The sequence below is a fragment of the Hevea brasiliensis genome, chromosome 3, assembly GCF_030052815.1.
Source record: "Hevea brasiliensis isolate MT/VB/25A 57/8 chromosome 3, ASM3005281v1, whole genome shotgun sequence".
NCBI classification, from domain to species: Eukaryota; Viridiplantae; Streptophyta; class Magnoliopsida; order Malpighiales; family Euphorbiaceae; genus Hevea; species Hevea brasiliensis.
In genome coordinates, this window is record NC_079495.1 from 653,219 (window position 1) to 759,117 (window position 105,899).

General features: G+C 34.9%; 12 protein-coding genes and 1 long non-coding RNA gene across 27 annotated transcripts in view; 8 read left to right on the forward strand and 5 right to left on the reverse strand.

Moving 5' to 3' along the window:
• Positions 1-3,154, forward strand: part of LOC110655023 (probable LRR receptor-like serine/threonine-protein kinase At1g67720) — an 8,180-nt gene extending 5,026 nt beyond the window's left edge. For both annotated transcript variants that reach the window (XM_021811186.2, XM_058143551.1), the window contains 6 exons: positions 51-292; positions 1,171-1,297; positions 1,367-1,435; positions 1,583-1,769; positions 2,255-2,390; positions 2,551-3,154. In XM_021811186.2, coding sequence (XP_021666878.2) covers positions 51-292; positions 1,171-1,297; positions 1,367-1,435; positions 1,583-1,769; positions 2,255-2,390; positions 2,551-2,883 — 1,094 coding nt within the window. In that variant the 3' untranslated portion in view covers positions 2,884-3,154. The remainder of the gene's footprint in view (positions 1-50; positions 293-1,170; positions 1,298-1,366; positions 1,436-1,582; positions 1,770-2,254; positions 2,391-2,550) is intronic.
• Positions 3,155-13,858: 10,704 nt separating this feature from the next.
• LOC110655024 (nuclear transcription factor Y subunit B-10) lies at positions 13,859-17,690 on the forward strand. Of its 6 annotated transcripts, XM_021811188.2 has the most exons (7): positions 13,915-14,046; positions 14,165-14,406; positions 14,489-14,618; positions 14,887-14,892; positions 14,998-15,072; positions 15,191-15,241; positions 17,327-17,690. In XM_021811188.2, exons 2-7 carry the CDS (start codon positions 14,174-14,176, stop codon positions 17,366-17,368), a joined length of 537 nt encoding a protein of 178 aa, XP_021666880.2. In that variant the 5' UTR covers positions 13,915-14,046; positions 14,165-14,173; the 3' UTR covers positions 17,369-17,690. The 6 variants fall into 6 exon arrangements, 1 of the variants encoding a protein (XP_021666880.2); XR_009147484.1 differs by having other exon boundaries at positions 13,866-14,046; positions 14,161-14,406; positions 14,489-14,892; positions 17,324-17,690; XR_009147485.1 differs by having other exon boundaries at positions 13,866-14,046; positions 14,161-14,406; positions 14,489-14,892.
• Positions 17,691-20,228: 2,538 nt separating this feature from the next.
• Positions 20,229-28,690, forward strand: LOC110655025 (E3 ubiquitin-protein ligase UPL4). The gene is made up of 18 exons (XM_021811191.2): positions 20,229-20,433; positions 21,091-21,800; positions 21,930-22,040; positions 22,182-22,298; positions 22,394-22,552; positions 22,649-22,810; positions 23,275-23,430; positions 23,516-23,637; positions 23,722-24,868; positions 24,971-25,069; positions 25,240-26,481; positions 26,592-26,816; positions 26,913-27,017; positions 27,507-27,587; positions 27,693-27,761; positions 27,879-28,007; positions 28,114-28,197; positions 28,297-28,690. The coding sequence occupies exons 2-18, from the start codon at positions 21,150-21,152 to the stop codon at positions 28,360-28,362; spliced, it is 4,725 nt and encodes a 1,574-aa protein (XP_021666883.2). The 5' UTR covers positions 20,229-20,433; positions 21,091-21,149; the 3' UTR covers positions 28,363-28,690.
• Positions 28,691-29,315: 625 nt separating this feature from the next.
• Positions 29,316-34,762, forward strand: LOC110655027 (uncharacterized). 3 transcript variants are annotated; one of them, XM_021811195.2, is made up of 9 exons: positions 29,316-29,769; positions 30,445-30,627; positions 30,726-30,953; positions 31,645-31,679; positions 31,769-31,837; positions 32,184-32,367; positions 32,444-33,108; positions 33,349-34,215; positions 34,379-34,762. In XM_021811195.2, exons 1-8 carry the CDS (start codon positions 29,646-29,648, stop codon positions 34,177-34,179), a joined length of 2,319 nt encoding a protein of 772 aa, XP_021666887.2. In that variant the 5' UTR covers positions 29,316-29,645; the 3' UTR covers positions 34,180-34,215; positions 34,379-34,762. The 3 variants fall into 3 exon arrangements, with proteins under 3 accessions (XP_021666887.2, XP_021666885.2, XP_021666888.2); XM_021811193.2 differs by having other exon boundaries at positions 29,321-29,769; positions 32,438-33,108; XM_021811196.2 differs by lacking the exon at positions 29,316-29,769 and having other exon boundaries at positions 30,493-30,627; positions 30,705-30,953; positions 32,438-33,108.
• Positions 34,763-36,544: 1,782 nt separating this feature from the next.
• On the reverse strand, positions 36,545-38,328 carry LOC110655028 (40S ribosomal protein S23). The gene is made up of 4 exons (XM_021811198.2): positions 38,170-38,328; positions 37,173-37,328; positions 36,948-37,074; positions 36,545-36,868 (listed from the first exon to the last, which is right to left on the reverse strand). Exons 1-4 carry the CDS (start codon positions 38,172-38,174, stop codon positions 36,728-36,730), a joined length of 429 nt encoding a protein of 142 aa, XP_021666890.1. The 5' UTR covers positions 38,175-38,328; the 3' UTR covers positions 36,545-36,727.
• A 10,877-nt stretch (positions 38,329-49,205) lies between these two features.
• LOC110655029 (interactor of constitutive active ROPs 2, chloroplastic) lies at positions 49,206-54,505 on the reverse strand. 3 transcript variants are annotated; one of them, XM_021811202.2, is made up of 5 exons: positions 54,187-54,505; positions 52,812-52,915; positions 51,557-51,734; positions 49,631-51,312; positions 49,206-49,553 (listed from the first exon to the last, which is right to left on the reverse strand). In XM_021811202.2, the coding sequence occupies exons 2-4, from the start codon at positions 52,829-52,831 to the stop codon at positions 49,645-49,647; spliced, it is 1,866 nt and encodes a 621-aa protein (XP_021666894.2). In that variant the 5' UTR covers positions 52,832-52,915; positions 54,187-54,505; the 3' UTR covers positions 49,206-49,553; positions 49,631-49,644. The 3 variants fall into 3 exon arrangements, with proteins under 3 accessions (XP_021666894.2, XP_021666892.2, XP_021666893.2); XM_021811200.2 differs by having other exon boundaries at positions 54,155-54,505; XM_021811201.2 differs by lacking the exon at positions 54,187-54,505 and adding an exon at positions 53,025-53,421.
• Positions 54,506-57,238: 2,733 nt separating this feature from the next.
• On the reverse strand, positions 57,239-63,234 carry LOC110655030 (ribonuclease MRP protein subunit POP4). Of its 2 annotated transcripts, none has more exons than XM_021811204.2 (8): positions 62,939-63,234; positions 60,146-60,432; positions 59,860-59,936; positions 59,496-59,761; positions 59,232-59,300; positions 59,067-59,125; positions 58,343-58,444; positions 57,239-57,579 (listed from the first exon to the last, which is right to left on the reverse strand). In XM_021811204.2, the coding sequence occupies exons 2-8, from the start codon at positions 60,372-60,374 to the stop codon at positions 57,479-57,481; spliced, it is 903 nt and encodes a 300-aa protein (XP_021666896.2). In that variant the 5' UTR covers positions 60,375-60,432; positions 62,939-63,234; the 3' UTR covers positions 57,239-57,478. The 2 variants fall into 2 exon arrangements, with proteins under 2 accessions (XP_021666896.2, XP_021666895.2); XM_021811203.2 differs by having other exon boundaries at positions 60,146-60,416; positions 62,939-63,232.
• A 2,249-nt stretch (positions 63,235-65,483) lies between these two features.
• LOC110655031 (uncharacterized) lies at positions 65,484-69,176 on the forward strand. The gene is made up of 6 exons (XM_021811206.2): positions 65,484-65,997; positions 66,645-66,836; positions 66,945-67,184; positions 67,485-67,702; positions 67,964-68,218; positions 68,727-69,176. The coding sequence occupies exons 1-6, from the start codon at positions 65,568-65,570 to the stop codon at positions 68,988-68,990; spliced, it is 1,599 nt and encodes a 532-aa protein (XP_021666898.2). The 5' UTR covers positions 65,484-65,567; the 3' UTR covers positions 68,991-69,176.
• A 1,154-nt stretch (positions 69,177-70,330) lies between these two features.
• LOC110655033 (protein IQ-DOMAIN 2) lies at positions 70,331-75,318 on the reverse strand. 2 transcript variants are annotated; one of them, XM_021811209.2, is made up of 6 exons: positions 74,803-75,318; positions 74,011-74,109; positions 73,578-73,919; positions 72,262-72,483; positions 71,719-71,838; positions 70,331-71,333 (listed from the first exon to the last, which is right to left on the reverse strand). In XM_021811209.2, the coding sequence occupies exons 2-6, from the start codon at positions 74,083-74,085 to the stop codon at positions 70,626-70,628; spliced, it is 1,467 nt and encodes a 488-aa protein (XP_021666901.2). In that variant the 5' UTR covers positions 74,086-74,109; positions 74,803-75,318; the 3' UTR covers positions 70,331-70,625. The 2 variants fall into 2 exon arrangements, with proteins under 2 accessions (XP_021666901.2, XP_021666905.2); XM_021811213.2 differs by lacking the exon at positions 74,803-75,318 and adding an exon at positions 74,363-74,579.
• Positions 75,319-78,019: 2,701 nt separating this feature from the next.
• LOC110655034 (beta-1,4-xylosyltransferase IRX9) lies at positions 78,020-80,865 on the reverse strand. Its single transcript, XM_021811214.2, has 3 exons — positions 79,913-80,865; positions 79,270-79,498; positions 78,020-78,296 (listed from the first exon to the last, which is right to left on the reverse strand). The coding sequence occupies exons 1-3, from the start codon at positions 80,596-80,598 to the stop codon at positions 78,129-78,131; spliced, it is 1,083 nt and encodes a 360-aa protein (XP_021666906.2). The 5' UTR covers positions 80,599-80,865; the 3' UTR covers positions 78,020-78,128.
• Positions 80,866-81,570: 705 nt separating this feature from the next.
• LOC110655035 (lipid phosphate phosphatase gamma) lies at positions 81,571-84,366 on the forward strand. Its single transcript, XM_021811215.2, has 2 exons — positions 81,571-82,423; positions 84,075-84,366. Exon 1 carries the CDS (start codon positions 81,727-81,729, stop codon positions 82,393-82,395), a length of 669 nt encoding a protein of 222 aa, XP_021666907.2. The 5' UTR covers positions 81,571-81,726; the 3' UTR covers positions 82,396-82,423; positions 84,075-84,366.
• Positions 84,367-85,006: 640 nt separating this feature from the next.
• On the forward strand, positions 85,007-90,565 carry LOC110655036 (uncharacterized). Of its 3 annotated transcripts, none has more exons than XR_009147486.1 (5): positions 85,007-85,625; positions 87,629-88,054; positions 89,213-89,530; positions 89,733-89,849; positions 90,354-90,565. It is a non-coding gene; the product is annotated as an uncharacterized LOC110655036 (long non-coding RNA). The 3 variants fall into 3 exon arrangements; XR_009147487.1 differs by having other exon boundaries at positions 85,009-85,625; positions 89,330-89,530; XR_009147488.1 differs by lacking the exon at positions 89,213-89,530 and having other exon boundaries at positions 85,012-85,625.
• Positions 90,566-92,383: 1,818 nt separating this feature from the next.
• On the forward strand, positions 92,384-93,783 carry LOC110667454 (uncharacterized). Its single transcript, XM_021828304.2, has one exon. The coding sequence runs from the start codon at positions 92,724-92,726 to the stop codon at positions 93,648-93,650; it is 927 nt and encodes a 308-aa protein (XP_021683996.2). The 5' UTR covers positions 92,384-92,723; the 3' UTR covers positions 93,651-93,783.
• The last annotated feature ends 12,116 nt before the right edge of the window (positions 93,784-105,899 follow it).

Here is a 105,899-nt window from a genome sequence, read left to right on the forward strand (position 1 = left end):
ATTCTGTACAGCATCTTGTTGGTGAATACGTATTTTTTTCTTTGTTTCAGAACGGCTCAGGGTTCCAGCACCTGTTCAAAGGCTAGTTTCTGCTTTTAATGATACTCCAGCAGAAGGTGCATGTCGCTTCAAATTCTCTGAGATTGAAGATGCTACAAATAAGTTTGAGAAAAAAATAGGTTCTGGAGGTTTTGGAGTTGTACACTATGGGAGAATGAGAGATGGAAAAGAAATTGCAGTCAAAGTTCTAACTAGTAATTCCTACCAGGGAAAGCGAGAATTTTCAAATGAGGTAACTGTCCACTGTATTGAACTTGAGTAATTGATTTTTTTTTTTCAATACGGAGACTCCAAGTCTCTGTTCAGGCACCATGTTTGGACTCATATTTATAGTTGTTTATGGTTTTTATGCAATGTCATTTTATAATAATATTAAAACACAATGAGAAAACAAGGTCAATTGTCAGAATTGTTTAACCATTGACATTGAAGGAAATTGGACTTTTTTTTTTCATTAGACTCTACTAGTCCCAACCTCCATTTGTGGAAACATTAGGCACTTTATACAAGACATAAGGTGATTGTTCTCATGCTAATAGTTAATACAGGACTTACATGGTCAGTCTCAGGTTTCATAGTTTTACCTTTATCTGAAGTTTCTTTAACTCCATGGAATCTCTAAGGAATGAGGTTTCCAATTAAAATGTTGACACTTTGTTTTTATTTTGTTATTTTATTTTTTTTTACAAATTAAGGTTCCAACAGACAAATTCAGCCATTGTAGGTTCTAATTACCTGGAGGTCTCTTAGAAAACTCAGTATGGGTACATTAGGGAACATACAAATGAGTAGAACTTGCAAAAGGGTGGACTCTTTGTATTTCTAGTAAAATTATGGACATCAAATTTGCTATTTGATGAAGGCAAATTGATAAAACCCTGCACTTTTCTGGTTTTTTAAGTGATACTGATAGGTCTAGAAAATGGATAACCCTGTAAATAGTTTGCCCGAGATTGGATGATATACTTTAAGACGGGTATTAATACTGGATCTTATGAGATCACTGGTGAAAGCAATAGTTTGGCATATTATTTCTCTCTAAGTAATTCATGCTACATTAGGTTGCTTGTTTTAGTTAATTAAACTTATCCACACTTTCATTCAACGTAGGTGACTCTTCTTTCAAGGATACATCACAGAAACCTGGTACAATTTTTTGGATTTTGCCAAGAAGAAGGGAGAAGTATGCTTGTTTACGAGTTCATGCACAATGGAACGCTCAAGGAACATCTTTATGGTAATTTCAGGTGTTTTTAAATAGAACCAATATTAATTTTGATACTCACCTGCATACAAACTTTGATAGGCCCATTAACACGTGGAAAAAGTATTAATTGGATCAAGCGCCTTGAGATTGCTGAAGACGCTGCCAAAGGTTCATAAGCTTTTTTTTCCCCTTGTCTTTATTGTACCATTGTCCTATTTGACAAGGAATGATATCATTCTTTGCTACACTGAAGTCTTGTTGTTTATAATAAAATTATTGTTTAAGTGATCTTGTGTTTCTTTTGTGCCTGTTCAGGAATTGAATATCTCCATACAGGCTGTGTTCCTGCCATTATCCATAGAGATTTAAAGACCAGTAATATTCTTCTTGACAAGCACATGAGAGCAAAGGTTTCTGATTTTGGTCTTTCAAAAGTGGCAGTCGATGGAGCTTCACATGTCTCCAGTATAGTTCGAGGGACAGTAGGTTACTTGGATCCAGAGTAAGGACTTCTTCTACTCTTTTCCCCCACATCTAGTTAAGCGCCATAGGGTGAGTTGATTGTTGCTAATGTTGGTGTTTTAAGATGACTTTTGAAGCCTTTTATGAGTTGCAATGCAAGGTGGCCTCAACAATAATTTTGTACTTATGGCTGACACCAGACAGGCGAACAAGTGGGGCAGATTTAAGTTTAGGGCATGTGATAGTTGTCTAGAACTCTGCTGCACATTATGAGCCATGATTTTTCTTTTCTTCTCGTGTTTGTGGTCATTAACAAGCTACATATCTTCTTCGTTTTAGAAAAGTTTGTTGTTTGGTAAAATTATTGAGGACCTTTGTGAAAGATGTGTCAAATTTGTGAATTCTAACCATTATGTGGACAATATTGTTACTTTCGCCCATTTTTCTTTATATATTTGATTCCTGAATGGTGATGCAGATTGTACATGACATTGCGGTAATAATTTTGCTTTTGATGGCACACAGGTATTACATTTCTCAGCAGTTGACAGACAAGAGTGATGTTTATAGTTTTGGTGTCATTCTCCTGGAGCTGATGTCTGGTCAGGAAGCCATATTAAATGAAAGCTTTGGTGTTAATTGCCGTAATATTGTTCAATGGGTACGTGCAATTATATAAGGAAGCAAGACTAATACATCACTGAAAGGCCATAAGTGACAAATTTCTAAACTACTGACGGCTAAAATTTAGTTCAAAGAAAGTGCAATAGTTTGTGAATTCTTACGGAGTTTAGTTTCTTTTATGTCTTCAACTTTGGCAGGCGAAGCTGCACATCGAAAGCGGGGATATCCAAGGAATTATTGATCCCTTACTACATGATGAGTATGATATACAGTCTATGTGGAAGATAGCAGAGAAAGCTTTGATGTGTGTCCAACCTCACGGACACATGAGGCCGTCAATTTCAGAAGTTCTCAAGGAGATCCAAGATGCTATCCTAATTGAAAGGGAAGCTGTGGCATTGAGAGAAGGTAACTCAGACATGTCAAAAAATTCTGCTCATTCTTCACTCAACTTGGGTCCCTTGGTATTGGGTGGAACTGAGAATTTCCTATCCCTTGATGAGTCTGTTGCAAAGCCAACAGCTAGATAGTTTCTTGTTCATGCACAGGCACATGATTCCACTATGGATAAAAAAAATAAATAAATAAAAAAGAAAGTTTTGGGTCCTCGTAGTCACATTCTTTGTTTTAGGATTACAGTGGTGGGTTTGCTATATCATGATGAGAAAATTGAGAATTTGTAAATTTTTTGAGCTTGCAAATTATGTGTTCCCTTTTGAGTGTAAAACTTTTTTACTTCTGGTGAAGTTCTGTTATTTCAGCAAGGAATTGATGATAAATGAATCCATTTTGGGTGATCAAGCACGCATCAATGTTAGGACAATGAAATCTCAGTTACAGGTTTTGATTTTTGATGCTGTTTGATTGTTGCAAAACTATTCAAGCATGGAAATATATGAAACATGATGGCATTGATGGCAAGATTTGTCACATGCAACCATTACAAGATTAAAAAATTCTTGTCCATTGGGAAAATGATTCCAGGATAGTAACATACTAAACTAATGTTTTTTAACCACCTTAATCATTTATCTGACGTGACCTAATTATAAATTTAAATTCAGACAAGGTAAGAGTGATTAAGCTATGCATATGACATTTGACATAACCATATTAGGTATTTGATTTTTCTGTCCGGCAACAATTTCCAGGATGCGTACGCTTGCTTCTCTTCTTTTTTCTTGATCTGCAGGGAGACCTTGTGGTTTACAACTAACAAGCAAAACCAATAGAAAATTGCTTTCCCATAATCTGGAAAGTTTTGTGTAAAATACAGCAAAAATATTTCCCAATAAAAGCAACGGGTGAAAAAGCTAGAACAGTTCCTTAGCAGTAACCAAGGCATCAGATCATAGCCCGGAACTAAAAATTCATTGATTTTGAAAATTACAGTGTTTCTTGCTATAATTAATTCCCCCACTACCTTATTCAGAATCAAAATTCAGTTTTCTTTAGTGTACAAACAAACAGATGGGAGAGAAGCTTATCAAAATAGCAGAACAAGAAATAATAAACTACCCAAATAAACTTGTCACGACCCAACCTATGGGCCGGACCGGCACTAAGACCTGGGCCACCCTAAAGCCCCCGAGGCCCGTAGTAAGTCTAACTGTTCATTAACCCAACTCAAAGGCCCATTTGGGCCCAATATCAAGAAATCAACCGGACAGAGTCCAGCCATAAAATGGACTTTTCAACGGGGAGTTTTTTACTCACCCGACCTGTAAACACGTTATATCATCAATTGGGGAGCTCAGCTCACCCTCCACATACTCATAACATCATAAAAATAAATGGGAGCTCAGCTCCCTCATCCAATCCATCAAACATGCATAGCATATTAAGTTTACAGGTCCAAAATAATAATTTAGTTTACAGACTCAAATCAAATAAACATTTCTAACACATGCGGAAATTCTAAGATTTAACAAGTTTATACAAACATTAATAATCGACCTGCGAGGGAGAAAGCAGGTTAACCTTAAAAATATCCTCCTGTGACCTGGAAAAATATTGAACAGGAGTGAGCGTTCGACTCAGAGAGTAAAATATCAATTTTAACCATAATCTCTATAACTATCTAAAACTAATGCACCCTGTAGAGTGAAATGCAACATCAACAACATTTTCACATCATAACATCAAAAAGGTAATTTGGAGCACTCACGCACCCTGTAACATCAATCATAATATATGGAGCCGATCCTATACTGACCCTCTTAAATCCAACGTGCCGAAGAACTCAAGCCGACTTTCGCTTAATAAACCAAATCGGGGGTCCCAGCGAAGAACTCAAGCCGTGACTACCCCCCGAAGGATCGGGTCCCAGCGAAGAACTCAAGCCGTGACTACCCGTCCTGTCCATAGTCCACACCACATCACACGCACGCCAACGCACGCACACTGCTCTAAATTACCACAACAACATCCATGGCACGTTAACAGTTATGAATGCAACATAAATCGTGCCTAGAGTTTAACTACATAAATATGCATATAAGTGATGCATGGGCATGCTTGAACATATAATAATATCGAAATTACAATTAAAATTAATATTTTACTCACAGACTTGACGGTGGTCACTGAGGCGGCGGAGGAAGAAGGTCATCTCACACGACAATTTTATTACAATCATTTAATAAATTTGACTCCATACAAACAAGGAAAAAGACCAAATACGTCCTAAGTCATGCCGAAAATCCGGCAGAGTCTCCCCTATACCTAGGACCTACCCAACCTGCAAAAGGGCTTAAAACACACTTCTATATTCACAATCCACATATCCACAACTCAATCACGTCACACAGCCCCTCCTGGGCCCATCAAATCAATCATCCATCACAATATGTAAAATTTCAATTTAGTCCTTATAATTGATCATTTTTGCAAAAAGCGCTCAAATAAGCCCTAAAAATTATAAAACTCGCTCCTTAGAAATATTACTAAGCTATTGCAAAAAGAATCGTAATTTTCTAAGCTACCACAAATATTTTATGGATTTTTAATCCTATTTAAGCACTAGAAAATTACGAAAAAGCAAGGTTCGGGTTTACCTTTGCCGATTCCGACTTGAACGCGCTGATTCCGACAATGGTGGGGTAGCCAAAACTTGATCCAATTCGGAGACTTTTCCAATAGGAAATTCACGAATCCGGACAACCGCCGAATTTCCGAATTGAGGATACCTACGTAGCCCAATAATAATATATAAAAATCGGTGTTACATTCTTCCACTTAAAAAAAATTCGTCCTCGAATTTTACACAAGGCAGAATAAAGTACATGATTACACATTGAATAGATAAGGGTACTTGCTACGCATGTCCCGTTCTGACTCCCAGGTGCACTCTTCCACTGACTAGCTCCTCCATAAAACCTTAACCATAGGGATCTGTTTTGATCTTAGCTGTCTCACTTGGTAGTCCACTATGGCTACAGGTTGCTCCTCAAATGTCAAGTTCTCTTTTAGCTCTATTACATCTGGTTGTAGTATATGAGAAGAATCTGGAATGTATTTTCTGAGCATGGAGATGTGAAACACGGGATGAACGTGAGAAAGGTTGGGTGGTAGCTCCAACCGGTAGGCAACTGCTCCAACTCTATCCGTAACCTCAAAAGGTCCAATATAGCGAGGTGCCAACTTGCCATTCTTTCCAAATCTCATGACTCCCTTCATTGGAGAAACCTTCAGGAATACATAGTCGCCCACTGCAAACTCCACATCCCTCCCTCTGGGGTCTGCATAACTCTTCTGCCTAAAGTCGTTCCCTGATTAAAGGAACTACCTCTGAAGTGTACTGCACTAGGTCTACATCATGCACCTTCGCTTCCCCCATTTCCGTCCAACACAGAGGAGACCTACACTTCCTTCCATATAGTGCCTCATAGGGTGCCATCCCTATGCTGGAATGGTAACTGTTGTTGTAGGCAAACTCCACCAAAGCTAGCTGCTCATCCCATTGACCTCCAAAATCCAAAACACTCATGCGAAGTATGTCTTCCAGTGTTTAGATTGTCCTTTCAGACTGTTCATTTGTCTGAGGGTGGAAAGCCGTACTGAAGTTCAACTGTGTGCCAAGTGCCTCCTGTAACTTTCTCCAAACCCGAGAAGTGAACTGGGGCCCTCTGTCAGATATTATGGAAGTAGGAACTCCATACAATCTGACTATTTCTCGAATGTAGAGCCGGGCATACTGTGCCACAGAGTATGTAGTCTTTACAGGCAAGAAGTGAGCTGATTTGGTTAGACGGTCTACAATTACCCATGTCGAATCATATCCTCGCGTGGTACGAGGCAACCCAATCACAAAATCCATAGTAATCATTTCCCACTTCCATTCTGGGATAGGGAGCTCTTGCAGCTTCCCTGACGGTCTCTGGTGTTCAAACTTCACCTTCTGACAAGTCAAGCACTTGGATACAAAGTCTGCTATGTCTTTCTTCATGCCATTCCACCAGTAACTATCTTTCACATCATGGTACATTTTGGTGGAACCTGGGTGGACATTGTACAGTGTATAGTGTGCCTCTCGCATGATTTCATTCATGAGGTTGTCCACATTGGGCACACATATCCTAGAACCTTGCACTAGGGCGCCATCATTGGCAAATCCAAACTCACCACCTTCACCTTGTTGTACTCTTTCTATGATCTTCATTAATTGTTGGTCTCTGCGTTGGGAAACTCTAACTCTATCTCGCAAGTCTGGCCTTACTGAAAAATGAGCCAACAAGACCCCCTCATCTGAAAGATGTTGGATTTTACCTTTATCTATCAACTCATGTACTTCTGAATCAACGGTCTCTTCTCTGTGAAATGTGCACCAAAGCGCTGTAAGATTTTCTGCTTAAAGCATCTGCTACTACATTGGCCTTCCCAGGGTGGTACTGGATGGTGCAATCATAGTCTTCCAGAAGCTCCATCCATCTCCTCTGTCTCAAGTTTAAATCCCTCTGTTGGAAGATGTATTTCAAACTCTTATAGTCGGTGTATATCTTGCACACTTCACCATACAGGTAGTGTCTCCAGATTTTTAGTGCAAAGACTACAGCCGCCATTTCCAAATCATGGGTGGAATAGTTCTGCTCATGCCTCTTCAGCTGCCTTGAAGCATAAGCCATTATTTTTCCATTCCGCATCAAAACACACCCTAGGCCAACTCTGAAGGCGTCACAGTACACGGTGTATCCTTCACCGCTCATAGGTAGTGTTAACACAGGGGCATTGGTTAGACACTCCTTATCCTCATCATTATAACTGACTCTATCGAGCTCTCTTCCTGTCCTTTGCATCTTATCCACTTCCCTTTTCCTATTTTTGGTATTGTTGGTATCTTTTCAACCTGCTGTACTTATTCCTTAATTTTAGTCCTATCTCATCCTTACACCTTTTCCTTCAAAGATGTCTATCCCCTCATCAACTTTAACTTTCTTTTTATTTCTTAGTCTTATCTTGATTACTAGTTCCATTACTTCGGGGATTCTAACCTTACGATTTTCTCCTACCAGCACATTCTTCACCTTTTGTAACACTTATAATTAACCATAGAAAATTCGTTTTTGTAACCCCTTTCCTAACTTAACTATCAGAACATTATCATTCCCTACCAGCCTTAGTAGGAAATTGCTCATCCTGGATGGATAGGAGCTCCAGAAACTATAAGTTCCATCTGAACTAACACGGCTATGGGAAATGTGTGTCATGCCTTAATTCTAAATAAGATACTTCACGTGTTTATTCTCCTTAATATAATCACATATACTGCCCACAACTTTCCAAACTTCAACCTCAAATTACCCATTAGCAACAATTTACTCTATTGAAACTCATCCACAGTTAGTATTTTCTCCAACTCATAGTTTAAAACAGTTGCAAGCCTTAGTAGCTATCTCAATTTAACTCCTGTCATTACTCTGATTGTCCTTTCATACTTAACACTAGGTATGCACTTAATGTCATTCTAATATCAGAAATTATGTATGAATTTGTGCCTACCAAACTCTCAATAACTAGGTCTCCTTGACTCCCTTATATAACCTTCTAGAACCAAAAGCACAAGCTAAACTTGAAAAGAAAGAAAATATCCTCTTATATTCAACTACACCCGCTTGTCATATTATAACGTTTCACCTAAGTTTCTTAGTCTTTCTCTCCAAATTTCATCATCTCCTAGCACAATTATGCTCTACCTATAAGGTATCATCCGCATGAACCCTTTACTGTACCATTTTCCTTCTTGACATAATATTTTATAATTTATTAACTTTACTTATACTCGACCTATGATTCATATCTATCATCGCTTTTATTGTGCCCTTAACTTTTGTTGATTCTGAAAGATTTCTCTCACTAATAAATTCTTCCAACACTAATTCCACCCTTATCTAGGGTCATTAATTTGATCCTTGAACTTTCTAGTGATTTATAACCATCCGGACTTGTCACTTTTCGCTCTACCCTACTATTGTCCCGTCGTTATTGCTTCACTACAAAGTGATTCTGTTGATCACACTAAAAATGTTTGGACATTCATAACTAACCTCTAACTACCTTCTCACTATCTCAAAAGTCTAACCTAAAACCTATGTGTCATTATCTATCATTCTTTCCTCTCATCATACCTATTTGATCCCTTAGACGACTTTTATTCAACTTATCGCTTACTAACTTCTCTTTCTCTACCTATTTAGGTAGTCCCAATACCATCGCACACCTTCTAACATTTACTCATTATTATTGTATTCCATACCTTCATCACTTTTCTCACTAATGTGGTCCCATTTTGGGTTTTCCATCCTTGTCATTCTCCTTGCCAAGAATAACACTTAGCCTATCCTATATCTTAACTTTGTTCCTTTTATTATACGCTCTTTAGGTTGTCCTTTCATTTATTTCCTTTGTCTTACCCAAAATAGAACTTGACTATTCTAACCTGGTTCCATACTTCTTCCTAACATAATAGCCTACTTGCTAACTATATCTTCGTAGTTTCTATCGCGTTATCATATGTCTGTGCTACTCAGATTTGGTCCTTTGACCACTCTAGCTAGTACTTCCACTAGCATTTAGATTATATTGCATCTGCAATCAATTGTCCAAACTTTCATTCTGCACTTTCTTTATCCATTGGCCTTCTGTGATTTATCTTCACTAATTTATTACTCTTAACACTATTATAATTAGATTATACTATTGTTTTGAATAATTTGAAATTAGAAAGGAACTCAATTACATCATACTTTTATTGTATGATCTCTATTCTTATCCTTTATCTTACATAATTCCATTACTTACTCGATAACTAATTTTGCAGTTTTTTTTTTATTATTATTTTTATTATTTTTATTATTATTATTATTATTATTATTATTATTATTTTCCATGTTTACTCAACTAGCCAAAACTTAAGATTCCGGGCACCTAAACCTGTCATCCAATTCAAAGGATTTACATCCATCATGATCTGATTATATATGATTCCTATAATGAAACTTGTATCCTCTCCAGGATACCAGAGCCAACTACTCTCTACCACACTCTACTGTCCCATCTGGGACACTATTCCATAAGTCATCATTATCAATAATAACCTTTGATCCATTCTGAAAAGATAGGACTATATCCTTACTTGCTGCAACAAAGGTACTACATCTACCACCTTGCCAGAACCATGTCAAGTTAATTGACTCTTTTATCATATCATAGCTCTATAAATCATCAATTCATAGTTTCGACCTTCTCTAGGTAGTAGAGTTGTACTTTATTCCATACTGATACACACAAGGTATACTATTCTCACTCTATAAGTGTCACCTTTACTTTGCAACTAGTCCAAACCTCCAGTCCGATGGCAACTCTTGATGTAACTCTAGCTCATGTACTCTAGTTATCACCCAACCGTGACCTTTCAATATTCTAACTCTAGACTCTTAACCAGAGTTCCCAACTCCTCTGCAAATATAGAACTCTCTTCGCATAAAAAGCGAAGCCATCTCAAACACCTCATTATGGACCACCACGGGATGCACGCAGCTCTACACAATAATCTCATGTGAGCGGACATCGAGAACATTGTATAGTTACTACGATACGTCTAGGTCTCCTAATTTCTTATCTCTCCGAATCTTCTATTATCACAAACTTATTTCATCTACCGATGACCGCCAAGTTGTATCCTCATCCTTATCTAGGCAACTGCATTTTTAAGACTCACTTTTATGTACTCGTGCCTTACACGAAATGGGCACACCATTTAAACCCATCGACAAAAATATAACATTTCTTGGAGTACGTATCCTCATGATAGACCTCACATGTCTACTAACTCTATTTCACATTTACTGTACTCCACGAAAATCAAGACACTAACCGAGGTAATCTTATATTTCCGAGGTATAACGTAGAATCTAGAAACAAAGAATTACAGAAAAGACGAAATGTAATCCTATACTCGCATGTGACTCTAGTAGACTCTTTCCAACACTTAGATAATTTTTCCCTATGAATCGAGCCTAAGCTCGATACCACATTTGTCACGACCCAACCTATGGGCCCGTACTAGGACACAGGCCACCTAAAGCCCCGAGGCCCGTAGTAAGCCTAACTGTTCATTAACCCAACTCAAAGGCCCATTTGGGCCCAATATCAAGAAATCAACCGGACAGAGTCCGGCCATAAAATGGACCTTTCAACGGGGAGTTTTTTACTCACCCGACCTGTAAACACGTTATATCATCAATTGGGGAGCTCAACTCACCCTCTACATACTCATAACATCATAAAAATAAATGGGAGCTCAGCTCCCTCATCCAATCCATCAAACATGCATAGCATATTAAGTTTACAGGTCCAAAATAATAATTTAGTTTACAGACCTAAATCAAATAAACATTTCTAACACATGCGGAAATTCTAAGATTTAACAAGTTTATACAAACATTAATAATCGACCTGCGAGGGAGAAAGCAGGTTAACCTTAAAAATATCCTCCTGTGGCCTGGAAAAATATTGAACAGGAGTGAGCGTTCGACTCAGAGAGTAAAATATCAATTTTAACCATAATCTCTATAACTATCTAAAACTAATGCACCCTGTAGAGTGAAATGCAACATCAACAACATTTTCACATCATAACATCAAAAAGGTAATTTGGAGCACTCACGCACCCTGTAATATCAATCATAATATATGGGAGCTGATCCCCTATACAGCCCTCTTGAATCCAACCTGGTGCCAGCGAAGAACTCAAGCCGGACTTTTGTTTAATAAACCAAATCGGGGGTCCCAGCGAAGAACTCAAGCCGTGACTACCCCCCGAAGGATCGGGTCCCAGCGAAGAACTCAAGCCGTGACTACCCGTCCTGTCCATAGTCCACACCACATCACACGCACGCCAACGCACGCACACTGCTCCAAATTACCACAACAACATCCATGGCACGTTAACAGTTATGAATGCAACATAAATCGTGCCTAAAGTTTAACTACATAAATATGCATATAAGTGATGCATGGGCATGCTTGAACATATAATAATATCGAAATTACAATTAAAATTAATATTTTACTCACAGACTTGACGGTGGTCACTGAGGCGGCTGGGCGGAGGAAGAAGGCTGTCCCAGCTCACCTGACAATTTTATTACAATCATTTAATAAATTTGACTCCATACAAACAAGGAAAAAGACCAAATACGTCCTAAGTCTTGCCGAAAATCCGGCAGAGTCTCCCCTATACCTAGGACCTATCCAACCTGCAAAAGGGCTTAAAACACACTTCTATATCCACAATCCACATATCCACAACTCAATCACGTCACACAGCCCCCTCTTGGGCCCATCAAATCAATCATCCATCACAATATGTAAAATTTCAATTTAGTACTTATAATTGATCATTTTTGCAAAAACTGCTCAAATAAGCCCTAAAAATTATAAAACTCTGCCCCGCGGTCCTTAGAAATATTACTAAGCTATTGCAAAAAGAATCGTAATTTTCTAAGCTACCATAAATATTTTATGGATTTTTAATCCTATTTAAGTACTAGAAAATTACGAAAAAGTAAGGTTCGGGTTTACCTTTGCCGATTCCGACTTCTGGAACGCGCTCGGGATGCCAGACAATGGTGGGGTAGCCAAAACCTGGATCCAATTCGGAGACTTTTTCGGTAGGAAATTCAATCCCACAACTATCGAATTTCCGCGAATTGAGGATACCTACACGTAGCCCAATAATAATATATAAAAAATCAGGGGTGTTACAAAACTTAACAAAAATAGCAATAAAATGGCATAAAGGAGGAAAAGAATGTATATTATAGCACCATAAATGCAGATCTGTTGATAAGCTCATCACATTAATTATAATAAATTAACAAGGAATATGCTTTATACATCATAATAATAGCACTTATTTGGCTACAATTAAGACTTGAACTCTAAATTTTACAGCACCATCATATCTTTGTACATTGAAGTTGAGTGAATATGTGGCTTGATTTGAATTGTATAATAATAGAGCCTGAGCTGTTAAACTTGCTCCTTCCTCACAGGAAATAAGGACCTCATATTTCTTTCCTAACCTGACCATTGAATTTGGTCTCACCATGGCTGTACCCACTTGAAATCTGAGGTTCCAAACTTAGACCATCAAGTGGATGATTATATAGCTTAATTTCTTCTGAAGGTCCCCCCTAATAATTGCCCACACACAACCCTCCATTATTTGTCCTTTGAATTTTTCATTTACAATTCTTGTCCCATTTGCAAAAGTGCTTTTGAAAGTTGCTTCCCCAATAAACTGAGATTTATGAAATCCACAAGGCATCTATAATATGGATGGTTATTTGGGTAATTGAGTTTCTATTTTATAATTTATTTTATTAAAAAAATTAATCACAATAATCATCTTTCAAATATATCTTTCTCATGGAATGCATCATTTGTATAGAAAAAATGACTTGAGGCCTAAGTAATCTATTCACTGTGGATTAGACCCTGGAGTCGGTTTAAGTCTTAATCCGGTTGGGCCCATCAATAAGTGGGATTGAGTTCGGTTTTGTTTGACTGTCCATGGGCCCGAATTCAACCCTATTCGAAATCATGTGACAGTCTTATTCGATTCAAACCATATTAAAAAAATATATATATGATGTGACGGAAGTTGAAAGGCATCATGTGGACTGAATTTCTCCAAACTCAGAATCAAAATCCCCTCAAATCAGAACAAAAATTATTACTAAATCGGATTAAATCTGATCCTCGATTAAAATCGTTTAAAATCAGTTTGGTTCATTCTCTTTTTCACTCCTGAATCGCGGATTCTAATCTAGAAGGGCGTCGTCACTGGGTCTACAATGAATATCACTTGTCCGGATATGGCAGATAAGACGACGCCGTTAAAAGTGACACCGTCGCTACAAAGACAAAAACTCGAAAACTCCCGAGACCACGTGGTCAAATAGGATCGAAGAACCTAATCCAGAACAGAAATCGCAGGGGAAAATAATAATAATAATAATAAAAAAAAACCGCAGAATCAAAACCAACGGTGATGATAGAAGTCATTCTCTGATCAGAGTCGTCTCCTATCTCCTCTCTTCTCCAGCGTCCGATCCCTTCTCTTTCCTCTTTCTCCGTTCCAATCCAATCCTTCTTATTCCCTCGCGCCCTTTTACAAATCTCTTCCTGAGGTTACCTACACTTCCCCTCTCTCTTCATACACCCTCGCTCTTACTCTCTCTCTCTCTCTCTCCCTCTGCAATTTCTCTTCATTAACGATGGCTTTTGGTGATTACTGTTGTCAGCTAGGTTTTGAGCATGGCGGCGGAGGCACCACCTGCGAGCCCAGGCGGAGGCAGCCATGAGAGTGGTGAGCTGAGCCCCCGCTCCAACTCCAATTCTAATGTCCGTGAACAAGATAGATACCTACCGATCGCTAATATTAGCCGGATCATGAAGAAGGCGCTTCCTGCCAATGGTAAGATCGCCAAGGATGCCAAGGAGACCGTTCAGGAATGCGTCTCTGAATTTATTAGCTTCATCACCAGCGAGTAAGTTCAGTTTCTGCTTGTTAGTGAAATTGGATTTAGTTTTGGTCAGTATTTTGGGATTTAGTGGTTGATTAATTTGTAGGGCGAGCGATAAGTGCCAGAGAGAGAAGAGGAAGACGATTAACGGTGATGATTTGTTGTGGGCCATGGCAACGTTAGGGTTTGAGGATTACATCGATCCGCTTAAGATTTACTTGGCTCGATACAGAGAGGTCAATTTGAGCTTCAAAATTTTTTTTTTCAGCCGTTTGGATGATTCTGGCTGCTCTTTTTGTCGTTTTAGCTTATAATAACATGAAAATTTGTTGCAGCAGAGTATTTTCTGGAATTTTGTTTCTAATTTTTTGGTTATTTGATTCAGGATTTTGATTTTTGATTCTGACTTGTTTAATATCACTGCAATGATATTATTCTAAAAGATTTTAGGCACTAATTGATTTATTTCTGTTGTTGTTTTATTGGGTTGAACGGATGATGCAGATGGAGGTATGTTGATATTCTTTTGCATATACATACAAATTTCTTTTGTCTTTTTTCTTTTTTCTGTGTAAATTTTGAGTCCTGGGATCTGTAAATTGTGGTGTTTTACAGGGTGACACCAAGGGATCGGCAAAGGGTGGAGAAACGTCTGTTAAAAAGGACGTTCAGCCGAGTCCAAATGTCCAGGTTAAATGAAACTTTATTTCATCGAGATTCCTCTTTTATGTGATGTTGTTTCGTGGATTCAAATTTATATGCAAGACTATTATCTTATCTGGGGACATTTGGCATATGAACCTTGCAGATTTCTCATCAAGGATCTTTCTCACAAGGTGTCAATTACGCAAATTCTCAAGTAATCTCTCTCTTCTTTCATGCGCACTGAGTACTCAGCATGCTAATCATTCTTGGATTATGTCTATTTATGTGGATATTTTCATAATTATATGCATTTTTTTTTCTTTTTTATGGTTGAGGAAGCAGTAGGCCTTTAACTCGATTACTGAATAATGATTCCAGTGAAAATTTTGGCATTGCACCTGGTAATTGAAATGGGTTTATTATCATTCTAAATTAGTCGTTTTGAGTACCTGAAAGTGTATCACTGTTTAATTTTGTTTGAAAAAGAATTTAGTTCTGTTATTAAATTTAGGGGGTGGTAGACTTTTCATTTTGTCAAACTTTTTTTGTGCCTGATGTCTGTTTACTCTACGTTGCATCAGTTTGTGATGAATGTTTACTTGAACTTGGTTACTGGATTAGGGCGACCATGATAGGAAACACATACAGCCTGCATTTATTATGAAAAGCATTAGGTCTTTACTAATTACTATTGTTCATCAAGTTGTTTTGTCTTGCCTATAAGGCATATTCTTTATCATTGGAAGTGTTGTCATTGTTTTGTCCTTTACTTTCACTTTCATCAACATTTGATCACTGATGCTAAGCATCACTCCCAGCATTACCTTTTTCTATACATACTCTTAATAATATACATATATTTTTTTATTAAAATTATAATATTTAAGTTTCTATTAAAAAAATATATTATTTAAGTACTTAAATAATCAGTTGTCAAAAAAAAAAAAAACTTAAATAACCAGACCAAATTTTAACCAACCCTCAGCATCAAATAACATAGCATTAGACATTTTATAGCAATCTACCTTCACTATATATATGAAGAGTGCATTGCTTTTTTAAATCATAATTCATGTATTAGTGAATTTATAGTAAATTTTTTAACACTCTCTTTTTCTATATATACTAGTAAACAGTAAAAGAGAAATTCATTTTTAATTTTATTATGAAGCTTATTGTTAATTTATTCACTTCTAGATATCTCAATTTCATAAATTATTATTATTATTATTATTATTATTAAAGAGTAAGCTTGTTAGTGTTAAAATATATTTAATTTAAAAAAAATGAGGGGAGACAGGCTCCACTTTTATACCCCTAAATCTAGATTCATGAATATAAAGTTACAGTATACTTAATAAAAAAAAATTGGAAAGAGGGAGGGGGGGGGGGGGGGGGGTGGGTGTGGCTGATCACCACCACTACTGCTTCTGTCTTGCCTTCACAACTAACATCATGTGCCATTGCTGCCGTAGTGCTATCGCCTCCATCAGTATTGCTATGATTAACTGAATTTGAGGCAATCTGATACAAGCAATAGAACTTTGTAGGTTCTAGTGTATAGCACAGTATACCTTCACCATTTGATTTCAAGTTGTTGAACCATGCATGATTACTTCTCTTTCTTATGCGAATACCTGTAAACTGAACCACTGAAGGTGAAACATCATGTTGCAACTTGGTTTGCAGCTAAGCATATGCATTGAGTAGCGACTAGGTGGCAAAAACTTTTCAATTAGTTGTTTGGTTCATATTTTCATTGGCAAATTATGAGACACCATTGTATGATCATTCATCAACAGATGTTGTTTCCCATATTGGGTAAACATACAAGCCTCCAGCAATATAAGTGGGAATAGTGACACTTGAAATAATATTGTTTTGTTAAGGAAGAGTTTGAAAAGCAGGTTCACGAAGACCATAAATATCTACTGGAGGACAGCAACTAAAGCAATAGTATATATATATAACATAACATGACTCAAGGATGCCTGAAGCTGGCATACAAATTTGTCAGAGTTCATTGACAAGTAATTTTAGTTTCTTATCAATTAATTATACAATGCTGAAACTGCAACATCTCTTTTCTTGATTGTCCTTAGGGTATTGTTTATGGTGCCTTCTCTTCCAATTTTTATCATTTATCTGTCCTGTTGCATTCATGCTTTGATTAATTCGCCTCATAATTCTTTAGTAATTTGGTTCATGAAACTAATAGAGTTCTAGCTGGATGATGAATTGCTTTAGGTTTTCTGGCTCTGATATTATATTTTCTGGACTCATGAAATATTTTTAGTAGCAGGTCCAGCACATGATGGTTCCTATGCAAGGCACTGAGTAAACATCTACTCTCCTTCAACCAATGCCATAATTTAGAGCCCTATTTAATAACTCGTTCCATTCTCGCAAATATTGTACCAAGACATTGAATCCAATGTAAACACTAACATTATGGATGGTTTTGGTTATCTTGTTGTGCCTAGAGTTATTTCGTGATAATGTTTGCATAATTAGGGTATCTTTTGCTGTAGGATGACTGTTTGAAGAAATATTGTAAATCTCTGGAACGTTGTTTTCTTACTATTTGTGGACTGGATACTCGTCAAGGATCTGTTATGGCATTCTGAATTGATTATCAAGCTTCATATGCATTTATTTGTGCATTCCTTTTTGCCCTTTTTTCATATGATGTTTTGTCAAAGCAAGGATGAATAGGACAGAGAATGTTTTATCAATCAAAATGTGTTTACGTTCTGCATATATATATATATATATATATATATATTGCCATTATTGGTATAATGGTCACTTGCAATGGCCTGATCTTAGGTTAGGAAACTGCTTGTGTTTCATTGTTACATTTGTTCCAGGAGGATCGTCAATAAAATAACTAGCAAGTGAACCAAACCAATGGTTGCTTTTGGGTTGTTCGATCGTGTGGAAACTGAAGCAGCAATTCGATTGTTTACTTCCTTTTTACGTTGGGGTTTGGACCATAGACTACTTTAGAATGCTTGATCTATTGGATTGCAGTTCATCTTCAATAAAGCTAGCTTTAGCTAATGAGAACATTACCTGTGGACCCATTGTTCTTCTTTTTGTTGCCTCTTTTCAACCATTTCGATTGTCTACTCCCGTTTGCAATGCGAGCTTGTGTTTTCATGCACATTTTTCTACCCCTTTTGAAGCTGAGAAAAACCTTGGTTTTGAGTTCACAACCCCATGGACAAAGACTTGGTCTTCGTCTATAATTACATCTAATTGTTCTTCATTATACCTAAAATGCTATATTTCTGCATTAAGACGAACCAAATAAAAATTTTCCATTATTGGTTAGAAACGCTGTGCTTTTATGGAACCCACTTCAAGAATTCAAGTCTTGTTGAAGGAAAAGGACGCGACATCAGCCTGTGAATGATTATAATTTTTCAATTAGAGTTGGTTGGGGATGGTCACATGATGGCCCAAAACATGCGTTCTCATGTTTTGTTGTAAAATTTCTGTTGTAAATAAATAAATAAATGGGAATGAGTGGGTTTGAACCAAACATGAAGTGACTGATGTGGTAAGAATCTAACCTAAAGCACAATATCAAGAAACCATCCATTAGAGAAGAAAGAAGACTGCCAAATTAAATGAAATAAAAAGCAAAAGATCCGCGCGTTTGATGATGATGATGATATCGATCTGCAATTGCAATAAAGCTAAAATAGGGTGTTACACGTTAACCTTAATTCGAAAATAAAAAACTAGTTGAGGTTTTTTCAAAATCAATAAATCATATAAATTATGCTAATGGTTTTTTTTTAAAAATTTTTTTTTATACAAGGGAAAGTTGGGTATGAACATGCATAGTGATTAAATGAGGAAAAACGCACTCACAAATGAAAGTCTAGGTCAATTCTACTTTATAATAAGAAATGAAATTAATAATCAACAGGTAGATGTTGATGATTGCTTTGTTTTCATCTGTAAAGAAACATAAAAGAAATGTTATTATATTCAAACTTCCCTCATAATTAATCTCATTATATGGAAATTACTTTGCAATTGCTACTATCACCAAATTCAATTTCCTTGTCTCTCATGTTGAAAATCTCCCTTTTTTTTCAAATTTTTTTACAAATTTTTAAAATTTAATAAATTGGATGAGATATCTATAAATATTTGTCATACATCAAAAGCATATAATTAAAAAAAACAAGTAAATTTTATATTTAACTTAACAATTAAACCTTATAGTAAGAAGATAACGAATTCAAATTATGAAAATTTTATTTTTTTAAAAAAATTGAAATATTAAATATATTTGAGTTAATTTTATAAGAATTTAGTTTTTTTTAATTGATTTTCTTCTTAGCTTAAACAAATAGCAAAATAAAAGAAAGATTCATTTTAATTAGTCCAATAAATTCCAGAAAATTTAATCAAACAGGCCAAAATTTTTGACTAAAATTACCATGTGAATTTTCTTTCTATCATTTTCTTTTTGAAGCATTTCTTTTTATCTTATCATATCGATGGCTGATCCAATAGAAAATTATATTAACTTTGATGCACCCCACAACACACAAGATAAAACTCCATGTGGGATAAGCTTTATATATATATATAACAAGTGGGGAAGCAAATGGGGGAAGCCTAGTTATTTTATTTTCTTAATTATAAAATACAATATTTATTTATAAAATTATTATAAATAAAGGAAATTACCCATTTTAATGCGGGTTACTATTAATTATTTTAATTTATATATTTTTAAATTTTAATATATAAAATAATATAATATTTTAAATTTTATTTTTATTATTTTCACTTCTTAAAATTTAAATAAATAAATAATTAAAATTTATCATTATATAATATAAATATAAATACATATAATTTATATAAATTAATATATATTATAAGTTACTTTATTAATAGTTATTTATTATAATATTAATATAATAATTATTATAAAAAAAATTATATATTACTCACATGATAATATCATAAAAGAAAATATTATATAACATTCCCTTAAGAATAATTTTTTTCTTTATATAGATAATGTTGATAGATTCTGGCTTAATCAAACTTAAATCAGTAATTAAAAAATATTATTTATGAGATTTAAGTTTCTCCCCATTATATATATATATATATATATATATATATATATATATATATATATATATATATATATATATATATATGCTGATATGTAAAATAAAGAAGAAGAAAAAAAACTCCTCCCCTGTTTCCATCGTCATCATCTTCACCTCCTGTGAGAGAGAGCATAGGCGAAATTAAGAAGAAAAGAAATCCCTAAAACTGAAAAACAAAAATAAGCCCTAAATTTCTTCTTCATATTTAAGTCTTCGATTCTCTCATCGAAGGCCGACGATATTCAACAATTCTTAGGTACTTACTTGTATATGTATAATAATTTAATTTAACTATTTTTACATTATATAAACTCATTATCATATTTATCTTCTTTTTTGTTGTTTTTACTTTTGGCTTTGATTTTTGTTAATTTTCTTTTTTCCTTTTTCGTTCCTACCACTAGAGTGGTTATATTGTATGTATGCATGTCTATAAGTGAGTTAAAGAGATTTTTTTTTTTTGGGGGAAATCTGTTATAGGTTTCTATGGACAGAACTTGAGTTTGTTTATCTGTTCCTATTATCTTAATTTTCGTTTTCTTATAAGTTCTTCACTGATATATTTTCCCATATATATATATATATATATATATAGAATAGACCTTCTATAAGTGTGGATTTGTAAACATGAAATAATTGGGTTCTGTATTTTGTGGTGATTATTGGATGCTGGGTTAGTGGATTCATCAACAATGATAATGCTTATTTTAATAAAAAATTTGACCTTGCAACACTAAATTTTCGTGAAAACCCTGTTTGGATTGTGCTCACTGAGTTTCTGGTGATGTGATAAACTTTTTTATTGTTTGATTTGATCTTTAGGGACTTGTGTTTGTGAATTTGTGAGAATGAGATGAGAATGCCATTTTTATGCAATCTGACATGTTTCTAATGGAATATTCCTACTATGTAGGGCTTAATTAATTATTGGAACGGGTTCTTGATAATAATCTAAGTACTGAACAAAAAACAATGGGAAATCGGGGCCAAAAGCGGGCAGAAATGACTGATGAATTGCCAGCAGATAAGAGAGCTTGTAGTTCACTGGAGTTTAGACCAAGTACGTCCAACTCCTCGATTCAAACCCAAATAAATTCCCCAAATTCGACTCCTGAAACCCATAATGCTGAAGCCCACGAAGCTGATATGGATACTTCATCCTCTGGTTCAGCTTCTAGCAGGTCAGAGGAGGAAGGGCATGAGAGGGATTCTGCTTATGGCTCTTGTGATTCTGATGATGCAGTACCAAGACACAGCAGTCTGCGAAGTTATCAGAGGCAGAGATCATTTGCTGATCATGGCAGATTGAGGAGTGCTTTGTCCAATTTAAGTGAAGGGACTGAGTCTTCTGGGCAACTAGCTGCTCTTACAGAACTGTGTGAAGTTCTGTCATTTTGTAATGAGGATTCTCTCTCAAGTATGATGGCAGACTCGTTATCCCCAGTTCTTGTTCGGCTTGCAAGGCAAGAGAGCAACCCAGATATAACGCTGTTGGCTATAAGGGCTTTAACTTATATGTGTGATGTTTTTCCTCAAGCATCTGGTTTTCTTGTTAGACATGATGCAATTCCTGTTCTTTGTCAAAGATTAATGGCCATTGAGTACTTAGATGTAGCTGAACAGGTAGACTTTTGTATTCGGTGAAAAGGTTTCGTCTAATGCAAGTAAATTTTATTTCTGTTTTTGTTTAGATGATTATGAAGGAGCATGTTATATATGAAATTTATTAAGGATAAATTATTGTTTCAATAGTGTTTGCAAGCATTGGAGAAAATATCGCGGGAACAGCCACTTCCATGCCTACAGGCAGGGGCTATTATGGCTGTTCTAAGTTTTATTGACTTCTTCTCCACAAGCGTACAAGTAAGTGAACATGCAAATATGTTGCTCACAAATATTTGGTTTTCATTCTTACCTTTATTTGCTAGTTTTGTTTCAGTCAGTGATTTCTTTGGTGTGGGAGGCTTAAGCAATAATCATTGGTTTCCCTTTTGTCTTTGTTAGAGAGTTGCTCTTTCAACAGTGGTCAACATATGTAAGAAACTACCGACAGAATGCCCTTCTCCTTTCATGGAGGCTGTTCCAATATTATGCAATCTTCTACAGTATGAGGATCGACAGGCATGAACTACCTGGAATGATTTTGGGAGATTAATTTTTATTTTTATGTATTCCATTTGATCTGACAATTGTATGTCATTGTACCAATTTTTCAGCTCGTTGAGAATGTAGTTATTTGCTTGATGAAAATAGCAGAGCGAGTCAGTCAATCTTCTGAGATGCTGGATGAACTATGCAAGCATGGAATAATTAATCAAGCCACGCATCTAATACACCTGAATAGCCGAACCACCTTATCCCAACCAATATACAATGTACGGGTGTTTATCTGAATTATATTGTATACATTGGTTTGTCTCACATTTTAATGCCTCTGACAATTTATTTGCTTTTTATCATTTTGTTTGCAGGGTCTTATTGGGCTACTTGTCAGACTTTCTTCTGGTTCAATTGTGGCTTTCAGGACTCTCTATGAGCTCAATATAAGCAGCACTTTGAAGGACATATTAGCTGCTTATGACATCTCACATGGAATGTCTTCTCTCCCTTCGGTAGATGGGCAGAGCAATCAGGTGATGAAGTAATTTATGATGTTTTGAGGGAACAAATTGATACATCTACTATGTTCTTCAAATTCATTTTGAAATGTGTAAAAAATGGAATGTATTAATGGATATATATCATGGCACTCTGAATGTTGAATGTTTTAGGATCAGATCATTGTTTGTTTTGGTGACTAGAGATCTCAGTTGGTAAAACACTTGGTGGCTGATTTACATGGTGGATCTTGTTGACATCTATTGTTCTTCTAATGCAATTTGCATTTTTTTTTTCTGGAGTTTCAACATATTTGAGTTTGTGCTCCAACCTCTATTAGTATATTTATTTATTAATGCCTTCTTTTTGGGTATCATTACTTTAATACCATTACGCTGCTACTCCATCAATTGCTTCTCCTTTGAAATGACTTTATGTGGCTTAGAAATTAATTTATGGATTTAATATTGGCTTCTTATTACCTAAGTTATTTCCTTAGGTACATGAAGTTCTGAAATTGCTAAATGAACTTCTTCCTCCAGTAGCAAAGGATCAAGATGTTCAACAAGAAGTATCAGAGAAAGAATCTTTTTTAGTTAATCATCCTGATCTTTTGCATAAGTTTGGGTCTGATATACTGCCCATGTTGATCCAGGTTTGTTACCTTATACAAAGCACTGAACTGGCTCTTTTAATACATTTCCATCAGCTTTGTGATATTAACTTCTCTCCTCAAGCAGGTGGTTAATTCTGGTGCAAATTTATATGTTTGCTATGGCTGTGTATCTGTTGTAAAAAAGTTGGTGTATTTCAGCAAATCTGACATGCTTGTTGAATTACTCAAGAATGCAAACATTCCAAGGTCAACTGCATCTTCTCATCTTTAATTAGCAAGTATTGAATGTGTTTCAACGAACCTAATGGAGTTTCTTGTATAATGTGGCAGTTTTTTGGCTGGAGTTTTTACGCGGAAGGATCACCATGTGCTGATATTAGCCCTGCAAATTGCTGAGATAATTTTGCAAAAACTTTCAGATGTTTTCCTGAACACTTTCATTAAGGAAGGTGTCTTTTTTGCCATTGATGCCCTTGTCATCCCAGAAAAATGTTCATGTTCAATGTTCCCAGTGTTTAATGGAATCCAGCTGCCATCAGACACCAGTCAAAAGTCTGTTTCCAAGGTCGTCCTAAGATGCTTATGTTATGCATTTGATACTGGTCTGTCTCCTATAGCCTCAGTATCAGGAACATGCCAGCTTGAAAAGGATAGCGTTCAAAGTCTTGCAAAGTATATAAAAGCCACATACTTTGCTCCAGAATTATGCGACTCTGAGAATGGGTTGACAGATATCCTTCAAAATCTCAGATCCATTTCTGCTTCATTGTGTGATCTGATGAATATTCCTGAAAGTGTTGATGCCTCCACTCAAGAAGAAGAAAAGTTTTATTGTATATTGCATCAAATTATGGCAAAGCTTAATGGAAGAGAACCTGTTTCTACTTTTGAATTTATTGAAAGTGGAATTGTGAAGTCATTGGTAAATTACTTATCCAATGGTCAGTATCTGAGTGAAAAGGTGAAGCTTCATGATAGGTCTGACCATTATAACATCATAGAAAAAAGATTTCAGGTGTTTGCAAGGCTGTTTTCATCTAATTCAAGCCTTGCAGAAGAGTTACTGGTATCACTTTTAGTAAGAAAATTGCAAAGCGCGTTATCTTCTTTGGAGAATTTCCCTGTTATTTTGGGCCAATCATACAAGCAAAGAAACTGGTTTGCTGCTGTTCCTAATGGACGTTGCATATCTCACCCTTGTCTTAGAGTTCGTTTCATGAGGGGAGAGGGGGAGACGTGTCTTTGTGACTACTCTGATGATGCTGTCACTGTCGACCCTTATTCTTCTTTGGATGCTGTTCAAGAATTTTTGTTGCCTAAAGTTAGAATAGTAAGAACCAAAGAAAGGGAAACAGCTTCTCAGGCCCCAATGGAAAGTGTAAAATTTCAAATTACATCAAACGTGAACCCAGGACAAGGTGAAAGTTCAGGTCCCATGGATCCTGACAGCATGTCTAGTGATTTGATTGAGATGCAGGTTATTCTTCCTGCACTTGGGAATAATTGAATCTTTTGGCTTCTCTTCTTTTATGCAGAGTCAAAGATTTGTTAAGGAGTTATATTTTTCATTTTTTTGCAGGAAGATGAGGCTAACCTATTGCAGACACCACTGGAACAAGCAGAAAATTTACGACAGATAAATCCTGGCACGATTACATCTTCAAATGATTCTCGTATTGTAAGTACCTCATAATCCCAATTTATCTTATATTGCTTAACTAGATTGTTCAGACTCCTTGTTCGTTATTGTGAAGGCTTCTCTCTCTCTCTCTCTCTCTCTCTCTCTCTCTCTCTCTCTCTTTTAAAAAAAATTGGCCTTTATATTGCTATTGACTTGGTAAATTCCAGGCCTCCATAGAGAAGTTAGTACAATATCCTTCTGGGGCAGACATCAGTAGAAAAAGTCAGTGTCCTCCATCCCCTAGCAATGAAGATGCTTCATCAAAACTGGCATTTTACCTAGAAGGACAAGAGTTGGATCGGACTTTGACATTGTATCAGGCAATTCTTCAACAGAAAATTAAAGCAGATCATGAAATTAATATGGGGGCAAGGCTATGGAGTCAAGTATACACACTGACTTATAGAATGGCTGTCGAACATAAAGATGATAATCCTCGAGAATGCCATATTTCAGCTCAAAATTCTTCTATGTTGGATAAGATTGAGGCTTATATGCAGTATACTTCATTTTTCACCAGCATATTTAATTGTGTACTTCCTTCTGACTTGGATAAGTCAAGTCCTACTTATGATGTATTGTTTCTGCTCAAATGTTTGGAAGGTATGAACAGATTTGCACATCATCTAATGTCTTGTGAAAGAGTACATGCATTTGCTGAAGGGCGAATAGATAACTTGGATAATTTAAAAGTAGTAGTTCATTCAGTCTCGCAGAATGAGTTTGTGAGCAGTAAGTTGACAGAAAAACTGGAGCAGCAGATGCGGGATTCTTTGGCTGTGTCCATAGGGGGTATGCCAGTGTGGTGTAATCAACTTATGGCTTCTTGCCCCTTTTTATTTAGTTTTGAGGCAAGATGTAAGTACTTCCGGTTGTCAGCATTTGGACCTCAGCAAGTTCAACCACAGACACTATCAAATAATAATTCAGGAGTTTCAAGAGACAGGCGGTCAAGTTCAGGTAGTTTGCCCCGTAAGAAGTTTGTAGTTTGGCGTGATCGGATACTGGAGTCTGCAGCCCAAATGATGGACCTTTTTGTGCGTGTTAAAGTGCCCATTGAAGTGGTGTATAATGAAGAAGTTGGTAGTGGCCTAGGTCCCACATTGGAATTTTATACACTGGTCTGTCACGAGTTTCAGAAGTCTGGCCTTGGCATGTGGAGAGAGGATCATAGTTCATTTGTGGCCAGGGAAGGATCACAGACTGAGGATTCAGGAATTTTGATGTCTCCTTTTGGCCTTTTCCCTCGTCCATGGCTGTCCAGTTTGGATTCATCCAATGGGATACAGTTTTCTGAAGTCATTAAAAAGTTTGTCCTCTTGGGGGAAGTTGTAGCAAAGGCTCTTCAAGATGGAAGGGTCTTGGATCTGCCATTCTCCAAATCTTTCTATAAGCTCATTCTTCAGCAGGTACTTTTTCCAATATGAACTCAAAGTATTAATAGCTTTAATTTAACCGTTCGATAATTGTTGGTTCTAGATATCTTTGACTATTTTTCCCCCCCTTCTTTTTTGGATAGGAACTTAATCTGTACGACATTCAGTCCATTGATCCTGGGCTGGGCAGAACACTGTTAGAGTTCCATGCTTTGGTTAATCGGAGAAAATTTATGAAATCAGCTTTAATAGAAAACTCGTGTTCAATTTCTGATGCATGCTATAGGAATACCGGAATTGAGGATCTTGCTCTTGACTTTACTGTTCCTGGATATCCTGATTATATTCTTCACCAAGATCACAAATTGGTAAATCATCTCTGAATATTATCTTATTTACTCAACATGAAATGATTAATTGATGGTATGCAAACTTATTGCTGTTTATTTATGCTTTCTAAATAGGTAAATATGGATAACTTGGAGGAGTATGTTTCTCTTGTTGTGGACGCTACCATACATGCTGGAATTGCCAGACAAGTTGAAGCTTTCAAATCTGGATTTAATCAGGTGTGTTCCTTTACATTATGTTTTGGGTGAAATAAACAATTCTGTAGAAAGTGAGAAGAATCCAAGAGAATGGAGGCTGCATGTTTTTTCTTCCCCTGTTGCATATTGAATTTATAGCTTGACATGAGAAGTAGAACGGTTTCCTTCAGCTGTTCTTTTAATTTTCCTATGAGAGTTCAAAGGAACTTAGCCCCACTATAGATTGTTATTTGTTCATTTCTTCTATTCTTTTGTTTCCTTCAACTCTTGAAGCAATCTAGTGTAATGATAATTTCCATATTTCAGTTTCCACTCAGTTTGGCATGATATTTTCCTCTTTAATTGTTTACTGTTTAATCAGTTCTTATCTCCTTGGTTATTATGATTGTCCAATGTGTAATTTTAATTTCAATTTCAACTCCAATTCCAATTCCTATTTTATTTTGTTATCAATCAATAATTATTTTGCTATTAAGCGATTCATTTGCCTGTTTGATGTCAAATTTTCAGGTTTTTCCAATCAAGCATCTTCAGATTTTCAATGAGGAGGAACTAGAGCGATTGCTATGTGGAGAATGTGATTTTTGGGCTGTATGTAAATCAATTATTTGTTTGACCATTATGTACGACTGAATACTAATTATCTTTTGTTGAGTTCTGATATCCATCTTTGATTTTTCGTTTACGTTAGAGCAGTTTAATGAGCTTTTGGATCATATCAAATTTGATCATGGATACACTGCTAGCAGTCCTCCAATCACTAATGTTGGTCCTCTCTCTCTCTCTCTCTCTCTCTCTCTCTCCTTATATATATATATATATATATATATATATATATATAATCATTATTGGTGGCTCATGTACTTGCTATGCAAATTGCAGTTACTGGAAATTATGCAAGAGTTTAATCAAGAACAGCGGCGAGCATTTCTGCAGTTTGTAACCGGGGCACCTCGGCTTCCTCCAGGAGGTTTGGCATCTTTGAATCCAAAATTGACAATTGTCCGGAAGGTCTGTGGCATCGACACAACTCTTTCCTGCCTCCATCTTCCCTCTCTTCCTAGAATTTATCCAGTTAATATTTATGCGATCTTAATCATCTTGCTTTTATTTACAGCATTGTAGCAACTGCGCAGATGCAGATCTACCCAGTGTAATGACATGCGCCAATTACCTTAAGTTGCCACCTTACTCTTCAAAGGTAACCTTGATTGCTTTCTTAACATACATGCATTTACAATTTCCCCCAACTCTTAAAACTAGATGCATTAGACAATTATGAATGGTTATGTATTTGCAGGACAAGATGAAAGAGAAGCTTTTGTATGCCATAACAGAAGGACAAGGCTCATTCCATCTTTCGTAGCTTCACTGCTACATAGATTGTGAATTTGTAATTATTAGGTAGGCACTTTTTGTACAGGGAAACGAATGAATGAATGCCTGGTGAGAGGTGACAGTGGTGGAAATGGGGAGCTGATTGTTAAGGAGCAAGAGGAAGCTCCTCGTCTTCAGCGGGATCGTGTATGTATGGTTTGGATGCAGTTAGTTGATTTACAGAAGTAGGGAAGTTGTACAGGAACAGAAGAAGGGGATTGCAATTGGATGGACAGGCTTTCCAACATTTCTTGGACAAATCAGTGTACAGATAGATATCTTTACCAAGGGAATTAGTTGCTCTTATTTCATTGCAATTAATAGCGGTGTGCACGGTCATTGGTTCAGAGTCAAATTAAAAAATCGCATCGAATTGACCAGAATCATAAAAGAATCGAATTTATTTTATAGTTTTTGTTTGATTTTGATTTTTCATCAAAAATTGAATTGGAAGCGTTTTGAAACTGAATTGAAATCATTAAATTAGAATCCAATCTAATTAAAGAACCCATTATATATATATATATATATATATATATATATATATATATATATATATATATATAAGTTTCAGCAAAATTGTATAATTAATTATTGTAAAATGATATAATATACTTATTAAGGATTATACACAGTATATATTTTCATATTAATATTATTGTTTAGATTTTTCTTTTTGAAATATTGTGATTTAGATGCATTTACGATTTCTTTTTTATATACTCAATATGCATTTAAATATTTATATTAAAAATTTATATAAAATTAATTAAAATATATATAACGAGTATAAAAATTTAAATATAAAAATTATTAATTTTATAATATATATATATATATATATATCAAGAATTGGATCAGAAATCTTTAATTTATTTAATAGTTAGTCTGTAAAATAGAATTTATTTTATTAAAAAAAATAAAGTAATTTTATATATATAAGGAATTAAGGATGATTTTTACCAAACTACCGTCCAAATGCAGCAAACGGCTCCCTCCTGCTTTTTCCTATTTTCACGCATATATAATTTCTCACTTTTATTTTTTTTTTAATTTTAATTTCTTTATTCAGAATCGCCGCTTCTCCAAAATTCAAAAATCCATCGCCCCCTTTTCCTTTCTCTCTCTCTCTCTCTCTTTCTCTCTCCATTTGACGGAGGAAAAAACCGATAACTACTTTTCCACTCAGTCGCATTCCATTTATCAATTTGAATCGATCAATTCGTTTACCATTTCGATTTCAACCCCATTTTTCTTTCATTTCTTCATATAATGAGTGAATCCCAGGAGAATTTCGCTCTTCAAGATAAAACGCTTAGTCTCATTGATGTCTCCTTCGAGGACGATTGCCTCTATAATTCTCCTTCTCGTGATCCTCAACTTCCCCATTTTTCAGGTTTTCTTTCATATCTCTTCTTGATTTTTCATGTTAATCTGGGAATTGTGATCTTTTCCCTTTTGTTTTTAAAGATTAGCGACTTTGTTGATTATTATTGTTGGTTTTAGTTTTTTATTCTTCTTGAGTAAAAATTTTAAGTCTAATTGTTATTTGATTATTCTGACTATGTAATTTTGAAACTAAAATTATAACTTCAGAGTTGGGCAATTGATCTGTAATTGGCAGGGAAAAAGGAATGAGAAAGATGTAGATGCGAGGTTGAGTTAAGAAAAAATTGTAGATGTGACATTGAGTTGATTGTTATCTATGGAATTTACAATTGTGAAGAGTGATTAGCTTAAATAAAAATCATCACTTAAGATTCACATTCAGTTTTGTTAACATATATATACAAAAAATTTTAGTGTTATTGTTACGGTCTCAATATCCCACATTGGTTACAAGAGAAGCTTGTTGAGGAAGATAGGGTCTTGGGCTCCCTTTGCCATGAAATGGAAAACAATGTGTATCCTTTGGGGATTTTAAGGTTTGCTTATATATATATATATATATATATATATATTTGAAAGCTCTAATTTTCAGCTTCTATTTGTGCTTCTATTTCAATTTGCATTTTGCAATAGGGCAAAAAAAAAGTTCCTTTTGCATAATCTGTCTGGTATCATGCTACAGAGAATCAGACAGAGCACATAACTGTTCACTTGGTGGGTGTGCGAGCCCCTGAAGACTCTAATGAAGGAGATGAACAAGTCATTCAACCACTTGAATCAGCAGAACAAGAAAAGACGAGAAAAAATGAAAAGTACAACTTGCGCAAAAGTTTAGCCTGGGACAGTGCTTTCTTCACTAGTGCAGGTATTTTTATGTGTGGACTTTTGATATGCTAGATTTTTTTATCCTTCCTCAAGATTAATATAATCTTTTAGTTATAGATGCATCTTATTTGTAACCAGGTGTTTTGGAACCAGAGGAGTTATCTACTATGATAGGAGGAACTGAGAAAGGAGGAAAAAATCATATATTACCAGGAATTGAGGAGGACATACACAGATCTACTGATTCAATGTCTTCATTTGCAACTGATAATTCGACGTTAGGGACTCTTGAGGATGACTTGTTTGGAGATATAAGAGCTTCAATCCAGAAATCTAGTAAAGCATCCAAGGCTGCAATTTCACATGGTAAAGCAGGATGTGGAGTAAATGAAAGTCAACTTATCAAATTTAGTGTCCCTTTAATATTATGTTTGGAATAGTGCAGTAGAATTGATCATTCCATCAAGAAAAATGCTATTTTTTTTTTCTGTCAACAATCAAGGGCAATCCTTTATCTCCCTGTCGTCACTGCCAGAAAATTTCTCTTGATTTCCAACTCTGCCACAATTGTGCAGCAGCTTTCCAGCTGTGTTGGGTTAGAATTTTGTTTAATGTAACAAGCTGATTCTCTAGGCCAATTTGATTTTTACCTTTATCATATATTGAGCATCTTCTAAAGAGACAAAGTAAAAGGATACTCTTGCAGTTTATAAAACTGGTTCTCATTCCTGGTCATTGTGGCCTTTTTTTCCTTTACATAAATAATTGTGTAAGACAGGTCCAAGTACAATTTTAATTGTGCCTACTTGTGTAGTTACATTCATTGTTCAGCTACCATTCTCTTCCCCTTAAACATATGAATAGGTTTGGATCTTTCAGGATAGTCTTCCTCTGTTCATATGCTATGATGAAATTCTGAATTAACAAGATCAGATGGATTGCAACTCTGTTTAGTTGGTTACCATATAGATTTCGGTTGGATATTTAATTGATGTATAATGTACATGCCTTTTTGGTTTGATTATTACTTGTAAACTAACAATTCCTTTCCTTTCAGCTTCAGCGAAAGTGGACATTGTTCCTCAAAATAAGGTAAGTTAATTGGTTATTAGTCCTTTGGTTATTAGTCCTTAATTGTCACAACTTAAATGGTCCTTAATATATTGCATTGTGAATTTCAGTTAAAGACTAAAGCACCTCCCAATAAGCCAAATGTTGTCTCTAAAGGATCACGGAAACTGGCAAACCAGGTCTCTTCTAATCCATAAGCTTCAAGGGAATTTATGTACTTGATACTTCGAAAATGTTTTATCCTTAAAGCATGAAAATAGTTTTCGTGTGAATTATACTGTCATTTTAACTGGGCGTAGACATTTTCTATTTAACAAGGGAACAGGAAGGTTACTCCTCATTTCAGTCTCAGTTATCAGGATTCAAGAAAACTTAACCAAGTCATGTTATTGTCTGTGTGCACATGCATTTTACTTATCATCATTTTTTATGTGTGTTTACTTAAGCAAAGAGAAAATAAGTTGTTAAACAACATGAAATGGAATCTGGTTTCAAATGTGATTTGACTGGTCCACTTCCATGCAGTCTGGTTCTACTAATGGACAGTCAACTTCTTCTTTTTGTAAACCTCCCAAGACCATAGGCAGAGTTAGTCCCATCTTAATATCAGCAGCCAAAAGAGCTTCCTTGGGTGCCAACCGTGTAAAAATGGAAAAGGATAGTGCAGAACACTCGACTGGTCATTCAGATAATCCAAAAAAATTGACTGGTAATTTGAACTCTTTATTCAAATATATTCTATCCATATACCTGTACTTGACTGTCAATTTATTTAATAGTGGCAGGTAGAGGAGCAAAACTACCTACGATGGGTGGTTCAAGAAATACTGTCCCCAATCCCACACTTCCTTTCAAGTCCTCCTTGCGATCTTCAGTGGCATCTAAGACAGAGCTAACGACTTCTGCTTCCTCTGTTGAGAGTTTGGGAAGTCTGTCATCTGACAGTAGTGGTAAACATTCCTTGAATAGTGTGAAAAGAAAAACTGATTCCAAAACTGGCAATCATTCTTCCACTGTTTCAACTGTCAAATCCACATTGAGAACAGCATCAAGAAGTAAGAATCAGTCCACGAGTTCAAGTTTTTCACCTCATTTGAAGTCTGCAACCAAGCTCTCTTCTAGGATATCACCTGCTAGTTCTATCAGTGAAAGGTCTTTGGAATCAGTGTCACCAACCTCTACCCTTAATAAAAGGACTAACAGTTCAAGACCTAGCCTTGACACTACCTCTTGCAAAGATGCACTTGATAATGGTGATGCTCTGCAAGTTTTGGACTCCCAAAATCATTCTAGTGACAAATGTTCAGTTGGACATGATACCCGGGTCATTGGATTGCCAAGCGAATCTGGAAACATAGCTTCAACAGGAAGTGTTGCACCTGTTCATCCGGATTCCATCAAACCATCAGGGCTTCGGATGCCATCACCAAAAATTGGCTTCTTTGATGGGGTCAGTTTTGATTTCCTGTTCATGAGTATTGTGCATGAGTTGAGAGGTGGTTTTGCCAAGGTAGTTTTTGAGGCAAAAAAGGTGAAAGATCTCATTTTGGAATGTCTGAGCTATGACAAGATGTTCCACTGAGATGATATATGCTGGCAAAATCACCTCCCTTATTCATTATCATTTTTGTTGTGGCATGCAATTATTTTGGCTTGTATCACATTTACATTTAGTTTTTAAAATTTTCAGGTGAGATCAACAGTGCGCACTCCTCGTGGAAGTGTGCAATCACACCCAGCTGTAAACAGTGGCTTGCCTAGATATAGGGCAAGAAATGTTAGCCTCAGTGGCGGGTCAAATGAGGCAAAGCTTGGAAAGCTTCAACCTGCTAGAACTGCATTGGCAGTTCGAGGCACCAAAACTGGTGCTCAGCAACCTGCCTCGGAAATCAAACATAAATCTCCTTTACCTCTTCAGGAAACCTCAAATACTACACCAAAGGTCTGTAGCGCCTCAAGCAATGGAAAATATGGTCCTGGCATGCCTCTGAAAGTTCAGAATAGAATGTCTCCTGGAAACAGTGGGCAAAGTAACTTGAAGGCTGAGAAAATTGCCCCTAAAGATTGTGATACAGCAATAAACAATCCAGATGTCAGTTATGCTGATGGGAATGACAGCCTACATAAGAATAAAAAGAGTCCTCTGAGTGAAAGTAATAGCCTTGAAAAACATGCAGAGTCTACTGCCATTCATGGAGGACTTGGTGTTACATGTAACTCAAGTTCTGTACCTGAGGCAAAGAACATAATCTTGTCACAGAAACTGGGTGAAGATGCTACATGCGGTCAAAAGAAAATTTTGGGTTCTCTTTCTAACACTAATGAGAAGGGGAAAACTTGTTTTGAAGATGAAGTTGACGATTTGGCCCAACAAGTTGGAGCTACTGAATGTTGTTCTCTTCTTCAAGTTAGTGAAAGCGGAAAAGTTAATGCTAGTGTCATAGAGGAACATGTGACGTTAATGCCTCCTTCCACTCTTACCGCTACTAAAGGGGTAAAAGTGGAGATAGATGAGAGCTAAAGATGGCTTAAGAGTGTAGAAGCAAGGTTCTTGCAGGTATCTAGATTCTATACTAGCACTGGTGGACTTCATTATACTCTTGCCTTTCTATATATATATTTAATCTTAGATCATCTCTAATTATTTAATTAAACTTTGCTTTAATTTCTGGAGTTCTGCTTTACTATGAGAACTGCCTTAGTCTCGTAATGCCATGCAGGTAGCTTTCTCCTTGGTCTGAGAACTGTCAAAAAAGTAGAAATTTTTATTCGGAAAGATTTGAAGGGAAATGAATGAAAATGAAGGTCACGGATTAAAGCTGCACATATGTGATTAAGGGAGGAATGAGTTTCAGTGGTGTGAACGTACATTTTGTGAGAATATCCCTTTTTAACATATTTGATATGTTTGGAATTTTGAGATTAAATTGTAGCAGACTTTTATTTGTGTACAATGTTCGTTCTGCCAATACTTGAACTGTTTTTGTTTCACTGGAAATTGTTTTCCACATCAAACCTGTATTATTAAGAAGTGATCCTAAAAATAGGACAAAATGTTGCATATGAAGAAGATATTGATGAAGCTCTTAATATTTTATTTTGCATTATTGGTCTGGACTGTTACCATTTTCCCTGTTAAGAACTTGTTACTAGGGCTGAGCACAATACGGTTCAAACCGAAAAACCGAACCGAACCGATTCAATTCGGTTCGGTTTTAAAAGTTAATCGGTTCGGTTCGATTTTAATTTATAAAAATTTCGGTTATTTCAGTTCGGTTCGGTTTTGAAAGAAAAAAATCGGTTAAACCGAACCGAACCGAATAGTGATTTATATAGTCAAATCGAACTAAATCGAACTGAATCGATTTTTGAATTAATTTATTTTTATGAAAAATTTATGAATTATATTTAATTTTATATATATTAATTGTTTAATTTCATTGATTAATGGTTATTAGGTTCAAACCAAAGTTAAAATTAGACCAAATAACTTAAAAATCAAGTCTAAATTAAAAAATTAATAAAAAATCAAACCGATCGGTTTAAACCGAACCGAATTGAATTAAAACGGTTCGGTTCGATTCAGTTTTTCACTAACTTCGGTTCGGTTCGGTTTCTGAAATTGACGGTTCGGTTTTGATAATTTAATTCGGTTCGGTTCGGTTTAAACCGATTGCTCACCCCTACTTGTTACTCCAACAATGATCCAAAATTAGATGCAACATATCTAGTAATTCGCTTGCATCATCTAGGGTTTCTTAGAATGAGAACTTTTCATTGAACAACAAATCTAACTGTTATAATGTGTCCTAGCTTCTGAATCTTTTGCAGATCATCTGATTCGGCATAAAATAGGCTGATTTTTGGGATATCTACAATGAGTTGTGATTGATTAGTAGACTACTTGCTAGGTTCTCAGCTATACCTACCTCAACGAGCAAGTTCCATAATGCCTCTAAGCAAGTATAAACAGAAGAAATTCAAATTCAAGGGACCCTTGATTTTTATTTTGATTCACATTATGGATTCTTGATCCACAATGTACCAGTAGAGTATTATTCTCCACACTTTTAATTCTCTCTTTTCAAATATTCATAATTGTTAATCCATATGACAAGCTCTTAAGATCTATTGATTTTAAATCACTCACAAATTACGAGTAGAAATTGATTTGGAATTTTTTCACACCTGTATTTTAAATATTATTTATTAATTATATTTTCATTTCATCAAATAATTAAATCCTTTAATTTAAATATTATATTTTTAATCAATATTTTTTAGTGAAAATATATTATCATCCTAGTAATTAAACTAGATTTGCTTATTTCCCTCCATCTCTCTTTTTCTGGTTCCTTCTATCTCTTTCTGAATATACGACCCATCTCTTGACGAGTTCCAAGTTTGCGTCACATACAAATAGAGATGGATTCGAATGGAAAGCTTGCCAAGAGGGCCTTGGAGACAGTTGCCGGGCAACCCATTTTTACTCTTTTGGGTTTCATTTGTTCTTGTAAAATGCATTCTGACGCATATTGGGAAAAGGGTTTAATCATCAAATAGATGCTTTCGACTTGGAGGGAGGGAATTTGTGTTATAATGGTTCGCAGGAAGGGGAGGATTGTTTGGGTGAATTAGGAGCATCGGGTGTCGTGAGTGTAGTTGGGTGGAAGAAGTGCTTGGTTTCAAGGTTTGACAGTAAGAACTAACGGCAAAATGAATAAAATTTAATTAAAAAAATTTGATCAGCGAACTTGCATTTTCTCCTATGAAATGGCCTTTTTGGGGCTAAGCAGAGCATCAAAACCGATTATTAATTTTCAGTTCACATCAGGTTGCCTGCTATGCTAACAGCTAAATCATGCAACTTCATCTCAAGACGTTAATTAGACAACTTAAAAAGCAATTTATAACGCCGTACAATTAACTGCGCACACCATATCAAAAAATATTCAATACAATAACTATAACGATTGAAATTTGTTCAGCAGATACACTGAAAAATAAAGAGAAGCATTTTAAGTCCTTAAAAGAAATTGCAATAAACTATAGTAGTCTCCATTGCAAACTCAAGACCTTGGTTTTTCCTTCTTCTCCTTGAAGAGTGCCAGAAGGGAGACACCAGAGACCTTCACTACCTTGAATCTAACACCAGGAATATCTCCGACAGCATGACCCTTACGTCCAAATCCAGCAATCAGAACCTCATCCTTCAACCACAAATTACAAAATGTTAGAACATGGGGAAAACATATAATCAAAACTCCCACAACTCGGAAGGATACTCACATTCTCCTCGATATAGTTTAAGCAACCGTCATTGGGAACAAAAGCAGCAATCTTCTTCCCATTTTTAATCAGTTGAACTCTTGCACATTTTCTGATTGCAGAGTTTGGCTGCTTGGCCTCAATACCTCTACAATTAGAGGGCCATTTGAGCAATTTAGAATATAATGTTCTTAACAAGGAAGACCAAAGCAGAATAAAACAAGCAAAGGCATAGTGCAGTCTTACATCTTCTCAAGAACAATGCCTTTGGCATGGGAAGACCCAGCAAATGGCTTTTTCCATTCATTGCCAAGGTGGGACTTCTTGTATGCCTTGTCAGCCCACCTTTGCCTCCTTCGGTGGGACTTCAGTTTGCGGGCAGCTCCCATTCCACGTGTCTTCCTGCAAGATAATTGTGCAAGCAAACGGACTGAGCACAGACATGCACCAAGATTGATACATGCACCAGGTATCAATTGCATAAGGCATATAAACTTGTTTCTGTTTGCTTCCTGACATACATTCCATTACACAACAATTTCCTTGTTCTGCAGCACAAACTAGACACCACCACTTGCCCTTCTGGGAGCAGTCATTTTAACTAATAACAAAAGTCTACCAACAATAATCATTGAATTCTCTATTTCAATCAAAAGATTAAAAACTATCATCTAATCGTTGCTGGCTACTCGAAATCCATTCCAACAATTACTGATTCTACTTGTACAAAAGATGAGATTTACTTAAAACTAAAACTAAACCTTCCAAATGCATCCTATTTCAAAATAACCAGCTATTGCTTAATAGGCATGGCATACCACTAAATAATACTACGCGTTATCCCCACTGGCCATACATCTATTGGTCTCCAGCAGGACAAAACTTTAAAATCAATACATGGAAATCTAATTATATTAAGCAAATCAATCCTGGGATCATAATTAATTACCCAGAAACGCATAATCTCATTCAACTTAACAACAAAACGAACTGAATTTAAACTAGATATCAAATGATATATTACAAGCACCTCAAGCTCTTCTTTTCAAATATTTTATATAACTGCCAATTGATTTCCATTTTCTGACTCATTAAAAAAATAATTTAAAAAGAAAAAAGAGAAGAAGACACCATAAACATAGAGCTTGGGGATTTAAACCCTAAAACCAGGATCTAGAACTAAATCATTATAGCAACAGGACAACTAAAAAATGAGAGTGAAAATCGAAGAGAGAGATCGTACCCCATTGTTGCAGAGTAAAGTTGACGAGGGTTTTTCCAGCTAGAAGATGAAGAGAAAACGGATGCAGCCGCTACGTAAAACCCTAACTCTGAAGATAGGGTAGATTCTCTGTATATATATAGAAGTGCGGTTGGTCCCGGAAAGATTGGGCTTTCGCTGTTGGTTTTCTGTTGGACCTGACTTCTGGGCTCCAACGTTGGTAAGGCTTTTAAATTAAAATTACTATTTAATCCTTTTATTTTAATAAAATTTACTATTTAAATTTTTTTATTTTAAAAATATAAAAATTAATTCATATATTTTTATTTTATCTACTTTTTAATCTCTCTGTCCAGCTTAAATCAAATTTTTTATTAATCAATGATTTAGATGAAAGAGAAATTAATGTTATAGAAACTATATAACTCAAAAATAATAAGATAAAGGAACTATATAGTTATATTTTTTAAATTATAGTGAAATTTAAATTAATGTCTAAAATAATTAGATGAATTAAAGAATAAATAGAATAAAAATGTAATGACTATATATTTTTCAAAATAAGATAACCAAATAGTTAATTTTATTAAGATAAATGGATTTAATTATAATATTTCCTTTAAAGAAAGTAAGTTTGACATTATTATTTAAATTGCTATTAAAAATGTAACACCTCAAATTTTCAAATTTATTATTTTGTGAGTAATATTAATATTTTAATTTTATTTAAATTTAAGAAAATTATTTGAAATTTTTCGGATTTTAGGAATCGAGTTTGATTTTTCAAAAATATAAAATTTTGATGATTTTTAAAAATTAATTTAAAGACCAAGTGGCAAAACTAAAAATATATTTGAAATCTATAAATTTTTCTGAGTTTTCTAGAATTTTTTTGAAATTTTTGGGCCTCATTTTTTGTACCAAGGCAGAGTAAAAATTCAATTTCGAGTACCCTGAATCGAACCGGCAGAATCGAACCGGATTGGATCGAACCAGCCGAATCGGGCCAGCTCCTCCTTCTTCTTCTTTTTCTTCCCGCACGCGTTTCCTCTTCTCCTCTCTCTCCCATTTTCTCTCTCCTCCCTCACCCCCAGGCCGCGCCGCCACCTCCCCAGCCACCCCACCTCGCCGACGCGCCGCCCCACCACCTCCTCAAGGCCGGCCGATGCTCCAAGCAGCCGAAAAACGCGCGGGAAGACCACCCGATTCGCGCGCCGTTTCGACTTCCCGGCTAAAATTTGGCCGATCCGGCCACCGATTGGGTCGGGTTTTGTGTCAAACAATATCTACACCTCGAAAGCTTTCCATAGACACAAAGAACACCAAAATCCATCGAGCAGTTTGTCCAATTTTTGTCCGGGAAGTTTTAGCTCATTTTGATTTTCGGGCTAGATTTTCGCAAACCGTGAACCCCACGAGAAAACTGAGAGTACCAGAGCGCTCCACTCGTCGAGAGCTTCGCGGCAATATAAATTTCAAAATTTTTCGACATCGTTTTTCAGTGGGTCCCACGAAACTTCGTAGTATTTTTTCGAGCATTAAATGAGCTTAGAAAATTCCGTAAAAATTTTATACTAACCCCCGTGTTGTGGGCTTCGTGTAGATACCTTCAATTCGCAGAAATTTGACAGTTGTCCGGATCTGTGAATTTTCAGCCAGACAGACCGGCTACTGAAAAAGTCTCCGAATTGGATCAAGATTTTGGCTATCCCACCATTGTCAGACGTCCCAAGCGCGTCTCCAGAGTCAGAATCGGCATAGGTAAACCCAAACCTTGCTTTTTCGTAATTTTCTAATGCTTAAATGGGATTAAAAATCTATAAAATATTCGTGGTAGCTCAGAAAATTATGATTCTTTTTGCAATAGCCTGGTAATATTGCTAAGGACTGCGGGGCAAAGTTTTAAAATTTTTAGAGTTTATTTGGGTAGTTTTTGCAAAAATGGTCAATTATAAAGACTAAACTGTAATTTTACATATTGTGATTGATGACTGTTTGAATGGGTCCAGGAGGGGCTGTGTGATATGATTGAGTTGTGGTTGTATGGTTGGTAGATATAAAAGTGTGTTTTAAACCCATTTGCAGGTTGGGTAGGTCCTAGGTATAGGGGAGACTCTGCCGGATTTTCGGCATGACTTAGGATGTATTTGGTGTTTTCTTAGTTTGTATTGAGTCAATTGTATTAAATAATTGTAATAAAATTGTCAGGTGAGCCGGGACAACCTTCTTCCTCCGCCCAGCCGCCATAGTGACTGCTGTCAAGTCTGTGAGTAAAATATTAATTTTAATTGTAATTTCGATATTATTATATGTTCAAGTATGCCCATGCATCACTTATATGTATATATCTATGTAGTTAAACTCTAGGCACGTTTTATGTTGCATTCACAACTGTTAAAGTGCCATGGATGTTGTTGTAGTAATTTGGAGCAGTGTGCATGCGTTAGCGTGCTTGTGATGTGGTGTTGGCTATGGACAGGACGGGTAGACACGGCTTGAGATCTTCACTGGGATCCGGTCCTTCGGGGGTAGACACGGCTTGAGTTCTTTGCTGGGACCCCGATTTGGTTTATTAAGTGAAAGTCCGGCTTGAGTTCTTCGCTGGCGCAGGTTGGATTTAAGAGAGCTGTACAGGGGATCAGCTCCCATATATTTATGATTTGACATTACTGGGTGTGTGAGTACTCCAAATTACCTTTTTGCTGTTATGATGTGAAAATATTGCTAATGTTGTATTTCACTCTACATGGTGCATTAGCTTTAGATTGTTATACAGATTATGGTTAAAATTGATATTTTACTCTCTGAGTCAAACGCTCACTCCTGTTCATTATTTTTCCAGGCTACAGGAGGATTATTATTGTGGTTAACCTGTTTTTCTTCTTCGTAGGTTGTTTATTAATGTTTGTGTAATTTTATTAACTCCTAGAATTTCCGCATGTGTTAGAAGTATTTATTTGATTTGGGTCTGTAATATAATTATCATGTTGGACCTGTACACGTATTATTATATGCATGTTTGATGGACTGGATGAGGGAGCTGAGCTCCCATTTATTTTTATGATATTGAGTATGTGGAGGGTGAGCTGAGCTCCCCAATTGATTATATATTGTGTTTACAGGTCGGGTGAGTCAAAAACTCCCCGTTGAAAGGTTCACTTTATGGCCGGACTCTGTCCGATTAAATTCTTGAAATTGGGCCCAAATGGGACTTAGAGTTGGGTGGAGGAATAGTTAGGCTTACTACGGGCCTCGGGGGCTTTATGCTAGCCCAGGTCCTAGTGCCGGTCAAGCCAATAGGTTGGGTCGTGACAAATGTGGTATCAGAGCTTAGGCTCTAGATTTATAGGGAAAATTTGTCTAAAGTGTTGGGAAGAGTCTAATAGGAGTCACATGTGGAAAATAGGGTCCACATTCGTCTTTCATTGTCATCTTTACTTCTAGTTTCTGCGTTATATATTGTGTGTAAATATAAGTCTATAGAGCTGTGTAATATGCAGTTTTGAATTTTGTGGGCTAATGCTGCTGAATTTCAGGAAAATGTGTAGAAGCAGGAGAGCTGCCACTGTACCAGAACCAGATGTACCTGATGAGGTGTCGGCACAGGATGAGATGCCTACCCCGAGGATGCGGGGTAGGAGGCCTAGAGCTGCTCAAGTAGAAGAGCAGCTGCCATCAGTTCAGGATTAGTCCTTTATGGCACAGGGTCCCACAGACCCAATGGCAGCTACTCTAGCTGGTTTACAGAGAACCATTGATATGATGGCACAGTATATGGTCCACCCTCCCCAGCAGCAGCAATCCACCGCACCAAGAGGGGAACCTTACAAACAGATAATCAATTTTAAGAAGTTGGTGCTTGGTACTTATGATGTGTCAGATGATGCATATCAGTTTTTGGATTCCTGCAGACAGGCAGGAACAGAGTTGCAATTGACTGATAGAAGACTTATAGAGTGTATGCAGCATGTCATAGGGCCTATGCATAGACAATGGATGAATGACTACATATTACCTCGGGTGGAAGGTTTGTTATGGACCCAGTTTATGGAACTGTTTGTCAACCGATTTGTACCATAAAGTTTTAGAGATTAAAAGCAGCGGGCCTTGGAGGCCTTAAGGCAGAATGGCAGGTCTGTAGATGAATATGTTATAGAATTTCTGGAACTGAGCAGGTATGCCCCTACAGCAGTAGCTACAGAAACTATGAAGGTGAAGAGGTTCCTAAAGAGGCTTGACAGGAGGTATGCAAACCTGGCTATGATGTCTGATCAGTCTTTTGATGTGGTGGTTGATCGAGCCAAACAGATTGAGATTAGCTATGCTGTGGATGACAGCGGAAGGGTAAAGAAAAATAGAGCAGAGGGTTCTTCAAGTGTTCCCCACATGGGTGCTCCGGATAGCAGAGGCCAGAGTAATTATAGAGGAAGAAGTAGGAACAAGAAGAGTGATTTTAGACACAAATCTTGAGGATTCAGACCAGGATACGGATCCAGCAGACTTGGTTCCTCTACTAGTAATAGATTTCGATGTAATTTTGGGGATGGATTGGTTGGCAACTCATTATGCCACTTTAGACTGCAGGAACAAAAAGGTGCATTTCTACATACCTGGTGTGGAGGAGTTTAGCTTTGATGGTGACAGAAGCGTGGCTCCATATAATTTGGTGTTAGCAATTAATGCTAGAAAAATGTTAAGGCGTGGATGTCAAGGGTATTTGGCATTGGTAAGAGATGCATCTGTAGAAGGTATCAACATGGAAAATGTTCCTGTTGTCAGAGAATTCATAGATGTCTTCCCTGAGGAGCTTCTAGGATTGCCACCAGGAAGGGAAATAGAGTTTTGTATTGATGTTGTACCAGATACAAACCCCATATCAATGCTGCCTTACAGGATGGCACCAGCAGAATTGAAAGAGCTAAAGGAGCAACTATAGGAGCTTTTGGACAAGGGTTTTATACGTCCGAGCACTTCACCCTGGGGCACTCCTATTCTATTTGTGAGAAAGAAAGATGGTCATTGAGATTGTGTATTAATTATAGACAGCTAAACAGGGTGACTGTGAAGAACAAGTATTCGCTTCCTCGGATCGATGATCTGTTTGATCAACTCCAAGGATCTAGATTCTTTTCCAAGATAGACCTGCGATCAGGCTACCATCAGTTGAGAATCAGGAATGAGGATGTACCCAAAACAACATTCAGGACAAGATATGGTTATTATGAGTTCTTGATAATGTCTTTTGGACTTACTAATGCACCAGCAGCCTTCATAGACTTGATGAACAGAGTGTTCAGGCCATTCCTGGACCGTTTTGTCATCGTATTCATAGATGAGATTTTGGTATACTCTCGGACTGAGGAAGAACACGTGTGGCACTTGAGGATGGTGTTGCAGTCTTTAAGGGAGCACCAGCTATATGCCAAATTTTCAAAATGTGAATTTTGGCTAGAAAGTATCTTATTCTTGGGACACGTGGTTTCTAGGGAAGGTATTCAAGTGGATCCCAAGATTGAAACTGTGACTGATTGGCTTAGGCCAACAACAGTCACTGAGTTGCAAAGTTTTTTGGTCCTAGTTGGCTACTATAGGCGTTTTGTGCAGGATTTTTCCAGGATAGTGGCTCCCCTAATTAAGTTAACTCGGAATAATGTTCCATTCATTTGGACAGATGATTATGAGGAGAGTTTCCAGAAGCTTAAGGAGTGTTTAACCACCGCCCCTGTGTTGACATTACCGATGAGTGGTGAAGGATATACTGTGTACTGTGATGCCTCTAGAGTTAGCTTAGGGTGTGTTTTGATGCAGAATGGAAAAGTAGTAGCTTATGCTTCAAGGCAGCTGAAGAGGCATGAGCAGAACTATCCCACCCATGATTTGGAAATGGCGGTTGTAGTCTTTGCACTAAAAATCTGGAGACACTACCTGTATGGTGAAGTGTGCGAGATATACACCGACCATAAGAGTTTGAAGTACATCTTCCAACTGAGGGATTTAAACTTGAGATAGAGGAGATGGATGGAGCTTCTGAAGGAATATGATTGCACCATCCAGTACCACCCTGGGAAGACCAATATAATAGCAGATGCTTTGAGCAGAAAATCTTCTGACAGCTTGGAGCACATATCAGCGGAGAAGAGACTGTTGATTCAGGAAGCACACGAATTGATGGATCAAGGTCTAATCCTAGATCTTTCAGATGAGGGGGTATTGTTGGCCTATTTTTCAGTGAGGCCAGACTTACGAGACAGAGTTAGAGTTTCCCAGCACAAAGACCAACAATTAATGAAGATCATAGAAAGAGTATAGCAGGGTGAAGGTGGTGAGTTTGGATTTGTCAATGATGGCACCCTAGTGCAAGGTTCTAGGATATGTGTGCCCAATGTGGACAATCTCAGAAATGAAATCATACGAGAGGCACACTATACACTGTACAATGTCCACCTAGGCTCCACCAAGATGTACCATGATGTGAAAGATAGTTATTGGTGAAATGGCATGAAGAGAGACATAGCAGACTTTGTGTCTAAGTGCTTGACTTGTCAAAAGGTGAAGTTTGAACACCAGAGACCGTCAGGGAAGCTGCAAGAGCTCCCTATCCTAGAATGGAAATGGGAAATGATTACAATAGATTTTGTGACTGGGTTGCCTCGTACCACGTGAGGATATGATTCGATATGGGTAATTATAGACCGCCTAACTAAATTAGCTCATTTCATGCCTGTGAAGACCACATATTCTGTTGCACGGTACGCCCAGCTTTATATTCGAGAAATAGTAAGATTGTATGGAATTTCGGCTTCCATAATATCTGACAGAGGGCCCCAGTTCACTTCTCGATTTTGGAGGAAGTTGCAGGAGGCACTTGGCATACAGTTGAACTTTAGTACTGCTTTCCACCCTCAGACAGCCAGACAGTCCGAAAGGACAATTCAAGAACTGGAAGACATGCTTCCCATGAGTGTTTTGGATTTTGGAGGTCAATGGGATGATCAGCTACCTTTGGTGGAGTTTGCCTACAACAACAATTACCATTCCAGCATAGGGATGGCACCCTATGAGGCACTATATGGAAGAAAGTGTAGGTCTCCTCTGTGTTGGACGAAAATGGGAGAAGCGAAGGTGCATGATGTAGACCTAGTGCAGTACACTTCAGAGATAGTTCCTTTAATTAGGGAACGATTGAAAACAGCTTTCAGTAGGCAGAAGAGTTATGCAGACGCCAGACGGAGGGATGTAGAGTTTGCAGTAGGCGACTATGTATTCCTGAAAGTTTCTCCAATGAAAGGAGTCATGAGATTTGGAAAGAAGGGCAAGTTGGCACCTCGGTATATTAGACATTTTGAGGTTACGGATAGAGTTGGAGCAGTTGCCTACCGGTTGGAGTTACCACCCAACCTTTCTCATGTTCATCCTGTATTTCACATCTCCATGCTCAGGAAATACATTCCTGATCCTTCTCATGTGCTACAACCGGATGTAGTAGAGCTGAAAGAAAACTTGATGTTTGAGGAGCAACCTGTAGCCATAGTGGACTATCAAGTGAGGCAGTTAAGATCAAAACAGATCCCTATGGTTAAGGTTTTGTGGAGGAGCCAAACAGTGGAAGAGTGCACCTGGGAGTCAGAGCGGGATATGCGTAGCAAGTACCCTTATTTGTTCAATGTGTAATTCTGTACTTTATTCTGCCTTGTGTAAAATTCGAGGATGAATTTTCTGTAAGGGGGGAAGAATGTAACACCCCAAATTTTTAAATTTATTATTTTATGAGTAATATTAATATTTTAATTTTATTTAAATTTAAGGAAATTATTTGAAATTTTTCGGATTTTAGGAATCGGGTTTGATTTTCCTAAAATATAAAACTTTGATGATTTTTAAAAATTAATTTAAAGACTACGTGGCAAAACTAAAAATATATTTAGAGTCTAAGAATTTTTCTGAGTTTTTTAGAATTTTTTCAGAATTTTTGGGCCTCGTTTTTAGCCCCAAGACAGAGTAAAAATTCAATTTTGGGTACCCTGAATCGAACCGTCCAAATCAAACCAGACCGGATCGGACCGGCCGAATCGGGCCAACTCCTCCTTCTTCTTCTTTTTCTTCCAGCGCGCGTTTCCTCTTCTCCTCTCTCTCCCATTTTCTCTCTCCTCCCTCACCCCCAGGCCGAGCCGCTGCCTCCCCAGCCACCCCACCTTGTAGGCGCGCCGCCCCACCACCTCTCCACGACCGGCCGATGCTCCAGGCGGCCGAAAAATGCGCGCGAAGACCACTGGACGCGCGCGCACCATTTCGACTTTCCGACTGAAATTCGGCCGATCCTGCCACCGATTGGGCCGGGTCTTGTGTTAAACAACATCTACACCTCGAAAGCTTTCCATAGACACCAAAATCCATGAAGCGGTTTGTCCAATTTTTGTCCAGGAAGTTTTAGCCCATTTTGAATTTCGGGCTAGATTTTTCGTAAACCATGAACCCCAAGAGAAAACCGAGAGTACCAGAGTGCTCCACTCATCGAGAGCTTCGCGGCAATATAAATTTCAAAAATTTTCGACATTGTTTTTCGGTGGGTCCCACGGAACTTCGTAGTATTTTTCCGAGCATTAGATGAGTTTAGGAAATTTCGTAAAAATTTTATACTAACCCCCGTATTGTGGGCTTCGTATAGGTACCTTCAATTCGCGGAAATTCGACAGTTATCCGGGTCTGTGAATTTTCAGCCAGACAGACCGGCTACTGAAAAAGTCTTCGAATTAGGTCGAGATTTTGGCTACCCGACCATTGTCAGATGTCCCGAGCGCATCCCCAGAGTCGGAATCGGCATAGGTAAGCCCGAACCTTGCTTTTTCGTAATTTTCTAGTGCTTAAATGGGATTAAAAATCTATAAAATATTCGTGGTAGCTCAGAAAATTATGATTCTTTTTGCAATAGCCTGATAATATTGCTAAGGACCGCGGGGCAAAGTTTTAGAATTTTTAGAGTTTATTTGGGTAGTTTTTGTAAGAAGGGTCAATTATAAAGATTAAACTGTAATTTTACATATTGTGATTGACGACTATTTGGATGGGCCCAGGAGGGGCTGTGTGATATGATTGACTTGTGGGTGTATGGTTGGTGGATATAGAAGTGTGTTTTAAACCCATTTGCAGATTGGGTAGATCTTAGGTATAGGGGAGACTCTGCCGGATTTTCGACACGACTTAGGATGTATTTGGTATTTTCTTGGTTTGTATTGAGTCAATTGTATTAAATAATTATAATAAAATTATCAGGTGAGTCAGGACAGCCTTCTTCCTCCGCTCAGCCGCCACAGTGACTACTGTCAAGTCTGTGAGTAAAATATTAATTTTAATTGTAATTTCGATATTATTATATGTTCAAGTATGTCCATGCATCACTTATATGTATATATCTATGTAGTTAAACTCTAGGCACGTTTTATGTTACATTCACAACTGTTAAAGTGCTATAGATGTTGTTGTGGTAATTTGGAGCAGTGTGCGTGCGTTAGCGTTCGTGTGATGTGGTGTTGGCTATGGACAGGATGGATAGACACGGCTTGAGATCTTCGCTGGGATCCGATCCTTCGGGGTAGACACGGCTTGAGTTCTTTGCTGGGACCCCGATTTGGTTTATTAAGCGAAAGTCCGGCTTGAGTTCTTCGCTAGCACAGGTTGGATTTAAGAGAGCTGTATAGGGGATCAGCTCCCATATATTTATGATTTAACATTACTGGGTGTGTGAGTGCTCCAAATTACCTTTTTACTATTATGATGTGAAAATATTACTGATGTTGCATTTCACTCTACAGGTTGCATTTCACTCTACAGGGTGCATTAGCTTTAGATAGTTATAGAGATTATGGTTAAAATTGATATTTTACTCTCTGAGTCGAACGCTCACTCCTGTTCATTATTTTACAGGCTATAGGAGGATTATTGTTGTGGTTAACCTGTTTTTTCTTCTTTGCAGGTTGTTTATTAATGTTTGTGTAATTTTATTAACTCCTAGAATTTTCGCATGTATTAGAAGTATTTATTTGATTTGGTTATATAATATAATTATCATGTTGGACCTGTAAACATATTATTATATGTATGTTTGATAGACTGGATGAGGGAGCTGAGCCCCCATTTATTTTTATGACATTGAGTATGTGGAGGGTGAGCTGAGCTCCCCAATTGATTATATATTGTGTTTACAGGTCGGGTAAGTTAAAAACTCCCCGTTTAAAGGTCCACTTTATGGTCGGACTCTATCCGGTTGAATTCTTGAAATTGGGCCCAAATGGGCCGTAGAGATGGGTCGAGGAATAGTTAGGCTTACTACGGGCCTCGGGGACTTTAAGTTAGCCCAGGTCCTAGTGTCGGTCCGGCCCATAGGTTGGATCGTGACAAAAAAATAGTAATATAAAATATGTGTTAAAATTATCATACCCAAGCTTGAATTCAATTAATAATTTCAGTATTCAAATTCATTTTCACTTTAATTAAAATCTATCTTAAATTACTGGTAATCATTTCAAATTCAATTATCATTAGTAAATTCATTTAATTTTATATATTTTAGTTAATAATTTTTCTGATATATTTTCATTCAGGAGTGAAACTACTCAATAGAAAATGTTCACTCAATAATCTATTTCATCTTACTATTCTACCTTCTTCCGACTTTTATATATATTATATTATTTATAGATAGATGCAGAGAAAATATGTCAAATTTAATTTAAAATCAAATATTTATCTTCTATTTGGGAGAGAGGAAAATGGAAGAGAACGAATTTTGTGAGGAAAATGGTCCATGGGACCCGTAGTTTTGTTCCTTAACATGTGAGCTCCATACGCCTATTTTGATATTTTCCATCCAAAATTCTTTTCCCTGCATTTTCCACCCTTACCTGAAAATTTTCTTCTCGACAATATCTGTATATATCTGTATACAGTATGCCACCATTGCTAGGAAGCTTGGTGTTTCGAGCATTTTAAAACAATATCTTAAAGTAGCTGCTTTTCAACAAAAATGAAGTAAAGGGGAGAGCAATTCTTTTTCCTCATGATTGATGTAACAAATCATTAGCTTAGTAAATCTGGAAAGAGATAATACAATAGAACTGTTCTTCCATTTCTTCTGTCACCTGTTTCAAATTAATAATAATACATAATCCCACCCATTGTCTTGATAGCAAAAGACCAACTGCTTTGTACTGCACACAAGAACATGCCAAGGCCAAAGTATGCAAATACTCGTAGTGTTTGTCCAACGCCCATGCAAACCTCAGGCAAAACAAACATGGATATTCTGAAGTTCACTGGCTTCCATATACCTACACAGTAGTCTCAGAATGAGCTTAGCCCTTAAATTTGTCCACCATATTGAAACTTAGCTTCCACCGAGCACAAAAAACCTGCAAGGAATAAGAACAAGAACATAAAGAATTACACCAAGTAAAATAATGAGAGACAAAGAAAGTTATCAATGTACCTGCTAGGTACTGTCTACTTCTGACCCTTCTTCCACAAAACACCAATCTTCTTCAACATGTTCCCATTCTTCTTCTTCGGAGAGTCATCATCCATTTCTTCTGAGTAAGGTGAACACATAGTACCAGCAATAGTATTATAGTTGTTTTCAAGCGAACCTGTTCTTTCCACAATCTTACCATTGTTCCCCGCTGAAAGCATAGAAGCAGCTGCCTCAGCTGCCTTTCTCCACTGATCTGACTGCACTTTTAATCTCCTCAACTCTGCCTCCATTTCTGTATTTGCTGCCTGGGCTGCATCCAGCTCCTCCATCACTCGTGCTGCTCTTCTGCTACTTTTATCTGCTTCCTCTGTTAGATGACCGAGTTTCATCAAAGCCTCTTGCTCTGCAGCCTTTGCTGTTTCTGCCAAGGCAGCAGCTTCATCATTGACTTTACTCCTCTCCATTTCTCCCTTCTTGACTTCCATCTTAAGCATTTCATTTTGCTCAGTTATGCTATGCAATTGGGTCTCTTTATCCAACAGGCAAGCCTTCAACTCTGATAAATCATGCTCTAAGTTCTTTATCTCCATTGCAAGCTCAGATTCTCCTTCACTTGGCTGATTTTTCTCAATCTTCAAATTTAGCGCCTCATTTTCCTCTGAAATACTCTGCAATTCAGTTTCCTTATCCATCAGTATAGCCCTCAACTCTTCAATATTGCTCTTGGCCTTCTTTAATTCGGCTTCCAATTCAGCCTCTCTTTTCCCTGATTCTAACTTTGCTAGTTCAACTTGTTCATAAGCACTTCTAATCTGCAATGTGCTCTGAATATATTCTTCCTGGTACCTTGTCTCAGATGCTTCTAGTGCAGATCTCAACTGACCCACTTCAAATTTCACTGAGTTCAACTCTGCTTCAAGTTGGTTTCTTTCCTTATTTTCATCTCTTTCCTCTGAAGGTTCAATATCTCCTGTAGGATTCAACAATTTTTTGCCACTATTAACTAAATCTGACTGCAGCTTGATAACAAGTTCCTCCAATGACTTTACTTGAGCTCTTGATTGCTCAAGCTCTAAGGATAAGGAAGTATAAGTCTCCGTGGCTTTAATGCCATCTGACCGCAGCATTTCTGCAGTTGCATTTGCTGTTTCCAATTGCTTTTGCGTTTTACTACCTAGTTCTAGGGCTTGAGCTTCTGACTCCCTGCAATCACTGAGCTCAGTTTTCAGTTTTTCGGCGAGCGAGAGAGTTTCAGTTAGTTCCATTCTCAAACCCTGTAACTCAGCATATGCCGACTGTGCATGTTTCGTTTGTGCAGCTTCAGATTCCACTACCATTTCCAGCTGACCTTTGAGCTTCTGGATTTCATTCATAGCAGAAGCCAATGCTGTAGAATCAATGGAGTGCTGCTTGTGGACAGCCTCAAGTTCAGATTGCCAAGCTTTATCTCGATCATGGGAGATTTTACGAAGTTCTTGAACCCGAACATCCTCAGAAGTAGAAAGTTCCATCAGTTGCTGTTGGGATTCCTCAAGTTTAGCCGACATGGCTAAGAGATGCTTCTTGGTGTCTTCAGCCTCCTGCTGAGCCCGCCTCTTCCATGTCTCAGATGTGTTTAGTTGATCCTTTGCCTTCTTCAGATCCTCCTGGAGTTGAACAAGCTGCGACTCTAATTCAGATACTCTGCTTGGGCGCTTTTTCTATAGCTCACAAGACCAAAAGGAGACGAAAACCAAGTGAACAGACAACCAGAACAATAATGATAACTTGTAAATAACTTTTAAAATAGCAAGGTGTATCACTAAGACACCCTGAATGGCGGACACATGCATTTGTCACAATAACATACGAAAAGCATCTAGTCAATAAGGCTGTTCACTGCAACAAATGCTTGCCAAGTCAACTTCCATTCAATATGAGCTAGTACAAGTGACCAATGGGTACCTCAGTTGCTGGGCTTCGCGGAGATCTGCGTTCAGGTACTTTAGGACTTTTGTCTTTTGGAGTCTTACTTGCTGGATTTGGAGAAAGAGAGTCAGAATCCAATCCAGGTATGTTGAGTTGTCGGGCAGTCCGTGGTGTTGCAGGAGATTTTCTTTGGGGCACTTCAGAGGAGCCAGCTCTGCTCTCAAAACCAGTGGAATGAGAATCAGTATCATTAGACATGCATTAAAGTTTGTAGAAAAAGAAAGTACCTATTTCAAACAATTGATGCCAAAGAAAAAATTGAGGCATATAAAGAAAACCAAATTGAAAGAATGTCAAGTCTAAACATTTTGTTTCAGAATCAACAGTGTGGTACTAATATACACCTTGTGGATAGAGTAAATATGTTCAGATTCAACAGTCACCCACCACACAGATATTGATGCATCACCAGCTTTGAAATACAAGTGATTTGTACTTTTCAGATAATAGCCTAAATATTCATAATTATTGCTGTAGAAGTTGAGTTTTAGAGAAGAAAAAGACAAAATGATTCAGGTGGGATAAGTCAGAATACCCATTATGGCTGAGGCAGATATATCAATTAATGCATTGATATATAAGCTTCTGATTTAATAATGGTGTATTAACATCCACACTGAAATGAAATGTAATCCAGAATTTCAGATGAGTTGTTCTAAACATTAAGCAAGTCCTTAAAAGTAGTACTCCACAAAATTTGTAGATATACGACCTAAGAAGTGTCTTAGACAAGTATGACTGAATTTTTTAACCTTTGACGAGAGTTTACCAATCTCAAACCACATTAATAACACTTTGATTTACTTTCTAGTTTCTATGACTGTGCTAGTGCTTCAATAAACTAGGAATTATGTTATAACTTGATCCATTCCTATGGAAACTAGTTTTTCCTCAAGTCCTATCAATCAAATTGAATTCTGTGATCCAACTTTGGTTACCAAAAATAAAAGACCAGTAATACATACAATGAAGAAGGGCAAGAGAATCTAGAAATAAAAAAGAAATGAAAAAGCTGCTGCAAATGAGTAAGAATTAAATGGGCATAATTTGCTACCATGCATTATTTGTAAATCACAAGGACACTGTCCAAATGAATTAGTGATATATCATTGAATGGAAAATGTGATACCATGTGAAACATTCATTTAAGCAAACAGCATAAGAGCAATCATTCACAGAAAAAAGAAATAGTTAAAGTGCTGCAAAGGTGCTTAGAAAATGAAAATCTTACCTTCCTTTTGGAGTCTGCATTGCTTTTTCTCTCTTCCTGAGTATTAGGGATAAAAAAGAAAATTATAAGTCCTCTTCTTGAAACCCCCACCTGACCCACACCACCTGCAATAGTTCAGAGAAGTATTTGGGTGAGAAAGAAAATCAAAATAGAATCTATTATATATGTATGTAGAAAGAACATCAAAATGCATAGCTCATAAAGAGCAGCTACCTCTAATTGGTTTGCAGAGACCCTAACAAACAAGTAAGCAAGCAAACAAACAATACAATCCCTTAAAAGAAACTCCTCAGAAACTACTCCCACTACTACCAACCAGAACCACAAAACAAATGAATTAAAAAGAAAAGGAAAAAGCTGCAATAAAAAGATTTCATTAAAAATCTTAACATAATCCATCTTAATAATTTCCCTTTTCTCCCTTTTTTTTTACTTCTGTACTTGTATTATGCTCCATTCACGTTTAAGAGCAGTTTGCGTCTTTCTGTGCTTTGTATGCGCGCACGCCTGCCCATCCAACAGCCTATTTTTCAACTCAAAAAGTAAAATCTAGAGACATTATATAACACCAAAATATAGTAAATAAAAAAAATGGAAACAAAGAAAATAAAAGGAGAAGAAGAACAACAGCACAGATTTTCGGGGCTTGGACTGCGTAGACGTTCAGAAACTCAAAAGCCGCTAAGAAATCATAATTTTGGGAGATAAAAAATCATCCGTTAAGGCATTTAGACCTATTAAACAACAAATAATCAAGAATAGGCAACAAAAATAAAGCATTCCAGACCTTGAATCCATATGTTAATAATCTTTGTGCTAAACACTTAGATCTAAAGAGCAATGATCTACAAGAAGCCAACACAAAAATAGCCTAAAACAGATAGAGCAGAGACAGAGATCCAAGTAAAGCAAATAATTGGTTTTCATAAGTGCTTTTCCAGAAATCCAAAACTTGACGGGGGAAGAGTAAGCAAGGAAAAAAAAAATTAAAGCTTCGGTCATCTTGTAGGATATTTTCAAAACAAAGGTTAACCATTTTCAAGTTCTGCATACCAACTAAGATTCCACATTTCATGTAGAAACAGATACTTCACCATGAAAAAGACATTTCTTTGAAAAGGGAACTGTAAAGAAGCATTTGTACAGTTAAGAAGTTCCTAAAACAAAGAAGCTCCAAAACCCATTAAAACTCTAAAATTTTTCTATCAAGCATCCAACATTGAAACAACAAAGAAGAAGAAGTGGAAGAAGAAACAGCCTCAGAGAAAAAACGTGGGGGAAAAAAACTCCATTGATTAACAGCGTACTGTCAGTCTGTAACAAACAACATCCGTGTTTCTTACCAGAAAATTTCCCTGTCTAGAAAAGGCTTTACCTTTGGCTGAGTTGGTGGTACTTAAAGTTTTTTATCAGAAAAATGTGAACGAAAAGAGTTTCAAACCCCTAGAAAACCCTAGTTTAGCTAAACCAAACAGGGTCTTATGGCTGGGCTGGCATTGGTAGAGAGAGCAGCTGCTCCCTTCACCCACTTCTTTGCTCACTTCCCGAGTCCCTTCCCCCTTAGTTTGTCAATGTTACTTAACAGTGGAAAAAACAAATAATATAAAAGAAATACTAAGCAAAAGCTTCCATTCTGCGTATTGCAGAGAAACAATTGGACCACCACCTTATTATATATTATTAAAGTAGAATCGTATAATTTATATTTTCCATTTTCAAAAGCATAGGTATCAGTATCACTAATCTCCTAGTGTCAAATGTGTTTATCGTTTCTGCACAGCAATTTTGCCCCTATTTTAGTACAAAATTTGAAACAAAAATCCCCAAAATAGTAATATTTGAAATTTCAAGAAGATGAAGAAGAAAGAGAATATAAAAGAATTGATAAAAAAAAGGGATTATAAAAGAAAATTCCCAAGAAACAAAATTTGGATAATGCTACAAACTTTTAGAATGCTCCAATAGTTTTTTTTTTATTTTAATCATTTGAACAGGAAATGACAAGACAATCCTTCTCAAGGGATTTGATTAAACATTATCAAAAGAGACGCCACCCAGTAAAATGGAATCCTTTTAATCAAATCAAAATGACAAGCAACATTAATTTTGTCCACAATTGTCAGTTCCATATGGAAACAAATCATATTTTTTTGAAGTTGAGATTCTTGATAGCCATCTTTTAGATATCTACCCATGCAACACCAATCAATGGAGCCTTGGAGTGGAGATTTAAATTTGAAATTACTATTTAAAAGCTCTTACATTGGTATTCTAGTCAAATTTACATTAAGACATGTAAAATTTACTGTTAGAGAGAGAGAGAGAAAGGGAGAGACTTACTTTAGCATTTTTAATTGACAATAACGTAAATCAAAATAAATATCTCTCAAAATTATTTAGAGTATTAATAATTTAATTTAGTAATACTGAAATTATTGAAATAATTTCACGTATCAAATGTATCCTAATACAGATTAGAGTAAAATGAAAATATTATCCTGAAAGAGAAATGGTGAATGAAGTGACCATTTTATGTTGGTCATGTTTGTTCCTGATTTCAACCATGCACATACATGTGCTGTGCCTTCCTGTTAAGGGCAGGGGAATCAACATCATGGAGGGTGATATTTATTTGGGTCCTTTAAGCCAAATTACTCCAGTGGACCATCCAAAACTAGGCCAATGTCTTGTGTTACATAACCTAAGATGAGAGAGACACAACAGACCTACCAACAACAAAATATTACTTGTCACATGACACTTAGGCCATATGTTTCCCACCCTATAATAATTGTGTACTTGAGCATTTTTACAATGCTCTCTGAGCTGCTTTAAAAGTACTTAAAATGAACAAATGGACATCGAAAATATATACTTTTTAGGGGCCCAAAGACTTAACATGTGTGGATTGCAATCATAATACCTTTTTGAGGATTAATCCTAGACTTAAAGGGAGGATTGAGGATGTCATATGCTCAAAAGTGTTTGCTTTGTTTATAATGAAAGCAACATATAATGATATAGTGGCTTTGTGGTCTTAATAATTTGCCTTGAATACTAATCAACCAACAAGAGCAATGTGACAACTCAATTTTATGGTGGGGCATATCTATTCATTGGGAGAAAGATAAAATAATAAAAAGAAGAAGAAGAAGAAGAATATGGCTAAATGCTCCAACATTTTTATCAAAACCCTCTCAAGAGTTCTATCCATGTATTGAAACTATTTGATCCTTTTTGTTACAACATAAAAATAGACATTAAGTAGTCTCAAGGGGTTAGTTCAGGTGGTAAGAAATTTATTCAGTATTAGAGATTTTAGGTTCGAATTTCATTATTGGCTTCTTAATGAGGTGGTATGTTTACGTCTAATTAATTCCATTCACGAAAACATCTTAAACTTTGACTCGATATGAATGCAGTGGAATGCTTTCAAATGTATATAAACATGAAAGGCGCAATATTTCTTACCAAATATGTGATCAACCTATCTTTGCACCCATTTTTATTATCAACAAAATAGGCATCAAGTAGAAAGATTTTGTCACTAGAACATGTCCGTTGCAATTAAATTCTTCTTCTTTGTTTTTCATTATCTTCATGAGAAGTAAGACTTGACCCTCAAATTTATCTTCTATTCGTCTAAATTTTTGCAATTCATGAGAACCTCTGGTCAAACCGTTTCCATTAACCTCCGAACAACAACATGAAATTGTCTCATATGAGCTATGACCACTGCACATGTAGTCTAGTCAAACATCAAAATAAGTGATGATTATTTTTTTAACCTTTTTTTTTATTTACTATCATGATATTCTTAATCAACTTACACGCACGAAATTAACTCATTCTGATTAACTGCTGAATATTAAAAAAATTTATTTTCATGGGCATTCTTAAAAACACACTATTCCACATTAATTTGATATATTCAGAAAGTTTTTTAAAGGCACAAATTCTGCATCTGATCCCAGCTCTTACCAGTGGAAGCAAACTATGATATCAAGAGTTGAAAGAGTATATTTACAACTTGATGTTTAATGTTTAGAAGACACAAATTTCGTATCTGAAACAAGCCTATATGCTCCTTTGAAGGTTTCTTTAAGCTGAGTAAAGGGAAGAAGGGATAATCATTTGTCACTTCTGTCATGAGAAGATAATACTGCTAAAGAATGAAACAAATCTGCCTTAAAATAATGCTAGTCAATGCATCCATCTCTGTTGCTAAAATAGTTAGGCTTCTTGTCCATTTTGCTGCTGACCAATGTAAGTTCTGTTAAATTACAACAGCTAACACAGCTGTAATGTTCATTTCTTTCTTGGTTTGGCCATATTTCTCCTGATACTGAATTCAACCAGCGTCTTGCCACATCAAATATCAAGGTACTGGAATTTATCAACCAAATGAGACGTATAAAAAGGGCCAATTTGAGAATATTGCCAACTTAATACCATATATATAATAGTTCAAATGCTATACAGCAAAAAAGCTTACAATAAAAAAATCCAACCTTCATTCTGTATTGTATCACAAAATTTTCTGAGAACCTAGTTCTCAGCCTTTTTTTTCCCTTTTTGTTTCAGTTAAGTTCTAGCAAGATACAATTGGAATAAAAACTATTTTGGGTTACCACGAACAAGATTCCTGAGATTAAATAGAAATATGACTATGACAAGCCCAAATTTCTTGAGGTCAGTTTGTCTCCTTGCAATGTGATCTTCCAGCAATCAACTTGGAATATGAAAACAGAAAACTTTTTGGGCACTACTGCAAATACCAACAATAAAAAAAGATTTTAGAGCTAAAATATGCAGAAAATTCAAAGGATGAGGCAAGAAATAAAAAAAGGGTAAGCTTTACACTCATTTATTAAATATAAGAGATTCTATCCATTGTTTAAGACAATTTCAAAACTTTCAAGTCAGCGAAATACTCAGCTAACAACTGCAAGGCATAAAAGTATCAGGTTCTTGCAAACCATAGAAGTTTACCCTGGCATAGGGTGACCTTTAAAAGCAAAGCGGAATTAGCCAATTCACGTCAGGTAACTTAGATGCTACTATTATCGTGCAGCCATTAAGTAACTTTTTATTTTGTCAAAAGCCTTTAAGTAACTTTTTTTTTTGTCAAAATCCTTTAAGTAACTTCACTTGTTATAACACATGAATGTATATAGAATTCATATTAATAATAAAAATAAAGAAGTAATTTTATTTGCAGTAAAAACTATCCTTATTTAACTTAAATTTCATCAATATGTCCATTAACCAGATAAGTTTCAAGTAGTTGTCCAGCTCATGCAGGTAAAATATAAGCCTTGAAAGAAAACAAAAGTCGAAACCACACAAGATAGAGAGCTCACACCAAGAGTAAATACTGTACAGGCACAATCATCTGACGGAGGGATATACCATATGCCATACCGTGAAATACATATAATAGCAATCACATAGATATATGTATATATATATGCACCCTAAAATCATTTATATTAATTAAATAGCATGAAGTACACAGCTAAACGAATTACCCCAAAATTTGTCATCTTGTGCTATTATCCCAAATGTTTCTGCTGTTTCGCGAATCATTATACCACTAATTCCAGTGAAAGATGCTACCTTACACTGAGCAACTGCCAGAAAATGGAGAGACGTTAAAGTAGCCTATCAATGATATGAACAACAATGACTTGAGCAAGAGGCGTGGAAAAATTATACTGACAAATCATCTACTGGTGCTCGATGGTTCAACCTATGGTGAAATGATGGCTTACAAATTATACCGAAAAATCATCTTAGAATATCCTTAAACTTAAAGTGAAAATCCAAAATAAGCTGGAGATGAAGATTGTGGAATGTCCATAATAAATAAGTCACTAAAGTGTCCACTAGAATGATTGTTGGATTTGTTGTTATCCAAAATCCACTAAAGGACACTTGAAGGGACATAAGTAAACATCGTTACTTTGTCAACTAGAGTTTTTTCCCCCACTATTGAATCCATCTTTAGCAAGACAATTTAAATGATTCTATCAAAGTTTTGCAACTAAGAACATAGTGGAACATAGGTGTTCTTGCATGTAATTAGACAATCTTTCGTTGATACACTTGACATTAAGATTAGTGGTCCTAAAGTTGGCTCAAGAAGGTTAAACATGATTAGGAACAAGACTCGTTTTTAAACTTTTAACATCTGCCTCTAAATTTTCAATAAAAACTATTAATCTAAAGTGATGCCATGGAATGGAGACCAACCCAGAATAACAGCACCATGTAGATCAGCACTAAGAAGACACTGAGCCAATTGATTTGTCCTGCAAGATTGAATCAACGTATGATTACAAATTCCATATGCCAAAAGATAAGCACAAGAATAGCAGTAAGGCAAAACTTAAAAGTCAACAAGAATGAATATCCCACCCAGTATTTTTGAGAAGCTGCATCATGTAGCCTTTCCACATCTCATGCATTGGCTTAAAAACAGCAAACCTGAAGTTTTAACTAACAATCTTTAGAATGAAGCATTCTGAGGAAATATAAGAGAATTCAGAATAGAGCTCTTCCACAACATGCATCTCTCTGTTCTTTGACTATGAGGATGTTGTCCTCCACCAAATGTATGGTAATAACATCTAATATAGGCAAGTGCATATAAAAATGAATCGCAGGTGATAGCAAACTCACTTTTGGAGATCTTGGGGCAGAACAAAAGATCCACATTTTTTATGTTGCTTCATAGACATGTGCCTTTTAGAGCGCCTTGAGTGGGCTTTCAAAGCTCTAATATGAGAGCTGGTAGATTTGCCACGTCCTTGTGCATAATTATCAAGAAGGATCCAATTGTCAATTTTTTTGCCTCTGGATCCTTGTATGTATTTTTGGGCAGAATCACCATGTTGAAGAAGTTCATGCAATATCATGTCCGCCATGCTTCCTCTTTTACTTTGAAACTGCACAGTACCATGGAGTTATTAAGCCAAGAAACTCAAGGTAAACAAATTGATAAAAGAAGCTTTTTGGGATCTTAGTTTGCACAGCAAAAAGCCACCTTGACACTTGTTGTCAACAGGTTCTCATGTACAGGATGGGAGAGCTGAGAATATGCCGGACCATTTTCCTCGAGATCTAAAACAGTGATTAACAATAATTATCTATCTAACCAAACAAAAAACACTCCTTCTCTCACACAGTGATTGACTGATTGTGCATTACTTTAACAACATTTTCTCCCTAACCAATTAGAAATATAGTGCAGAACACTTGATTTGGAGTACCAGCATATACATATAAACAGAAAGAAAAAGAATTTGAAAACAATAAGCCAAAAGAACAACCTTTTTTTGACAAGCTATTCAAGAAGGGAGTGATTGGAGAAGGTGGAAAATGCACAGGAGGAGCAACAGAGGAAAGGGAGTTGGTGGTATTGTTATTTTCTTTTCTATCTTCCTGTTTTTGGGTTTTCTTTTGTTGCTGAATTAGCTCAGCTTTGGCTACAGCAAACCTTCTCTCCAATGCCTCCAAAGTGCGTTTTTTCTGATCCTGAGAAACACTATCACAGCCCATTGAAGCTGGGTGATGTTCAGCTTCTAACTCTGTTTGTGTGACCTGATAGAAACCAATCCTGATCAGAAATTAGGTAATCAAATTTCACCATAAAAATAGCGACCCAGTATTAGCTATATTAATTCCAGAAAATTAGAGCAACATGTCAAAATCAAAGCATAATCACCAAGAACCAAATCAAATAACTACCTACCAGCAACCATACAACAAAATTCAAAAATTGAAGCAGCTAGTAAAAATCGACTATCATATGATATCAGTGCCTACTAACTGGAAGTAGCAATGAGGGAATGCACCGGCCAGCTGGATGTAGCAAAGCTGGTTAATCATCGGTGTGAAGCGGTGAAAACAAAGGTGGCAGGGCTTCAACATTTGCAGTAGCCATGGAGTCTCCACTAACTCATAATGCGAAGGACAGCTTCCATATCAAAAGTTGGCTGTATGGGTAGGACTTGTGACTGAAGCCCAGAGCCCGATATCAAATGGTTCATCTCTTTAAATTTCTTTTTATAGATGCAACATGAGTTATAAGAAAAAAAAAATTAATGTGGAAAAGCAATGAATAGATATGGAAAAATATGCTTGCATCAGCTACATGGAGGATGGAATCCTGCCCCTATATAAACAAACCACACAAAAGTATTTTCATATGTATATGCGCCTTCTTTATTTCCACTTTTGGCAAGCACTTCCGTTGGCCAAAAAAAAAAAATACCACTCAACTCGAAAATTTGTCAATTTATCAGAATGTGATATTGATGCACTAGGAAGTTCTCAGAATATTTTGCTGGTGATAAGTAGTCGCCAAAATCTCATCAAACTAGTACACCCAAGATCGCAAACCTCCCATGCTTCCATTTTCAACACTACTACTCTCATATTATATTTTTCCCAAAAAAAAAAAAAGTTACATCTACACCTATTTCAAGATCTTAGCATCATCCACTAACTTGAGAACTAATAATCCTTTAGTTCTAAGAGATGAGGAAGATATTATTTTTAATATGAGTATCAAGAGGATGATGGTATAGAAAAAGATGAAGAAACTTATTATGCTACTCTTGATGAAGATTGAAGAGTAGTTATCTATGATTGCTTGACTTCAGTTTTGAAATATTAAAAGACTACTAATTAGTGTCTTAAACTTTTAGTAATTCATTTTTATCTTATTTGGATTTCAAAATTATTATTATTATTTGAATGCTTATTAGTTATTATTATTTTTAGTTGACTCTTATAGATTCTTTTTACTTTTGTGCTTCACCTAGCTTAGGCACGCGCCTATGCATTGTGCCTAAGCTCCAAGACCCCTTGGCACCTTAGGGCACCTTGAGACTTCAATAACTATACTTCACTCTTGAACAGCAAATCTGCAAATGGGTTGCACTGCAAGCTAATGCAAATGGCACAGTGAACTTAGAACTGACAATATAGTGGTGAAAGGGAGCTGGGGAGGAGGAAGACTGGCGTGCATTTGTACTGGTCACTGGTGTTGAGACCAGAACAAGAGAGTGAGGGGCAAAGGGAGGGTGCGAGATAGCGACAAGCGCCGGGCAAGGGAGAGAGACAACTGTCTACAGGAGACCCAAAGCGAGAAACAGAGAGTGAGAATGAGACTTAGGGTTGGCAACGGGCAAGGTACCCACAAATTTAAAACTATCTGAACCCAAATCCATGTAGTATATCTACTATCTGAACCTGTCCCAAACCCAACTAGAATATATATTTTGCTACTCATACTCATCCCAAATTCAATTACTATTACACGCATACTATACGTACATGCCCGAATTCAAATCTTTTGTTGTAATTTGCATACAAAATAACAACACAAAGTAAGGAGGAAGGAGGAAACTCTAAAATAAAAATTTCACCATCCATGTCTATTTTCTGATCCTGCTGTTGTTTGTAAGCATAAATAAAGAGAGAGAGAGAGGGAGAGAGAGAGAGAGAGAAAATAGAATTTAACCATTAACTCTTTTACCACATAGTTCTGCTCCTAAAGGAAACTCAAACCATATATAGGAATCTCTATTAAAATCTAAAAGCAAGGAGATGCTTCTCTAACTAATTCTAAGTTCGCATTTGCTCAAAAATTGAATAAAATATTATATAATTGCATGCTAATAAAACTGATGTTATGCCACTATAAGAAAATGGTAAGTTGCATAGCAAGCCAAGATCAATCTTCAATTGAAAAACACAAGTCATAATTTCATCTATTGACAAGACAGATCCCCGGCTTAATTTAAAAGTAACAAAACTACAAGGCACAAGCAATCCATCACTTACTACAAACTACAATCTAATTCACAAGAGGAAATAAACAACTGCAAGTTATGAACAACAAAGAGGTGCGAACCCAAAAAATATATATAAAAACCCTAAATACAAACAAACGGTTCAATTGTACCGATGGTCAATTTTATATATATATATATATATAATCTAAATACAAACTCAGCTTTTTTTATTTCATATATAATCTAAATACAAATTCAGCTTTTTTTTTTTCTCCGAAATAAAACTGAACCCAAAGAGCTGTGAACCTAAAAGCCACTCACCTGCGATAGATTGCTTCTGTGATGCGGGAAGGATGAGGGGCAGCGGATTGCTTCTGTGCAGCGGCGAGGTTGAGAGGCGGAGAGATTGGTTCTGTCCAAAGGCGAGACTGAGGGGCGACACAAAGATTGGATGGCGACGATAAATAGAAAGATAGAGAGAGGTTGAGGTGGAGGAACAGATGGCAATGAGAGAGTACTGCGTGAATCCAGACAGCGCGAGAGTGACCACCAGAGGCCGGCCGCAGTCTGCAGAAAGATCGCAACGAGACCCCGGAAAATTATATATATATATATATAAACTGATAGATATATTATAACTATTTAAAATGAATAATAAACTAATAAAATTTAATTTAATCACTTTAATGTATTTTTTATTAAAATTAAATAACACTTATCTTATTTAAAACTTATTTAATATTATTATTAAAATTATTAAAAAAATTATTTTTTCAAATATATCAGTTAAACGATATTAAAATTAATTTAAAATTAAAAGTTGTTGAATTCTTTATCTTACGTGAATTTGAACCGGGCTCATAACTGGGATTTCAATTTAAAATTAAAGAGATTGAAATCAAAATCGTACAGCCTCAATTTCAATTCTTATTTAATTAAATTAAATTCAAGCATCATTTTTTTTAAATACAATTTTAATTTAAAACTAAATTAATTAATTTTAATCTAAATTCAATTTAAATTTAATTTTCTCTTATCCCATTTTAATTTTTAATTTCGATTTAGGATTGAATTAAGCTAATTCCAGGCTCAAGGAAATTAGAACACAAAAACGAATGAATTTGGATTTGGTCCATTTGGACTTTCTCATCATCAAAATGATATAATTACTATCAATGGCAGATTTAGGAAAAAAAATGGAATCAATATATAAATAAATTATATAATATACTTAGTGCAAAAAATATAATATACTTAATACTTATATAAAAATAATTAAATTTTAAATTTAAGAAGATAAGATTCATATTTTTGTGGATAAAAGATAAACTTCTATCATAAACATATAACAATTTGCTCAATATATAAAGTTAATTAATTTTTTATTTATAAAAATATTTTTTTCATTTAAAAAAGGATCAATTTAAATAAATATATAAAAATATTATATTAAAAAAAATCAATTAACCCCTCTTTTTTAATAGTAGATCACCACTGGTTACTACACATCTATATGAATTTTTTTATTATTCTTTAATTTAAAATTATAGAAGAACCTTAAATTATATCTAATATGATATAATCAAATTTTAATATAAAAAAAATTTAATATAATAAAATAACAATTACATAATGTAATAATCATACTTAAAACAATATAATGAATATTACACCTAAAAATAGATTTAATCGTAATTATTTATTTTAATTTTTTTAATTTATTATCAATATTATCACCACTTATTAACTATTTCACTCTACTACTATATCCTATCACATTATCATTATGATAATTTTATCATTGTTATTTCATCATCTTACCATTACCACCTAATATTATTATCGCTATCGTTACCACCACCACCACTTAGTTGTCACAATCACTTGATTATTAATCATTATTATTTATTATTAATATTATAAATAAATTTAAAATTAATATCAAAATTATTATAATATAAAAATATAATATTAATTATATTATATTGCAATTTTAATTTAATTACATAATTTATTATATTAAACATAATATTTTTTCAACACTCTCGCAAGAATTCAATTAAAGGAAATTTATTTGAGCTGATATTTTTCTAATTATTCCCTCAAAATCTCCCTGAACGGCCCTTTACAAAATTTCCATCCAACTCGTTTCACTACGTCATTACAGAATATTATCCTGCTATTACGGTCACATTGACACTGTGCACTAGAATGAGAAAATTTTTTAGCATGCTACCTACCGTAAATTCCCCTGAAAACATAGCCGTCAGATAGCAATAAAAAAAATTAGTTATAACATCCATCGGACTAGATCTAAGGAAGACAGACTCTCCTGCAGAATATCATCAAAGCTCATTAAAATAAGAGAAAAGGTTGGAAAGAACATTCCCGTGCACGTGCGTCATCCCACAGCATATTTAATATTTATCGCTAACGCTGCAACTGGTAGTAGCAAGTGCAACCGCCCGACACGCCACCGGCCTAGCCGGTAAAACCATCGTGAAGTCCGTGGCGGAGGATATAAGTTGACTTGCGTCGACAAATCCTCACCGTCGGTGGTCTTATCAAACTCATTTTTAACCAGGGAAGAAGAAAGTGACGCAGGATTAGTTAAGGAGTCAATTCATATAAAGTAAAGGTATTGGATAGATCAGATTATCGTCAGACCAACGGTTCTGCGTCAGCTGGTAGTAACAGCAGCGGCTGATGCTTTGGCTTTTTGGCTTTTTTTTTTTTTTTCGTTTTTCAAGAAGAATTTGATTCGTTTTTAACAATGGTCGGTTAGGGTTTTCCTTTTTGGATTAATCAATCCTGACTTGAAATTCACGCTTCTAAAGTTTCAGTTTCATTATATATATATATATATATATATATATATATATATATATATATATATATATATATATTGTTTCTAGTTGCTAAGTGGACTGAACGTTTGGTTACAGCGAGAATGGCGGAGGTGAGAGGTGGGAACACGTGGACGGAGGACCTTGCGAGTCTGGTGGAGGACACCGGGATAAGATATGCTGCTGCGACTACCGCCGGGGAATCTATTGGGTTTTCGGCGCCCGCATTTAAGAAATCGGGATTTGTCGGAGATTACGGCGGCGAGGAGGAAGCGAAAACGGAGAGCTTCAAGGAGCAGGTGACGGGGTTTTTGAAATCATGGGGGGAAATGCTGCTGGATTTAGGGAAAGGGTGCAAGGATATTGTGGAGCAGAGTTTGATCACTGAGGATTCCTTTATAGTGCGAAAAGTTGGAAAGCCAATGGCTAAGGTGTCAGACCGATTCAAGATTTTGAATGAGTTCTTGCCTGAGGATCGCGACCCAGCCCATGCCTGGCCGGTGATTTTCTTCGTTTTTATACTCGCGCTTGCTGGTATAATTTCATTTCTCCATTTATAAACCATTGTTCCTTCAAAGGCAGTTAATCTTTTCAAAGGGAGTTCATACTTTTCTTTTAGAGGGTATATAAATTTCTTAGTTTTGGTATTTGATTATTTTCATACTTCACGAGGATGAATTGCTATGATTGAGAAAGTTTTTGCAGGGAAAAGCCGCTAAATTTGATATGTGTATATATAGGAATAGCATGTATTTTCGCTTGGTTATTATTACTATCATAATATATCTGCTATGCTATGAAAGGCCTTTGGCTTAGATCTTTTAATGGGGTTATATGTGCTGCAAAGAGCTAAAGGGAGTGATAGATGCATATAAATCCCTAATACTTTAGCGGACTAGGGCAATGAATTCAATGGATCCCTGCATGTAAATCCCCTTTTCCCCTATCAAATTTACATTTCCATCTTCTATGTTTGAAGATTTAGCTCAAATTTCAATAATGTAGTGCAACTCTATCATTGGAGTTTGCCAGCTATTCCACACACACGCACGGAGGGTACTTTTTTAAAATGGAGAGTTGTAGACTCGTAACACCTGCTGTTTACTGATATGATCAATTATGTATGTACCAAAAATAAAAAAGATTGATGTTGTAATTTATTGATGTTTGACAATGTGCAGTGCTGAGTGTAAATACCACACATGATACCTCAGTCCCAGCAGTAAAAAGAGTGCGTATACATCCTCCTAGTGCTAGTCGCATTCTGCTTCCAGATGGTAGACACATGGCTTATCATGAAAATGGTGTCCCTGCCTACAGAGCAAGATTTTCCATGATTGCTCCACATTCTTTTCTGTCTTCTCGACTTGCAGGTATAAAGCAATTTCTAGTCTTTGTTTCTCTAAAATAGTATTTGAGGAACTCTCTACTCAATGAAAATTCATTTGATAGTAATTTCTTAAACAAATTTTCCATTGAAGGTATACCTGGAGTTAAAACATCACTACTCGAAGAGTTTGGTGTTCGCTTGGTCACATATGACCTTCCTGGTTTTGGAGAGAGTGATCCTTATCCTGGCAGAAATCTTAATTCATCAGCCCTTGATATGCTCCACCTAGCAAATGCTATTGGTATTAATAACAAGTTTTGGGTGCTGGGTTACTCAAGCGGAAGCATGCATGCTTGGGCCGCACTCAAATACATTCCTGATAGAATTGCTGGTACATTAACTTTTCTTTTTTTTTTTTTTTTTCTGTTTCTGTTTGATCAAATTTACAAATTTGTTATTGTTATAAATAAATTTGAATAGTTGGCATGATCAAGCTGATGTTATTCTCAGGCTGTGCAAAATCTGGACTTCATTTTACATGTTTATAATTTTTTATGATATAAAGTTGATACAAAAATAAGTATATGTGCAAAAATATTTATTTTCTACCTAAGTTTTTTAGTCAAGATTGTGGGGCATTGGTGATCACTGAAGTAATATGACTTACTGTGATTGTCTTGACGATTTGCAGGTGCTGCGATGATTGCGCCAATGATTAATCCATATGAGCTGGGTATGACAAAAGAAGAGATGAGAAGAACATGGGAACAATGGCCGTCGAAGAGGAAATTAATGTACTTCTTAGCTCGGAAATTTCCAAAATTTCTCTCTTATTTTTATCACCAAAGCTTCCTATCTGGTTTTCATGGTCAAATTGATAAGTGGATGTCTCTGTCACTGGGAAGGAAGGTTGGTTTTGTGTCATCATGAAGTTACTAAAATAAAATCTGTCCAAAATTCTTCATTTGCATCTCTGTTGTAAGCTTTTCACTTTTCTATGATGATCTCTCGATAATAATTTTTAACTATTTCCACAAAACTGATATTTTGCTTGCAAAAATTGGATATCATCATTTTGTTAATCCAAATTCAGATTATTTCAAAGTTTATCTGTTTCATGGTTGGGCAGCCTTCCTAAACAACAACTGATAAATTTGCATATTAATGCAGGATGAACTTCTGATCGAGGATCCAGCATTTAAAGAATTTTGGCATAGGGATGTGGAGGAGTCAATCCGCCAAGGGATTGCAAAACCATTCATTGAGGAAGCTGTACTACAGGTGTCAAACTGGGGTTTCAGCTTGGCAGATCTGCATGTGCAGAGGAAGTGTCAGAAGAAAGGCATTCTCCTTTGGCTTAGATCCATGTACAGTCAGGCAGAATGTGAATTGGCTGGATTTCTTGGTCCAATTCACTTATGGCAGGTTTGCACACGTATTCCTTCTTATTTATTGCCTTTTTTTTTTTTCCGCCTGCTTTTTGGTTCATTGCAGCATAACATTATGGCAGGATGCTATAATTTGGCTGGTTTATGAATTTCTGTTAGAATCTGCTGTCACAAGGACATCAGATTTTCCTCTCATTTTGAACCATGTGAACACTGCATGTGCTCTCTGCCATAACAGATGAATGACAATCGACACGACAACTGCAGAAAGTTTAGTGTTAACATTTTTTTATTGTGAAATTATTTGACAATAATGAATTAGGTTGGACTTTGGAGCTCTCTTTCTTATCTTCTTCCTTTTTTCCCTTATTGCCAAATGTATGGTCTAAACCAAAATCCTCTGATCTTGTTGTCTCAATTTGTATTTGTGATCCATGGCAAAGCAGCTTTGCTGTGCGCCAGAATTTGTAACGATTACAATATTGATATGGTCATTGTTATTCTGTTGTTTAATTAATAGACTTATTTTCGTTGATTCTGAACAGGGGATGGATGACCAATTAGCGCCACCATCAATGACTGACTACATAAGCCGGGTTCTACCAGGTGTATTCTTGCATAAGCTTCCAAATGAAGGCCACTTTTCCTTTTTCTTTTTCTGTGATGAATGCCATAGGCAGATATTCTCAGCTCTTTTTGGAGGTGCGCTAGGTCCGCTTGACAAGATGGTGAAAATGAATGAAACTTCATTTGAAGGAGAAATGGACGATGTATCATCCTTGGCGGATTCTGCTACAGGAGATATGTGACTGTAGATATACTCTTTTTTTTTTTTGGCCAATTCCTGATGTAAATAGTACCATAGCCACAGGCTGCTCCTGAGTATAAGATGAAATTCTGAGGTATTATTCTGCTTCAAAATTTTTGGAGGATAGGTACATTTTGAGGAAAGCAGTTGAAAGCAAAAATTTCAATGAAGGTTCTCCATTTCTTGATATAGGTGGATTCTCACAAGGCTTATGATGCAATCTTTATTAACACTTCACCTATATAGGACAGAGTGGCTGCATTCTTTCATGATTATACCATCTTTTTTTTTTTTTTTTTTTTGGTTTGGTGTTTGAAAACACCATCTAATTCTTACTTCGATGGAAATTTCACCTTCTTGAGAATCAATTAAACAGCAAGGATTGGGGAATGCCCACTGTACTAATTTTTTTTAAACACCAGGGAAGGATTCAAGGATGGAGATTGAGCATGATTAGTTCAGGACTGGATCTTGGAAAGGTTTTGGGAAAAACTAGGCAAGTGGCACATTCTTTGAGGAATGCATTTGACAAAGGTTGCTTGTGGAAGCTAGAATCTATTTTTTATTGCCCTTGGGAAGATGGGATTTCGGGAAATATGCCATGGCATGTGCACCGCATGATATGGGTGTGTTAAGATAATTATTTTTTAAATATTAATTAAAGAATATTAAAAATTAATTTTAATTAAATTTGATATATTTTTATTATAAATTTTTTAAAAAAATGAAATAGTTTTTTTAACTGTATTTAAGATGATGTGGCTGGGTAAAAGAGCCTTGGTGAAGGTTAATAATTTGCAACCAATCTTCAAGTAAATTTCAATTTGCTCAAAGTTTATTACTGGTGAAGGCACTATACTTGCACATATAAAGGGCAAGAATGAGCTTGAATATGTCAGTTTCCAATGCACAGAGACTATAATGTTCAAATTCGCAGGTACTCGCGAAGTTGTCCCGTAGAAAAGGTGCTTGCCATTACCAAATACATGTAAGCCAAGAATCAATACTCTTCTTCAGAGCCAAGAATCAATACTCTTCTTCAGTGAGACCATCTAAGCAAATATTTCTTATGGCAAGCTGGGAGGTGTTATTGAAGAAGAAATAACTGAAACAACAAAATCAGTAAAAGCTCACAATTTCATTATCCGGCAGGCAAAAACAGAGAATAGCCATTGAAAGCTTTTGCTTGGTAAAGCAACAAACTGGATGGAGATTGGAGAGTAGCATATTCATGAATATCGTGCTTAACAATTACAAAGAACACCATCAAATGTCTCAAGAATGAGCAACAATTACTAATCAATCAAAAAAAGAAGAGAGGAGATAATTTGCAAGGTGGTCTGAGTCAATTTGGAGATTATTTTGACATAAATTCATAATACAGATATCAAGGTCCAAAACAATGATTTAGAGTAAATATAAACAAATAGATAAGAACAAATAATAAGCAATACTCGTGAAACAACAAACCCAAGAGACTAATTTCACTTCAAAACAACACTTTCTCAGCAATGAATAAATACTTTCCACAAGAAGAGAGGATTTAGAAATTGAATGAACCATATTTTCCTCTTTTTCTTGTGTTCACTAAAGAATCATACTTGTTTCACTCTCATCCTTCAACTATAATAAATTTTTATCCCTTTGCACTGGCCACACCATTTTCTGAATTTATGATGCTTTCCACCTTTCGTGGACCTGACTGCTGCCTAAGTCTGGCTGGTGAAGGCGGGTAAGAGAGCCGTTTCTTCGCAGGCCCAAAAGTTCCTTTTTCCTTTTCTGGTGTCCCATTTTTTTCTGCCCCCAATGGACTTTGCAACCTGGACTTTGCTCTTGCAGACTCAGTAGGTACCATGTAGCTTGGAACTGTTGATGAGCTACCAAGGCTTTCATCATCTCGCACAGATGTTCCTGCAATGCTATGCCTTCTATATCGATCTGACTGCACACTAACCATACTTCTGGAGTCATCATCTAAAGCTCCAAAGCTGCTCCTTGGACTTGCTGACTTCAATTTTCTAGCTACTGTAGAAGAAACCGGCTTGGAAGGAGTTGAAGGGGAATGCAGGCTCGTGGTTTGTCTTGCCTTCTCACTATCTATGGGTGAGAATTTATCAGAATTGAGTTGGTAGCGAGCATAAGACTTGCTGATTTCTCCTCCAACCATGCTGCGGCTTGCACTCTTTACAGATGAGTGATCATTATTGAGTTCTTTATTGGTCATGGTCCGAATCTCCCATGGATGGGCTGCTATCCATCGTTCCAACCAGCTCCAGCCCCATGTGGGATTGCCCGAGTTCATAAACATAGGACTTGCAGCTCTTGAAGAGTTCTTCCAGGTTTGCTGTTAGGGGATTTCAAGCAAGATTAGACTAAGAAGATGATTTATACAAGTTTCATCAAACTTGAAGGCCAAATATCTTTCAGTGAAGCATAGAGTAAGTACAGGCCATTTCATGCATACCATATAATTAAAGTTCAGGGTATCATCATATTACAACAGAACTATAAACTTGCAATTATTTTGCCCAACCCACTATATCTAGCTAACTTTGACCAAACAGGTAAGTTAGTCACGCATGAAGTTATCAAGCTACTTTAATCTAATTCTACCTTTTCAGACCTTAAAGAACTGAAGCAGAAACTATTGCAGAGAATTTTAAGCTATCCAACCATGTAATACTCCTAATGCCCTCAGGCAGATTAAAATAGTTAGGGAAATTGATCACCTGATGGGAGAATGAATAAGCCAGTGCTCTTTCCCTTCTCATAGCTGCCTCATACTTGTTTAGCAGGTTAGCTTCAATCTGTTCCTTTGACTGCAGGCTGTCATCCCATTCTTCTCCCATCTGTTACAACATTCCATATAGTTATACTCAGTGGAAGGGACAGGGCTTAAAACTTTTAGCAGTAGCATCTTATTCCACAGAAGAAATGAGGTATATGTACCCTAAACAATGTCATCTAGATTAAAAGATATCATGTCTTCTATAGCCATCCAAATACAGAGTTACAGAGAAATGAAAGTTTAGGATGTAAACCCTCCAATTACCCAGCATTCATTTTTCTTCCATTTGGAGGAATGTTTTCAATTCACCATCACTGGTTTATTTTCATGGACATAAAATATCCCAAACCAACCAGGCAACGAGGTCCCCAGACTCACAAATTGCTTACCCAACATAGTTCAGTAAATTAATGAGAATTAATCATAAAATAACAAACGGTCCAGTTAGGTAGAGAGTTTCAAAATAAAAGGAAACAGGACAGACCCGCAACTTCTCAAGCTCTTGTGCATGTTTCTGTAGGAGTTGTCTCTGGAGGGCTTGGTTCTCTTCTGACATTCTGACCCTCCTTGAGTGAATTTGAGACTGCACTCTGGCTAAAGTCTGCATGCATTGAAGGGTATGCGTGGCTTGCCGTTTTACAGTAGGCCCTTCCATTAGTGATTTGAGTCTCACCAGCCCTCTTAAAGCTCGCAATGCCCTTCTTGCCTAAAAAAAAAAAAAAATTCAGAAAGACATTATCAACCTCACAAGTCCACTCACCGCCCAAAATAATATTATCTTCCCCCAGGCCTCTCCCTCTCTCTCTCTCTCTCTCTCTCTCTCTCTCTCTCTCCTGTTCTCCCCCTCCCCCCAACAAAGGCAAACATTGACTATTTGTTTTAAAATGATCATAAGGCTCAAATTACCAGAGAACAAAAACAACACTCAAGTCAGAAGAATCATCGTATTTTCTTTTCTTCCAACATTATTGATTTCCTCAGAAGTTGGGATATGATTGTTTTGCACAAGAATAAAAAACATAAAAAAAAAAAATTAAAATATGGTTACTCATTATTTCTTTTCTTCTCATTTCCCTCCCATTTACAGATAACAGGACCAGAACAACATTAGTTCATATTAGCTGTATGAGAGGAAGCAGTTCATGTCAACACTGTAAGGAAAACATTGGATTTCTCTAGTGTTTTTGTTAGTTAGCTTTGTTTTGTGACTTGTTCACAGGAACAATGAAGTCAATTTATGATACCACCAAATAATAAATGCTATACAAAGAGCAAGCTGCATTCACAAGCAACTCTATTTATTAGAATTTTGAGTCATAAAGGGAAGGTATTAAACTGACAATTTCTAAAACAAAATAGCAAATGCAAATTTTTTTTACTTGCAGTTCCCCTTGTGGCAATTGCAGTGTTACTTTTGACAGTGAGGCAGGGATACATGTGAATCATATATATACAAAAATATTCTTTTTCACACGCTAGAACAGAATGATGAGGTCTTGGTCTGTGGTTAAAAAGAAAAAAAAAAGAATTGCTTCAATATTAGAAGTAAACATGGCATAGTTCTGTAAAGATTTTTTATATAGAGGGAAAATAACTACCATTAAACTTAAAACCGGCTTGATTATATAGCTGATTAATGCATCTTTCATTAATAGAAATTCTTTGTTTTATTGAATAATAATTCTGTTTGCTTGCTGTCAATAATTATGGCATTTCTATGAGACATGCATGTAGCCACATAACATATATTGATAGATGATAGATAGATAGATATTAATGGTAATATGATATGACACAAACCATGTATCCTCTGAATGCTGTTTGAATCTTGATTGCAGCCACTTCTTCGCTTGGTTTTCCAGCAAACTTATTAACCTTCACAAGTCGAACAACCTCCATTGTGGTCTCGACAGAAGGATGAAGGGGTTCAGCTGCAGCAGCAACTGGAACAGAATAGGCATGTTTGTTCTGCTCATCTGTTGGTTCAATTGTTTTTACCTCTTCTGTCTGAGGAGGAAAGGGAGGAAGAGCAGGAGGAGGAGTGGGAGGAGGAGAAAGCGCTCTGACATGTTCTAAGGAGGTGGAGTCAGAATCCAGTTGATATTGTTTGCCAAACCATTTCTTCTTTGATTTTTTTGATGTCTAGAAACACGAAATTAGAAGTACTTAAAAAAAACACTACATCGAACATCATTGAAGATTTCTTACAATCAAAAACTAAAAATTTAAGTACCTGATCTTTCTTCTCCTTTGACTCAGGGCTAAAAACTTTCCTTACACTTGAAAACCATTTTCCTTTCCTCCCCATCTTCTTATCATTCCCTAGCTCAATCTTTTAAGCAATAAATCAACATATCAAATTTGGAAATTCGTTAGCACTTCCAAGATCTAGTAAGTTTCATAAATAAGCTCAATCAAATAAGCATAATTCTTTATTACAAATTGCTAGACAAAGGAAAAGCACCAAGTGTGATAGAAACTATGCCATAATTGAAGCAACAGTACGCATGGGCAACATTAAATTTCCTGAAAATCTAGGAAAATTATGGAGAAGGAGAGAATTTGGCAAGCATAAAAGGACCTACAGGAAAGACAAGGAACAAACTTTAAGAACTAAGCCAAATGGTTGACTTAATGCAGCATCTATTTTTCCCAATTTTAGGCCGGTCAGCCTAGTAGAGTACGCAAGTGATTTTACCATTCTCAGGTCACATACATAAATGAGAAATGTTAAGTGAAAATTTCCATAATTCCATTTATATAATTTTCCCACATTTTCTCATCTAGCAAACAGAATTCCCCTCCCCCCTCCCAACCACCCAAAAAAACAAAAGCCACCGACAAACGGCCAATTCCAAGCAATGCTGTATTTGGCAAGAACCCATCTTGAACAAAGCAATTAATACTCAAAAGAAAAAAGAAGCAGATAACTAAATTACATAAAACAACATAAAAACGAGTGAAAGAAAAAGCTAATCTTGTAATTGGGGTCCATAAAATGGAAGCAAAAAGAAATAAAGAGTACCAGCCAGATCTCAAAGAGGTTTCTTTGGTGAACTCAGAGAAGGGTCTCTATCTATGTTCCTCTTTTCTGCTCTTGGGGGAAGAAAAAAAACAAAAAGATGATAAAAGAGAAGCAGAAGAATAGCATGCAGTATATAGATCTATTGTTAAGAGCAATAAGATTTGAATGATGAGGGAACATGAAGAAGACCCAGCTGTTTTGGCTAAGTGAGACCCCACTCTCCCTCTCTCTCTCTCTCTCTCTCTTTTATTGAACAGTGAAAATGGGACCCACCCCATTATATGTAATCGGTTAAAAACTTGAAATCAGCTCGCCCCCATTCTTCCGGTGCAGGGATCTGATGCTCTGTCTTCATCGGTCGCTTTCTTGTTTTCGAGCCAATAAAACATTGTTAAACTGTACAAAGTGACACTTCAACTCTTTCTTCTTTTTTAACTGAAACAGTTGAAATCAATCTCCCACTCACCCCAATCTGCAAGAAAAATGAAAACTTTTAAAATTAGGATTATATAAAGCTTATCTCTGCTTCAAAAATATCCCCAAAGTTTACAAATTTATTATTGATAAAGAACTTTTTCTGAAATAATTTACCCTCATTCTCGTATCAATGAACTTACAATTAAGTATGTTTAATATAACTTGAATAAAACAAATTGAATATAATATATAAGTATTAAATATATTCATAGATTATAGTAATTAGTGGTTGCAACATGTAAATGCAGAGTCAACTCAATTCTACCAAACCAGATCACATAGTAATTAAACTAACATAATCCATTTCCCATGGTAGCTTAACTAATTCTTTATCCTTTCTTATTTTTGATTATTAGGTTGTAGTTTAATTGTGCTGCAAGGTTAATATGATAATCAATGGAGAGTGGGGCTGGGGGGAAACTTGTATATAAACTCAATTTAATTATAAGGCATAATCAAATTCTAACGAGTGGTTTTCATGTCCCTAATTCAACAACTCATCTTATCATTGGAGTAGGTTTTGCCAGCACTGTGTGCCATTTCCTTTAAGATTGATACTATTTGGCCAGCTCTGTCGCCAACCCAACTTCATGTCACTTTATGAAATGTCCCTGCATTGCCCTTACAATATTTTTCTTTCGAAAAATCACAATAAAAAATGATATTAATCTTTTATAAATTATAAAATTAATTATATCTAAATTAAGAATTTATGATAATATTAAAAAATTCCGAGCTCAAAGAAATTGTAATTTCTTCACAAATTTCAAATCACCAGACATTTAAATTTAACATTATGTTGAAAGTTTATAATTTTTCAATTTGTATGGATGATAATGTTAACGGATATTTTCTGTGAGTTTAAATCTGCAAGATAATAATAGAATATTGAGTGGGTGGACTTGGGATGCTTAATTTAATAAAGGGCACACTGATAACAAAAAAAATCCTATATGGAGCAAGAGAATAGATTTCCAAATACTGATAAGCATAACATTTGTTCTCTGTAGATAAACGCCCCGTTTAGCATTCAATTTGAAGGGTAAAAATTATTTTTTTGTATAAAAGTATTATTTTAAATATTATTAAAAAATAATTTTAAAAAAAATTATTTAGTTATTTTATTATTATTAAAATTTATAAAATTTAATTTTAAATTATTTTTTTAATACTCTCTAACTAATATATTTAAAAAATAATAATTTTCTCAATATCAGTTATAATAATAATAATGTCAAGTACGTCTAAAGTCAGCATTTGAGTGAGATCCTATTATTCGATTATGGAACCATGCTATGCAGTGTTCAAATCATATTTATGTTCGAATCATAATTGTGAGTCCAAATCATGAGAAATTCTTGTACAGATCAATTTTATCATAAATCTAATATATAAATATGTATGATTCACATATGTAATAAGTGAGTTTCACCATTATATTTTGAGTTTATCATAAATTAGGTTTAAACAAAAAAAAAAAATTCCAAAGGAAAAAAATGTGATTCCAATTAAATATAAATATATTAAATGGATGCTAAAATGAATTTAGGATAAGATAGGTAATGTGTCAATTTCAAATTAGACTTGAGATTAGAAAGAAAAGGACAGAGTATAGAATATGAAAATGTAATGGAACAAAATAAACAAAATAATTGAAAAAGGTTGGTGGCTCAATAATTTAAATTTCAAGGATTTCTCAATATAAAAATACTATACTAACTTAATTGAATTTATAATTTAAACATATTAAATTGAATTTTAAATTAATTTTTAATACTTTTAATTAATATATTTATGAAGATATTTTTAACAGCAATAATACAAAACAATCTTTACATTTCACCTGTTTAAATGAATTCATAAATCATAGCTAAAACAATTCATTTTCTTAATGATTTCTTATATTCCTGTTGAGTACCTACCCATTAAATATTAAATAAAGTCAATTTTAAAGTGTTATTTTTTTTAGATTTTAGTAAAAAAAATTATTACTTTTGGTAGAATTTGGTTCAGACATAAATAATTTCATAAAATTAATTTTGTAATTTTTTAAAATATTTATTTATATATATATATAATTAATTCAATTAACAAATTATAAGTTACACTAAAAAAAAAAAGAAAAAAGAAAAAAAAAGTGTCAATTTATAAATGAATTTCCTTCCATGTGAAAGTTATGGTATTAGGATGTCTTGTGCCCCTATAGGGCCCAGCAGCTACTGCCTTACCGTGGCCCATTTTAGGCCCAAAATGAAATGCCCTTCAAATCCTTTGATGGTTGTGATGATGTCAAAATGGGTTGAGGTTTGGTTTTATTAACTAAAATTGTCAAAATATAACCTTTTTACACACACACACACGCACATATATAAATTAAAATATTCATATTGAGCAATAATTTTTAAAATAATATTTAATATTTTATTTCTCTTATTTATGTTATTCAGTGACATAAATATTTATATTAATATTTAGAGACTGAGAGAGTGAATATTAATATTTTGATTAAATTTAAAAAGATTGTATAACTATTTTTATATTTAACGGTAAATTTAATAACTATTTTTACGAAACACTTCTGTTTTAAACTATTATATAAACAATTAATTATCACAAGTTAATATATAACAACTACAACTGGCAAAACAGTTAACAATTATTAAAATAACAATATTGATTGATTAATAATGCATTTAATCTTTGATTGATTAGCTTTCTCTATATTCATACTATAACAAAATGAACAGAAAAAAAAAGGGATATCATAAATTTATACAAACACAAGAAGGGATAAAAAATTTTGCAATATTCCTTGATTTTCTAACACATTTTATGATTTTTTATGATCTTCATCTCTGGTTGGTATCAACTGCAGTGTTTAATAGATCATTAGAAGGTTCTTTTTCAATGGGAAATTTAAGTTGCCAAAGCATTATTTTAGAGCAGTCCTCTTGTGGGATTCCTTTTAGCTTGGTCTCATCATCAAGAGCTACTTGCTTCACAAATTTGATTGCATTCTGTCACCCAAAAACAAAAATTAAAAAATTTCTCTCAACAATTAATTAAGTACATCATTATTCATAAGAAGAAACTTTTTAAAATGTATACATATTTAATGATTTTATTTTCCATATTATTAAGAAGATACATTTGTATGAACTCTACAAGTTATTGGATGTCATCTTAGGTTTAATGGTAAGTCTCTTCCTATGGGGTTTAGTCAAATTGAGGATATTAACTTGTGATTCCGAACATCTGGCCTAAAGGGACTATGACAGTCATACCCGGAGAGCCCTCATTTTTTATAATTAAAAAAAAAAATTACAAGCTTAATCCTTACATGAAACTACTAGAAAGTTTCTAAATGATGCAAAAGTGACCTCAGAGAGATTAATGGGGAAAAATTTACATAATTATTTTAAAAAGTTTAATGCTAAACTAGTTTGGGTTGCAGTTAAGAGAAGAAAAATATGATCATTATCATCCCATTACCTAATGTGTGTATATTAAGATAAATTAATGATTTTAATAAGGTTGGAGGTAGTTGAGTAAACCCAAAAGAAAAATGATTAATTTCAAACCATATATCTTAATGTCTAGTAGTTGGTATGATTGGACCTCAGCTGCATGGGTGAAGAAGCTATTATAAGTTTAAGATTCTATCTTTTTCTCACATTAGAAGTAAAGGAAGATGTAAGCTTTTGAACAAGTTCTTTGCATGGAGCATCATTACAAGGTAGGCAAAATCTCATACTTTGAGAACTTTGATGTTAATAATAAATTGAAGCAACATGGAGAGTAAATAATCAACATCAATTCTTGATATGTTTGATAAAAAAAAGAAAATTATTGGCTCCACTTGGGTATTGCTTCAATTTTAATTTGGATGATTTCAATTAAAAATAAAAATTATTATTATTTTATAAAGTTGTAGTGACAAATTTTTTATAAATAAATATATAATTATAGGTTTTAATGAAATGAACATACCTGTGAAGTGTGTGGAACAGAAGAAGGGCGACCCCATCTCTCAGGATCCCAAAGAATAGAACTGTTGAAAGCAAAACTTGAAATGTGAATAGGAGGTCTTGCATCTGTTTCATTGTTCATTTTCTTCAGATGCCATCCAATAACTTGTGAGGAATCACATACAGGTCCTTCGATTTTCACCTTGTTCTTGTTTGCAGATAGTAATGCCATTGGCCATGTCCCAAATACCCTGCATAAACAATTACCCAACAAATTATCTAAAGATTTAAGGTAAACATATATATATACCGAATCTTCCAATGCTTTAAGAACAGAACATATAGCCTAACTGCCCAATCTTTATATTATTATTATAGTTTAATATTCAATAAACAAGTTAGAAATAGTCAATCTGCATTTCTTTGGGCTTAAAATGCAATGCAGCTTTAAACTTAAAAAATTTGTATTTGGTACACCAGAGCCAGAGGTATCACATCTTCCTCCAGCTGCCATATAGATTTAATCAAGCAAAACCTGAACTTTGAAAATTCCATATCTCAGCCAATTCAATTCCTATATGAAATTATCAACCTTCTGCAGTAATATTCACACATTCATCTTAAAAAAATTCATGGTGAGATGCGAGGAAAAAAAAAACACTTACTCAATTTCTCTGAGCTCATCAAAGAAGGCAAGATCATAGATATTGGAAAGGCCAGCAAAATGAACAATCCCACTAAGCCTGTGATGCTCAATGTGCCTAAGAGCAACATTTCTCTGATGATCCAGTTCAGCTTGTGGATCTGTAAAGTTCTCTTTGGAAACCAAATGCCTATACATAATACCTGTTTTTCTAAGAATCTCTGATGCTTCATTAGAGTCTTTTTGCCCCTCCACAACAATCCACAGCAATGGTGGAGGAACCAACCTTATAGTATTAGCTAATCTCCTCAAAAGCACACCTTGATACCGATCTTTAGTACTCATTGGAGTGATGATAATTACTAGTCTTCTTGGAATCAACATGGGTACTCTTTCTTCTTCTTCTTCTTTTTCTTCCAAGAACTTTGCTCTTTCAGATTCTGCAGAACTTGCCGGAATTGGCACAGGAGTTTCAGCAACAACTCTGGCATTTTTTGAAGGCTGTGGTGTCACTTCTAGGTGAACCATTTCAACAGGTTGAGGAGAGAAGTGTGATTTGTTTGAAGAAACAATTCCACTAGTAAAAACTGAAGCTTTACCGGTAGGAGCAAAGCCTGTGAAAAATCCCATAACAAAGCACAAAGCAAAATGGACAACAGCTTTCTTCCATAACTGAACCTTCTTCTTTGATCTTTCTAAAGACCCCATTTCATCAAACCCTCAACTGTGAACTGAATCTAAGTTTCTGGTTTTGGATACCGATCAGTGAGTTATGCTTTTAGAGGGATTCAAGAAAGAAGAAAACTACAATGTATAAATAAATAAGGAGGCATTTGTTTTTGGTTGCTTTTTCTTTGAATGAAGGTGGAAGCTGACAGTTGTGTGATGGATACTAGCAAACTCAAAGGAACAAAGAGGGGAGGAATTGCTTCATTTAGTTTTCTCTTCAAGTGAAAGGAACATTGAAATATACACACAAGACTGCACCAAATAGTTGTTGGGATGGAACCCATCAGCTAAGTATATATAGGCAAACAAATAATAATCTTATTATATACTTTCTATAACCAAATATAATATATACTAACATCATTATATTACACCAACCTATTAGTAACAATTCAAACTCTATTCATTATTATTATTATTATAATAAAAGGTTTCTCAAGCTCCTTACCTGACCACCTATCAATCTTGACAAGAATCTCAGAAAACTGAACAGCAATCGGAGGTTTTGAAAGTTAAGGTTTTTGGTAAAGTTTGAGGGTCAACTTGTATATTTGGTATTTAAATTTAAAATTTTATAATTTTAGAATGATTTAAATATTATAAAATTAAAATTAATAATTTCTTTAATAATTGAAAAAGATTTTAATATTTTTAAATATCACTTATATTTTAAATAATTATTTTAAATATTTTTATGTAAAAAAAATATTTTCATTTTATTTTTATTGAAAATGAGCTTATTGGCTGTTGTTGTGCTTCTTCGCATATCCTTAACAATCACATTTATCTTATTTGAAAATTAAAATTTTACAAAAATTTGATTTAATTAATTTTTTTAGCTAATTTTCATATTTACAATGAAAATAATTTAAGTTTAAAATAATTTTTATTTTAGAAAAAATAAAAATAATTGTGCAAGAATTACATTTTTTTTCCTGATTTATTCCAAAAAAGTCATAATGACTCCTTCCTTTCTTTGCAATTGGCATCGCTTTTCTCTCCCCTTTCCAACTTTCTACTTCAACGGTTTCTGGATAAACGATCACTGACGACAAAATCCTCACAGATCAGTCGCCACTCTGCACTTTCACAATTATCACCACCACCATGACCCATCCTCCACTCAAGGCCGTCACTCTCACCCATGTCCGGTACCAAAAGGGCGACCGATTAGGCCATTTCTTAGCTTGGGTCTCGCTAGTCCCGGTCTTCATAAGTCTTGGCGGATTTGTTTGCCATTTCATCTTCCGTCGCGAACTCCAGGGCATGTTCTTCGCCATCGGCCTCCTCATTTCTCAATTCATCAGCGAGCTCATCAAGAAATCGGTCCAGCAAGCCCGACCCGAGACCTGCATCTTCCTAGAGACCTGCGATTCGCACGGTTGGCCATCCAGCCACTCCCAGTACATGTTCTTCTTCGCTGTCTACTTCACTCTCTTGACCTTTAAAGGAATTGGGTTAACGGAGGTTAAGAACAAGTGGGCGAGGTGTTTCCTGCCGTGGTTATTGGCGGTTTTGACAATGCACTCGAGGGTATACTTGGGGTACCATACAGTTCAGCAGGTGTTTTCTGGTGCTATTTTGGGGATTTTGCTTGGAGCTGTGTGGTTTTGGATAGTGAATTATAAGCTCTTTTATTTTTTTCCGGTGATTGAGGAGAGTAGGTTGGGGAAGATGCTTTATGTGAAAGATACTTCGCATATACAAAATGTGTTAGAATTTGAGTATGAGAATGCAAGAAGAGCTAGGAAGGAGATGGCTGCCAAGTCCAGTTGATCACTAATAATGCACTTCTGCCATCTAGGTAGCTTCAGATTTGATCTTTATATTTGCATTTGCATTTCTATTCTCCTTATAATTGTTTGATTTTATTTATATCTCAATTTTCCCTTTCTTAGTATATTTTAGTTACTCTGATTAGTGAAGTTAAAGCTTGGAAATGAAGTGATGATGAAAGAAAATTTTGTGCAATCTTAATTAGTTGAATTTTGGGTGCCAGCCACTCATTTTAAGAAAATTGTGTAAAATCAGGTGAAATAATATATCCACAACACACTTATGTCAAAATTTAAGGGTTGGACATGCAAAAAATGTTCTCTTTTTGTACATTGTCAAAAAATGCAAAAAAATATTTTTTTTCACTATCCTCAAGTGAGTCTTTCATTAATTATTAAGTGTATAAGCCATTCGGTTCTTGCTGGGATACTTGCATGGCGTGATCATCTTAGAGAAGTTTGAATTTATTAGATAAGTAACAGAAGACACTTATCCTTATTACAGAAGCCATAGTTCTCCCTAATGATTATTGTGTAAGCATAATTGTTCTTAGAGAAGTGGCTGTATGAGACTTCTGACTTGTTTGCTAATCAAGATAAAATACATTTTTTTTCTTAGTAAAATAAATTGCTATAACAAATTTATGTGATTTTTAATATATCTCGCATAATAATATATTGTCTTGGATGATCTTTCTCTCTCTCTTCCTTCGTTTTTGTTTTTTCTCTTTCTCATATAATGATTCATTATTTAACATCATAATGATGTTGAGATTCCCAACATCCTATGATTTTTAGGGCACTGGTAGATATCTGGCTTTTGCAAGTATTGATTATCATGCGGTGAATGAGGTTGTACTTCTAGTGAGTTGGTGACTAGTGACAGTTGAACTATTGAGTGAAGTATCCCTGGAGGAGTTATTATAACTTATATCTGCCCAATTGAGGACATCTGAAACTATCATTATTTGGAATCTATCTTAAGGAACTCAGAATTAAATTTCAGGAACCTATTTGTGGTTGTCTCAAAAACAATTCAAGTTGCTAACTTCCTTTATTAGGATTGCTTGTTTTAGTTAAACTGAGTAGGGAACCTCTTTATGTGCTGTTGGATGATCCATGAATATTAATTCTTCTTAATACGTTTAAGAAAGAAGTTGACTCGCCTGAAATATTTGTGCTAAAATTTTGTACACAATCAGAGTAGGGGAGTAATGTGGGTCCATTATGGGAGATCTAGCGCTTTTAAGATATTGGATGATTGGTTTCGAGATATAATAATAATAATAATAATAATAATAATAATAATAATAATAATAATACATCTCTGGGGTGGCTAAACAAAGGCCAGCCATGTTCAAGAAACATGCTGAATGGAATGAACATATTTGAAACTTGAAATAAGAGTGTCAAGTCAGACCCATGTGGTAGTAGAACATGGAAAAAATTAGAAATGAGTTTTAAGCACCAAAGCAGTGGCGTAGAATTGAGTTCTTGTGATATTGTTATGCCTAACATGTGTAGTTCTCCTTCTCTTCGTCCTCCTACCCTCCTCTCTCTCTCACTCGTATTTGTTTTTCTTTTCATTTTAGTCCTGATATTGAATAAATTCTTCTAGCAAATTATGTGTTTTCACTCAGTTTCTCATGTTGGGAAATGCTTTCTTGCTCCATTTTGCAGGTTGATGGCTTTTCAAAGCTACATTTTCAGATTCTGTTCACTCGCCTACTTCTTTTATGGATGACAGGATTATTTAGTTTAGCAAGTGCTAGTCTTGTTTATATCACTTAAACTATGAGTCCACATGGGAAGCATAGCAGTAGCATTAACGTTTAGATTGTTTTGCATTAGCGAAGAAAATATGATTTGTCATGCCCACCTGCAGGATCTCTGCGGTATTGTAAGACGTCACAGAAAGCATACATCTCTTTTTACATTTTCAGGTATTTTTAAGGTGTGAGATTGCTATCAACGTGTGCTTCATTATGGTAGGACAGATTTATTTATTTATTTTGATAAATTTATGATACTTGGCAAAGGCTATAATGAGTAGAAAATAGAATAGTAGATAGCCTACATTTAATAGGGAAATTTTTGTTTAGACCTGGTCAATTATAAACTAAAAATATAAGCACGCAGAATCTGTATATTTAATAGGTGAATTTTACTATATATCTTATGTCTCAAATTCATGGTATATCGGATTTATGCAAAAAAAAAATCCCATTTAACAAAACTCTCAATGATACAAGAAAATTAGGCTGTATATCTACTTAACAATTGGACAGGCCGATTCTGAAAGGCATTGCCTAAGCTCCACCATCTTGCCAAAATAAGTAGAAAATATTGTTTAAAATTAAAAAAAAAAAGTCTTTTAAATATAAAATTATAAAAGATTATATTTAATAATGTTTATATAAGAATTTATTTTTGGATATAAAAAATTGGCCGAGTTTTGAGTTCTTAGGTTTGGATCAAGCGTTACGGGCTAAGCCGGTATTCGGCCCCATTAATAGGTGTGGATTGGGAGAAAATAGTATTGAATTGTTGGATCTGTGTTGGGGAGCTCTAAAGTCCCATATTAGAGCCCATTACATGAATATCCATATTCTCCAGAAAGGCATTCACAGCAACCCAAACAATTGGGTAAAAAAATTTTTTCTTACTTAAAATCTGATTTAAATTCAATAATTAATGATTTTAATAATATCTTAATGTTGTTAAATTAATGATTATTAATTTAATTGGCTTAAAATGTAGCAGGAGCCTTGAGATCAACTACACCTCTCGATCTTGAATGGCTGAGTCTGAGATTGATTGCTTTGCCTTGATGAATTATTTCATAACAGAGGATGGGGGGTCCTAGAATCGAAGAAGAAGGAAGATAAGTTGAATAGAGATGCATGGTATCGTGTGTGAGAGTATTTTTCTATTAGAAAAATTAATTAAAACATGGAAACAAGCGGGAAGGGAACCATGCGAGTGAGAAGGGTAAAATTAAACCAAGTTTAGCTGCCGCAGCTCTTCCCTTCACTTTCTTGGCAAGAAACTAGGATTTTGAGGAAGAAGTCGGCGATCACTGGCCGCCGATTGATATTTGATGCAGAAAATGACAATGCTGATAAAGCTCTAGTGGTTCCGAGAAGACTGCAAGGCGATTTGGTGTTTGCTTCACGAAGAGGAGGACAGCTTAGAATGCGCCTGCCAAGTGTGGATTCTGTTCTTCTAAAGGTTTACTTTTCTTACTCTTTTCTTTTAATTTTCTTTTGTTTGGTTGATTGGAGCACAAAAAAACGCAGCATTAATTTCATCAAAGTCCTGTAAGATGAGTTAAGGATTTTTTCTGCACAAGAAAGGGACACTTGTTCTTTTGAATGGTTGCTTCAAAATTTTTGTGCTTTGTAATGTTATTCTAACAATTGAAATTAATTCCTTAAGCTCTTGAGTGTTATGAGCTTATTTTCGTGAGTTACTGCTTCATATTGAATAAGAAATGGTGGTTAGGGACGTTGTAGCACCTTTAGTTTTTCCTACTTTTTTTGTGGATGGAGGACCCTTGGGAAACCTTCCTATTGGCATATAAAGAAACTATTACAGATACATAACTTAGGAATACATAATGTGAAGAAAAATATAATTTTGGAAAATTAAAAATTTTTACCAGTTTCTCTAACTGTGCTGGTGTAATGGAAAGCACCTAGTGTTCACAATCCAATAACTGTTCTGGAACACTCACATTCAAGATGTAATCCCTAACCGCTTGTTTAGATCTTAATTGTGCAAGAGAAATGAAGGGAAATTAAACAGGAGAAGAAAAAGAAATTTACGTTGCATTGTTTGGGTAGATCATTAGAATAGGAAATAAAAACAATTTCTCCCTTATATAAAAAGAAGGAAAATTACTATATGCCCTCATTTTTTTTTCCTACGTCTAAATTAATTACTCAAATATAAATAGATCACAATTGGTTTTGCCTTTGTGAGAAGATATTGTAATGAAAAAGATTTTAATTTTTTGTTCAAAACACTTTATATGTATCTAAGACTGTTACTGTTAGTACTTTGTATAATTACTCGAATATAATTATCCCCAACAATTTGAGATGGTGCTGTTAGTACTTTGTATCCAAGACTTCAATCTAACAGTCAATTTTCTCAACTAGTTATTTGATGGGCATTCTCAAAAATAGCTACAGTAGAATAATATTTCACATACCTTTCTGCACCAGAAAGAGAAGAGTAGCAAGCCAGCTGCAATGGAGATATGGAGACAGATGATTTTGCTATTATATTTGTAGAAGGATATTTATATAATTTTGATATCACCCATTTTTCTCCATTTCCCACCATTTGGAGAGAAATATTTTGGCTTAGTTACAAGGATTGGAGAAGTAGAATTTTCCCTCCTTTCTCTTCTCTTCTCCTCATTTCTCTTCTTAATTTGTTGTTCAAACAAGAGAATTTGAAGAAATGAAATTTCTTCTCTTTTCTCTTCTCTTCATTTCTCTCAATCCAAACATCACACCTAGTGTTCACGACCCAAGAACGCAGAGAGAAACAAAGACTCTTCACATTTCAATAATCTACTTTAACTCTCAAATCATTATTTGTGTATATCTTATTTATATAGGATTGTGATTAACTGCCAATAACTACCTATACTCAGTCATTCCCTATCTGGGTCAGGTAGACCCATCAAATCCTGGATCCAAATTCCAACATCCCATTAGATCAATCACTTTGTCAAAATGCCTTATCCAGGAAGAAGAAAGGAAGGAACAAGTTTGATAAGGAGTTATAGTTTTAATCTTGTAATGTTGCCAAATGGCTCTTTATACATAGAGAAATTCCTGACTTAGGCAATAAAGAATGTTTTTTAAGAGAAATGTGACTGTAAAATCTGTTGTCTTTGTGAAGACATTTGTCAAATAGTGACTGTATATATAGATGTATTTGTTTTTGCTTTAGAAATAAAAGTTTAGCATGTCAAAGATTTTCTCTGTTTTACAAAAACTGAAATCATGTGATAATAATCATCCTGAATGTTCCTTTGTTCTCGTCGTCTTTATATCAACTGTCATATAACTCAGAATTGATTTATATGTTGATGGGGAAAAAAATCAGTAGTTTTCTTTGACTCTATGAGGAAGTAGTTCTTTGCTTTCAATTTTGTGCTCTAATATGCTTCCTGTATTTATTGAGCTGACATCATAATATCATATCATACTCTCCAGATAGCTATTTGTTTGGTTGTGGACTTTGGAATGAGAATCATGTGCATGATGTCAGCTGGGAAAGCTGAGAACATTAAACTAAGCACTACCATGGATGAGACTTCAAAAATTGTTCAGGAATTAAGGACTGAACTATATAAAAGAAAAATCAGCTCACCTTGTTGCAAGCTCAAAAGATTAAAGCAGTAAGAATGATCTAGTGTTTTATAGATCAGATACAGGGGATAATGGCCCAAAAGATATCAGAGGGCCTGGGATCCCAATGATTGATGATGTTGAGTGTCCAAGTAGTGTTCTTTCAGAAGAGCCAGAGCCACAGCTGCTGGAGATGGATTAACTGGAAGCAGAGCTGGCATCTGAACTACGAAACTTCCGTGGTCCAATGCTGAAGGTTCTGGACACGGAGTTAGGCCAAATATGGGCAAGGTGAGCCTTTTCAAATTCATCTGAATTCTTTTTTCTGTAGATTTTCCTACCACTAGAAGTTGTGCCCTTCCTGTTTATTCATTTGTCTGCCCCTATCTTTTAGATTAATGTGTTCTCAGTGTTATAAAACTTTTACTTCATCCCAGACAGAAGTTTTGTTTTCTTTATTTTGATTTTCTGAATTTCACCTTAATGTTTAGAGGCCATTAAAAGATTACAAACCTTCCCATTTTAGGGGCAACCAAATCTTTGTTTGAACCTGGTTAACAAGGAGTCATTATGGAATGAAAATGCGCATCAGCCATTGGTTGTGCTTCCAGTAATGCTTGCTAGTTTTGACAATTACTGTCATGAAAATTTTTGTTTGCATTCATGCAGCCTATATGCTTGGAACCTACAAGACTATAATTAGGAAATCAAAGAAAATTGAAATAATAGTCCAACTTAATGTTATTTTGCTTAAACTTCACTTTATATATATATATATATATATATATATCACACTCTAAGCACTTAGAAAAGTCTTTAACTTCCTGTGATGAAAAAATTATTTACAGCATCTGGATTCTGCACTAGTAGTTCGTGTTGGTGCATTTAGTAGTTTGTAATGATAATTGTTATAATATTCTTCAAAAACTTGATTTCCTGATTTATATTTAGCATTACTATAGTTAGAAAGGATTTTCTTAAATATATTAGTAAGAGAGTATTAAAAATTAAATGTGACATGTTTTAACTAGAATACCAAAATAACAAAATTGACATTTTTCAATATCATCTAAATGATATTTTTTTGAAAAGTTTTTTTTTTTTTTACCTTGAAACTGAATACCAAACAAAACTAAAAACTTGTATTATCAGCAGTGATGGGGTGTATACATAAAAATACTATATAATTGACCTTTTTTTCACTCTCTTGACTCTCGAGTAATTCTTACCTTCTCTTGAGTGATTTTTACATATATCTAAATTTGTATATATTCATCTAATTAAAAATTAATACAATATTAAAATAATAATAAATCCTACCATAAAATATGATGAATTTCATTAGAACATAATTTTTTTAATTTTGATTGGCTGAGTTGTATAAAATAATATTTTCCTCTCTACATATATGAATTTTTAATAATATTTTATTTAATTTTTATATGTCAGACTCTAAAAAAAGAAATTTCTGGATCCGCAACTAATTATCATTCTGTGATTAATTGAGCTATAAGGAGTATCCCTAATCCCTAGTTTTGACTAGAAACTTGTTGAGGTTTCATCTAGTGTGCTTCGTGAACTGGAGGGTCAGAGCACTGTTCTTACCAATTCCATGGGAGTCCTGCCAACTGAACTGGATCAGAAACGGTTATTTGCTCATCGAACGATGGGAATACCAAATTTAGGTGCTGGAACGCGAATTAGATTCTGCTCAATCTAAACTCTATGAGTAGGGTGCTGAGCTTCAAGCACTGAAGGAAAGACTGCGTAAGACGCTTGACTGAATCCTCTCTATCAACTGTATAAGCAAGCTTTTTAGCCTTCATCCACCTTAGGTTGTATGCTTATAATATTATTGAAAGAAAGTAATGACTCAACCATTGGTGTTTGCATGAGCTGTTAATATTACCATATACTAATAAATAACCTTGTAATGTGAAATGCCACTCTAAATGTTTCTGTTTCTCAGATGATGAAGCTGTGATGCATGCTGAGCAGAAAAGCACCAGCGAATTCGATGACGAGAGCCAGATGGGATACGAGTCAAGGAAATCGGTGGGGGATGAAAAGACCTTTAGACTTCATAGTGCGTTTATTAACCTTTTTAATTTTAATTTATTATAATATCTCATGTTAAGGTGTAGGCACATGTTGCTATCTTCATATGATATGGGTGGGAAAGTAATTGAGTAGGCAGTCATAGGATGCGCCAAATTTAGTGCCATAAGTGGGCCACACCGATCAAAGTTATGTTCTTTACATGCACACGTAGCTCTTCTAACTTGACTTGCCTCCCCTTGGCACTAGTACTAGCTAGTAGTAGTTTAACATTTTAGGATTTTAATTTTTCTTATTCTTATGTCTTTAATTTTTAAGCCTAGTGTCTAAGGAATCCAATCTTCACCTGATTGACTTATTAGCTATCTGTATCCTTCTAGTTCTAGGACAAGCACTTTATTGAGTGCCAGAAAGTAGGCCTGAAACCATAGTTGACTTTTTTGTTCTCTTCTTGAGAAGCGTTATTACTGATTAGTCTACATCCAAGCTGGAAAATTACTAAATTACACTTACTTCTCCTTGTCTTGATCAGAAGGGTAATATTGGAAAGGTGTTGGTGGTGGTTGCTTGCGTATGGACATAGTTATAGAGTGGTGGAGCCATGGTGGTGTGGCGGGGTGTGGAATGGAAGGGAGGTGAAGATGGGGATAGAGATGACCTCATTACATGTTTCTGGACTGCACATTTCCTAACTGTGAATTCCCATTTTCCTCCTCGATAGAACCGTCTGGCTTGCACTTTTGTGGCGCCTTTGTTAGGGTGAGCATTTAGTTCGAATCAAATTAAATCGAATCGAATTGAATTAAATTATAAAAATAAAATCATAAATTTTAGAAATTGAATCGAATCAAAATGGGTGAAAAATAGAATCGAATTAAATTACTCTATTTTAATTCGGTTTGATTTAAATTAATCGGTTTGATTTTTAATTGATTTTTTAATTTAGACTTAATTTTCAAGTTATTTGATCTAATTTTAACTTTGATTTGAACTTAATAACCATTAATCAATGAAATTAAACAATTAATATATATATAATTAAATATAATTTATAAATTTTTCATAAAATAAATCAATTCAAAAATCAATTCGATTCGATTTAGTTTGATTTAACTATATAAATTACTATTCGATTTGGTTCGATTTAATTAATTTTTTTCTTTTCAAAATCGAATCGAACTGAAATAATTGAAATTTTTATAATGTAAAATCAAATTAAACCAATTAAATTTTAAAATCTAATCGATTAAATTGAATTAATTCGATTTGATTTAATTTTTTGATTTGAATTGAATTATGCTCGGCTCTACTCTCTATATGAGGTGGTGGTTGGAACTTGTAGGACACTAAAAGAACCCCCCCAATTCTTCATTGGTTGGTAAGTCCCAAGAATTCTGAAGTCACAAACACAGACATTTTAAGACAATGGTAGACTCTAGGGATAGCTAAACATCTAATTTCCCTACAGTTGGTGGTTTCATTATTGACGTCTAGTCATTACTTCATGCCATGCACACAATTGAGATGAGGCAAATAATAATAATACATATACAAACTATAAAAAATGTTTTTATAATTCAAATAAAATAATTATAGATATTAATTTCTCAAAGACCATCTTATATTGTAATTTCTAACTCATTTCAGGATGCTACACCAACAGCTACACGACCTATTTTGTTGCTAATTTCAACACCCTTGATACTTTTTCCTCACCATTTTTCACTGCAATTTTTGGGTGGTGGTGGTGGTGGTTTATAGATAGAGTTTCTCTTTCACCAACTTCAGAAGGTGCTGTAGCATGACAATTAGTTGGCCCCAAGGATTCCGGTAGATTGCTCATTCGCCTTTTTTATAGGTTCAATAACAAATGCCATAATCATGGAGGATGGAGAAGGTCGCAACAAATTAAAAAGAAAAATTCAAATTAAATTTATCTTCTCTCTATAATTAAATTAATCAGAAAAAAACTCATGTTTATATCCATATTGATAATTTTATATTTACTCCAATGATCTAAAATCAGCAAACGTTGATTGAACAAGGGCCAATAGGAAGGCAGTGACCTCCATCTCTTTCAAATTAAACGGAGCCCAAAGACTTGGTGAACCAAACAAGTACTGCAAATCAAAATTTTAGTTGAAGGAATCTGGAGAAGAGACTATTTGTTAAAGTGTTAAGCAAAAGCAAAGTCCAGATTAAAGGTAGAATCATCATTTAATGTCCCTTTTTTCTTTGAATAATAAATCAATGCTCCCTTCATTAAAAGCAAAAAAACTAGTTTGTTGAGTAGTTGTTAATTACCATTTCATCATGGATCCTTGAGTGGACAACCTCTCTATCTCTCTGTGTCAGTGGCATCATGTCTAAATCCCAACTACATTTCTAATAGCACCAAACTTCTTATTCATGGCTGTAACCATTACTTTTTTTCAAAAAAAAAAAAAAAAAGGTTTCATGAATAAACCTCATTGCTTGTCTATTTTCTTTCTAATCTGCAAAGAAATGAAGTCCCATAAAAATAAAATAAATTATTACTAGTAGAAAACAAAACAACAAAACTCTCTAAGGCCAGTCCAAATAGAACCCCTACAGCCTCAAAATAGAAAAATCTTATACTCAGATTCACCCATCCGTGCAAAGTGAAAATAAAATAAAATATAGCAAAAAAAAAAAAAAAACCAAAAATAAAACTAGAAAATCAACTGGCTGTTTTACTATATCCTCTCCTCCTATCCTCACTCTCTTCGTTTCCCAGCTTCAAGAAAACTCTCGCCTGTATCTCTTTCTCACAGAACAGAGTAAACGGAGACAACCCCAATGCCCTCATATACATAGATGATATAGAGAGAGAGAGAGAGAGAGAGAAAGAGAGAGAGAGAGGGAGAGAGAGTTGGAAGAGATGAAGCTATCTACAAAACCCATATCGAGTCCGGGTCGGACCGAGAAGTACCCGCCGCCATTGATGAGATTTTTGAGGAGCAATGGTGGTAGCAGAAGTAGAGGCAAGTCACGTTCAAGCCCTATGTTCGTTAGGAAGAAGAACGCCGCTATTGAAACCCAAGAGCCTTCTTCTCCTAAAGTCACCTGCATGGGACAGGTTAGAATCAAGCGGTCCAAGCAAGACAAGACCCGACCCGGTAAAGCCAAACGCTACTGTAAATGGATGCGAAACACCTTGTTTTGCCATCATCGTTCAAAAATGAAGCTCAAACCCAAGTGTTGTATGCCTTCATGGAGCAACTGGGTAATGTTTTTAAAGGTGGGTTTTAACAGAAAAAGCAAAATTAGGGAGGATTCTTCAAAGGTTGAACCAAAATTCGTCAACAGAAGTGAAGACTTAGAGCAAGAAAGTCAAGAGGAAGAAGACGCATATGTTTCTACAGTTATTTCACCACCAAAGAACGCTTTATTATTGACGAGAAGCAGATCTGCGCCATACAGGTCTTCTTCTTTAGCTAGTAGATTTTGGGGCTCACCTTTGGAAAGTGAAGAAACTGAGCAAAAACGGAGTCCAGAGCAAGAGAATACACAAGAAGACAGTCCCACATCAAAAAGGGAGTCTGTTTATAGAGAATCCAATCAAGAAACAAGATTAGATCCACAAACTGAAGAAAAGTTAAGTTTTTTCAAAGGATTTGAAGGTCCAGTTACTTCAATTAGAGAAAGGACAATGAACCCTGCAAAAATTGAAGAATTAAGAACAGAGGAAGATGGCACTGTACATCCTTTGATACTCACAAGGTGCAAATCAGAACCAGCGAGAACAGGAGAGAAGCTTGATCCAGAGTTGAGTTTCTGGAAGAAGAGAAGGTTGGGTTTCACATGAATAATTAATGGCTGAATTAACCTTTTTTTCTCCTTTTTTTCTACTACTTTTTTTTGTTTATTTTCATTTTTTAAGGTAATTGAACTGAATATAGTTTTTGAACTTGAAAGTATAATTGCTATTATTTTTATCATTATTATTGTTATCATTTGTTTTTATGATATTATATGTGGAGCTGAAGGAGAGAATCTCTATGGCTCTTTGATACTATAAAAAAGCTGAATTGGTAATGAACAGAAAGATGCAACGGTGAAATTGTTTGTTATTGTTGTTTTTATGTGTTAATGTTTAGTCTGTATGGCTGTCACTGCTCATGGGCAGCTGTATATATTTCTGTCTGTGTTGTTATTAAATTAATTTTTATGATTTTTTTTGGCAATCTGGACTATTTTTATTAGTTTTTAATGTTTATGCTTTATGGGTATCTCAGGATCATTGTGATTTTGATTAGTCTAATCACCTTTGGATCCTCTGACTTCCTTTTTATACAGTGGTGAAAGTTTATAACATCTTCATCAGGTGAAGAGAACTTCATTTTTACCCTCAATGGTGCCTAGGTTTATTTGTGGTGAAGTAAAGGAATAATGTGCAGACAATATGATTGTGTCTTATTAGACTTGTTTTGCCCCTTTAATTCTTTGATTTTAGTGAAATATCTTTAAACCTGTTTTACTTGAGCAATTAAGATCTATAAGTTATTATAATATGAGAAAAGTTTAGTCAAAAGGTTGCATAAAGATCTGTAAGTTATTATAATATGAAAAAGTTTTAGTCAAAAGGTTGCATAATTCAGTTCTATCATATTTGATAGCTACAGGATCTGTTACTATTCAGAAGGACCACATTGGTTGACAAACTTAGCCCATCATCATTTCCCACTGGATAAGAATTTAGGGGTGGAAATTCTCTTAAACCAAACTGCTTGATCCTGTGTTAAATGGAAAGATTTGGGTTCAAATATAATTTCTTTTGAAATAGAATGAGGGTGAAGATTGGGAAAGGAAAGGAAAGGACTATCCTGTTGTGTAGCTCAGATTCATTGCTTGGAGAATGAAAAAGAAAATCCAGTTTGGAAATTGGGCAAGCAATATCTTCCTTGTTGACAAAAAATCAAGAGTGTCTACAAAGAGCAACTTTGGCCCATCTTTTAAGCATAAAAGTGCAACAAGTCTTTTTCAATGGTTGCATTGGCCATACCCTCTTGCTTTCTGCATGCTAGGCTCTCCAAAGTGCCCTCAACTAGTCCTGAGCTTAATGTAACCCTACCAAGTATCAGAAATCAAAGCTTCAATCCTCAAGGCCCCATGTAACTACTAACCTTTTGTTCAAGTTTTTGTGGAATTCTCAAAGAGCAATATCAAAAAAAATAGGCAAGTCTTAACCGATTAGCTTTAACTCATTGATATTGAGTCATCTGTAGAGTTTTGAAGTCTCAAATTTGAATTTGAACCAAAGCTAAATAAACCAAAAGAAAAAAAAAATAATAAAAGAACTACATCCCAATCAGCACACATGTTTCCCTCTTCATATGCATAATTAACCTGAAACTATCCATGGACAAAGAGAGTAACCTCTTTTCTTCTTTAGTGTTTGCATTTCAGCTTCTGGAAAGGGTCAAATGGACATGTCCTTTTAACTCTTGTATGTGAAGGAAATTATTTGATGGCTTTGTCATTTTTTGACCAATGACCTCTGGGTCACAACTCACAATGCAACAATCTTTTTCATTGTAATCTTGGTATTGTATACCAACAAATGTGTGAAATGGATGGTGAATCCTACATGCGCTATCTAATTTGATGAATGTCATATATACAGACAAACTACTGGGTTTGAAAAGTTAGGTCTGAATATGAAGCCATGTATTGTATCCTCAGTTGGGTTTGGTGGATCAAATTATTAGGCTATTTGCATGAAAGGAGCAGTGTTCAGAGCCTTTTGTTCACAGAAAAAGGCAGCTTCTTTTTTTTTTTTTTTTTTAATTTCCTGGGCTAGCACTGAAGTCCAAGGTTATATCACAGGTGACCTATCAAGTCAGTGGGCCTGTACTTGGTACTAACAAAGGCAATTACATCCAAATGATCAACCTTTAATATGACATTTCAACACATTTTCTTCAAATTTGATGACTGAACGAAACAGCCACTCATAAAATCATATCATGGGCGATGCTTAGAGCCCATGATATATTTGAGTATTTCAGCATTTTATGTGCATGGTTCATTCTTCTGAATCTCTCTCTTCTAGTCTTTTCTTTTCTTTTCTTTTTTTCCCTTTTCTTATGGGATTTAATTGAGTTTAAAAGAAAATATTTAGCCATTAATGTCATAATCATGCATTAAGGATCAATAATGGAACCTGTTCTGTCCAACAGAGTGAGTACAAGATGATTATTTCAAGTCAACATGTTTCAAGAGAAAACTTTTGTGACAAATTAGTTGGATTTTTACACAGATATGTGACACTTGTTAAATGATTTGATTGCATGAATTAGAAAAGTGATTTGATTAATTCACCTAAAAAAATTATTAATTAACTTATCCATATTAAAGCCCAATATAATAAAAAGAAAAAGGAAGGGACTAAAATTATATAAAGTAATATTAAAAATTTATAATATTTTAATATAATAACAAAGTTAAAATATAATTAAAAAATCGATATAATTAAAATTACAGCTTATTTACAAGCTTTTTTCTATACACAAGAAATGCAAACATAAATGTTATTTTTTCCAGGGACAGTGCAAATGAAGGGCAACCTGTGAGATTTCTGGCTCAAATACTATAAAGCAGGCAGGCAAGTTAGTGTCTCTGTAATCCAAGATCTATTCATATCCAGCCAGGGCATAGCTGTTGATGTTGGAGCCAACTTGACCCCCCATTTGAAGCTTACCATAAGAGCAAGTAGGGATCATAATGTGAACATCATAATTCATTAGTTTGAGTTCCCAACTACCTCTCTTTTCTATAATTTATTGTATGCCACTGTACACTTCCCCCCTCTAATTAAGAGTATCCTTTAGGTCATATTCTACCCATAAACTCTGTTGGGTAAATTTTAGGTTTGTTTTTGTTTTCTTCTTACAAATCTGAAAGAAATTATGACTCATGCCCTGATTGAATTATTTTGAAAAGAGATTATTTAGTCTCAATACAAAGCATAGGATATATATATATATATATATTCTTATCATCTAAAATAATAAAAAGTTTATTTTCCTTTGAATGGTCAGAAAAAGAAGGATTTGAAATCTTTTCTTTTCTTTTGCTGTTAATGGTTGGAAAAGGAAGGATTTGAAAGAGGTGTTGTAGTTGACAAGAACTAAACATTGCTTGGATATAAGAGAGTAGAAGCATATATACATATTGGACAAAAAGTTGATCTCCTTTCTCATTAATTTTCTTTCCAAAGTCATAGCAACTTGTTATTTATCTTTTCATGCTTGTCTGTATCCTTTATTCCACTACCTTCCAGGTCTTTGTGCAGCTTAACAGTGCTATACACCCTTGGATTTATATCATCTTCATATATTTTTTTACCCTCACAATGAAGTTATTTGTCATTAATTAGTTAAAATGCCTTACATTATTCATAAATTTTCAAGTATTTGCTTCATGATTTAATTAGACTTCCATGGAGTTTATATAAAAAAAATGTGTGCATATGGTTAATGCATATATAGGGGATTATGTTAGTTGAAGATGATGATGAGATGACAATTCAGTTAATTAAGGGCATAGGATTGGTGGAATCCAAATATATATTTTGACTAACTAATTGGTGATTATCCAATAAAATTATTTTTTTAAAGCCATTAAAAATTCAATCATATCACCACATGAATGTTACATTTGGCCTTTTGTTTTTCTTTAGAAATCAAATACACTAATTATTACAAGATACATACACCCATCCACCCAACTTATAGGCCAACTAATAATAATTGGCTAGCATGGGAGAAGTTGGATTTATCTTATTTTTAATTTTTTTAATCTAAATTAATCTAATAATTTCAATTTAAACTTAATTTATTTTAAAAATTAAGATTTATAAATTAAATTTCTCAATTTAAATAAAAAATTAAAATGTTTAATATTCAAATTTCTTAATTTTAGTCCAAAAATTAAGAATTTTAATTTCTTGACTTTCTTTATTTTTTAGATAAATTGAGTTTAAATTAAATTTTTTTGACTAATTTAGACAAAAAAAATTAAAATAAACTAAATTAAAATTTTTTAATAAGTAATAAATATAGAAGTGAAATTGAGTTTTAAGCTAATAATAATTCTCTTGAAAATGATCTCTCCTGCCTTGGACCAAATTAATCTCTTTTCTCCAAATTTAAGTTGAATTAAAAAAAAATATCACAATTGATATTGTCCTATTATCATTCTAATTTCCTTTTTTTTTCTCCCTCATGAACATAATTGTAAAAAAGAGAGAAGCTTCATTCCCATTAATTCCTAGTGACTCCTAAGTTATATCATGATTTTATTTTTATACTTCAAATAATTTTAAGAATAATAAAGCCATTAGTAGTATTTAAACTTAATATTTTCTACACTATAAATAAATATTTTTTTATTTAGTAATGTGATAATTTGACATGTAAAATAGAGTGATTGTGATTCTAATATGGGGGGCCAATAATATTGGAGAGATAGTACCACACTATAATTAGTCAATTTTGGGTAATTTATTTATTATTAATTAATTTAATTATTAAATTAAGACAAACTCAGAGGTTAAAACATCAAGAAAATGTTGAGGTGAAATGATTATGATATCATGATGAGAATATAGTAGTTGAGACTTCATAGCCCACATCATGAAAAATTATTTATATTTTAGGTAGCTTGTTATTATATTTCACAAATAATTATACTTTATTGAGATTGAAATCTTTCTAATTATATGTTGAAATTTTCTATATAAATACATATGGCATCAAAATCACCAAATCTCTCTATTAATTACCTCCAATGAAGCAGAATTATTATATCTCAAAAGATATATGGATGATGATTGTACTTTTTGCTAAGAGAACCCTTTGAAATGACATCTGTGAAATCTAATGTTCCTCTCCATTATCTTATTTTTTTTTTCCTATGGATAATTACCTTTAAACTTTAGAAATTATAGTAAAATTATTTTTAAATTTAAAAATATAATATAAAATTTTTTAAATTTTAAAATTTTATATAGTAAAATCTTTTTTATTCTCAATAATTAGTCTATAAATAATACATTAATATAGACAATCTAAAGTAGAGATAATGTAAATGATTACTGTTATTTTTTTAAGATATAATTCTTCTAATCAACTGTTATATATTTAATGTTTTATTATTTCATACGATTAAAATTATTTAATGATTAATTTATAAAGAAAATCATAGTTAATTTTGTTACTATCACATAGAGAAAAGATAATTATTCATATTACTATTATTTTAGATTGCATAAACTGATTATTGAAAATTAAAAGAATTTTACTATATAAAATTTTAAAATTCAAGGAAATTTTACGTTATATTTTTAAATCGAAGAATGAATCTTGAAATTTATCCCTTTTTCTACATATAAACCACATTATTCATATTACTTGCAGAAAATCTTTGTGATAAAGGTTTTGAGGCAAAGTTTACTTCTTCTCTATGTACAATCAATAACTTAGATAATGACACATTGTTCATTGCCAATAGATCCAATAATGTTTACTTGCTTGACATGAATAATTTTAAAACTAATTATGGTACATGTCTAATATCTTTTGATAACTCTAGTTATTTATGGCATAGAAGACTAGGTCATGCAAGCATGCATACACTCTCAAAACTATCTAAGAAAGAACTTGTTAATAGTCTTCCTAAGATTAATTTTGAAAATGAATTTCAATGTAGAGCATGTGCACTAGGAAAGCATACTAGAGCATCTTTTAAATCTAAAAATATTGTGTCTACCACTAGGCCATTAGAATTGCTTCATCTTGATTTATTTGGACCCGTATCTCCTACTAGTCTTGGTGGGAAGTCATATGCTTTAGTTATTGTTGATGACTATTCAAGATACACATGGACATTTTTTCTTGCTCACAAGGATGAAACTTTTGAAAAATTCATCTCTTTTAGTAAAATGGTTCAAAATAAAAAAGGTTTTTGTATCACATCTATAAGAAGTGACCATGGAACTGAATTTGAAAATCATTTATTTGAGAGATATTGTAATAAACATAGAATCAACCATAATTTTTCAACTGCTAGAACCCCACAACAAAATGGAGTTGTAGAAAGGAAAAATAGGACTTTGCAAGAAATGACTAGAACAATGTTGAATGAAAATAATTTGCCAAAGTAGTTTTGGGCTGAAGCTGTTAATACATCTTGCTATGTGTTGAATAGAATTTTGATTAGACCAATTTTGAAAAAGACCATTTATGAGCTGTGGAAAGGAAGAAAACCAAATATCTCATATTTCAAAGCATTTGGTTGTAAGTGCTATATTTTAAATAACAAGAAGGATAACTTAAAGAAATTTGATGCTAAATCTGATGAAAGAATCTTTCTTGGATATTCAACAAAGAGTAAAGCCTATAGAGTGTTCAATAGAAGAACTTTAGTTATTGAGGAAACTATTCATGTTTTGTTTGATGAGACTAACCCTTCTATCAGAAGGAAAAATATTTGTGATGATAATAATGAGCAGGTATTTGGAAAAGAAAATATAATATCAAGTCGAGAAACGGAACAAATTAATGGCAAAGATGAAGAAACTCAAGGAGATATCACAATAGATGTCCATAATGCCAATGATGATCAAATCAATGAAGAAATGCCAAATTTGGAAGAATTACAAGTAAATGAGTCCCAACATGAAGATTTACCTAAAGAATGGAGATTCCATAGAAATCATCCCCAAGAAGACATTATTGATGATCCATCTCAGAGGATAATGACTAGAGCACAATTGAGAAGATATTTTGGTAATGTTGCTTTTGTTTCACAAATTGAACCTAAATGTTTTGAAGATGCTCAAAATGATGAAAATTGGATTCTTGCCATGCAAGAAGAACTAAATCAATTTGAGAGAAATAAAGTTTGGAATTTAGTGCCTAAACCAAAAGATCATTCAATTATTGGTACTAAATGGGTTTTTAGAAACAAAATGGATGAAAAAGGCAATGTTGTTAGAAACAAAGCTAGATTAGTGGCTCAAGGCTACAACCAAGAGGAAGGGATTGATTTTGATGAAACCTTTGCTCTGATTGCTAGAATTGAAGCTATTAGAATGTTGTGTGCTGTTGCATGTTACAAGGACTTTATGCTTTATCAAATGGATGTCAAGAGTGCATTTTTAAATGGTTATATTGATGAGGAAGTGTATGTTGCACAACCTCCAGGCTTTGAAAATCATGAGCATCCAAATCATGTTTATAAACTTACTAAAGCTTTATATGGTTTAAAACAAGCTCCTAGAGCGTGGTATGAAAGGCTTAGTAAATTCCTTTTACAATATGATTTTCAAAGAAGCAAAGTGGACACAACACTTTTTGTTAAGAAGCATCATAATGATATGCTCATTGTGCAAATTTATGTTGATGATATAATTTTTGGTGCTACTAACGAATCTCTTTGCAAGAAAATTTCTAAGATTATGCAGAATGAATTTGAGATGAGTATGATGGGTGAGCTCACATTCTTCCTTGGACTTCAAATTAAGCAAATGAAAGATGGCATCTTCATAAATCAATCAAAGTACATCAAGGACATGTTAAAGAAATTTAAAATGGAAGATTTGAAGAGCATGGGCACTCCTATGAGTTCAACAATTAAAATGGACAATGATGAAAAAGGTAAAGAAGTAGATACAAAGCTTTATAGAGGTATGATTGGCTCTCTTTTGTACCTTACTGCATCTAGACCAGACATACACTTTAGTGTTTGCTTGTGTGCAAGATTTCAATCATGTCCAAAAGAATCCCATCTAAGTGCAGTTAAAAGGATCTTTAGATACCTCATTAGCACATACTCAATTGGTTTATGGTATCCAAAATGTGAATCATTTAATCTTATTAGTTATAGTGATTCCGATTTTGCTGGAAGTAGATTGGATAGAAAAAGTACTTCAGGTACTTGTCAATTTCTTGGTCTTGCATTAGTTTCTTGGCACAGCAAGAAACAAACTTTAGTAGCTTTATCTGCAGCTGAGGCAGAATATATAGCTACTGGTAGTTGTGTTGCTCAAATTTTATAGATGAAACAATAATTGGAAGATTTTGGTTTAAAATATAATCTTGTTCCAATTAGGTGTAACAACACAAGTGCCATAAACTTGATCAAAAATCTAGTCCAACATTCAAGAACAAAACATATTGAGATCAGACATCATTTTATTAGAGATCATGTCCAAAATGGAAATATCAAAATAGAATTTATTGCCTCTAAAGATCAACTTGCTGATATTTTTACAAAACTACTTAATGAGGAAACCTTTTGTAAAATTAGAAGGGAAATTGGCATGAATGAACCACTTGCTTGAAATTTAAGTCATTGTAATTTAATATATTTGCATTTTATCCAATATGTGAGTAATTTGCTGTGATATAAGTTTGCTGAGAAAACTCTGATGAACATTAGCTAAATTGTTTGTATACTCGAGAAATTAGTTTACTAAGTTGTATGCTAATGTTGCGTGACTAAAATTAGTTTGTTGTATCGTGTACTGTTCAAGTTTCAAACTAAAAAGTGATTGTGCTTAAAACTCTCTGCGTGTCCAGCAATGCACTTACCTATTCACATTTGGTATCACATTCTCAGTGTTGTGTCAGACATATAGAAATGTATATTTGTGCATATAAAGATAGATAGACATATTTGAAATAAAAAAAAAAAATTAAGTTCAGATAAAGTACACTAAAATAGAAAAGCGTGGGACTCAAGAAACTTAAACCTCTGCTACACGAAACTGTCACCCACTTTTCTTCTCTCCTTTGCATTGGCTTACGGCACTACATCTCCAAAAAAAATTTTTCGGCAAATCTAACCCATTTTCATCAGACCGCTCATCTCTTTCATTTCTCCTTCATTCATCACTGCACTGAAAGCCATTTTAGATTTCACCATTCTTTTTAGTCTTCATTTCCCATTGATGGCTCGCACTAAACGCAAATCCCCTGCTACTGCTGTTGCTTCGTCATCCTCATCAGCATTTGACGATCTCACTGTCGCCGCATTACAGAAGAAATTGAAAGAAAAGAAGAACTCACCTGAACCTGAATCAACTGGTGCATCCTCCGACCCATCTAAGGTTGTCGAACCCACTGTATCGGCACCAAAAAAGAAAAAGAGAAGAAAAATGCGAGGGATTGATACCCAACGCAAAAAGGGTGCTGGCCAATCTTCGGGTTCTGTTGATAAAGCGCTGCTTGATTGTAAATTCATCAAATGGGATTACTTTGGTCAGGTAAATTTTCAATTCAAAGAACTTTTTGAGTTTTAAGAATGGATGACTGTTTGTGAGTGTACAAATGCGTATTACCCTAGACTGGTTCAAGACTTTTATAGAACTCTAAAAACAGTTGATGACGAAGACAAATTTAAAGTTGTTTTGAATGATAGTGTGTATGTTGTTTCTGTTGAGATGATTGCTAAGGCTTTGAAATTGCCTAATGATGGAAATAAAATCTCCACTCATAGAGATGTTGCTAGGGTTTCGGGCTTTAACTTGGCAAAGTTTGAAAATGAAGTCTTCCCTGCCAATACTGCCACCAATGAGAAGTCCACTAGCACAAAAGCTTTTTGACATATTAAAATCATTCATAGTATGGTGAACTACATTTTTTGTCCTAAGTCTGGCAGCTATGGTTATTTGAGTTATCTGGATATGTGCATCATGTGGCACATTGTTAACAAAGTAAGGATGAATTTGGCTTATTTGATTTTCAAGAATATGTGTAAAGCTTATGGGATTGGAAAATTGCCTTATGCACATCTCTTGACTGCTTTATTTAAAGAGCTGAATATAAATGTTTCTAAGGAAAGTTCTAGGACAGATTTGATTGTGCTTAGAGAAATTCACTCTGATACTGATGGAAGAAAGAAAAGGTTTGAAAAAGGTGGTTCTTCCTCAGCTAAGGTTGGTTCAGATTCTACAAATGAGTTTATGAGTGAGCTTCAAGGGCTAAAAACTGCTATTAATGAGCAATTTAGTACAACCCATCAGTCCATTGAACTTCTGAGAAAATTTGTGGATGTGGTTGACTACAAAATGAGTCACTTGCTTACTCAAAATGAGGAATTGAAGAAACTGATTGTGGATCTTCAGCAGGCCAAGGAAACTGGTTTCCCAACCAAAGTTGAGACTGTTGTACCTGCAAATGATGCCTCATCTCCAGCTACTCAAGTCTCTACTCATGGTACTGATAGGGGTGAAGGTAATAAGGTTGGTGAGTCTCCAGCTGCTGTGGCACATAAAAGTGAACAAGTGGTTGAATCTGAAATTGAACCTGCAGCTGAAGCCCCTGTTGAACATACTAGTGAACAGGTTGTTGAACCTGAAGTTGGACCTGAAACTGATGTCCCTATTGAGCATGGTAGTGAAAAAGTTGTAGAACCCGAAAGTGAGCCAGCTGTTAAACCTCAGAGTGAACCACTTCTGGAACCTGCAGCTGCCTCTACACAGCAGAAGGAAGCATCTCTAAAGGATCACTAAGACAGTGCTCCATCTCAACTATCTGCAGTTGCTGCACCTCCAGCCAAGAAAGGTAGAAAAAGATCTAAGTCTACCATGTCAAATCCATACCAGTCCCTAGCTACTGCCCTTCAACCACCATCTGATGAAGATGAAGCACAGAAACATGACCAGTTGGCTGACTAAGGTTCTCAGCCACCTGCTGCTAAACCCACCAGGAAAAAGATGGTGCCTTCCAAAGCCACTCGCAGGAGCAAAAGACTTAATGATTAGCACATAATCTGGATTTTTAGTTTCCTATCTGCATTTTTAGTTTACTAGTCTGTTTGCTACTATTGTTGACTGCCTTTTTAGTTTGCTACTGTTTACCTTACTGAGTTTAAGTTTGGGCTAACATGATTCTTTTTGGGTTATTTTCTCGTGTTTCCTTTTTGGATGATGACAAAAAGGGGGAGAATAGGATGGATATGTGTTTATACTTGTGTTTTATACTTTGACAAATGGAAGTATGTTTATGTGCATATTATTATTTTTGAGAATATTGTGAAGTATGTTTATGTGCATATTATTTTTGAGAATATTGTGAATATCTTATGAATATGTTTTATAGCATAAACTCAGGGGGAGCTTTTGTATAGCTGATAATTGTCTTGGAAATTATGTGCATATATTTAGGGGGAGCATTTTTCTGCATACTAACTTGCTTGGATATACATGAACTTACGCTTATTCTTATTGATTCTTGATTGATGATTCAATTGAGTTTTTGTCATCATCAAAAAGAGGGAGATTGTTGACCCTGTATAGCTCAAAATGAGCATTGATTTTGATGATAACAAAACTCAAACAGAATCTATCTAACCCAACTTTAAAGTGATGTGTAGATTCATTTTCCTTTTCATAAAGAATCTTTGAAGTTGCACCTAAGGAGAAAGGATACTCAAAGGCATTTCAAGACAAATCCAAGATGAGAAAAGAACAAGATTATGAAAACCAAGACCCAAAGTAAAGGTATGAAAGTCATAGAGGTAGAGATTGAGTCTTAGGTCTTATGTGAAAAGAATAGATGAGAGTTTAGTCGAATGGAGCTCAAAAATGAAACTTTATTTTCTAATTACTTTTTCTCATCATGACCTTAGATACTACTATTGGAACTTATTTTTCTTCTTAAGGTCTAAATCTTTATTTTTAAATATTACAAGATTGAGACATGCAGCTATTGACTTAGTTTGCTAACTGCTTTCCTGAAATATTAGTTTGCTAATATATTTGTTAAAAATTAGTTTACTAACTAGTTTACTGCTGTTGCCAAAATTTCATTAGTTTATTAAATGATCAGAGCTGCTCAACTTCGCACAAAAAGACAAAATAACGGCCATTTTGTGTTGAGCAGTGTGTATAACGTTCCAAAAAAATTTCAAATGGTCTAAAATGATTTGGGACTATAAATACACATTCTTTACTTTATTTTACACTTGATGAAAGCTTACATTTAAACTCCAACTTTGATTTTTCATTTATTGCTTTCATTCAAGAGCTTTAAAGTTTTTGAGCTAC

Excerpts from the sequence above, each read along its gene's own strand:
- LOC110655025 (XM_021811191.2), top strand. The coding sequence starts at position 21,150 with ATGGGAAATCGGGGCCAAAAGCGGGCAGAAATGACTGATGAATTGCCA. Across the intron at positions 23,638-23,721 it reads AAGAATGCAAACATTCCAAG|TTTTTTGGCTGGAGTTTTTA; the intron begins GTCAACTGCATC and ends ATAATGTGGCAG. Across the intron at positions 28,198-28,296 it reads TGCCACCTTACTCTTCAAAG|GACAAGATGAAAGAGAAGCT; the intron begins GTAACCTTGATT and ends ATGTATTTGCAG.
- LOC110655035 (XM_021811215.2), top strand. The coding sequence starts at position 81,727 with ATGACCCATCCTCCACTCAAGGCCGTCACTCTCACCCATGTCCGGTAC.
- LOC110655029 (XM_021811202.2), bottom strand. The coding sequence starts at position 52,831 with ATGCAGACTCCAAAAGGAAG. Across the intron at positions 51,735-52,811 it reads ATGCAGACTCCAAAAGGAAG|AGCTGGCTCCTCTGAAGTGC; the intron begins GTAAGATTTTCA and ends TTTTGAGAGCAG. Across the intron at positions 51,313-51,556 it reads CGCGAAGCCCAGCAACTGAG|AAAAAGCGCCCAAGCAGAGT; the intron begins GTACCCATTGGT and ends TGTGAGCTATAG.
- LOC110655024 (XM_021811188.2), top strand. The coding sequence starts at position 14,174 with ATGGCGGCGGAGGCACCACCTGCGAGCCCAGGCGGAGGCAGCCATGAG. Across the intron at positions 14,407-14,488 it reads ATTAGCTTCATCACCAGCGA|GGCGAGCGATAAGTGCCAGA; the intron begins GTAAGTTCAGTT and ends ATTAATTTGTAG. Across the intron at positions 15,073-15,190 it reads AGCCGAGTCCAAATGTCCAG|ATTTCTCATCAAGGATCTTT; the intron begins GTTAAATGAAAC and ends TGAACCTTGCAG.
- LOC110655028 (XM_021811198.2), bottom strand. Across the intron at positions 37,075-37,172 it reads GGCATTGTTCTTGAGAAGAT|AGGTATTGAGGCCAAGCAGC; the intron begins GTAAGACTGCAC and ends CTCTAATTGTAG. Across the intron at positions 36,869-36,947 it reads TAAACTATATCGAGGAGAAT|GATGAGGTTCTGATTGCTGG; the intron begins GTGAGTATCCTT and ends TTGTGGTTGAAG.
- LOC110655027 (XM_021811193.2), top strand. The coding sequence starts at position 29,646 with ATGAGTGAATCCCAGGAGAATTTCGCTCTTCAAGATAAAACGCTTAGT. Across the intron at positions 30,954-31,644 it reads CAAGGCTGCAATTTCACATG|CTTCAGCGAAAGTGGACATT; the intron begins GTAAAGCAGGAT and ends CTTTCCTTTCAG. Across the intron at positions 32,368-32,437 it reads TAATCCAAAAAAATTGACTG|TGGCAGGTAGAGGAGCAAAA; the intron begins GTAATTTGAACT and ends TTTATTTAATAG.
- LOC110655033 (XM_021811209.2), bottom strand. The coding sequence starts at position 74,085 with ATGGGGAGGAAAGGAAAATGGTTTTCAAGTGTAAGGAAAGTTTTTAGC. Across the intron at positions 73,920-74,010 it reads CAAAGGAGAAGAAAGATCAG|ACATCAAAAAAATCAAAGAA; the intron begins GTACTTAAATTT and ends TCGTGTTTCTAG. Across the intron at positions 71,839-72,261 it reads AAGAGCTTGAGAAGTTGCGG|ATGGGAGAAGAATGGGATGA; the intron begins GTCTGTCCTGTT and ends ATGTTGTAACAG.
- LOC110667454 (XM_021828304.2), top strand. The coding sequence starts at position 92,724 with ATGAAGCTATCTACAAAACCCATATCGAGTCCGGGTCGGACCGAGAAG.
- LOC110655030 (XM_021811204.2), bottom strand. The coding sequence starts at position 60,374 with ATGGGCTGTGATAGTGTTTCTCAGGATCAGAAAAAACGCACTTTGGAG. Across the intron at positions 59,762-59,859 it reads TGTTGACAACAAGTGTCAAG|TTTCAAAGTAAAAGAGGAAG; the intron begins GTGGCTTTTTGC and ends GGTACTGTGCAG. Across the intron at positions 59,301-59,495 it reads CTGCCCCAAGATCTCCAAAA|GTTTGCTGTTTTTAAGCCAA; the intron begins GTGAGTTTGCTA and ends TTAAAACTTCAG.
- LOC110655034 (XM_021811214.2), bottom strand. The coding sequence starts at position 80,598 with ATGGGGTCTTTAGAAAGATCAAAGAAGAAGGTTCAGTTATGGAAGAAA. Across the intron at positions 79,499-79,912 it reads GATGAGCTCAGAGAAATTGA|GGTATTTGGGACATGGCCAA; the intron begins GTAAGTGTTTTT and ends TTGTTTATGCAG. Across the intron at positions 78,297-79,269 it reads CTGTTCCACACACTTCACAG|AATGCAATCAAATTTGTGAA; the intron begins GTATGTTCATTT and ends TTTGGGTGACAG.
- LOC110655031 (XM_021811206.2), top strand. The coding sequence starts at position 65,568 with ATGGCGGAGGTGAGAGGTGGGAACACGTGGACGGAGGACCTTGCGAGT. Across the intron at positions 65,998-66,644 it reads TTTTATACTCGCGCTTGCTG|TGCTGAGTGTAAATACCACA; the intron begins GTATAATTTCAT and ends GACAATGTGCAG. Across the intron at positions 67,185-67,484 it reads CATTCCTGATAGAATTGCTG|GTGCTGCGATGATTGCGCCA; the intron begins GTACATTAACTT and ends GACGATTTGCAG.